The sequence below is a fragment of the Magnolia sinica genome, chromosome 4, assembly GCF_029962835.1.
Source record: "Magnolia sinica isolate HGM2019 chromosome 4, MsV1, whole genome shotgun sequence".
NCBI classification, from domain to species: Eukaryota; Viridiplantae; Streptophyta; class Magnoliopsida; order Magnoliales; family Magnoliaceae; genus Magnolia; species Magnolia sinica.
Window position 1 is genome coordinate 26,014,602 of NC_080576.1, and position 144,179 is coordinate 26,158,780.

General features: G+C 40.4%; 3 protein-coding genes across 4 annotated transcripts; 1 reads left to right on the top strand and 2 right to left on the bottom strand.

Annotated features, from left to right (window-relative positions):
• The first annotated feature begins 29,059 nt into the window (after positions 1-29,059).
• On the top strand, positions 29,060-65,333 carry LOC131244092 (katanin p80 WD40 repeat-containing subunit B1 homolog KTN80.3). The gene is made up of 19 exons (XM_058243750.1): positions 29,060-29,508; positions 29,844-29,974; positions 30,729-30,846; positions 30,981-31,207; positions 31,405-31,507; positions 36,881-36,951; positions 42,143-42,217; positions 42,313-42,456; positions 42,589-42,766; positions 42,895-43,184; positions 43,344-43,502; positions 44,654-44,882; positions 44,968-45,089; positions 61,057-61,182; positions 63,470-63,544; positions 63,634-63,746; positions 64,194-64,310; positions 64,609-64,677; positions 64,777-65,333. Exons 1-19 carry the CDS (start codon positions 29,481-29,483, stop codon positions 64,838-64,840), a joined length of 2,439 nt encoding a protein of 812 aa, XP_058099733.1. The 5' UTR covers positions 29,060-29,480; the 3' UTR covers positions 64,841-65,333.
• A 2,262-nt stretch (positions 65,334-67,595) lies between these two features.
• On the bottom strand, positions 67,596-87,776 carry LOC131242850 (uncharacterized). 2 transcript variants are annotated; one of them, XM_058241765.1, is made up of 7 exons: positions 87,506-87,774; positions 87,341-87,421; positions 87,110-87,233; positions 85,671-85,964; positions 79,370-79,435; positions 68,122-68,202; positions 67,596-67,998 (listed from the first exon to the last, which is right to left on the bottom strand). In XM_058241765.1, the coding sequence occupies exons 1-7, from the start codon at positions 87,688-87,690 to the stop codon at positions 67,975-67,977; spliced, it is 855 nt and encodes a 284-aa protein (XP_058097748.1). In that variant the 5' UTR covers positions 87,691-87,774; the 3' UTR covers positions 67,596-67,974. The 2 variants fall into 2 exon arrangements, with proteins under 2 accessions (XP_058097748.1, XP_058097749.1); XM_058241766.1 differs by lacking the exon at positions 79,370-79,435 and having other exon boundaries at positions 87,506-87,776.
• Positions 87,777-94,667: 6,891 nt separating this feature from the next.
• On the bottom strand, positions 94,668-102,516 carry LOC131242851 (E3 ubiquitin-protein ligase HAKAI homolog). Its single transcript, XM_058241767.1, has 3 exons — positions 102,181-102,516; positions 97,743-97,801; positions 94,668-95,993 (listed from the first exon to the last, which is right to left on the bottom strand). The coding sequence occupies exons 1-3, from the start codon at positions 102,436-102,438 to the stop codon at positions 94,754-94,756; spliced, it is 1,557 nt and encodes a 518-aa protein (XP_058097750.1). The 5' UTR covers positions 102,439-102,516; the 3' UTR covers positions 94,668-94,753.
• Between the last annotated feature and the right edge of the window lie 41,663 nt (positions 102,517-144,179).

A 144,179-nucleotide genomic window follows, 5' to 3' on the forward strand; every position in this document is an offset into this window, starting at 1 on the left:
TCTCCAAACCACCTGCGTTTGGATGAATGATCGGGACGCTGACCGTCCCAGATCTTGCAAACATCTTCATGGCTAGGGTAAATCCTAGATTGGGCATCATCTGGACGGTTTGGATCAACGTTTTGATCAACACCGCAATCGTACAACAGCCCGCAAAAGTCGGCCTGCGCCCGGACGCGAAAACAGGGACTGCTATTCGTTGCGTTGTGACGCTGGTGGGGTCCATACTCGGATTCAAATGAAAAATCCAAGCCGTCCACCAGATTGCTCTCGGAATTTTGGTCGGGAACGGAAGGTTTTTGGCCGTCCGTTGATGTGGCTCGCAGAGTTATCACCTGACCGTTCGCACCTCGTCCGAACGGTTGAAATCTGCTCCGTACTCCTTCTAGAAAAAATTCCACCTAGGTTGTGATAAACGGGCCCCTTCAAGCCTGATGAACGGTCCCGATCTTCGAAATGAGGCGCGAGTGGGGCCCACATCGAGCGCCCGGCGGAACAGCGTCGGTCGCTGTTTCCTTTCGAAACAGGGACTTCGGGTCAGCGATTTTTTTGACCGGACTCTCCGTCCGGTGCATTGCTTGCACACATGTACCCGATGTACATGCGATGTACATCTGGGTCCCTCGTTATGTTTGAGAGACATCTGTACCGTCCCTCCCTTCTGTCACATTCTATAAACCTTCCATACCAATTTTGAAGTATATCAAGATATCAGGCGGGCCCCACATAATGATTAAAGGAGCTGATCTGTCCGTTGGGCTACTTCCACAGTGATCCAGGAGCTGAAATTTCACGTGTACGGTTCATTTATGGTCTTCAGGCCACGTATGGAGTTTTGAACTGATCAGATGGTCGGAACCCTATGATCTTGCATTCTAGCTTATTTCCAGGCCACTTGAACTTCAATTTCTCGGTTTTCTTGGATCTCTGGCATTGATCTTGGTCCCCTGGAGTCTGGCCTTTGTCATGGTGATTCCTGAATGTTAAATCCATATTTTTAGCCTTCTATTTCAATCCATGCTTGTAAATGCGTCCTGTATTACAAATACGATTAAAACAGGCCATTAAACGGTATCATGCTTGTAGACCTATGCAGCAACTGGGTCTGATATGCAATATTTGACCCTCAACACAACCCTCAACACAACTCGTGCTGCTTTGGTTCAAGATACTAAGGATGTATCATGGTCTGGTGTGCCATAATGATACCCAAATGAAAAGTTATGATCAATTTATGGTCCTCCTTTTGGTCCAACCATGCTAGGAATATATCTGTGATACATTCTATATCAGATCCATTCACTTGGAAAAAACTAGTCCTTGAGTTACTCAAGGGACTTGGCTCATGATTCTGAGATAAGTTATGATATCATTGCTTAACTGGCCTGACCCGAACCGTGTCTAACTCAGTCAGGGATCAGGTTAGGTACGGTTTAGATCGAATCTTCTTAACCCCTACAAGAGTTTGAATGGTAGACGTTCAACCCTCACTGCTTTTTATAGTGTGGTCCACTTGATCTTTAGATCTGTCTTATTTTTCAGCTCAAGCCTTAAGACGAGCCCGTCGAATGGATGGATGGTTTAGATATAACACATACCTCATGATGGGACCACCCACAGAACTTGCTAACGACAATACACCAGACCAGCCGACCTGGTGCGTGGTACACCTGCCAATCCAAGTCCGAATTTTTTTTCTTGGGATGAGGATTTCCTGCATGGCTGCATTAGGATGTAATGTGGGCCTACAGTGATATTTGTAAAAAATTCCTAGGGATAAGGCCTATGTAATGTTAGATGTCCCTTATGGGAGGCAATTCGTCGAGTAAATCTTCAGGCCAGACTTCTTTAAGTTCGTTTAGGAAAGACCTTAAACTTGAAAAAATGTCTAAGGGTTTCGATTCCTCGCCATTTACCACTACGGTGTATACCTCGCCAGCTTCCTTAAATTTCTCCACGAAACCTTGAATAGTTAAGAGGGAGCTCTCCTCCACTTTAGAAGCTTCAGGGTATTTCTTTAGTGTCATAGGGGCAATGATTATTTTTCGACCATCCTTAATAACGATATAAACATTGTCTCATCCTCGGTGGGTCGCATCACGATCTAACTGTCATGGTCGACCGAATAACATATGACATGCTTGCATGTCTACCACGTCGCAAAATATCTGATCTTTATAAGTTTTACCGATTGAAAATGAGATAGTGCATTGTTCAGTTACCTTGGTCTTGTTCACTCTTTCAATCCAACCAATTGAGTAAGGGAAAGGATGTTTTATCATAGGTAGCTGCAACTTGTCTGCCAATACTTTCGAGATTCTCGCTACTACCACTGTCTATGATCACATTATAGACCTTGCCGTTGACGGTGCACCGCGTACAAAATATATTATGTGGGTCTGGATGTAATTCTTTCCGTGGGGTTACATTAATCGCCTCACGACTAAAGATTTACCACCATCCTCGCCCATCCATTCTTTGTTATGTGCTCCTTAGTGGCTTATTCATCTTCATCAAAGTCAGAGTCTTCTTCTGCGGCCCCCCCTTCAATGCCCTATTTGTTAATGATCAAGCAGGTTGTGGGGTGTTAAAGCCTAGATAGGTCACTCCCACTGGTTGTAGAAGGTTGAGGATATCCTGCTACTAGTTTTTTTTCCTTGTGTCAGTTTTGAATCCTAAGTGGGACCCGTCATAGGGGGCCGAGTTAAAGGGTAAGGTGAATAGAAAGTGCTACAAGCTGTGTTTTTGTCATACCTGCCAACTGAACTACATCCACGGTCCTAACTTGGTGCATCTAAACTCAATCCTGAATCACTGATCGTAACCCACCTATAAATTATGCTACATTCTGTGATTCCATTTCTAACAGATTGCTTCATGTTGCCAACCGCTAGAATTCTTCAGTGCAATTTATGACGATTCAACTCCCCTGTCAACAATTTTGATATCACTAGAACAATACCTGCTTATAATCACTAGTAAGAAATCGTGATCCAAGAAAGTGTCTCAGTCGTGACCATCATGAGATGGATGCCTTGTTCCGTGGGTACGTGAGAGTTAAAATTGCTCCCACCATGCAGAAGCACCGGATTTTAATTCGAAGGCTACCAAGTTCACCATCTTATACTCTGGCACATCCATGTAATCGAAATATTATTCTACTTCAGCAAGCTAGTCAAGGATATCTTCTATACATAATAATCCATTAAAAATAGGAAGTTTTGCCTTACCTCGACATGCTAACAGTCTTGCCCATTTAATTGATTTAGATTTTCAATGGTTCACGAGTTTCCCAATGATAGATTTGTCGATGTCTAAAAAATTTCATTTTGGGTGGAGTGTCTACACTACACTAGTTGAAGGAAATAATGTTGTGGGTTACTACATGAAGGTTGCAGAGATTGGAAGGGAGATGCATTGAAGGAAAACTTATATACAGTCCAAAAGGAGGAAGATGACGGTTTCCAATCTAACACCATTGACGGGGAAAGACAAATACACCATCACTAGTGAGATTCCTTGCAGCTCATAAATGGGATATATAAGGTGGAGACGGGAGCAGAGATGGGTGACAGAAAGGGAAGATGAGGGGTGGAATGGAGCTCATAAGCACAGGACGAAAATTAATAGAGAAATAGGGCATAAACAGGATTTGAGAGAGTGCATATCATATAAAAAACAAACTGTTAAACTATAGAACCAATGAAACTGAAACATCATCTCATTACAGAGGAAATTCCAGCCATATTTACATGGGGAGTATTTACACGCATTTTCAAAGCGTCGACCAGGACCAATGAAAGATTGCCACTGTTGACAATACGGGGTGAGTACTGCAGAAATCTTACTCTCAACTGAGAGTATCTTTGTTTGATCTTCCTTTAGCAATATGTATTTTGTTATTAATGCGAATGCACAGACCCTTAACCTGTTGTTAGGAGAACGAATCAACAACTGCCATGCGACCATTCTTATGATGTCAATTAATGAGGCAGTGTGCCTGTCACGTCTACAAGAGACATGTTGAGAAAACAAATCTTAATGTGACCACGTTTATTGTGCCAATTAATGAGGCAACATGCCTAGCATGTCTATAACTAGGGGTGTACATGAACTGAGCTAGCTCGGTTAGCTCGCTCGACTCGACTCGAAAAAGCTTGATTCGACTCAATTCGAAGTTGAGTTCGAGCCAAGTCGAGCTGATTTTTTGAGCTCGAAAATGAGTTCAAGCCAAGTTTGAGCAAGCCCCTGCTCAACTCGACTTAGATCGAATCCAGCTCGAAGAAGGATATGCTTTCAAACCCCTGTGCCAAAGAAGAATGATATAATAACAATAGATCATCAAACCCTTTATAATGGCCCAACTCTAGGATCGATGCACCCAGACCGTCTGATGAGATCAACTCGGGTAAAGGAGCATCGTCGTCCAAAAACTGCATTACGTGCCGTATGCTCGGCCTTTTGGTCGACAACGGATGCGAACACAACAATCCAAGCTTTCGCACCAACTCCAACTCCTCTACATCATAGTCATCTCCCAGTTTTGGATCTACCGCTGCCAGTATCGTCCCTTTCCTCTACCATTCTAACACCTATTCGACCAAAATCACGTCATCCTCTGACAACTTGGGATTTTGAAGTTGCAGTTAAGGTGTTTGTGGAAATGCCTCAATAGCGAACTCGGCTCGAACTCGACCTGAGATGCTGACCAAACTGAGCCGAGCTGGCCCGAGCTGCTGACTGAACCGAGCCAAGCCAAGTTCGAGCTGAGGTTAGCCAAGTTGAGTCGAGCTGAGGCCAACTCAACTCAGTTCGACTCGATGTACACTCCTATCTATAACAGACTTGTCGAGAAAATGTGTGACACCCTTAGTGAAGCCATCTCCCCCAGTCCTTCCAAAATGAGAAGTCTTCCCAAGGACATTCGAAGACTCTATAACATTTGAGAAGGTTTTGAATAGCGAGAGATTGAACCAATATCCAAGTGAATCCAATTTCGATTTGGACCCAAGTCAGGAGAAACAAATACATTGGCCAGATCAGGTCCCAAATTATACATCAATCAGAATCAAAAGAATGAGAGAATTAGATGAGTAGGTGGACCCATCTAATAACAAGTTAGTATTGGACAAACCCGTACTAACTAATACTACGGAGATGGAAGAGCTAAGAGTCCTAGAGGGGGGTGAATAGGACTATGCCAAATTAAAAATTAAATGCGAAAATAAATAATTAAAAATAAAGATAGCACTTAAACAATCCCACAATACAAAAATGAATAACAACATCAAATGTACAAGTATTGAGAGGTTAATACTAATGTTGTTCTAAGGACAACCTTACACCAAAAACCAAAGGTTTATAGTAGGACGACCTGATTCGTAGAACGGTCTGTCTATCAAAAACGCAAACTGATACAGAGGAATAAATAAATAAATAGCAAAGGAAATAACTAAGCTATTATAACATTCTTACACTTGCATAAAAGAAATTACAACATTCTCCACAAATGTATAAAGGGAAATTACAACATCCACAAAATGAAATAAATAATCAATTACCATAAGACCAAAAGTTATAGTGGTTCGTTTATGTGTATACCAACTGTTTAGAAAAACAGCCACACAACTACTGCACTCCTAATATCCTCACACAGTGGATATTAGCGTTCACTATGAAATAGATTTTTCAAGGTCCACCTAAAACCCTCACAATTGTGTCTTTCAAGTGAGCTTACACAATTCCAAAGCCCCACACTCTGAGTTTTCTGGATCACCTCAGATAAACTAAAATAGAGATTTTCCTAGCACAATCTCAAAAATTAAAACAGAAATTTACAGAAAAGTAAATAACTTATCTGGATATTCTCCTTTGATGCAGCCCGATAGAACCAAATCGGAGTAGAAGTTCAATGTCCACACTCAATTATGAAATAGTTCTAGGTTCTAAATGATTTTTAAATTAAATCAAGTTAGGCTAGCTCGATTTGATTTTGATTCCAAGAAATGAGAAAATTTCAATCCATTCTTCAAATATGATTGGAATGTAGAAATTCAAAATCAAATACAAAGAAAGCTAATTAAAGAGAATATGAAATGAACACTAAATAGCTTAAGAATATCACTAACTTATCTCTCAGAGTGGCATATTGATTTTACTTGAATTGAATATCAAACTCTGAAATTTGTGCTCTATTTATAAGTGCAGAAATCGCATCTTCGACTAGTCCTAAGGTCGGTTCGATTAGTCAAAGGACTAACAAACTTTTGAAAATTTTGGCAGGACAAGATCAGACCGTTCCACGAATGGTCGAAGGACCTGCTCGACCGGTCGAGTGGCCTCTATGACCAGTCGAGTCCTGTCCACGACTGGTCGTGTGGGACTATTTTTAGTTGTTGGACTTTGAGTCAAGCCTGCAAGACTGGTCGAGGACTGTTCACATGACCGGTCGAGCAGTCTCGAGGACTGGTCGAGGAATTATTGGATTGGTTGAGCCAATGCTAGAACTAGTCGAACATAATCTAAGACTAGTCGAGAAACAATCAATGCACTTATAAGGTGACTCAATTTAAATTATGTATTCAAAATGACCTATCCTATGGTCAATCTAGGGTCATTCATACCTTATAAGAAATATATGAACATTAAATTTTCTTTTGCTTCAGTTGATAGTTGTTATTTAAAGTTCACGAAGCTTGAGATCTTGACATATGATGAAGCTTGAACTTGAAACTTTTGAAGCTTGAATTTGACTAACATTGAAGCTTGAGCGACTTGAACGAAGCTTTGAAAACTTGAACTATTGAAGCTTGAAAGATTAAATTAACACTTGGTGTTGTACTTAAACATGAACATGTAATCTTGCTTTTGAAGTTCTTGAAGTAAAAACCTTTGTTCTTGTACATGAGATGCACAGTCTTGAATATGTAGAAGAGCTACACAAGACACAGATTCCAAGAGGTTTTGGCACTATAAAATTTGACAAGCATAGAAGCTAGAAAACATAGCACTTACACATATCAGTATCAGGTGTCAAATCACATTGATTCCCAAACCATCCGGATCGTCCAACACCTTGAAGTGGAAGAGCTGGAGGTGGACCACCAGATAAGTGGCCATGATCGATTTTAGGTCCAGGATCAACCCTTAAGGTTCTCTGATCTTAACTTAGTTGTTTTCATTAGAAGGATCTTGACATTCTCAGGCCTGATTTCGAATTCATTTAGTAGGCTATGAAGATCTCCGTAGCAAGATCAATTATAAGAAGAAAACCCGAGAAGCTAATAGTTTCGAATATGACTGGAGCCCTTTCTTTCCAATATAATCCAACAGTTCCACATCTGCCCAGGAGATTCCCCTATTCAGAAAGCACGGAAGATCTAGATTAACAAGGAAATCCGGTGAGGATTTGTTGACTCGGCGAGCTATAAAAGGAGAACATGAAGAAGCGCCAGAGGCCCTATGCCAAACATATCTATCTACTTTACATTTACCTTTCTCATCTATCTATTACAGTATCTTATACATAGATTAAATATCTGCAACATTAAGTTATAGGATAATGATCAACTAATTTCTAATTTAGCTGATCAAACTCATCCAGTCACATCTTGTTGACTACTCACTTCGATCATCTCTGTCGATAAATGAATTAGGTATTTATTTTCTCTCTTTTTTTTATTTGTTTTTTTGCTTGATTAATATTTTGTTGATTGTAATAGAACATATATTCAAATATTAATGAAATCGACATTGTTTGGTATTTATTTATTTATTTATACATTCTTGCTCCTTTGAGAAATATTGAGCTAAAGTTATTGGTGAAAAAAAATGCCCTTTTAAGTTCATAGGCTCATGTATATTATCACAGGGCATAAAAAAATAAAAATAAAGAACATAAAATAAATAAATAAATAAGCCATTTGGAAGAGCTAACCCTTACCTTTTCACAAATTGCTTGAACGATGAGCACAACCAAATAGTTGAGAGAATAATTGAATATTCTGTCCAATCTCAAATTTATCCATCTCAATATGGAAGAACACCAACCATTCAATCAAACCTTCAGTCAAGTAGACTTCGGTACCTCTACACGTCGTACCCACACACAAAACGGAATACAAGCCCTTGTTAGCATATATGGCGTTGTTTGATTGAATGGTAACAACAGGGATCATGCGCCTTACTTTGACGTGGTATGAAGGTGAGGCTACTGCAGTTGACTGGCCGTTTCATATGTCGGCCTAAACAATGGGAGAATGCCATAATTTCAATATTACCCAAGATCACTATGTATGAACCGTAAGTCCTGTGAAACTAAATATATTTATATCATTAATGATATGAATTCTTGTGCATTCAGCCCATTAGTACGGATGTATTGCATTAATAGCTTAATATGCTGCTTGATTTAATCATCCACAAAGACCAACACACAGGGCATTAGCATAAAACCATGTTGATGTCGGCAAAGACAGGTATCTGTTTATGTTAGGTCTATTGGCACCGACACATATCATGTGAGCCTTTCTCATGTATACTAATATGTAATGCGACTTCTACTAACACAACTAATGAAATCCTTGACCGTCAGAATATATCTGATAAAGTGTCCATTGAATAAGGACGGCTATGCCAATCTTTTATTACATTCTCAGGGGAGTTTTCTCTAATTCATTTTTTTTCCTTTTTCTTAAAAAAATTTTAAATTTCCCTTTATGCTACGTTTGGTTGCACCAATTATCAGGAAATTTCATGATATTTCGAGATTAATATTTTTTTTCTATGTTGTATCTTTATACAGAGAAGACTTGGTTGCCACATGGAGCCACTGGTGTGGGTGGGACCCTGACCATAAGGCCTTCCCCGATGTATGCATTGTATATACATGCCCTTCATCTGTTTTTCTAGCTTATATTAAGATGTTGTCCCAAAAATGAAGCAGATATAAATTTCATATGGACCACATAACAGGAAATATTGGTCGTTTAACACCCACCATTAAAAGTTTTCTAGGGTCTACTGTATTGTTTATTAACTGTCCAACCTTTTGACAAGGGCACACAGACCTGGATGAAAGGATAAAACAAATATCAGCTTGATCCAAAACTTGTGTGGCTCAAAAAAAATTATTAGTCAATAATCATTATTTACTATAGTGCGGTCCACCTGAAATTTATTTTTTAACCGTGCCTTAAAATAATCTGGATGTATGACGTGAAATACAATGCATACATCTAGGTGGGCCCTACTGTCACGGTCCCACCCACATTGCTAGTTCCAGGAAGGCAGCCTCGAGCTCCTTTATACTGGTCTCTGGCAGTGACAGTGTAGCTGGATCCCTGATTTTACCATCAGGTAATGATGCCGTTTAGGTGATGACACTGCCAGTAGCTAGGTGGCTCCTTGTTTATACTCCGTGGCTTATCTAATGTATGTGTTTCACTCACATCATTCATTCATTTTTCCATATAATTTTGGAGCTTGATCCCAAAAATGAAAACATTGTTTCCTTTGACGTGCCTACATGAGACTTGGATCTATCTTATTTATGAGCTCATACCATTAGATGATTCGGAAAAATAGATAAACAACATAAATGAAACACAAATCAAGATATGCCCACAAAGCAGGAACCAATAGCCACGGTCTAAAAGTGGCTTGGCCAGTGACCCTGCCTGTATCCTATGGCCGTCGTTGATTTGCAGGCCTGTGTTTTTCATCAACACTATCCATTCATTTTTTCAGATATTTTCAAGGTGGTTTGGCGTATGGTATTAAATGAGATTAGGTGGGATAGAATTGCACACCCAGTATTAAATGAGATTAGGTGGGATGGATTGCATTTAGTCACATGCAAATTCCATCCAGCATTTTAGGAGGATGATAAAGGTTAGGATTGGGTGGGATAGAATTACGATTGGTCCCATGGAATTGCATTTGGCCTCATGTGGAATTTTCATAGATTTTGAAATCCATTACACATTGGCCCAACATTGATGCATGTGTACATCCATATGACACTTACACGTGATGTTCATGTGTAGAAGTGAATGTCACCTGTTGTGAATTTGGCCAATTCAATGGTTTACTAAATAGGATTTTGCTTAATCCAGTGTTTTCATGTAGCAAGAATTTTATTCCATACATGGGATTGTATGCCTAAAATGGCATAATAATTTACAAACATGCAATCATTGTATAATAACAATGTTAATTCCATCTAATACAATTCAATACCATTTTATTTCAAGGACCAAACATGCCCCTACCATATAAGCTCAAAATTAAACTAGATCCAAATCTCAAGTGAACAAAATAATATAAAACAATGTTAATTGAACACGCACCATTAAAAACTTGCTACATGAAAACAAATTTTAGATGAAGCTGATATTTGTTTTTTCATTTCATTCAGGTCTATGATCATTTCATTCAGGTCTATGAGACCAAGTTATATCTCAAATAAACGTTACAGATTGCCTTAAAGAGTTCTTTTAACGGTGGACATTCAAATAACTGATATGCCTCATTTTTTGGATCAAGTATAAAATGATCGGATAAAAATGGATGGACGGCGTGGATAAGAACGCATACATCGTGTTTGGGTCACAGAGCACCGACTAGCTGGTGGCAGCGACTAGCCAAACTTCGTCCCCACTGGCTACTGGCAGCGTGGCTAGCCAATACGTGGTCTTTGGTCGGTGGAGCGGGCAGTGATTGGACGACCCTTTATCCACCAAGCTTTAAGAGGCTTGATAATGGGCCCTGATGGAAAAATAAAAAATAAAAAGTGTATTGCTATTATTTCCACGAACAAGTGTACACGTGTCACACATGGACACCAATTCAAACGGAAGCGGATTGGCTAGCTGGTGTACCACACACCAGCTATATAGCTGGTGCAGGTACTTGTCGTGAAGACGAGAGCTTACGCTCCTCGAGCTCTGAGTTGTACGAACGGTCCAAAGGAAATCAAAGTTACATGAGCCCACATTGATATATTTATTATATCCACACCGTTTATCTATTTTTCGAGATGATTTTAGAGTATTATCCAAAAAATAATCATATGGAAAGATTAAATGAACCACACCACAAATAGCTAGAGCATTATCTAAAAAATAATCATATGCAAAGATTAAATGAACCACACCACAAATAGCAGCGGGGATACTGGTTTTCACTGTTAAAAACTTCGTAGGGCTTACCATAACATTTATTTTCCATCCCATCTGTTCATAAAGTCACAAAGACCTAGATGAGGAGGAAAAACATATATGGTATTGATTCAAAACTTCTGTGACCCTTAGAAGGGTTTCAATGGTATACATTCAATCTTCCATTGCATTTTTCACTGTAGTCTACTTGATGGTTAAATCTGTCTTATTTTTCTTATCCAGCTTTAAGACAAGCTCTCCAAATTGATGGATACCTGGGATGCAAAACTTACTGATGTCGATACACAAGCTATCTAGTTCGTGTGTGGTACACCACCGATCCGCTTCCAATTCAAACCATCCAAATATGGGGCTCCACGGTAGATGGGTTATAACCAAATTAAGTACACTGAATGGACGATCCTGATTTTCCAACTGGTGTCCATCAAATCGATTAGTGATCAAAGTAGTCAACTATTGCGATTCAACGATCAGATATCTCGCTAATCAATTCAAAGGTAAGATCCATCAAATCAATCTAATTCTTGGTGATATGACCCATCAACAGTAGTGTCCCACGTCATATTGACGGTTTGAGTTGGAATACATGCCGATGACTTACGGGCGCGGATTAGGCGGAATTAGATTGGCTACTCCCCCTCCCACTAGCCAATGGCTGATGGCCAGTGCTCCGTGGGCCTCACCATGATGTATGTTTTCATCTATGTCATTCATTTATTTTCCTCAATCATTTTATGGTATGAGACCAAAAATGAGGTGTATCGCAATCTCAAGTGTACCACGTCACAAGAAACAGTGTTAAATTAGCGTAGACCATTAAAAACCCTTTTAGGGGCCATAAAAGTTTTGGATCAATCTGATATTTGTTTTTTTTCCTTCGTCTATGTCTTCGTGACCTAATCAACAGATTTGAAGTAAAATAAACAGTACATTAGGCCTGAGGAGGATTTTAATGGTGGATATCCAATCACTACTATTTTCCTGCAGTGTGGTCCACCTGATATTTTTATCCCTTTCATTTTCTGGATCAAGCCTTAAAATGATCTTTAAAAATGGTTGAACGGCATGGATGAAGTACATGCATCATGGTGAGGTCCACGGAGCACCGACCATCAGCCACCGAGCTGGTGGCAGAGGGAGTAGCCAATCCGATTCCTGATTAGGCGGTGTTGCCCACAGCACCCAGCGGCCCTGGATTTGCTGGAATACCACGTACAAGCCATATAACTGGTGTGGGTACGTGTCGTGCCAAGACGAGCGTTGACTCTCCTCAATCTTGAAATTGTACAAACGGTTCAAAGCAAGTTACATGGCCCCAAAATGATGTATTTATTATATCCATACTTTTTATCTTTTTTAAAAAAAAGATCATTTTGGAGAGCCAAAATATGAATCATATCCGAATCTTAGGTAGACCACATCACAAATAGCAGTGGGATAATGATTTTCACCGTTAATATATTTTTAGGCCCTCTATAACATTTATTTTCCTTCTAAGTCATAAAGACATGAATGAAGAGTAAAAACAGTTATCATATTGATTCAAAACTTCCTAACTCCCAAAATGGTTTCAAAGGCTTCCGTTCAATCCCCGACTTCTTTTTCAGTGTGGTCCACTTGATCTTTAGATATGTTCTGTTTTTCTGTTCAAGCCTTAAAACAAGCTCTCCAAATGGATGAATGGTTTGGATATAACACACGTATCATGATGGGACCCCAAACTTGGTAATGTCAAAACATCAGCCACGTCGCTGGTGTGTGGTACACCAACTAATCCGCTTCCAGCAGCCCTGTGGTTACGTGGTGGGCAGCGTCATGTATTTATTTTATATCCACGCCGTACATCAGCTTTGACTGCTCATTTTGGGGCATGAACTGTGAATGAAGCAGATCCTAAGATTAAGATAGGAAACAGTGGAGATAATGACAACTACTGTTCAAACTTTTTTAAGGCCCACCGCTACCTGTATCTGTTATTTAACCCGTTGATAAGGTCATGAATGCCTTGAAAGGAAAACACAAACATCAACTTGATCCAAAACTTCTGGGGCGTGTTTGGTCAGTGGAATTAAATGGTATTGAATTGTATGAGATGAGATTAACATCATTATTGTGTAATAATTACATGTATGGAAATACTACATTATTGTAGCCATCCAATCCCATATTTGGGATAAAACTTTTGCTACCCAAAAACACCGGTCTAAGCAAATTCATGTTTGGTGGACCATGGAATTATAATAAAGGGAGCAAATTTACAACAGATGTTTTCATTGTTTTACTTTTTTTAAAACAAATAACAAAGAAAAATTTTCATTAAAGATAAATAGAGGGAAAAGGCACGCTGAGATAGCGGCCCCTTTACCCACCTAAAGGAGACAGGTTACAATGCTCCAAGTTGATTATAAAACAGGCTCATTTTGCAATGAGCTGGTAAACTCTTTTGACAATGTGATCCACTAACTTGAAGGTATCTGTAAAACCCCTCTCGTTTCTTTCTTCCCAATCTACCCACCAAATTGCCAACAGGGCCATTCCCAGGCCACTCACCAAACTGCCAACAAATATTGTTCACTTGTACACATATATAACTAAAATGTCATGTGTAAATGATGCATGTGGATGGATAGTATGGATAGACGAATGCATCAATGTGGGGCCCACATGTGTAGTGAATTTTAAAATCCACTTAAATCCTACATAGGACCAAATACAATTCCATGGGACTAAATTCAATTCCATCTCACCTAATCCCAACCTTTTATATCTTCTCCAAATGCTGGATAGAATTGCATGAGACCAAATGCAATTTTATCCCACCTAATCTCATCTAATACTTTGCGCCAAACACTCCCTTGGGCTTCCTAAGAAGTTTTTAATGGTGGGTGATCACGACCATTGTTTCATGTGATGGTCCACTTAGGGGGTGTTTGGCGCAGGGTATTAGACGGGATTAGGTGGGATAGAATTGCATTTGGTCTCGTGCAATTCCATCAGAGCACATGCTTGGGCAATGGGATTAGAAGGGATTAGGTGGGATGGGATTTAGCTGGTCCTGTGCCAATTCCACTCCATGATTGGGAAGAATGGAAAAGCTTGGAATTAGATTATATGGAGTTGCATTGGTCCCGGGCCAATTTCACTCAATTTTAGCAAGTTGTGTAGGTCCCACCATGATGTGTGGGCTATATCCATATCGTCCACCCATTTTTCTATATTATTTTAGATCATGGGCCAAAAAATCAAGTAAATCTAAAGCTCAAGTGGACCCCACCATAGAAAGAAACAGGGATTGAATACTTACCATTGAAAACTTCTTTGGGGCCACATAAGTTTTGGATCTACCTCATTTTTAGGCCCATGCCATAAAATGGGGTTATAAAACAAATGTACAGTTTAAATATAATACATGTGTGTTATTCTCATTAATTTCAAATGATAGTAAGTATCTCCATTCAATGTACCACCGTATTACCAACAAAGCATGTAATTACTCTTATCCCATGGCAACGGGGGACAATCCCTGCCATAGGTAATAACTATGTTTTTTGAATCCCATCCCACCTAATCCTTTCTAATCCCACCGTACAATCACACCCTCAAACATTTGGAGAGGATGAGAAAAGTTGAGATTAGGTGAGATGGAATTGCATTTAGTCCTAAGGAATTGCATTTGTTCTGATATAGGATTTCCGAGGAATTTGAAATTCACTACACACATGGGCTCCACAGTAATGCACATGTTTATCCATTACATTCATTTATATACATTGTTTACATGTGACATTCTAGTTATACATGTATACAAGTGAATGGCATATTATGAATTTGATCCGTTGATTACAATTCCATGATTCACCAAATACGATTTTGCTTAATTCAGTGTTTTCCAACATGCAATCGTTATACAATAATAATGTTAATCCCCTCTGATACAATTCAATACCATTCAATTCCATAGACCAAACACGCACTTAGCTCTGTATCTGCCTATTTTTTATTTATGCCTTGGAATGAAATGTTTTTATTTATGCCTATAAATGAAATGGAAAAATGACGGATGAATGATGGATATAAAATACACAGATCACTGTGGCCCCAAGCGCACAACACATCACCCCACCATCTGATCCGTACGTGCCTTCGTTAATAAGTAATTTCTGCCGATGCCTTTCAAATGAACTTCGAGGGACCTGATTCTAGGTGGGCCCACCATGATGTTTACGGGAAAATCAACTCCGTCCATCCTTTTTGTGATATAATGTTAGGACATGGGCCAAAAAACGCAGAAGATCCAAAATTCAAGTGGGCTGCACTATATGAAAAAGCTGGCAGGTAAATGCTTACCGTGGAAAACTCCTTGGGTCCACCGTGATGTTTATATGCCATCCATATTCTTCATATGGTCATTCCTACCGGGATGAACTGAAAATACCAAAAATCATCCTCATCCAAAACTTATGTGACCAACAAATGTTTCAACGGTGGAAGTTCAATCCTCTGTCATACGGCCAACTTGAGATCCAGATTTGTGTCATTTTCAGGCCCATGTCCAGAAATGATCTTTCAAAGAAGATGAATATGGTGGAATTCTCTTAAACATCACAGTGGGCCCTACCTAACTTCCGGTTGCGACCAATTTTTAAGTGCCTGTGTATCATCCGTCGAATTCTTCAGAGTACCCGATCATATGTATGAGTTCGTGTGTGTGCACGTGCGTGAGAGAGACACGTAGTGAGAGGAGTTGATGTGACTTGTCAACCGTATGATAAGACACATTCCAACTTATTATTTTACAGATGTGTAATCGATTAAAAAAATAAAGGTCACAACGTCTTCATGTTGCATCTGATTTTTTGAACTGTCCTAATTCATACAATACAAGATTTAAAACGTGGTGGGCACACATCAATCATGGGTATGTCTTCTACATTCCTATGTTAGTTTTACACCAATTCAATCTCCATGTGTGTGGCACCAATGTACAGCCCATCCATCCAGACCGTCCAAGCTCTGGGTCCCATCGTGGATGGAGCATCTCTCTAAAACCATGCCAATTTATCAAATGGGCGGTGAAAAGTGAGAAATTGAGTGGTCCAGATTCAAAGGAAAAAGATCATATGGTTAAGATAGAAAAGTTGGATCAGGGATTTCGAACGGTCTGGATTGGCTTGCAACTATGTCATGCGTATGTTTGAAGAGTCACCACCATTTTATAAATGGTGCAAAGCTCATAATCTTCATCCCTACTCCAGATACTGTGCTGATGCAACGTATACTCGGGTGCTCATCTTGTACACGTGGGCGAATGGTTCGCTGATCGAGGCCGTTGGTACGTTTGTTCTTACATTGAATTAACCATGTCCCAAGAATTTCTTAGATTGGAAGATCCTAACCATTAATCTGTGGCCTTATTTCAACTGATGTGAATCGTTGTTGTATTATCTTCCTAACCGTCTATCACTGGATGGTCATATCAAAAAGGCTTTTGAAGCATGATCCATCGACGGTGAGGTTTAGCAGATCAAAGGTATCACTGAACCATTAGCCCACTTGGACACGTCTCAGATAATTACTTTTCTTCATTTCCCTCTCTTGTATATCAAAACCATTCAAATGAAAACCAACCACTCAATTAAAGTGATTAACTACCTTTTTTTGTCCAAAACCAAAATAAAAAAAGACGTCTCCATCATGATAATGATTCCAAGCCCACATCATCCCTTCCAACTCGTAGAAAAATGCTTCTTTCTTGCTATATAATGCATTATTCTAAGGACGTGGATTGTATAGTGAGTCGCTCACCACCCCTTAAGGTGGTGTCAAGGCTCTGTGAGGCCCACCAAAATGTATGTATTTTATCCATACCATAGATTGAAGTATATCTAAAGCTCAAGTGGACCACACTACGGAAACAGTGGGGATAGTGGCGTCCACCGTTGAAACCTTCCTAGGGCCCTCAGTGATGTTTATTTGTCATCCAACCTGTTTATAAGGTCACAGAAACATGGATGAAGGGCAAACACTAATATCAGCTATATCTAAAACTGATGTGGCCCTGAATAAGTTTTCAACGGTAGGCATCCAATTCTCACTGTTTCCTATGGTGTGGTCCACTTGTGGTTTTAGATATGCTTCAATTTTGTATTCATAGCCTAAAATGAGCTTAAAAAACGGATGGACGGCATGGATAAAACAAATACCTCACAGTGCACCCCCACTGTCTTCACACCCCGGTAAACGGTGGTAAATGCCTTGCTACACAATCCGGTCCTTATTCTAAGAAGAATCACAGGCCCCACATTCATCAAGAGCGTGAATAGTGTCCTTTAGAGACCATTCTCCACTAATCCAACCGTTGATATTTTGGGCCCCACCAATAGTGCCTAATATTCTTTTACATTGTAATAGTTTTGACCATTGGAATATCAGATGACTGATTACATGACCATCATGTATCAAGTGGATACATCATCTGACCTAGAAATATTTTGTGGGCATCCAACATGCACAGCAAAGAGATCAGATGAACGGTTCAGATCACTAAATCATGGGCCCCATTACTAAGAAACAGGTGCATTGGCACGTTATTCATGTGGCTGTGCACCGGCTCCCTATAATTCCTCTTAATTAATTAGAATAAAGCAAATGAATGGGAGTAACCGACATTTTGTCTGCTGGTGTAGGCGTCAACGGGAAAGGTATGGGCGAGCTTCAGGTTTGAACATTGGCCCAGCTCACTTACTGGGGCCCACCTTAGGTTTTGATTATCGGATTTTTACAGTAAAAATCGTCAGAAATTATTTTGTTTTACGAAATAATATCTCAGACTGCTTGTAATTTCATGGTGCTTTTTAAGTGGAGAAATTGCCAAAATGCCATAGTTTTTTTTCTCTATTTTTCTTCAAAAAAGTGGTCAAGTCAAGAAATGTGGGCCCACGTGTGATTTGCATGACATCCAACCTATCCGCACCCCACCATGACAATCATAAGAATAAAACGTACTGCGGATCGAATCATCAGATTGCCTACATGTGAATTAGGATGCTTTGGGTAGTTCACAATTAATATTTTCATGGTGCAGTGCATTTATGGTTGGATCAGCCAGATATTTGGGCGTTCAAGATCAGTGCATTTGTTGGAGGTTGGATGTTATGTGAATACCACATGAGCCCCACAAATCTTGATTTTAGTACTTTGTCAACCCCTTAAAAAAAAAATTAAAAGCATTTTTGATAATTTCACCCTTCCAAAATACTACTTCTCATTCTTAGGCTTTGTAGGAAGAAAATTTTAATTATTAACTTAATCCTCTTCAACTACAAAGCACCATAAAGGCCGGTGGCCAGCTCACAAGAGTTTCCACACGAGATCATGGGTTCGAGCATCCATTGTGGTGAAAAACCATTGTGGTGTGTGTGTGTGTTAGTGCGAGTGCATGTGTTATAAAAAAGAAAAAAAAAAAGAAAAAGGTTAGCCCATAGCTTTTAGCACCTTAATATAAAAAACAATGGGTGAATTTCAGGATTTTTAAATTTCCCAAGTTCAATGGTTCTATAAATATAAGATATTAATCATAAATTATTTTTTATACATGAAAAGAGGAGTTGGTCTGCAAGTTCTGGAGAAGAGAGGATGATTAATTGTAAAAGTAGGCCTATCTTATAAAGAATTAGATGATGGTGACCCAGCTTCATCTTAAATGAACGTGTGATTTGACATAACACCTAGTTAGAAGGTTATTTGAGTAAAACAACTCTAAAAATAGGACTAGCTTTTCATTTTTCTTTGAAAAAAAAAAAAAGAAGAAGTTGGAAAAGGAATGAAGTAAAGCTCGGGTCAACCAGTGCATTTATACACTTATATTTTTTATAATAACGAATAGTTATTTGATATGCTACTGGATTAATAGCCTTCATGCAACGTGCTCTGTTAATTGCATACCATGATCCAGACCATCCAAAATCATGGGTCCCACCATAAATTGCGCATATCCCATTACCAAGTAATTGGACGACCATATACATTTCGTATGATTTTAGACTGTTGAATATGTTTGTTTGCTCGGCATGGGATCAACAGTTGCATGGTCCCTTCGCCTTACTTTTACGCTATAGCCCATCTAAATTAAGTGATTATTTGAATAACTTAAATAATATGCATGTTGTTGCTATCAATTCAGTTAGTCAAGGCCACTCAAGTGACCGAGGCCCTGGATTAAAAGTATATGTGCATGTATGATTGCGTGGGCATGCCGGAGTCTGCCTGACTCAATGATATTGATTGAATTTGTTGGTACCCTTGTGCCAAAATGGACAAATTAGAAACTAAATTTAGACCCACAATCTTCTCAACCACCGACCGAATGATTTAATGCATGCCGTACTCAGGTAACTTGAGTAAGGGAAGAGGCTAGACCTCACAAATGAGTTCTTTTTGTCTTGTACCAACTATTACAGATCAACTATTTCGAGGACTTTATATTTCACAAATACTTTAATGTAATATTCTTTAAATATTAGCATAAACACAATTGATCTTTATTAACGTGATCGTCTTATTACAATCGTCGTGCTTTACACTATTATTAAAGTGAGAAGTAAGATAAAAACCTTATATGCGTATCGGAATAGACGATCAAGGCAGATTACCAGCAAGATATAACTTAGGTATAAATAACTAAATCGGAACTTAGATGGATATGAGAATCGTATGCACAAGAAAAAACCACGTGGGATTACTTGAGATTATTTCCACTTGCATTGCATTGCACGTAAGACAACCTTAATAATCACATGCACATAGAAAAAATATAAATAAATAAAAAGTCAAACAGAAAAGGTCTCTTCTTTGTTAGGCATACCACACGAATCATCGTTACATTTAAACCAGCAAATCATACTACACAAGAAATTGGGGGAAATTTAGGACATGCAAGGATAAACTCATGTCTAAGAGCCTAAGTCGACGCATCTACGTAAGGCAACTCAACCATACCCCACACCATGTGCTGGCATGGAACGTTAGCACGAGATCCAATCCGTTCATCAGAGGCATACCACTGTGTCGTTTCTCTTGCCCAAGAATTAGATGGATCCACCAATCAGTTGGGCCACACCGCTGGGAAAAAAATGGTCAAGTTTCCTCACGCATCAAACTATTTATAACATGGTGGCCTACCTCCTCAATGGACAATAGCTATTTTTGGGTGAGAACACCTAGAAAGTTGGACTCACCTGATGGATGGCTTGGATATTACACCTGTAAGCCACCGTGGAACATGAAGTGGCGTGTACACGAGCAACCTTGTACACGTGTGAGAGCTTAGCATGGCTGTGGGCCTTAAGCACCTACCTACTAACATCGCCATGGTACTAGAGGAGACGAGGAATTCAAGATGAAAAAATTTGAAGATGCGTACGATGCATTGCAGGGAGAGAAGATGGCTAGGATACTAAGTCAACTCTGTGGGGCCCGAGGTGACGTATTTGTCTTATCCACGCTGTCCATCCATTTTAGCAGCTCGTTTTGGGGCATGAGCCTAAACTTGAAGAATATCCAACGCTCAAGTGGACCGCACGACGGGAAACCGTGGGGATAATGACATCCACTGTCGAAACCTTCCTAGGGCACCCGTTTAGAGGTGGGCATCGAGTTGAGCCGGACAGATTGGGTCCAACTTGGCTTGATCTGATTTTTTCAAAAACTTGACATGAACTTAATCCGATCCAAGACCGAGTTCAATTGGGCTGACTCAATTTGATCCGAATCTTTGCTGGCCTGACCCAAACTGAGTCTGACTTGGTTAGGGAAACCAAACCGAGTCGGATCGAGTTGTGTCTGTCTAGTTGATTCGAACTAGGCTGAATCAAGATCGGGAAAGAAATGAGGAGAGAAATAAGGAGAGGTGGGAACAAATGAGAGAAAAAAGGAGAGAAAGAGATGAGGGAAATCGGGAGAGAAAGAGGAAGAGAAAGGAAGAGAGATTGGTGGGTGCGGGGGCCACCGCTCCAAAATACTCTAAAATTGAATATAAAATAAAAATAAATAAACAAGAATTAAACTAGGGTACTTACCTGATCAATGGAGATGATGAACGGTGATGATGAGTAGGTCGGGTTGCTTAGTGACTGAATCGAGCACTTGTTCGGGTGGAGAAAAAGAAAAGGGGTTTTTAGGGTTTGGGAGGGTTGCCAGGTGCAGGTAGCCGGGTAGGTAAAAAGTGGAAAGTTAAAAACAAAATTACTTATATACACTCGTTCTGGATCGGATCCAATCGAATTGGATTGGTCTAGATTAACCATTGATCCGAACTCGATCCGATCAATGGTCGAATTTGACTGGGCCAACTCGATCCGACCCGATCCTGGCCTTTGGATCAGTCGGATCGGTCCGATTTCTACCCAGCTCTACACACAACGTTGTTTATTTGCCATCCAACTGGTTCATAAGTTAACACAGATATGGATGAAGGGAAAACACAAATATCATCTTGATCCAAAACTTTTGCCTTCCCCAGTAAGTTTTCAATGGTAGTCGTTAAACTCTCAATGATTGTATGTTATGGTCCACTTGAGCTTCAGATATGCTTCGAATTTAAGGATGCGGATTTCCTGCACTGGAAACCTAAGTGGCCCCGCCTGTGATGTTTGTAAGAAATCCACCATGTCCATACATTTTTTTAGATCATTTAGGACATAAAACTTAAAATGAGCCGCATCCAATACTCAAGCGGGTCAAAAATGTGAGGATTGAATGTTCATAATTGAAATATTCATGGAGCCATGGAAGTTTTGAATCGGGATAATATTTTGTTTTTTAGTTCATCTCAGTATGAATGATATTATTAACTGTATGGATGGCATGTAAACATCACTATCGACCCAGGGAGGTTTCAATGGTAAGAATTTCCTTACCTTTTCCTTTAATGCCACCACTTGATTCTTGGATCCTTTTCATTTTTTGCCTAAAAAACTGAAATGAGCTCATGAAATGGATGAATGGGGTAGATTTCTTATGAACATCAAAGTGGGCCCCATATCATTTTCTAGTGCAGGAACTTCCTGTAAAAGGGTTTCGAAGGAAATCCGCGTCCCAAATTTAGGCTAATGCCCTAAATTTATCTAAAAAAATGTATGGACTGCGTGGTTAAAACACAAACATGATGGTGGGTCTACATAGTTTATGTACGCAATATGCTCTTCATTGTGGGCCCTAAATGGACTTCATCTCTATTTAGGCCATGTACTTTGTCCAGGTGGGCCCTGGTTTTGGACGTCAGGATCGTTCATCTAATGAGGCCCACCTAGGATGTGTGGTGGACAAAAAATCTCCTCCGTAGAGCAGTGGCACCCATCAGATAGGTAGATGGTACTTTTGGTTGGCCATTGGTGGGCTGATAATCACATGGTTAGGTGTAACACCGCGACCTTTCAATACTTGAGTATTGAATGTCATCGAGTGTTATCGAATGGATTTTGATTAAAATAGAAAGCCCCACATGCGTAAGCACATGTGTGTTCGCAGACCTAGGGATCACAAGTCATATCTCATATCCCAATCAATTGAACCCCATTGGAACCCCTGTTGGACCTGGACTCCCCGGATCCCCCACCTACTAGTCTGGATGTCCACTTCGGTGGTGTCTATTATATAATACGCAAAATCAAGTACTCAACCAAAGGTTGACCTGTGAAATGCATCCAATCGGACATCAGCATCAGTCAGTCGAGTCGTCATTTGGTCCCACTAAATTGGAACCATAGCCTAGGACCCTGGATTCCCCTGTCTGGTAAGCTTTGGTGTTTGATTCATGGGAGTCGGTGCCGCTTTACAAATGAGCAAGTCGCCCAGTGTGTGTGAATGATTAGCATGACACACCAAGTAGAACTCGTTGGGCCCCGAGAGTAGTGAATTAAGCCAATCGGAGGTCAATCTAGCCTTGTCGGACGAACCTACTTAGGCATTACTAAAGCAGGGCAAATTCAGTGCGTGTCGATCCCATCGACTTATTATCGGTTCCCGTCGGTCTGACGACATTTGAATTGCAAAAACACTTGCAATCACTGAATTTTCAAGTGGAGGTATAAATAGGGTCTCAACCATCTTTCTTTCACTTCCCATGTTGGAAAGTGGGAGAGTTGGGGGAGAGGAAGAGTTATGGAGAGAGAGAGAGAGAGAGAGAGAGCTCATGTGGGAGATCGAGAAGCGGGTGCGGATTGCCACACCGGGCCGTCCATCACCAAATTTAGGATATTCGAGCCATCCTGTGTATACTCTAGCCATATAATCCTCTGATTAGCCAGGAAGGAGCTCTTCCCACTGTGCATGCTCGTCCTTCCTCAATTTATAGCAACCTTGAGGTGATTAAGGTAAGAAAACCATTTTTTCCCCATTAAAATGTTAGGGTTTGTGCATGTTAGGTTTTGGCATTCAGTTATAATTTTGTAGCAGCCTATTCTTGTTTGCGAGCTGTATTAGGGTATACCTTCATGTGGGGCGTTGATCATGTGCTAGTCCTGGGGCCCCGATGCATCAAATTGAGTTGAGGGTTTTTCAAACTGAGGCAGGTATAACCCTAAACCCTAGTTAAATATTTAATTAGGATAGGTATTTGATGATGAAATTGCCATTGATTTAGAGTATGTAGCAATTTTCCCAAATTTTCACGCATGGGCCGCGTCCAAAACCGAGAGATTTCCAATGTTAAAGTGAGAATCTCCCTTTCAAACTTTCCCGTGACATTTTCAATCCCACGTAGATCTCATCATTTGAATAATCATACTAAGTAACATATGAATTGTATAATAACCCTCAACATCTACCTTACGTGTGCTAAATGGGGAATAATTTGTTAGAACTCATGACATGCTTAGAATCATGTATGTGATCACATATCATGATAGCTTGTGTATAGGTTGTTACACATATGCACACCTCATAACATGCCCAGGTGTAATACTTGTTTGGTAGATTTTATATGAACGAGCATTGTAATGAGATTTAGTGTAAGTTTTAGGGTGTTTGCATGTTAAGATGTTTTGAATTATGAATTCCAACAATTGGACCCAACTGTGATATCCACAGGGATTATAGGTAGTTGTGGGTTGACTCATGTGACCCGGTTGCCCTGTTGGTGGTTTATATAGTCGTAACACATGTATAAGATTATACCACAAACCAATGACTATTTTATGACTGAGTAAATGGAATTGGGGGTAGACTTACCATATGTGGTGTGACCATGTGACTTGCTGGCCTGTTGAGTGGGAGCTCATTACTAGGATCCCTTATTGGACTTTGATGCCTATATGACTTTTGTTGGGAGGAACCCCTTCACTTGAAATCATATGTTGACCGATGATGGTAAGGTCTATTGGGCTAGGATTTACCACTAGTGTGTGGGTTTGTTAAAAATGACTACTTGCGAACCAGATGAACAAAAGTTGAACTAATCATACATTACATTCATGACACACGAGTGTTTTAGGTGCTTGGTTAACTGTTTAATAGACTATTGTACTATTTGAACGAACCTTGGTGAGCTAAGTCAACTGTTTTAAAAATCCAGTCTCATGCATTTAGAGAATGAGTTAGCTGTTCAAATGACTCATTTTCTTGCATTTGAATGGACTGATTACTAGAAAGGTTCATTCTTGCCTTTGGTTGAATGTGCATCCCGAATACAGAGAACATTCATGTATTCGCATTTTTGCATTTAGATGAAACACATTATACCCTATGGATGTTTTGGCATGTTTTTATATGAGTCATACTTGATTGACATATCATCATGTAATCTTGGAAGGATTTTCAACTCACTATTCGAATCTTAAACCAAACAAGAGATGCAGATAGTCGGGTGTATAGAGGTCACGGCATTCGTGGTGCAACGCAACAGGTATGCCAACGGATTGAGTTTAGCGGCATTAGCTTAACTGGGCTAGCCAAGCTATAGGAGCCCGAGCCATTCCGAATTCCATAGGACCATCTCTTGAGACTGATACCTTATATATAGTAGTTATTTTATAATTTGTGTAGCCTTCCAGGCACCATTTGGATTTGTATATTTTGTTAGTTTTTATACATTTGCTTTACGATTATTTGTTCTTACTCATCTCTAATCTTTCTACTATTTGGATTAAAACTACTCTAATTTATTTACATATGGAATAGATGTAACCTGGTCTATAAGACCAGAAAAATACACAGACGTGCAATTTTTCCAGAATGACCCTCATATATTCACCGCGGGAGTGCAATACTCAGTTGACGAGGATTCAGACGACATTACACTGGGATTATTAGAACTGTTTCCATAGTTCCAGGAACCCCAGTCTATGATGCAATCAGGTGACGTATTTGGTCACTGACATGACAACCATCCACTTGTGCGGACGGTTGGCCTTCACGTGAAGGGAAGTTATTTGATACTCTGGCATAGTGTGATGGTTCATACAAAAGCGAAAAAACAGACTATACAATTGGTAATGGTACACTTAACTCAAATTGTACCGTCCAAAATTACCGGAACCACTGGGGATAGGTCATCATCCCAATGAAAGATAGATTGAGTAATCTTCAACTCTGATTAATGGAATTTTATTGGTTGAATTCGGTCCATCAAGTAAATGTCTAAAATCATCCATTTGAAATGTCAAATCAATCTAAACTCTGGCCTCTAATCCATCTCAATCATGACCCAAAAATTGGACGGTGTAGTTTAAGTTTAATATATACAATTTATAGGGCCTTGTATGGACCATCACACTCTTCCGGAGTATAAATCTTTATTTAGGTAGAAAATTTGCTCCCTCGGTCCAAACACCGTACATTTACTTTCACCGGCAAATTGCAATTTGTAAATTAAAGAAAAAGGTGAGAGAGAGGGAGAGAGCAAGACGTGGGGCACGTTTGGTTTCGTTTTCGATTTTGATTCGGAAACGAGGGATAACGAGTCAGGTTTCTTTCAAACCTTTTTCGTTTGGTATGGGTAAAATTCCTTATTTGATATACTTCATCAGAGAACAACGGTCCATAATCGCTCACCCAACTGTACATTTAATGTAGATATAATTTCAATCGGAACCGTCCAAATCGTGGACCCCATTGTAGATGGCAGTATTATAAATGTTGGCAATCGTTGCCTTATAAAGATTTCTGTTCTTCTTCTTTTCTTTTTCAATCCGAACGTTCTATTTATTTTTTTTTTCTTTTAAAACGTCCATTGATAGGAACCAGTTGGACGGGTAATATTATATCTGATTTTTTAGTTAGCTCGGATGCGAAGGGTACGGCGGTCTGGATGGTATGGATTGGATAGATATACACACAAAGTGGATGCGTATGGATGATAGTACTCTGACACATAAGATGAGTTTTGGAGAAGTGCCAGGTGAGCTGGGCGAGTACGCTTTTCTGGTACTTGTCTCTCATTAATATAAAATATGGACCATTTTGTCTTGATCCAAGCCACTCATAAAGTGGGCCCCAATTTTTTAATTCATATAATGAAAATTGAATCTGGTATTCTCATATATTGGTCCACAAATGTAACAAGAAAGTAGAAATATAAATAATTCTAGGACCGGCCATTTCTACTTATAAGTAGACCATCAAAATTTATTTGACAAAACTTTCATACTGGGCCCCACCTTATGAATGTCATAGATTATAAGTAGGAATTTCAAATTAATTCATGAGCCGCGAAGTCCTTGTCACATCACATGCGAGCATGAATGAATATCTAATCCATTTTAGAAGTCAGGTAGATTTTAGGGTAGAGCCGGTGGAACCGTAGTATGGTAGATCCATCTCTATCCATAGTACACGTGGCACTCGAATTTATCAATCTCTACGGTCCATATTCTGTGACCTATCTTAGATGGGCCATATTTTAAATAATCACAGCCATTGGGTAAACATTCTAGCACTCAAAGTCAATCAATAATAAGAGTTCTCATTTACCGTCGATTTGAAGATAACATGATGAACGTAAATTTTAAGCCATTTCCCATCCACATCAGGGGACTAGACGGACGGCCAGCAATGACGATTTATGGTGTAGCGTTTCACTATCTGGAGACGGATCTACGGTATTCCAGCTTTACCCGCTCCGCCGTATACGGCTTTTACTTACGAACACTCATTTACTTACTAATAAGGCTGAGTAAGAAGATTGAGAAAAGAAAGCACTTCGTCTTTCTCACTAAACATTACCATATTAGTTCACCACTATTTTAGAAATTGTGGTGACTAATCTCACACCCGGTGCTGGATTATCCAAATTATATACCATATTGTGGATGGATCATGTCTCTAAAATCACAATGACATGCAATCTCAACTATCTAATTTAAGTCTATTGAAATGGTTGGTCAAAGGGTTGTTTGGATATATATAACTTTTTAAATTGTAAATAAGTGTCTAGTGAAAGTGGGTCTTGAGTGTAGGTGAAATTCCTTCTTTCTTTCCAGGCATGTTGGAACACCGCGGATACTCATGCAGTATCTATGTTTGGCAATAAATTCTTCTTTTGAAAATAAAATATTGTATCATAGGAAACTACTGTTTGGTGTAGACTCAAATGGTGGTTAATAAGTTAAATTTCAAATATGATAGTCATCACCTATGTTCACATGCAAGTTGAGTGACGTGTGCATGTAAAGGATGGATTGAGATGGATAATATAGATAAACACACATGGCTAATAGATACATTGGATTTCAAAATCCTTTAAAAGTAAGGTTGTATCTCTTGTTGGAACAAAAAAGTCAAATACTTGAATTGATTTAATCATTCTCATTTATTCTAAACGCTGGAATCAATATCCCTTCAAATGTAATTCAATATACCAAACACACCTAAGAGTTTCAAATGCATTAAATGCATTGTTTGGAACATGAGCTTGGGTGGGATTGAGTGGTATGGAATTGTATTTCGTTTTATACAAATTCTATCCAATATTTGAAAATAATGGGAATTATTTACTTAATCTAAGTATCACATCATCTGGTCTCCAAACTGTAAATACTCTGAAATTTTTGGTGGATTTCGAAATCAAATACATATGTGGGCCTCGCATTGATGCATGTGTTTTACTAGTAATGTCCCACATGACATTGGAGTTGCATATGGGATGTCCATCCACATGTGCCCTTAACACATGACATTGGAGTTGCATATGGGATGGATGCTGAACATTAGTTGTGAATATGATATGTTGATTATGATTTCATAGTCCAACAAATGTTAGTTTCACTTGGTATATAATTTTTTCTAAATGCAGAATTTGATTGCAAACTTATGATTAGACTGTCAAAATACTACAATATTTTCCGACCATGCAATTATTCTATAACAATGGTGTTAATTGCATCTAATGCAATTTAATACCATTTTATCATGTCAACCAAATAGGCTCTAAAAATCTGTTAAGCTGAACTTCTAAAACTTTCAATCTAACTGTCATTCATAAATGCATTGGAAACTCGGCGTCTTCAAAAAAGTACACTTATATGAAATTAAATGGAACCCCTTCTTGTTTCAAAATTTCAAATGGTATAACTTCCAACTTATAATTTTGGCAAAATTTCCTATGTGAGCACTGTCTGTGAGTTATGTGAACCGTCCGTAGCTGGAAAAAACCCGTGCATACATCCAAATGACCCCCCAAATTCAAATGAGAAAGGTCAGATTGTTTGTATTATCTTCTCAGTCTATCCAGCGGGGGGGTCAGGATTTGGTCGGTACGGATTGAAGTACAAGCCCTGTAATGCATTTGAAAGGTCAGCACCATTTTTTTAAATGGTGTCAAACTTACATAGGAGTGTCTGTCCTTTCTCCCTCTCTTCTTCTTTTCTTTTTGCAATTTTGTGGCTTTTGAGCAACGCCAATATGACGGTGTGAAATTGAAGAAAGCAACAACACACCCTCATAAGCCTCTCTCTCTCTCTCATACAAAGCCTCTTCTGTTCTATTCTCATTGTTTTCGTTTCTGCATCACTGCTCGAAGAAGAAAAGAAGAAGTGGATATTACAAAAATACCCTCGCCAGAGCAGCAGAGTAGCAGCAGTAGAGGCGGGGAAATGCTTTTATTCGGAGATCTCTGCTATCTTCACATAATGCCGTTTTCTTGATTTCTCTCTCTCTCTCTCTCTCTCTCTATCTCTCCTTTTTCTCTATATATATTGGAAAGGAGAAATGCCGAGGTTTCTCAAGATCTGTTTTTCGACGAATGTCGATTTGAGATGAAAGCATTGTCTGCTACCGAGCTAGGGTTTCTGCATCTCTTTCGGAATCATGACGACCAAACGCGCATACAAGCTCCGTATCCTTCTCTTCTTTTCTACATTCCTCATTTCATTTGGTTTTGTTTTCTAGGGTTTTCTTTAAGAAATGAGACTTGAGCTTATTTCTGTCGTTCTCTCATTTTATTGCTCTTAAAAAAATAAATTATTTCAGTGGATTTTATTGAATTGGGGAAAATGCTAGATCTGTTTCATTTGGATTGCAATTTCTCTCTTTCTACAAAATAAAAACTTCTGGATTTGAGGATGGGCGTGTGTTATATATGAATCCGAGTGTCTTGGTTGAGGCTGTTGGTTTTGGGGATTTTGAATTCGGACGGAGGGATTTGGTTGTCTTAACCTTGGTTGATCACAGAGGAGTTTGTGGCCCATGCTTCTAATGTGAACTGCCTCAAGATTGGGCGGAAATCATCAAGGGTTCTGGTCACGGGTGGAGAAGATCACAAGGTGAATTTGTGGGCGATCGGCAAGCCGAATGCTATATTGGTCAGTTCTATCATTTCCTGCCCTCTCTATTTTGTATTAACTTTTATTTTCTAGATTGCTTTTGCAGCATCAGAATCCACATTGCGCCGAATATATGTCCAAATATTGCTTATAAAAGATTTCTAAACACAATTGCAATAAAAGGGATGCAGATTATTCACTGTGATTGGTGATTCCGTCAAAGGATAATTTCTATATATATATATTGGTTGAGTGAATATATACAGAGTTTCTCGCTGACCTCTGGAGCAACTTGATTGATATAATGCGAGTGCACAAAAATAGGAGACATGTCACAAGGGTCTGGCATAATGTTCTTTGGGTGGGCCCCATGGTGGGCCACTCTTGGATAAAATTACACACCTAGTTGGTGGATTTCTTCCCATCAATGCTGAAAGTTGCCGATAATCTTTTGTACCATTGCATGTAGGTCACTGATCAGATGGTTTAGACGATAGAGCAGTCGAAATTTTCATATCCCCACTGTGTCCATTAGTGGAGGGGCTCACCAGACGAATGATTTGGATCACAGGTTGCCTTGTCATGTGCCCAATTTCTGTGCAACACGCAATACCAAAAGTCGTGTGCTGTGCATGGATTAGATTGGCCATGTATAAGTAAAGGCAAGAGATTTACACAAATTTATTCAAGGTTTCCATTGTTAAATATTTAACGTAGTAAGATGGCAACTTAAGGATTATGTTTTTTAATGAATACTGTCTCAATTCCTTCCCATTCTTGCATTAAACTGCAGAGTCTCTCTGGTCATACAAGTGCTGTTGAGTCAGTGAGTTTTGATTCTTCCGAGGTCTTGGTGGCTGCGGGAGCTGCCAGTGGCACAATAAAGCTCTGGGATTTGGAGGAGGCGAAAAGTAGGCACAGCACTTACCTCGTTGATATGTACCAAAATACACACAGACACAAAAGAGAGAACAATGTGTACCAACATCTTCTTGAATCACAAGTTTCCCCTTTGTCTCTTGAATTTTTGGTTGTTTTCCTGCAGTTGTTCGCACACTTACTGGACACCGATCTAATTGCATATCTGTTGACTTCCATCCTTTTGGGGAGTTCTTTGCATCTGGATCATTGGATACAAATCTTAAGATATGGGATATCAGAAGGAAGGGATGTATTCACACATACAAGGGCCACACCCGAGGGGTTAATGCTATTAGATTCACCCCAGATGGCCGTTGGGTTGTTTCTGGTGGAGAAGACAACATCGTGAAGGTATTTGTGTCCTCTGATCTTTCCACAGTGTGTGTGTGACTGATGGACGTTTCGATAAAATATTGTCACTTTTACCCAGCATATTATGCTTCCCATATATGAAGACTTGCTTGCATACTTCTATTTTGTATTTTTTATGCTTTTGCAGTTTAGAGGATCTTCGTATGTAGCTCATAACCTTTTCACTTTCTTGACAGCTCTGGGATCTGACTGCTGGTAAACTCTTGCATGATTTCAAGTGCCATGAGGGCCAGATCCAATGTATAGATTTTCATCCCCATGAGTTTCTATTGGCAACAGGTTTGATACTTTTGACCTTCAGATTTCTCTTGACGGAATAACTTTGTTCCTACTGCAGTTCTAAGGTTTTATAGCATTGTGAAAGTGATGTAGATAATCACAATTCTATGATGCAGGTTAATGTTGCACTTGTTCCCCTTGTAGACAAGTTTATACCATAACTTTATGTCATAATCATAATTATCTTAACATTACAATTTTGGGCCTGAAAAGAGGAAGAGAGAAATACTATAAAGGTCTTAGATTGAGGTGGTGAGAACCGAGAACCAAGGATCGCCTTAGATGGTTTGACTAGCAAAACAGGATTGGTTAGGGCATAAAGCTGATACCAAATGGCTGGGACAAGGCTTTTATGATGACTATTATCTATTTTGTGGTCAGTTTGCTCTGATTCATTTGAATTTCTTAAAGAGTTCTGTGATTCTGCCACACTCTAAAAGTTTTATTAGTGTAGACCAGTTTACATCTTAACCATACTTACCTAGTTCATGGTCACTTCACTAATTGTTTCTAACTTTCTGTATACCTAGAGAAATTGAAAAAGGAAAGGCCTAAACTAGTTAATTAGTTTCAGAATCATTTCTTAGTTTTTGGGGGGTGTGGAGATCTAAACTCGAGGTAAGAGAGTCACTTGAGCCAACATCCAAAGTGAGCGGAAGGTTGGATGGCCGGGCGTATGAAGATTTATCTCAAGGATGATACATTCACAAATGTTAGGGTCACCCAAATCACCAAGAGGATGCTGAATGGAGAGGAGATGAGTTTCCCTGTGATCACTAGTGGAAAGAGGAAGAGAATAAGAGTCATGCTCCCCTTGACTCGCAAGGGGATCACAGAGAGATCAACTTGGAGTTGACAAAAAGAAATATCCTCAAAGAATGTTACATCGGCAGATACATATTTCTTGCGAGTCAAGGGGTCATAACATTTTTACTATTTTTGACTCCGAGTGTGCCCTCAGAAGACACATTTAATTGCCATGGGGCTAAGCTTATCATTACTTCCATCCAAAATTTGAACAAAGCATGTGCAATCAAAAGCTTTAGGTGATAGAGAAAATGGATTATCATGATGATACAGTATAGTAAATGAAGATTTGTAAGACAAGATACGTGAGGGTATACGATTAATAAGAAAAGTAGTAGTTAGAAGAGCATCACCCAAAAAATGTTTAGGTAGGTGCATACTAAGGAGAAAGGTGCGAGCAACTTCAAGAAGATGATGATTCGTTTGTTCTGCGATACCATTTTATTGAGGTGTGCAAGCACATGACGTCCGAGACAAAATACCGTGCTCTTGTAAGAAGGACAGAAATGCAGTAGACATGTATCCTCCCCCATTATCAGAATGGAAGGTTTTGATGGAACATTGAAACCGAGTGCACACTTCATGGTAAAACACTTTAAACGCATTGAACATTTCACTTTTAGATTTCAAAAGATAAACCCAAGTTATGCGTGAATAATCATCAATAAGGGTGATAAAATATCTAAATCCAAAAGTAGAGGTAATCAGAGCTGGTCCCTAGACATCCGAGTGAAATAGAACAAAAAGGTTGAGGTTTTCTCCCAGAAGAGCTAGGAGGAAACGTAGCATGATGATGTTTAGACAATTCACAAATATCACAACATAATAGTTTAGTGACAGACAAAGAGGGAAACAAAATTCTCAATTTAGCTATTGATGGGTGGCCCAAGCGGCAGTGCCACCGTGTCATGGACTCTCGATTTAGAGAAATGGTACTGTAAGCGGCAATGGGTGTATTATCAAGAAGATGAAAGCCTCTTTGCTCATGCCCCCACCAATCACTTTCTTCGTCTGTAGGTCCTGGAACAAACAATAAGAAGGGAAGAAGGTAATTGAACAATTTAATGATTTAGTAAGAGAGCTAAGAGATACTTAAGTTTAATGGAAAACGAGGCACATGCAAGACTAAGGACAGAGGCAAGGAAGGAGAAAGAGGGAACGGAACCAATCCCAGAGATGAGAGTTTGGGTTCCATTTGCGACTGTGACATACTGAGTGTGGGGAGAAGAAGAATAAGAGGAAAAGAGTTGTGACGTACTAGTCATATGGGAGGAAGCTTCATAGTCCATGACCTAGGAGGTAGGAGAGGATGACGCAAGAAAAACAGTACTTGACTGGGCTGAAGCTGTGTAAGAATGCCAAGGAATATCACGAACATGAATCCATATCAGGGCATCATGTGCAGCCCGAGAAATGATGAGAGACTCCCTTGAAAAAGACTACTCAACTGTCGGGGTGGAGGAAAAAGACTACTCAACTGTCGGGGTGGAAGACTGTCCCTCAGGAGCAATTGCGGAGGTAATAGAAGCAGTGTCACACATAAGATGAACATGGAGTTGCCAGCAATAATCAACAGTGTGATTAGTTCCACCGCAATAAGAATAAATGCGGGAACCATCACGTCCTCGTCCACGTCCACGTCCATCACGACTACGAAGATTACAACCGCCACGACTGTGATCTCCCTCGCAGACTCGACCACGACCACCATAAAAAAAAAAAAAAATGTGCCCTGAACTCAAGGATGGTACCCGAAGGCCAGGAGAGGATTAATCGCCAGCAATATGTGTTGAACGCTCAGGTGACACAAATGAATGAGAAGGAAGAGCGGAGACAGTAGCGCGCTAGCACATGGCATAGATTGTCGTCAATGGGGGAATATCCTGCATAACAACCTGATCTCGAACATGAAGATGATTGGAGTTTAACCTGGCTAGGAACTGCATGATACGAGTATCATCCTGCTGCTTATGGGCATGTTCATGGTCCTCTTTATATTTGGAAGGAAAAGGCTGATACAGGTCCAACTCATCCCACATGCCCCGAAGTGTTGAATAGTAATCTTTTAATGATCTTGAGTTTTGTTGGAACCGACCAATTTCTTGAATAAGCTGGAATACCTGTGAAAAGTTTTGAGACTCCAAGAACATATCATGAAGCGTATCCCAAATGCCTTTAGTCGAGGATAAAAACATCACTGAGCGGCTAATCGAAGAGTTCATACTATTCAACAACCATACAATAGCTTGACAATTCTCCTTTGTCTAAGACTTGTAGGTAGCATCTGCAGAGCTTGGATGATCATCCAAAATATACGACAATTTCTCATGAGCTCCTAAGAACACTTTTACAGATTGTGCTCATTGAAGATAGTTGTCACCATTAGGGGTGTACATCGAGTCGAACTGAGTCGAGCTGGCCTTAGCTCAACTCAGCTCGGCCACTAGCTGACTTCTGCTCGAACTTGGCTCGGCTCGGTCCTCGAGCCTGACTGGCCAGCTCGGCTCGGTTCGATCAACAGCTTGGGCCAGTTCGAGCCAAGATCGAGCCGAGTTCGCCATTGCAGCATTTTCATAAACACTTGAACTGCACCTTCAAAATCTCACTGTATTTGAGAAGCAGTAATGATTTTATAGGTATTTTATCAAACACCTTCTAAGCAACATAAAAATCAAGAAAAAAGGGCGTTGGTTTCATATACATACCTTCCTTGCCACCAGCCACACTTCTTCGAGTCATTTCATCAAACACTTGGTGAGCAACATCAATATCAAAGTAACTGAGTCACCAAACTGGTTCGATCTGAGTTCGATTTGAGCTGGGTTCGATCCGAGTCGAGTCGAGTTGGGGCTAGCTCAAACTTGGCTCGAACTCGGTTTCGAGCTCAAAAAATCAGCTCAACTCGGCTCGAACTCAGCTTCGAACCGAGTTGAATTGAGCTTTTTTGAGTCGAGTCGAGCGAGCTAACTGAGCTAGCTTGGTTCGTGTACACCTCTAGTTACCATTCAACTTAATGGAGATAATCTGCTAGGGGTTGGATTTAAGAGAGCCCATGCTAAGAGATGAGCCGATGAGGGCCCTTTGTCGTCCATATGAGACTCCAAGTAAGAAGGATTGATTCAAACAGCTCTTTCTCACTCAATCCTTTAAGGGAATGAGAGATAAACCTCAAACAAATAGAAATCGTTCAAAATATCAAGAAATACAGTCAAATCTGACTCAACCACGTGAAAAACGACCCAGCTGCACGTCCATTTGAGGTTAAAAACCACTCAAACATGAATCTTAGCTAAAAAATCCTCCATGAGTAGCTTGGGAGGAAGATTTCGATTCATCTTGTGCAAAGAAATCAAAGAAAAGCATACCAATTTGAGGTAGATCAAAGAAAAAAGGATGAGGGACCCAATCTTCGAATTTCTCTATTTCGGCCAAAACACCATGAAAGGTCCAAAAAATTTTGAAAAAATCATGACGAATCTTCTAAAATCAAAATCTATCAAACCCTAAACTTTTAGCTCAAATGGGGTCCATGCGTCCGTTTAACGTTGACATTAGCAAGGTGACATGTCGCCTCTCAACTTGTTGGATGCGGAGTGCCTGGATCTATGCTCTGATACCGAGTAGAAGATTTGATGATTATAGTGTGGAGAAAAGAGGAGAAGAGTGAGAGAGAAGAAGAAGAAAGATGAGAGTTTGGGAAAATATTGTATGTTAGCTAGCATGCCCTAACGCACAATGTTTAATTAGAATAGAGCATATAGTACACTGTAGGAGGAGGAAAGTGTGCACATGCACTCACATTAAAAGAGCCACTAACCACACACTAACCACACATTCTATACACTGACACTCTCTAGATCAATCTTGCTCCTAGTGAAGTATTGTTGGTCAAGATCAACTCTAAAAATCTCGTCAGGTGTTCCTTCTACTTTGCATCATAGTTCCATTTCCGGAAATAGCATATTCTTTCCTCATTCATCATTGGAAAGATCTCTCATATGGTTAGGGAAACTAATAGTTTAGGGACAGATATACAAAGCGTTTAGTGGGTTGTAGGCTGTTGCTCCTAGAGAACTTGATCAATGACAGGTGAACAAAATTTTCAGGCTTGGTTCTTGCTTGAACTTGTGGACATAATTTGTTTTAATTCAGTAAATTTAGTTTCACTTGCTAAAAGAATGCTTATCATGCCAGATTGGATTGTTATGTATATATCATCATGCAATCATGTGAATATGTAATTCACTATCAATATCATGCAGTCGATGTATTTGGTATATCTATAAATTGTTTATTCACTCCATTCTACTCTCAGTAGTTGTTACAGGTCTCTTTTGGGGTTTCTATTGTAATTTTTCTCACTGCATCTTTTGGTTACTAATGGTTTATCCATGCCATTCAAACCATACATAATTGTTTAGTGATTCTCTCTTTAGTTTGTTGAGAAGCATTTGGGTGTTACGTAGATTAGTATGACCTGATTATAACCTAACCCAATTAGTTGGGATAAGGCTTAGATGATGGTGATGATGATGATTTTTTGTCTCGTTTCCTATGCTTCTGCAGGTTCTGCTGACAGAACTGTTAAATTCTGGGACCTTGAGACTTTTGAGCTGATTGGATCAGCTGGACCTGAGGTATCTCATAAACATGGGCATATGGCTTAATGACTATGGGCTTTTAAGTTTTGGGCACTTGTGTCAGAATGCCCCCAAAGGATGTTTATTTACAATTTTGCTTAATCAATTTATTATAGCTCACAATTAATTTCAAGTTATTTATTTAGAGCCTCTTTGTGCAGGGATGTAAGTCCCTATTTCCTATACGCCATCTAAAAGGATTTGACTATGAAAACTTGGGATGTTTGGTTTCTCCAAATCGTCATGAACAGGGTGGGGACAATGCTGAAGGAACTGTTTCCAATGGTTTTTGTGTTGTTTCCTGCCCAAAACGAAACAGATAGGACTTTGATTCGTCTAAGTTATCCCTATCGAATTACTTACTCAATGGAAGCTCAAATTATGGTTTTCCTTTGATTACTAATTTCTCATTTAACTAAGCTTATTTGGGTTTAAGTTTATTTCTTTGGCATATCACAACTGATAGTGATTGTTTATTTGACATTTACTTAGCATTTCTTAACCAATTTCTTTGACATATAATAGGCATCTCTACAGGCATCAACTATTGTGATTTTATTTATTTATTTATTCAAGTGCAAATTAAATTTTATTGAAAAAAATAGAAAGGGTATGTGGAGCCAAAGTGTATTATCAAGCTCACAACATTAGAAAGTTTGACACTAGAATTGGCTGATGACATCCAGCTTTTATGTACATGAGATTTTTTCTTTCTTTCTTGCAAATAATGTACATGAGAAATTCATCTAACCGAACTAGAGGAAATGATCCACTCCATGTCACTTGTGATTCTAAAAAGGTTGTCATTCCTATGTTTGTAATCCAAAGAGAAATTTTTGTTTATTTATGAATAATCCCTATGGAAGTTCTACAACTCCTTAACAGTCAAACTTTATTTCTATGCTTTTCCAACTTCCTGTGAAATCTCATAATCTTTTGAGCATTCAACGTGTCCTAATAATCTTGACACCTATATAATTTGTATAAGGGCATGCATGCTAGTCTCCAAGGTGGATATGCTATATTCCCATATATGTATATAAAATAAGTGGGCATGATGTGTTATTAGTCAAGACATGTCTGCTGAAATGTATTTAATTATATAAAGTGTAAATAGAACATTTCTTGTATGAACAGGATTAAAAAATAAGAAAATTTTCACTTTTTTGAAAAAAAGATTTAAAATGTTCCCAGACATGTTCAGCCACGTCGATGCACATGTTCATGTCGATATTTGTTTCATAGCTGGCAATTGGTTATACTTTCACGCTGCAACATGTAGAGTTTTTTCTATGAGAACTGGGCATTTCTAGGATTTATCTTAGTTCATCCTGGGGTTTGGGCGAATGGCTAGTGTCATGGGTTTGCTCCCCACAGACACGAGTTCAATTCCCCTCCCCGCACTTTACCCAATGCACGTGGTTTGCGGGTGATTGCGTGCATCCACAGGGATTAGTCTCGCCTTAAAAAGGGGCGGGGATACCCTGTCGTCATAAATAAAAACTATAATTCAATGACTGTTATAGGTTAGGGCACCTTGGTGGCCTTTAAATCCCATATGATTCTTCGTAGATAACCCTTTTATGATGATTCAAGCCCATGGAGATAATCCTTTATGATTGATGATTACAGGATTTAGCATCTTCTTGATGAAAAAGATTTAGCAGCGGTGAGATGTCTTGTTTTTCCGTGAATTAAGAAAGCATATCTTGTTGCCAAGAGTGCTGAGGTTGTTGATGCTTAATCATGGAATCACTTCCTCTGTTGGAACAAATTGATATGCAATACTTCAGCCTTTACACACATGATTTAGTAAGTGGCAATCTTCTAGGGTGATCAAATATCAGAATACTTCAACATGTGGTGGTCTGAAAGGGTTACTCGATCCATAAAGGGTGAGGCAATGCAATGGTAAAAGATTGCTCGATCTGAAATTGAGGAAGGTATTCTCTAGTTATTCGTGGGAGTCTGAGCAGTGAAGGAGAGTGAAGCTTGGGAGGAGTTTGGTGGTCACAGTGCATGATCCTGGATCAATCCATCGTACTCCGGCTGCATGTGGCACTTGATATGCAGGCACATAGAGAGTGCAGATGAGGTAATGGACAGGACGATTTTGGCCAATACGCCATGTATCAGCACCGTTATGGGGCTGATATGCCGTTACAGACCGATGTGACCATAAAGGCTCATCTTGAAAAAATAAATAAATCAAAATTTCTCTCTTTTTCCACCTCGTTATTCATGTCAAACATGAAGGAAGCTTAGAAACCAAGTTTGAACTGGCTATGGGATTATTTCGAGGATTAAAACGCAAAATTGAGTGAGATTCAATCAACTGAAGCAAAGTGGACTGAATTGGGAAATATAACAAAGAGCAAACTATCACTTTTTTTTTTCCTTCATTTTTCCAATTTTGTTTTGTTGTACTTGTATATTAATATAACATACCCTAATCCAGCAAATCATGCTTGATTTGTGTTTGGAGCCTAAATACTGCTTGGTTAATGGGCCTATAATTGTCTCATCAACTCATCTTTACTCACACAGATTTATAATCTTTATTATATATTGATATTATATTTAGAATCCTAAATATAATAGCATCAGGCAGCCCGAGGTAGCATTCTTACCAAAGAATGGCCCGTTACACCATCAAATACATGTTCAAATCAGAAAAGAATACATACTTCGGATCCTCACGTTTTTCTGATTTTTTCAATATTTTATTGTATTTTTTTTCCTTATAAAAAGAATTTTGATCAGTACATGGCCATAATGGCTGTTATGTCCCGTATGGTTGTACCACAATGGTCACATGGCAGGCCGTTAGGCTGGCCATTACCGTTATCGAACACCTCTCTCTCTCTTTCTCTCTCTCTCTCACTCTTTCCCTTGAAAAGCCACCAAACTTGCCTTACATGGTTTTCAGTTAGGCAAGCATTAAAGCAAACAGTGAAAAGAGAAACATATATAACCATAGCCTTGTTTCACTATCATCTTTTATCTTAAACCTCTGGTGAGGTCCTATTTTCGATTGAACATTGTAGCAAATAAGAGTCAGAAATCCACTGTAGAACACCAGATCTAGATGTTGCAAAGAAGAGAACCAATCTGAACCATCTCAAAACCGGAAACCCACATTGAAACATTTGAGTCTACTTTTTGAAGATTCTTTAAGTTGTAGCAATTAAGTGTTCAAAATATTCTCTGAAGGTTCATTGTCCATTTTTCAGTGAATAAATAAATATAAAAGGAAAGCAGGTTTGCTAGTCTTTCTGTCATCTCTCTCTCTCTCTCTCTCTCTCTCTCTCTCTCTCAGAGTTTGCTAGTGGTATAGGTATATATGATAGTTTTGTGCACATCTTTCTTGATGCTAATGATCTAGTGGATGACCTTGAGAATGATTTTCTCAATAATCTCGATGTAGGACGATGGAAACTACCCTAGGATGCAAGATGAGAGATCAATTACACATCAGTTTCAATAATCAACATGTACAATAAAAAATATCCAAATAATATATTCAGAAAATTCAAATTTGTAACACAAAGGTCCTAGGTTATCACATACGCGGTGCATGAGAATATAAAATAATCCGAGAGTGGCCCACTTACCTCCAATCTAGCGTGGGTAGTGCAACAACCACGTGAATAGACAATTACGCAAATAAAAATCTGATTTGGGAAAGGTTTTACAAGAACATCAGATTGAGATTAGGGTTTTAGGTTCACGAATTGAGATTTGGGAATCGGGGTTCTACGGATTAAAGGATATAGGGATGAGGTAGGTTTGGAAGGATATCATGGAGGCAAAGATACGAAACGGGGCCCATACGTGAAGATCCGTACAGACTCACGTGTGTATATGCGGGTCCACACATGGATGGGTAGGGAGAAAAAGAAAAGGGATGGATCGGGTTGTGTTTTGATGGGTTTAGAAAGGTCGTAAGGGAAGGGAAGAAGGAAGAAAAGAGAAGAAGTGGAATACCTTGTTGGAGAAGAGAAAGTGGAAAAATGCACTTTGGAGGAGTCCACTACCAAACAAGCCTCTATCCTTCCACAATTCAATTGGAAGGGAGGGTTTCTCACAAACCCTAAAAACAAAGAGTAAAAATACCTTCACACAAGAAGATTTTTTTTTTTTTTTTATATATCAAAACTATTGCACTTGGGTTGAATGTCCACCCCCCCTGTATGCTTTTATAATAAAATTTCAAAATAACTACAACTATGCCACTCACTTAAGTGATATGACCCATAATCCAAAATAAGAAAAATAAAACACTTATTATTAATCTCAACCGTCAAATAAATCCAAAAAAATAACAAAAAAAAGGAAGCAAGATCAGGGTTCAAGGGGCCTAAATTTGGAAGATCTGGTGGCCCGTGATCGACAACATCCAACGGTCGGATCGACATGAAATAAAATTTTTATTACTAAAATGGTCTCTTAAGCGACCCACATGCATCATCTTAAAGTGGGGTCTTTCTGATACACGTCCAATGCATGTGGGGTCTTCAAAATGGCCTGGTGGGCCCCATCTGAAACTCGTCTCCCATCCATAAAGAGAGCTGCACTGATGTGGGCGATCACCTCCGTCTCTGGTACACCCGATTAGGTCCTCTGATGTCCCCATCAGATCCCTTGCATTTTGCAATTTCTGCCCTTGGATCAATGGAAGCATTGGAATTCCAGTTTTGCATCTTTCGTGAATAGGATTTGTAAATCCAACAGAAACTGTTGAGACAAGGTTATGATGATGATGGTTAGATTCTTCTTGCCTTTTATTAGTGTTTGTTCTTTTAAAATTGCTTTATCCACTAGTTGCGTTTTTTGTAATAAAAATAACTATTATTTCTATTTTTTTTCTCATATTTTATGAATTTATCTGCTTTCTAGCTTGTTCTAGAACTTCATCTAAATTGAGATGCATTTGATTGCCTGGTTTAACCTTGCTCTAAACGAACTAGCCTCACTGTTGTTTCCTTGGATGGTTCATTTTTAAAGCACTGTTTTATTCATCTGAATCATTATTTAGTGCATAAATTGCCATATTGACAAGGAATACTGTAATATTCTTGAACTTGATGGCACTCCTAATCTTGGATCGGGTTCTATTTTTATTTTTTATTTTATAAATAGTTGAAGGCCATAACAATGTTATTTGACCCTTTCAATTCTATTGCAGACTACTGGAGTGCGTTCTATGACCTTCAATCCTGATGGAAGAACATTGCTATGCGGATTGCATGAAAGCCTCAAGGTAAGCTTCCCCTCTGGGAAATGCAGTGGCCCTAAAGTGTTTATGTTCATTAGTTTCAGACTTTCAGACTAGTATTTTGAATGTCCTTTGTGTAGGTGTTCTCTTGGGAACCAATAAGATGTCATGATGCAGTGGATGTTGGATGGTCTAGATTATCAGATCTCAATATTCATGAGGGAAAACTTCTTGGTTGCTCTTACAATCAAAGTTGCGTTGGAGTATGGGTTGTGGACATCTCGGTACTACCCAGATTTCTGTTTTCTGAATTTTGCATCTGTATACAACTTTTTGTTATCCTGCTGGTGGTTAAAAACATGCACGAAGTCACACGGTGACGTGTGATATGTAACTCTGGACCTCTTGAATTACAGCGCATAGAGCCATATGCAATTGCTACTGTTACCAGATCGAATGGTCATACTGAATCAAAATCTACTTCTACTGGGAATCAGACCGTACAAACTGACAACAGTGTAAAGACTAGCATGGGAAGACTATCAGTTTCACAAAACGCAGATCCTATGGTTAAGGAGACTAAACCTATGACATGTAGGTTATCTGCCTTTTCTGTTTCACTTTGGGGTTTTTTCTTCCTATATGTTTATGTTTAAAAGCTTGAGGAGCAATCTTGTGCTATTTTAATTTCTTACTGTTTGTTCTATTTGCTGCACATGAAGCCACAGGAAGTGTCCCCAGTACTCCGCAAAGAGTAGCATTAAGCAGTGGTCCGAAGACGACTGCAACAAATTCAGCAGCAGTACCTAGTGTCACGACTCAGAAGAGATCTGCACCAAAGACCCAATCAGCAACAAATATTCAGATCTTCAACAAGTCTGATGTGGTACCTGTTATTGTCCCTAGAACTAGTGCAAGAGTTGAGCAGGCATCTGATTCCAGAAAAGAAGCTGGCAACAGTGTAAAGACTAGCATGGGAAGACTATCAGTTTCACAAAACGCAGATCCTATGGTTAAGGAGACTAAACCTATGACATGTAGGTTATCTGCCTTTTCTGTTTCACTTTGGGGTTTTTTCTTCCTATATGTTTATGTTTAAAAGCTTGAGGAGCAATCTTGTGCTATTTTAATTTCTTACTGTTTGTTCTATTTGCTGCACATGAAGCCACAGGAAATGTCCCCAGTCCCTCCGCAAAGAGTAGCATTAAGCAGTGGTCCGAAGACGACTGCAACAAATTCAGCAGCAGTACCTAGTGTCACGACTCAGAAGAGATCTGCACCAAAGACCCAATCAGCAACAAATATTCAGATCTTCAACAAGTCTGATGTGGTACCTGTTATTGTCCCTAGAACTAGTGCAAGAGTTGAGCAATTCTTTCATTTGATTATCTGCATTTCTTTAATCAATTCTCACAAGTAACAAATGTGATTATTTATACTTGCATTGGCTTAACCAGTCTCCTTACCCATGTGTTTAAATTCATTGCGTTCCCTTGATCCAGAATACTTGCTTTTGTGACCACTTCAAGTAGCTTCTCACCTTCTTACCTCAGCTTCCATAGTGCTTACATGCTTAGCCAGATGGATTATGAAGGACATGATGTTTCCGTATTGATATTATTCCTCGTGAGTGTAACCACTAACCAATCCTGGATTCTCCTTGCTGTTGCCGTTGAGTCTCAGGCTCTCAGCCATTCACTTGGAGGTGTCATCCTAGTATCACTCAGTTTGACCTTGTCTTATAACATGACTGATAACTGGGTTATCAAATCTGACCACCAAATACTTCTAATGCCTTAAAAAATGATCTGAGAGCTATTAAATCAAGTGAGCTGAAAGCCTGAAATGAAAATTTTCAGCCTCATCATATGATGTTACTATATAAAATCCCTTCTGACTCAAGTTTTTAGGTCTGCTACATAAACCTTCCATTCCTAGGTACATTGTGGATGTTATTGTGCTGTTCTAGGGTGCCATATAAGTGTTAGTGCTTGTGTTGTTTTGCTTGGGCCAACCATTGTTTGGTATGGTGCGTTTATTGGAACTGAGATTGTGCATATTTTCAGTAACATCATATAATGTGACTATATAAAATCCCTTCTGACTCAAGTTTTTAGGTCTGCTACATAAACCTTTTATTCCTAGGTACATTGTGGATGTTATTGTGCTGTTCTAGGGTGCCATATAAGTGTTAGTGCTTGTGTTGTTTTGCTTGGGCCAACCATTGTTTGGTATGGTGTGTTTATTGGAACTGAGATTGTGCATATTTGGCACATAAAATGTACTCTCTGTGAGATTTCACTAACCAGTGAATGGTGTTCATGATACTCAGTTGTCATGATACTCTGTTGTCAATGGACTTCCTATACCTGGAACTTGGTGGAACTTGCTTTCTTCCTCTCTGATGACCTAGCTTGCTTCTAGAACTATCCATTCTTTCTTTATTATGATGGACTGAAAAGCCTCTAGTATTTGTATTAGCTTAATTTCAATTTCTATCTCAACTGTAAGTTACACACATGTTTATGTGACACTGTTTTATGTGTAACACTGAATGTTCTTTTTTCCCTCCCTTCAGATGATGGTAGAGTGCACAAGCCAAGCAGAGATGTGTTCCCTATTGAGGCTCCAAAAGGAGGTATTGTTTCAGATGAAACTAGGGTGCACAAGCTAAACAGAGATGCATGCTCTGTAGAAGGTCCAAAAGGAGGTATGTACGTTCGTGCTTCTCGTCAATTGATGTTTGCTAGAAGTTTCGTTAAACTCAGGTTGTTTTTCTTCTGAAAAAAAATTAGGAAGAACCCGCTCACTTGTTGCAAACTGGGAGAAGAGAGAAGTATCTCCTAGCTATGAAGGGCCAACATCCAGTAACTCTTCTGAGACTATGTCTGCTGGTAACATGGGCTCATTTAGTGCGGTATGTCGACTGCTCTTTTACTGCGATACCATCCACAATTTCTCTGTTAGGTGCAATTGCTTGGCCATTTCATTATGGAATTAATGGTGTATGAAAGTCTAGAGGGAGGAAATTCAATTTTATTACCTTCCATATTGCATGATTGCATCCTAATGTTGTAATTATACAAATAAAAATCGGTATTGCCACTCACCTGTCACAGGTAGAATGTAAGCAAATTTTTTCTTTTGGGAGAGGTAATGATCAATTTATTGGAAAGCCCGTGAGTGGGAAAAGAAAACAACAAAGGAAAACACAAGAATACAACTCCAAGAAAGCAGGAAAATCAAAATCCTTCACATCAATTAACAATGAAACCCAATCTGACACCAGCCCCTTAGCCACGACAATAACCACTTCCTCCGAGCTCAAGCTATTACGGAAGCAGTGCCCGTTTCTCTCATACCAGATGGTCCACCAAACTGCCGGGAGAGTAAGGTGCCAAATGGTCCTGATATGTTTGCACACACCCCCACCATGTCAGGCCCACACATGGTTCTAAAAATTGGTATCGTATTGGCCGATACGGGTGTATCGTATCCGTATCAGCTTGATATGATACGCGATACAGGGTTGTATCGGCCGTATTGGAATCGTATCGGTCTGTATCGGCCGATACAGCCAGTATTAGTGCCTATACAAGGCCGATACAGGCTGATACGCCCATAAAACTCCAAATTTGATATCTTTTTTTTTTTTTTCAAAAATTCACTGTCTCATCTTCTTCTTTTCATTTAAACCATAGAAGAATTTTAAAAAACTCATTTTAAGCTAGATCTAGACCTATTTTGGTATCAAAACAAATGATTTGAATGAGATTTGACAAATTGAAGCGAAGTTGACCATTATGGGAAAAATCAGAAAGAAGGGTAAACCTTCACTTTCTTTTTTATATTTTCATCTTCCTTTTGTTCTATTTCCAATGTAATGGGCTATTGTTCACTAAATCATGTTTAATTTTGTTCAATTAAGGCCCATTTAGTTGACATTCAACAAGTCGAATCGACAAACGACATTCTCATCGAAGAATGGTCCGATACACCATTGAATACATTGTCAAAACACAAAAAAAAAATAAAAAATAAAAAAATGATAGATTCGTGAATATCTCATTTTTCTGATATTTTTTCGTTATTTTTTGCTTTAAAAAAATTCTGACCGATACAGGCTGATACGACCTAGATTTCAATATGCGATGGCGTATTGTGTCATTTTTTTGCGGGGCCTATACGACAGCCGATACTGTCATTGAGAACCATGGGCCCACAAGAGCTTGTTAGAGTTACCCGGCATGACCTATGACGTGTTGAATAGAATAAGAAAATGCAACCACACCTTGTGGGAGAAAGGGCTGAGGATAAAGAGATGAGAAAGAGAATATTCTTCTTTAGTTTTCTGGAACATCCTGCTCATACACATACCAAGGAAGTTTCATATAACATTTTTGTAAAATGTTTCATTGAGACCAACAAATATTTATGAAAATTTCTGACTTTGAACTATGAATTTGCCATGGCTGAGAATGATCTTGACTAACTTGGGCTTAACTTGGAAATTGTTTTATCAGTATCGCTTGACTTGGACAACTCCATGAGAAATAAACAGATTCTATACAAATTTTCTAGTCAACACTTGAATAAGGTTATATATATTGAAGAATAACAAAATTTAATTGAAAGAGCGCCAAGATGGTGCAAAGGCTACAAACTACATCTGAAACAGAATAAAAATTACAATCCTTAAAGAGGAGATACAAGAATTCCAATTCACAATGCAAATAGAAACCTTAGAGGAAACAATTCTGGCCTTAGAAATTTTTTAGAAACATCTATTATTCCTTTCTCCTCAAATTGTCGACAAAATGGCAAGAAAAGCCAAACACCAAAGAGCCCTTTTTTGCTTTCCAAGGGAAATCCCATGCCAAGCAGAGAGAAGGGTTTCCATAGAGGCCGGCATAACCCACGAGACATCAAAGAGCCTAAAAAGACAAATCCATATTTGTCTAGCGAAAGGGCAATGGAAGAAAAGTTGATCTACTGGTTCAACATCTGCCATGCACACAACACGCATGGGGGTTGAGGATGATGGCACCAACTCCTTGAACTCATGACTTAGAGGTTAATCGTTGGTTAAGAAACGATTACATGGACCAACCTTGCAAAGGATAATGGTTTTTTAAAGATCATCAATGGAAGATGACAAAAACACTGACGAACACGATCGGATGAAGATGACGAAAACGCTGACGAACACGAAGATAACGAACACGACCGGATGAAGATGACGAAAACGCTGACGAACACGACCGAACGCAAATGGGGAGATTGCTCTACCGTCCATTCTAGGAAGTCCAGTGGCAACTCGTCCGAAGCAAGGGACGTCAACCCACCTACACAACCAATCCCTTCGCCACCTACTACTGAAACAGGGGGAGAAAATGAGTATGAATGGCAGACTGTTCCTCGTCATAAATCGAGAACAGTAGGCCCCGCTCCTAAGAACCGAATAGCATATCCGACCTTATTTGTTAAAGGTTTTCCAAGAGGATGGTTTCCTCTCAATATCGAGCGGATTTTTGGCTGGGCGGGCGCAGTTATGGATGTAGTCATGCCTAGAGACCGAAGCACTGACGCCTATAGAGGATTTGCGTTGGTTCGAATGTCGTCCGAAATGGAGTTAGCCAGAGCTGTGGACATGTTACATGGTGTAAAATTCGCCGGATGCCCTCTTCTGATTCAGAGAGCTAGATTCGGCCCCAACCTCACCCCTCCTTCCAAGCCTCTCCAGACGAGTACGAAGATATATCGTCCCAAAACCAACATCATACCACCTACCTCTTCCCCTCCCTCTATCAACCCTGACCCTAATCCTATTGCCTCGGGGCCTGCCTCTTTCAAAGAGGCTCTGCTTAACCACTCTCCCTCACCTCCGCTTAGCATTCCCCCCATGTCCGAATCCATGTCCATTCCGGCTCTACAACCAGAATCTCCATCCCCGCCTCTGGAAGGTGATCCTATTTCGGTCAATCCGATGCACTTCCAGAGGGCCTCAGAAGATTTGAAGGACACAGTGGTTGTCCTCTGTAAGGAAGGTGCGTCCTTATCTCAGGTGAAAGATTGGATCTCCGAAACGACGGGCTTCCGACCGGGAAACTACAAGATTAAACCATTGGGATATAATGAGCTATGGGTTAGGGTGTGCCCGGGATTAAACCCAGAGATGTTGCTGATGGCAGGACACCTCCACTCGGGAGGCCCGGTTGCCAGGGTCATGAGATGGGAGGACATCTCTATCTTCGGCATGGAAAACATTTGGTTTCAAATTTGGAATATTTCTCTGGAATTGTGGTTCGACGAATTTTTCATTTCTGTTGCTGCTTAGCTGGGAGCTTTCTTGGATCTGGATCCTAAAACAAAACTAGGGGAGGAAGTTGGTGTCATCAGGGTTAGAGTCCGAAGGAAGAAGAGTGCGGTTTTGCCATCATCTGTTAAGGTGATGGCTGAAGATCGCCTGTTGGATTTTTCGATCGTCAGGGAAGCTCAGGACGTCCTGCTCCCCCGGTGGGGTGACCTATGGAGGATCAGGGAAGAGCCTCCGCCGGAGCCGACGAAGTCTCTGCAGCTTCGCCCGGAAGAAGGTACACAACTCAGCTTCTCCCGCGAAGCACCATCTCGAACGCCTACCACCCCTGCTGACAATTGCGGCGGAGAAGATCGCTCTCACCCTCAACGTGACACGTGGTGACGCCCTGTCGAATCCGCCGCTCTTGTCTGATGCAGCTAAATCTTGTGCGTCCACGTATTCTGACAATCGGAGACTTCGGCCGACGCGTGGTGCGGTCGATATTCTTGTTGATTCGAATAATGAGCAATCAGCTTTTTATCCGGGAAAGGGCTGCGAGCATTCGCTGGGTAAAGAAGCCATCGTCCATTCCGCGTCAGAGGGTATTAACGCCCTGCCACGTCCCCCTCTTTTGCAAGAGTTAGCGACTCACGTGCCTACTTTGTTTTCTACATGTGGACGGGAGTCACCCATCCGGGCCTTTTCTTCCACGTCGAGCGGACACTTACACCTGGACCCGGATCTGAATCCGAATCCTTTCTTACCTATTGTCTAGTTACCCCTTAGCTCCTTGTCGACCCCCTCTGTTGTTGTTCATTCAACACGTCTTGACTCCCCTGCGCTTGGGTGGCAAACTCCAAATCTTCTTCTCACCCCGACCCTTTCATCTAAGCCTAGCCCCTCTTTCGATCTAGCGATCGACTCTGCTGGGAGTGATATTGCATCAGAATATCAAACTCGGGCTTCATCTCCCTCCAATTCCTCTCCTCGATCGCTCGTCGATTCGGAGCTGGGTCCGATTACGCTATTTCAGGATAATCTCTCTACTGATATCCTAATGGCAGAACCTTTGCAGATGATTGCGGATAATCAGGCGGAGAATCAAACTGCGGAAATGAGCAAGGTTGAGCTTTTGGCAAAGCTCCAGAATAAGAAATGGATCAGAGATGCCATTGGGAAGGTTGAAAGATCTCTAGGTTTATCCTTTGGAGATCGTTTAGAAGATTATGTAACTCTATTTCAATGTATCGAGAATAGGGGGAGACCCTTGGTCAAGCGCTCGTCTACCGGAAAACAACTGGCAAAAATCTCCTCCAACCATGAATGACAGCGTCTGGAAGTGACTCTTGGGTTTATAGCAACCTCATCATCTAAATCCAGGAGACAGGGAGCCCAGGGCAGTGAAGTTAGTCAATGAAGATAATTTCTTGGAATGTTAGGGGTGTTGGCTCCAAGCAAAAGAGGAGCTTGATTAAAGCTACCATTAGCAGATGTAATCCGGATGTTATATGTCTTTAGGAGACGAAAGTTCCCATCTTCAAAGACAGTTTGCTCTCTTCTTTATGGAAGGCGAATGATGCGAAGTGGGTGACCTTAGATGCCATCTGCTCCTCGGGAGGGATTCTAATTGCTTGGAAATCGTCCAAGTGGGAACTTCTCTCGTCTTGCTGCGGCGAGTGGTCGGTGTCCGTCAATTTCCATGATAAGTCCTCCCCCTTTTCTTGTCTTTTATCTGCTGTTTATGGGCCTAACAATGATGCAGCCAGGGAATATTTTTGGGTTGAGCTGAATCGGGCCAGACAGTCTTTCACTGGGCCGTCCTGCGTGGTAGGTGATTTCAACATTACCCGTTTTGCTGAAGATCACGCTAGAAAGAGAAGGCCGACTCATGCAATGCATCAATTCTCCGATTGGATCCAACAACATCAACTGATCAATCTTCCGTTATAGGGTGCTCGATATACTTGGACCAATGGCCGGCTTAATTCCATTCAAACTCGCCTTGACAGATTTCTTGTTTCTCCCGAATGGGTGGAGTCGTTCCCCTATCTTCAGCAAACGGCTCTTCCAAGAACGACGTCTGATCATTGTCCTATTCTTCTTTCCGTGGAGGGTGAACACTGGGGTCCGAAACCTTTCAAGTTCAACACTTCGTGGCTTCAATCTGAGAACCTCTGTCAGAACATTATTGAATGGTGGTCGAGTTTCAAGGTAGATGGCTATGCTGGCCACCGGCTTCTCTGTAAACTCAGACTTCTCAAATATAAGATTAAGGAATGGCGGGATCAGGTTCTTCAAAAAAGAGAGGCTGAAGTGGAATTTCTGATGTCTGATCTTCAACAAATTGACGTTGAGGTAGAAGTTGCTCCGCTTTCAAGCGAAGCTCTGTCCTGGAGAATTAGCATTATCCAGAATTTATCGAATATAGCTCTGGAAGACGAGGCCTCCTGGAGAATCAAATCCAGATTAAGATGGATTGCTGATGGGGACAGAAATACTAAGTTTTTCCACAACATGGCGAGGATGCAGGCGAGGGCGAAGACTATTATAAGTATCTATGATAACGGGATCATAATTGAAGACAAAGCTGAGATCGAACGTACAGTCATTTCGCATTTCCAACATCTTCTCACCGATGAAAATTGGAAACGTCCGCTTCTAGATAATATAGTTTTTTCCTCTTTGGAGCAATCTGTTGCCGACTCATTAGAGGTCCAGTTCTCAGAAACAGAGGTCAAAGCTGCAGTTGACGCCTTTGGGGGGGGATAAATCCCCAGGGCCGGATGGGTTCCCGATGAGCTTCTATCAGACCTTTTAGGAGGTCGTCCGTCAAGATGTTATGACTTTTGTTCATGAATTTCATGCCAGAGGTCGGCTCTCGAAAGGATTAGGAGCCTCTTTTATTTCTCTGATCCTAAAAGTTTCAGGGGGCCAGCACGTTTTCTCAGTTTCGCCCAATCAGTTTGGTGGGGAGTCCCTATAAAATCCTTGCGAAAGTCTTATATTCTCGCCTATCAAAGGTTATCGGCAGACTCATATCCCCCCATCAAAACGCTTTTATTAAAGGCAAACAGATTTTGGATGGAGCCCTCATTGCCAACGAAGTTCTCCACTCTTGTCATAAATCAAAGTCTCAAGGGATATTCTACAAACTGGACGTTGCTAAAGCGTATGACAATGTTGATTGGAATTTTCTTCTCTATATGCTGACTCAAATGGGTTTTGGAATTAAATGGAGGAGGTGGATTAAGGCTTGTATCAGCTTTGCTCATTTCTCCATTATCCTAAATGGATCTACGAAGGGCTTTTTTAAGAGTTCCAGAGGTCTTCGCCAAGGGGATCCCCTCTCCCCCCTCCTCTTCATAATCGTCGCTAAAGCGCTGTCTCAGATGTTGCTTAGAGGGCAGGCTTATGGTCTCCTGCGTGGTATTTCAATGCCAGGTCTATCGAACCCCATTACTCATATTCAGTTCGCCGATGACACCCTTATTTTCTCCATTGCTTCGTCGGACTACATTAGTAATCTCCTTATTACCTTGCGCTGTTTTGAAGCGATGTCTAGTCTTCAGATCAACATGAGCAAATCAAAGATCCTTGGGATTAACGTTTCCCTATCGACGACGCAAAATCTTGCCGATTTGCTCGGGTGTCAGGTGGATTCGTTTCCGAATTCCTTCGTTGGTCTCCCTCTGTCCGTTGGACCTCCCCCTAAACATGTGGGATAGAGTCGTTAATAAACTTCCCAAAAATCTGTCGACGTGGAAATGCCGTTATCTATCATTGGGTGGGCGTTTGATGTTGATCAAATCTGGCCACTCTAGTCTTCCTCTTTATTTTATGTCGTTGTTCTGATGCCCGCCCACGGTTTGGAAGATGATTGATAAAATTAGAAGGGATTTCCTCTGGTTTGGGAAGGAGAATCAAAGGAAATTTCACCTGCTGGAGTGGAATGATGTTTGCAAAGTTTTCAAGGAGGATGGTGCAAATGTCAAAAATCTGAAAGTCATGAATGTGGCTCTGCTTGGGAAATGGGCTTGGAGATTTGCAACTGAAAAGGGTGCGCTATCGACCTCGATCGTTAAAGGAAAATATGGCTCTTCTACAAGGGGTTGGTGGCCGATAGATTCTTCATACTATAAGGCGTCGCCGCGTCGCACATTTGGAGAGGCATCTTAGCAGCTAAAAATTCGGTGATTGCTAACTGCAACTATTCTCTTGGTAACAGTTCTGCCATCCGTTTTTGGAAAGACCATTGGGTGGGTGAAAAACCGTTGTTTCTTCAATTTCCTCTCATTTATCGTCTTTCCCCTGATAAAGATACTTTCATCAACAGATGTTATTCCTCTTCTCTAGCGCAAACTGTCTGGTCTATCAGATGCATCAGGAATTTGAAGGATGAGGAAATCATCGAATTCACGAATCTGCACGATCTCATATCGAAGACTATGCCTCTTCGCGATCTGTCCGATGAAGTAGAGTGGAAATTAGACAAATCTAGGCTTTTTTCTGTTAAGTCCCTATATGCTCTCATTCTCCCTTCCGCGCCCTATTCTGGCCTTGCCAATCATTTCATTTGGAAATATCTGGCTCCTCCAAAATTTATTTGCTTTGGATGGCTTGCGGGTCGTAACAGAATTCTCACGATCGACAATTTGGCCAAACGCGGTATCCAGTTAGCGAATATATGTGTTTGTTGTATGCGGGAGGCGAAAACCGTCAACCATCTTCTCGTTCATTGCCCCTACTTTTATCCTTTATGGACTGATATTTGCCAGAGGTTCTCGATATATTGGTGTAACCCCGAATCAGCTGTCGAACTCCTTGCGGCTTGGCATGGCCCTAAGTTTGGGAAGCTCAATTCCATCGTGTGGTGCTTACTTGTTCTCGCAATTTGGTGGGTCATTTGGACTGAAAGGAATGATAGATGTTTTAATGATAAATTTTCTTCTGTTTCGTCTGTGGGTGCTAGGGCTAAGAAGATGGTCATAGAATGGGCAACGAATGTGAGGGATTTGTGTAATTTTGATTTCAGTTTTCTAGGTTGTTAGGGCGTTTCTACTATCTCAGCAGCTTCGCTTTTCTTTCTTTTCTTTTTTTCCTGTTCTCTTTCCTTTGCATCCTCTTTTCCTTTTAATGCATTTTCGTTTCGTTGCCTTAAAAAAAATAAAATAAAAATAATCAATGGTCAAAACTTTGTTTCTTCCAACTAGCCAACCGAAAGTGGCCACCTTCATGGGAGCTCCACAGTGCCATATGTGAGATGTGTGAGAGATGGGAGAGGCCACGGTCGAAGACTAGAGGAGGGAGAAGAAGGATTGGACTAAGAATGTGTTGGATTTATCGATGAACCAAATGGTACTATGATTTTCATCTCTAGTATGGAGGCAATGTTGAAGGCGACGGAGAAGAGAGACGAGTTCTTCCACTTCCTCATCCAACAAGTTTCTTTGGCAAGAAGAGGTCCACACCACCTTGTCACTGCTCCATGAAAAAAATTGGAGACCGAGATATCTTTTTCCACTATGAGACGAGCTAACCTTGGGGAGTCTTACTTAAGTGGAGAATCTCCAAGCCACATGTCTTCCCATAAGCGAATTCTTTCACCTTTACCAAGGGAGAAGTCCACCCCTTCCAAGAACTTCCTTTTCAGGCTAGAGATCCCTTTCCAAGCATTGGAGACCTTATACATCAAGGAGTCTTTGATCTACCAACCACTAGGATGTCAACCATATTGACCTACAATTACCTCTTTCCACATAGAGTCCTCTACCTCGAAACACTAGCCAAACTCATTTTCCCAAAAGAGTTAAGTTCGTCATTTCCAAGCTTCAAATGTCCTTCCGATCCATGAGATGAAACTTTTTTTTTTTTGGTCGTCCATCCCTTACCTTTCAAGTCCCTAATTAGATGCTCTAGCCTAGCTAGAACCGTTTTCGGACATTTAAAGAGAGACATGAAATACATGGGTGAGTTCGATAAAGCAGCCTTGATGTGGGTGAGTTTGATAAAGCAGCCTTGATGAGGGTGAGACACCCTCCCAAGGAAAGATATCTACTTTTCCACTTGGACAACTTTCTCTCAAACCTTTCCACAACGATGTCCCAAAGATGCTTAGTTGGCTTGTTGATGCATAAAGGAAGAACAAGGTAAGAGGAAGGAAAGGACGCTACCTGACAACCAAAGATACCTGCCGACCGTGCAATTTCCTCCTTGGAAAGATGGATATCCAATGTCTCGCTCTTGGCAATGCTAACTTAAAGAACCAACACCAATTCAAAACAATGAATAATCATCCTGAGTTTATCCACCATGATGTCATTAGCTTCATAAAAGTTAGGAAACGGGGTAGCTCATCCTATCGGCCCGAAAACCTCTAATAAGCTCGACCTTTTGGCATTTCACTAACATCCTGCCTAAAGCCTCAACTACTACCACAAAGAGGAAGGGATAAAGAGGGTCACCTTGTCAAATTCCTCTTGGAAACTTGAAGAAGCCTTTAGGGGAACCATTGATGAAGATCGAGAACCTAGTCGAGTTCATGCACTCCTTCATCCAATTTCTCCATATTGGACTGCAGCCCAGATGCCCTAACAAGTAATTTAGAAATTTCCAATTAACATGATCGAACGGTTTCTCGATGTCCAATTTACACAATTCCTTTCCCCTTTTTGTTATATTGAGAGTTGATGCAGTCATGAACAATCAAGCACTATCCATTACTTTCCGGCAATTAATGCATTTTGGCTTTTTAAGATGACTCTAGCTAACACCATCTTGAACCTAGAGGCTAAGGTTTTGGTGAGAATTTTGCGCTGGCTCCCATCAAACTGATTGGTCATCTTTTAAGTTGTCCTCTCCCATGATCTTTGGAATGATGGCAATAAAGGGAAGCCCCTAACGATGTCAACAAACAGTCCCTCCGATGGAATTCAAACATGAAATCCATAATGTCACCTTTCACCGACTCCCAAAACTACTAAAAAAAGGCTATCGGGAAGCCATTAGGGCCCGGGGCATGTCCCTCCCCAAAGACATAATTGCAGCCTTAACCTCTTTCGCCAAGAACGGAGACTCAAGGGAGGCAGCATTAGTCGAGGAGAGAGTTAAAATGTCGACCATCCAAGGACCTATCCCATTCCTTGTCAGATCGAAGAGAGCGGTAGTAGTCAACCACCGAGTTGCAAACTTGGGCTTTATCCTCCTACCCTCCATGATGTTACTAACCTCGTTACACCTAGCCCTCGCACCCGCGATGTTATGAAAAAAGTTAGTATTTTTGTCCCCCTCCTTGAGCCAGGTGGCCCATTGAACGCTGCCTCCATTTAATTTCATCTTGGGATAGTGATGTCCTTAGAAGTTTATCGTCTTCCGAAAGTTCTGAAACATCAGCTCTAGTGTCAATAGCTTGGATATCTTTCAGAATGTTACAAGTTTCTTCTTCCTGATTTCCAACACCTCTTTCCTCCAAGTCGGGAGTTTTCCTTTTAAACTCTTAAGCCTCTGAGACAACCTAAAGCCACCAATCCATAACAAAGTTGGAGAAGCCTTCCACCCCGAGCCAAGCGAGCTCGAACTCAAAAGACTTTGGCCCACAAATCTCCACTTCAGCATCCAACAAGATAGGACAATGATCTGATATAGGTTTCAACAGCCCCCTCAAAGAAATCAAACGGAATTTATCCATCCAATCATCCGACACCAAGAACCTATCCAGTCTAGACATTACAACTTTTTCTTGACCATTCGATCATGTGAATTTCTTGTTGACCATGGGTAAATCTACCAGCTCATGCACCCCAACCCACTCGGAAAAATGTTTCATACTATGAGTTAGCTTGCTTCCACTGGATTTCTCAAAAGTGAATCATGTTGCATTGAAGTCTCCACCAATGCACCATGGATGCGCAAAGTGAGCACGGACAGCTGAACTCAACCCAAAAATCCTTCCTTCTAGCAAACTGGTTTGGCCCGTAAACAGAAGTGAAGCACCTTTGAAAACCCAAAGCAATGTCAAGAAGTACCACAGAAGCAGAAAAAGACCCTCCCCACCAATCTACTTTGGACCAGATACTAGAGTCCCAGGCCAGTACCATCTCCCCGGCTGCACCAACAGACTAAACGGCAACCCAGTCTTTCGAGGAAACACTCCATAGAGAGTCCATCACTTTCCTATCGACAGATCGCAACTTGGTCTCTTGGACGGTGGCCATCTGAGCCTTCCACTGACAGCATATTCTCTGATTTGGCCCCTTTTCTGCCAGCTGCCTAGCCCACACACATTATAGCTGAGGATCTTCATCTGGGCACTGAGGGTGTGCCGAATCGGTTACGTATCGGCCGTATCGGCCGATACGTAACGGTAACGGTGCGAACCGTTACCCGTTTCGGGGCCGTATCGGCCGATACGATTTTTTGTACCCGTATCGGCCGATACGGGCCCGTTACGGGCCCGAAACGGGCCCGAAACGGTAACTTTTTTTTTTTTTCATTTTTAGCTCGTTTTTTGCTGTTTTTTTGAAACCTTTTGCTTCTAAACTGTTTTTCACTCCTTCTACTACTAATTTCGACCAACCTTAGCTAGGTATTTGAGATAAAAACACATTATATCACAAATTTTTTTGAATCAAAGCTCGGTGGGCCATTTTTCAGAAATTCGTCAAAAATAGGTATTTATACTTTTTTTAATATGTTTTGCTGTTTTAATCATGTCATATGATGTGTTAATCATAGTAGAACATGTTAATGTACATTTTACAGATTTGGGGTGCCATTTAATAATTTTTTAATATTTTTTTCTATTTACGCATGAATTTTGGCCCCTTTTTTTAAAATTCGAAAAATCAAATTTTAATGGTTGTTTTGCTGTTTTAATCATGCCATTTGATGTGTTAATCATAGTAGAACATGTTAATGTGCATTTTACAGATTTGGGGTGCCATTTTATATTTTTTATTATTTTTTTCTATTTAGGCATTTATTTTGGCCCTTTTTTGAAAATTCGAAAAATCATTTTTTAATGATTCTTTTGCTGTTTTAATGACATCATATAATGTGTTAATCATAGTAGAACATGTTAATGTGCATTTTACAGATTTGGGGTGCCATTTTATATTTTTTTAATATTTTTTTCTATTTACGCATTTATTTTGGCCCTTTTTTTGAAAATTCGAAAAATCAATTTTTAATGATTCTTTTGCTGTTTTAATGACATCATATGATGTGTTAATCATAGTAGAACATGTTAATGTGCATTTTACAGATTTGGGGTGCCATTTTATATATTTTTTATATTTTTTTCTATTTACGCATTTATTTTGGCCCTTTTTTTGAAAATTCGAAAAATCATTTTTTAATGATTCTTTTGCTGTTTTAATGAAATCATATGATGTGTTAATCATAGTAGAACATGTTAATGTGCATTTTACATATTTGGGGTGCCATTTTATATATTTTTATATTTTTTTCTATTTACGCATTTATTTCGGCCTTTTTTTGAAAATTCGAAAAATCATTTTTTAATGATTCTTTTGCTGTTTTAATGATGTCATATGATGTGTTAATCATAGTAGAACATGTTAATGTGCAATTTACATATTTGGGGTGCCATTTTATATTTTTTTAATATTTTTTTCTATTTACGCATTTATTTCGGCCCTTTTTTTGAAAATTCGAAAAATCATTTTTTAATGATTCTTTTGCTGTTTTAATGATGTTATATGATGTGTTAATCATAGTAGAACATGTTAATGTGCATTTTACATATTTGGGGTGCCATTTTATATTTTTTTTTTATATTTTTTTCTATTTACGCATGAATTTTGGCCCTCAAAAATAATTGCAAACACCTAAATGTAAGATATTTTCATATTACATTCATTCTAATATATCTATCATTGATAGTAGATAGTTAGAAAATTAAATATATGAATTTTGTAGTCAAATTCAGGTTATCTGGTTCATAAATTCATCAGATAGTCCGATACAACTTCTCACCAAAGAGTGGACCGTTACACCACCATAAACATGTTCCAATTTATAAATGAATGCATATTTGGAATGCTTAGAATATTCCGGATTTAATCCATATTTTTTCATATTTTTTTGATAAAAAACTTGGTCTCTTGGACGGTGGCCATCTGAGCCTTCCACTGACAGCATATTCTCTGATTTGGCCCCTTTTCTGCCAGCTGCCTAGCCCACACACATTATAGCTGAGGATCTTCATCTGGGCACTGATCAACCCCTTTTCTCCTTCCTAAAACCAGAGACAGAATCCCATTATCGAAATTAAAATCAGAGACCGGGCTTACCAATCCTTTTGACCTTTGGGCAAGCGCTGAGGCTTCTTTTGAGACACATGAAGAGATATCTGGCTACCTTGCTCCCTGATGAACTAGAATAGGGCTCTATAGTTTTTCATCTTGTTCCCAAAGGATACACCTAGCAATCAACCAACCTGCTGCATCGCGACTCTCAACCACCTCTTGCTACTAGCACCTGATGCTTGATCAGCAAGAGTAGCTTCATCTGCTGATGAAGGGCTTCCATACTAAAGAGGGCTCAGGTTAGCATTTCCGAGGTCTCCTGGGGCAACTTTAATCGGCTCAACATCCAGGATATCCCTCATGAAGTCTCCATCAAGCGCTTTGAGCTGGGGTCTGCACGACACCAAGGATGCCCAAGTCTTCATTGGAAGCCACAACCAGAGCATGCATGTCATCAGCGAGGGTGGCTTTGGTACTAAGGGTGCATCCGACTTGTAGATCGGCAGCAGGGACTCAATGGAAGACGCAACTGACACTCGCCACACTCCACAGGGTCAATTAGGATTATAAAAATATTTTATTTTTCTCGTAATTGGCAACAACAAAAGGTATAAGATCATAGAAGTGCATTGAGATAATGGGTTGGTATACAATTGTGGGCTTTGAAATCCCTTCTTTTTTTAATGGACTGGCAAGGGTTGGCTTCCCTTGAAACATGGTTATATGCAACTCCCATGAAAGAGGATTGCTTTCTTACCTTTTTCTAACAAGAAGGCTAATTTCCAAGGGATAGAGCACTTGTTGAACACCCACACAGTTGCGTTACTCAAGTTGCCTTCCTCTACCAACATTCCAAATGATCTGGGAATATTTCCAGATCAATTTTAATTACCAAAATCTCTGCTCATTAGATAATAAAATCAGAATATTGTTATTCAAGGCCCAGCCAACCAAAATGGGTTGGATGAGCCAACTTCTGAGTGGCTGAACTTTGAACATTTGCTGGAGTCTAGTTTTCTCATAAGCAATGTTTGAAGTATCGGTATCGCTACAAGATTCGTTGGTCGGGGATACGGAAACAATATTGATATCACCGATTATATCGCTGATAACTGGAAATGCGGGGAAACATGGGGAAAACAGTGGAAATTTTCAGTGAAACTTCATGAGATACTAACATACACATTTGCATATTTGGGAATAAAAAATTGCAAAAAGAATGCATGAATAATAAGCTTCCATTTAATGGGAGCCTAAAAGCATGTGCTGTCGTAAGAAACCAATCCAACCATCCCATCCATTCCATCTATCCATCCAACCATCCATCAATATTTCAAAATATCGACAATACACGACATTTTGCCGAAAAATCGTTGACAACTGGAAAGGAAACAAAAGACCGTGGTCTCGATATCATCCATATTGCAATAACGATAATATCACGACATGATCGATATTATTGTAGACAATTTGAACATTGCATGCAACCATGTGCTCGTAAAAAATTTGAAATGGAATTTTTTTTAATAAATAGAATTTTGGCGATATCGATACATTGTCGACATTATCGAAATATTGCTGATACATTGGTGATACAGGCGACACCTGGAATTTATGCAGTAAAAAAGATTGGCTATATCGATACATTGGCAATACAAGCGACACTTGGAATTTACACAGTAAAAAATATTGGCGATACATCGCCGATACCTAGAATTTTTGAGACTACCAGTGTTATCAATATCGCTGAACTGGAGATACAGATAATCATAATATTGGGGATATGTCGATAATATCGGGGATACTCCGAACTATGCTCATAAGAAAGGAAAGCAACAACAGAAACAAGAACAACATTGGTTTAGAACAGACACTTTGCTTATTATTTAAGGTGCTTCATGTTTTTCTCTCTCCTCAAGCGATTTAAGCGTTGCTGGATGGATCTGTCAAACAATTTCTATATATGAACCACATCATCTAGGAGTTTAATCCAACTATTAACAAGATTGTTCAGATTCTCTTCATGGCTACCAAAATCTATTGAATTCAGCATACTTGGTTTCTTCTTGAAGGTGTGGGCTTATCCAATCAGCTGTTAATCCTTTGAAAGCTGTGTGCATCTACACGTTTATATGTTGAGTTAGTCTGGATAGTTTTGAGAATAAGTTATTTATTCAGCATCTAGCTCCTTGATGAAAATTATTCTTCAATGTATATTTATGTCTAGGAGGCCACCATTGTTTTCATTATTTGTGCTTGTGGTTCAGGTTATATCACCTTTATCTCTAGCATTCATTCCTATTATTTAATGAATTAAACAGAGAGGGCGGCCTCAATCCACTGAAAAAGAAACAGTATCTGCTAGTGATGAGGATGCTATTGCAGATGTAGTAGAACAGCATGATCAATTCTTTTCCTCTATGCAATCTCGCTTGACAAAACTGCAGGTAATTTTGTTTATTTCAGATAGAAAGGGCTATAGAACGCCAGTTTTGTGGCATGCACAGCAATTACTCATCCTGTTTGAATCGCTTCTTATGAACATGACATGCTCAATATTGCATATAGAAGCCACGTGAACTGTTAGCACTAATGGATTGCTTCATGCAGTACTGACTGGTTTTCTTGGTTATCTGTATTGAAAACAAACGTAGGTTCTCTGCTACATTGATTTATATAGTAGTACATCATGGAAAGAATAGAAATCTGTTTGGATGAATTTGCACTGATGGGATTTCATGAATTATAGAGATAGTTTACATGCTTGCCTTCTCTGCCACTTCACGTGGCTCCACATTCCGTGTCTCTACTCGGTCATTCAGCCCTGTGATTTCCTCTCTCACTACCAACTCAGTCCTAGAAGACCACCTCTTGTCTCACTCTCTGATTTACTACTGTCAATGATGTCCATTTGGGCAGCATCTGTATGAACCTCATTGACATGTCATCGTCCTTAACCTCTTATCAGATTGACAAGCTTGCACCCGTTTCCTCCTGCTCTCTTCTTCCGTCTTCTGCCAGAGATTTTCTGATTACCAGCCTCCTCTTCGTTCACCATGTGCCTGTGTTCTCCCTGCTGGAAACTGATGCCAAACAGTGTCATCCACCTGCAGCTCAACCTCCTCCACTGACTTCTGGATGGTCAGTCTCTGCATATGTGCATGCTCCACCACCTCCATCTTTTTTCTGTCTTGATCCAATGACCAATCCCATGCAAGGCCTAATTGCCACAAAAGTTTTGCAGGGCCTGGCTTGAAGCAGGATCCTGAACAATTTGAACTGCAGGTCTTCTACACTTTTCAGGGCTGCCCCTCACCAATCCTGCCTCGAAGAGAACTTGCAGTGAAGCAGCAAGAGTACTATGGTTGCCCTCGACTCTGAGGAAAGCATTGTGTAGAAATGAAAGGGAGTTCTCAAAGGCAATAAGAGGAAGAGTAGGAGATGGAGTGCACATCCACTTTTGGGAAGATATATGGTGGGGTAATATTGCTTTACCCCTTTCCAAGACTATATCAGATGGCAGCTGAAAAGATATACCTGTATCCCAAGCTTATAACAGACGCGTGCATCCACTTTTGGGAAGATATATGGTGTGGTAATATTGCTTTACCCCTTTCCAAGATTATATAAGATGGCAGCCGAAAAGATACACCTGTCTCCCAAGCTTATATAACAGAAGTGGTGGCCAGGTAGTCAGAATCTGGGTTTTAGAAGAAACCTGTAGGATGAGAAAATGAAGAATTTAGAAGTATGATAAATTGTTTGAATGGTCAGATCCCTGTCAAAGGTAAGAGCAACAAACTGAGATGCAATCTTGAGAGGGGTGGTATGGTCTCTGTCAATTCCTTTTTCTGCGATGTTATCGGGAGATGTTAACAGGATTCATGTAGCTGACTCAATTAGTTGGTATAATGCTTAGGATGATGATGATTGGGAGATGCTAACATCAGGTCTTCTTCCCCAATTGCGGAGATAGGGAGGTCCACATGCCTGTTGCATGGTTGGTTTTGTTAGGTTGATGGGGAGGGACAAGGTCCTCATTATTAATCATCCCAAAAGCAGGAACATGATCATCGGTAACGTGTGTATACTTTGCTTGCATGCTGGGGAGATCGACCATCCTTTGTGTTCATTGCAGTTTCACTATTGGGGTTTGGTGGAGAATTTTTAAATTATATGACATGGATTGGGTGATGCATGGGACTATTCAAGATTTTGTTCTGGCCTGGCAGTGAGTTCCAAAGGGAAGGAGGAGGAAGTCCCAGTGGTGTTTGTCTCTGCTTCCGAGTCTTTAGTCAATATAAAAGGATTATAATTTCAGGACTATTTCTAATAAAATCGACTTGCAGGAAGTGGTGTTTCAACTTTCAAAAGACTCGAAAGAGGAGAGTATGTTGGGCTTTCAGAGCTCAAGGTTTCTTTTTCTTTCTTTCTTTCTTCTTGTTCTTCTTCTTTTGGTGTATGTGTGTGGATGTAACACGGATGTAACACGAGTTTATTTGATGTGTGCTGTGGGAATAGCATTGGCCTTGTTCATGCCAGATAATCTCCCATCATCTGTTCTTTTATTTGGTCTTGTTCTCTCTCTTCTTTTTTTTTAGCTTTAACAACTTCAATGTTGCGATTCAATAAGAATTAATTGGAAAAAAAAATAAAATAGTCAGAAGATTCTTGGAATGTTTTCTGTCCTTTACTATCATAAAGCAATAACTATATTTTATGTACAATTTGCAGATAGTCCGCAGGTTTTGGGAAAGGAATGATCTCAAGGGAGCCATAAGTGCACTGGAAAAGATGTCTGATCATGCTGTAGGTGTTTTGTTTCGTTTTTTGAGATGTTAGAATTGAATTTTCAAAGTGGATGTTAGTTTTCATCATTTATATTGGCCAAAATGCAGGTTCTTGCTGATGTAATCAGCGTTCTGATGGAAAAAAGTGATGTTGTCACACTGGATATTTGCACTTGCCTCCTACCAGTCCTCACAAGCCTTATTGAGAGCAAGATGGATAGGTGAGTTGGGGCTTTTCTATCCCCAAAAACTACTTTTCTTTGCAGTGTTATCTCATTGGCATTCTAGAAGGCTGGTCTCTCTTGGGTGTGACAGCCATCCAAGTGTTTTGAGTTCTGGGGATAGAGGCATGGTATCATCAATTTAAAAAGAGAGTTGGCATGAAATCATGGCCACTTGCATTTTTTGCGTCATGTGCATGTGTGCCCCCACCTCTTTATTCTTCTTCTTCTCTTCCTTTTCTTTTGGGGGAACAGCAGCTTGCTTGTTCCCTGGTTGAATCTTTTCCTGCTGTGTGCAAGTTTTGGCATCAGCAACTGGCCTACTTACTCATTTTCCGTGCACTGCCACATTAAATTTTTTCCAGCTTCATGTACTAAGATGGAGCTTTTCTGCAACTTTATGTTGAAATGCCATTGTGTTTTTAATCAACCAACCAAAAAATTCAGGCACATAGGGATCTCCTTAGAGATGCTGCTGAAGTTGGTGAGAATCTTTGGCCCCGTAATCCACTCAACACTATCAGCCTCATCGTCTGTTGGAGTAGATCTTCAGGCAGAACAAAGGTATATATGACATTTTCAGCACAATTCTGTTGCTTTCGGACTGATGAGCAATGTGGCACTTCGGTGTATGTTTGGGGATATGCCGGCATTGAATAGAAAAAAAATGCAGGAAGATGCTAGCCTGAAATTCGCTTGGGAAACCCTGCCAACTATGATTTGGCAGATACATCCAAATGCTGCCTGGCCATCAGAGCTACTTCATATTTTATTTTATTTTATTAAAAAAGGGATCAAGGACTACTCTTAAGCTAAAAGCTGACACTCACCTGTTCCTGTCACCATTGTAATATGATTTCAGGTTGGAGCGCTGCAATCTATGCTTTATCGAGCTGGAAAAGGTCAAGCGGTCTCTTCCTTCCCTCACCAGGTATGTCATTCGACGGCCAGATTTTTGGCGCATCTGGTCCATACATTTTACTGTTATCTTTGCCCTTTGCTCATAGTTTTCCGCTTTTTCCCTTGCCAGAAGAGGAGGTTCGGTTGCAAAGTCAGCTCAGGAGCTGAACTTGGCTCTTCAGGAGGTGCTGTGAAGGAGGAAGAAACACTAATAGTCAATACATACTGCATAGGTACTGAAAAATGCCATTCTTTTGCCCTGCTATTAGCTGATGTAAAATGCATAAGCCTTCGTTGTTTCCGCGGCGCTTCAGTGCTTCTTCATTCGAATCTGGAAGTGCGCCCATGCAACCTCTCTATCCTTTGAATCTTCCTGTTGTTTACTGCATGCGCCTACCCTTGTATATGCTGATCTGGGTCTGTTTTAACTCCAAAAAACTAAACACCAAGGTGGATGGACTTTCCAATGTAAACCGAGATACAGCTTGGCACCTGAAGACTGCCATGGACGGTCGGTCGGTCAGTCGGCAAACCCCGCTGCCCCCACCATGTGAAACTCTAACCAATTTCTGTTTGAAGATACACAGTGATAGCATTTTGTAACAATTGGCTGCATGAAGCCTGTATTTATTCCATGGTTGAGTACAATTGTATTTGTCCATCAATATAGACGCAGCATTCTGATGACTTCAGCTTTGCAATTGTTGGAGAATGGTCCTCAGTTTGGTAGAGAGCATAAGAACAGGAAAAGAAAGTAAGAAATGAGCAATTGTGAATTTGGTTTTACTATGGTTAATCTTCATGGTTAGGACCCACCTTAATGTCAGGGTTACACAATGGCCTCAATTAGAGCTGGGCACGAGACGACTCGACTCGGCAAACTCTACTAGTTTAGATTTGATTCGATCCAAATTGAGTGGGTTAGTCCATCTGAACCGAGTTGACTTCGTCCAATCTGAACTCAAACCGGGTCGAGTTCTAGACACCCTGTAATTTGACTCGACTCGATCCGAAACTTGACTCGTAAATATATATTTAAAAAAACTTAGATGTGACGTTTCGTATTTGAGATGCCGTGTAGCTGATGGAGAGGCTACAATTCTGACAAGTGCATTTAAGTTTTGAGTTGTGATTTCAGCCCGTGGATACCTGTTGCATCTGACCCAACTCGGTGCCAACTCGACCCGACTCAGTACTTGAGACCAGGTCAGGCTCAATCCGGATTAGTCCATGCTAGACCTTGACTCGGATCAGGTCAGGCCGAGTCGGGTCGCGTTTTGGTCAGGCTTATTTCAAAACCGGATCGAGTCAGGTCAGCCCTAGCCTCAATAGTGTGGGCCATGGCATTGCTTAAAATTCTGACCACTAGTCGCCCACTCATTTTATATGTTCCGAGTTGTAGAAATTGGTTGTCAAATTCGTAGCAGTTGTGAAACTTTGCTAACATTTGAATCTTTTGCTGCAATAAGATTAACCAACAAACAGATCCAGTCCTGATGAGTAGTTTAAGGGCATGTTTGACTAACAGTTGTTTAACATGGTACTTAGAGATATGTGACCGTAAGCTCATCCTTGATTTGTAAACATTTGTGCTTCAATAGAAGCAGGGATGCAGATTCCGTAACTGTGGAGCCCAGGATGATGTACATGGATTATCCACACAATCCATCTGTTTTATCAGATCATTTTTGGGCACGAGCCTAAAATTGAAACATTTTCTCAAGTAGACCACACCGCAAGAAAGAGTGGAAAACGCCTGCCCAAATCATTTTCGGGCATGAGGCCAAAATTGAAACATGCTCTAAGTATACCACACTACAAGAAACAGAGGAAATAGAACACCTACTGTTGAAAACTTCTCATGGGCTGCAAGTTTTGGATCAAGCTGATATTTGTGTTTACCAGTCATCCATGTCTTTGAGACCTTACGAACATGTTGGATGGCAAATAAACACCACTGTGGTCCCTAGGCAGGTTTCAACAGTGTCATTATCCCTACTTTTTTCCTGTGGTGTGGTCCACTTGAGCTTTGGATAACATTAAAATTTGGGTTCATACCCTAAAATGTGCTGATAAAATATACGGACATACGTCACAGTAGGCCCCAGAGATTGTACTCAGTATGCCTTTATTATTGTTTTTACGCTTGGCTCCATTGTGGCATGCGTTGGGATAACCTTGGACATGTTCCAAGGTGCCAGTTGACCTTTAGGACCTCACTGTCGCATTACCTATTTTAAAGCACGAACATTTGCCACACATTGATGTATGTGGCAGTGCCAGTGGCTACAACCGTGCACACCCCCCCCCACACACACACACACACACCAAGTGTGCTTACATCTTAAAAGCACCCTGTGACAACATGTCTGTACTTTGTCTATCCATCCACACTTTTGACAAATAGCTGCCATAGCAGCATATCTGCGCCTGGATTCCCAAACCAATCCAAAATAGCTCATCCTGGACCTAACTTGGAAGGTTACCAAACGGGCTTTAAAAGTTTCTCACTAAATGGATACCCTTCTAATACATGGCACACCCAACTCAGTGCATCCACGAGATCTATGCCTTCCATCAAGTGGGGTCTACTCATCAAGTAGCCTGCACATGTAGAGAAAAGACCTGCTGTCTGCATTACGTGTGCACCTGTCCCATCTGATGGACTAGCTTTTTTCTGGATCATGGCCTTTTAAATGTTCTGCCCCATCTGATGAATGGTCCAGATTTCACATAGGTGAGACATGAGCATGAACATGTGCAAGGCTGCTCACTGTACTCGTGAATCAAATATCTAAAATGGCATTTCCCTTCTCCAGAGTTCACAGCAACGGGCCAATCCATTTTATTGTTAATAATTTCTGGTGAGAAACACCATGGCATGAGATCACGGTGGACAATTCAACAACAAATCAATCAGGCAGGAAAAAAGTGTGTAAGATAGCATCATACTGGAACTCTAGAAGATCATCCGTCAGCTCAATAAAAGATTACTGATAGTTTAGACTAAAATGTACATTTGCAGCCTCCATATCTTCAGAAGAATAGAATAATTTATATTTTCGGGTGCATAGATAAGGCCTGTTCCATGCGTTCATCTGATGCAGACAGCCATCAGTTTGTCTTGAAAGTTTCCAGAATGCAAACCTAAACATGGTCAGGAAGGGAACTACAGCAGAAGAAAAAAAAAGAAAAAAAGAAGCACAACTGGCCTAGGAATTGGCTCTTAAAAACCAAGTCTAACAAACATCTTCTGACCGCTAACTTCCATGATTTAAAAGCCATGGCCAACATCTCCCAAGCCTGTGCAATTAACCTTGTGATAATTTCAGCCTGCCTCAACCAACTTCACCTACTGAAAAGATGGAAAAAAAAAACTCACATTGTTGGCAAAAATGTTCCATCCCATCATCCTACCGAAGACAAGAATGTGTATGTAGGTCTTAAAACTGCCGTGGTATTACTCGGCAATGATCTCTGCAAGTTTTCTCTCCATCTGACCCTTCTTCCTTTTCCTGTTCCTCTTTCTCTTGGAGGCACTGCTGACCTCACCATCCTGCATCCACACATACATATCAAACAATTTGCAGTGGAGTAATGCATGTCTGAAATAAACTTGGTTGCAGATAAGTGCATGCACAAACAAAGAGGGCCGAAATATGAAATGAGGGGTGAGGCTGTTTATCTCATTTCATGTTAACACACACACAAACTGGAATCTCACAACAAATTCATAAAATTTGAAAAGCATAGAAACACCATTGCATCATGTAACTACTGACAGTTCCAAGGTGGGGGTACCAGAACAGATGAATGTGGAAATTTTAAAATCATTTCTGCGCCCATCGGAGGGGAGGGACTTGGAAGCAGAGATCAGCTCACTTGGGGCCTTTGGATTTCCTCTTCTGTGAGTTCAGGCCCCTTTTTTATAGACAATTTGGAGAAACAAGAGAAAGAACTGACATAGGATCAAGGAATTTGTTCAAGAAAAGCCAAACGCACAGTGAATTAAACTCGTAACAATCACAATACCAACACTCAAACAGTACTAATTGTGATCAAGCAGAAAGTGGCTTTGATACATCACTCACAAGAATCTGATTTTCAGCAGCATTTTATCAAAGGATCAATGCATGCTCAAAGATGGAAAACAGTTACAAGGGAAATGTTTGAAGCAAACATTCACTCCCCACTTTTTGTGGAAGCATCTCTAATTGGGTAGCACTTCTTTCTTATAAAAGAAATAAAAGACTGAACACTTTTTAATAAGACTTGAAAAGGGGCATATCATCTGCGAACTGAAGATGGAAGACTTGGAAAGGTGCATTTTCCACTTTGAACCCATTAATAAGACCTACTGAAGCCTCTTTTTTCTAGCATATGGTTGAGCGCCTCCGCCGCCACCACAAATGAGAATTGGACAATGCCTCAGTTTGCTACAAGCCTTTTGAAGCCTTTTGGGCAAACCGTTCATCAACATTGAGAACCTAGCAGAAATGATACACTACTAGATCTACATCCTGCACTTCACATTGCATCACAATCTAGAAAGCATATAGTCTAAGAATTTCAAATCCACATGATCGTAAGCTTTCTCCATATTAAGCTTACAGATATTCCTTTTATGCCCTCCCTATATCAAGAGTCGACAAATGCTATCAATGCTCCATCTAGAATTCGCCTTCCAAAAACAAATGCACCTTGGGCCTTTTGAGATTACATTAACAAACAACACTATGTGGGACCTCAAAGTAAGGATTTTAGCCAAAATATTGTATGGATCCATAATCAACCTAATAGGCCTGAACTTGAAGTCTCCTGGACATTTAGTCCCATCTCAACTGAAAAGGGTCAACGTCTCTAGAAAAAGAGACCAAAATCAAGCATTACAAAAACAGCTGCCTTTTGCAGCTTCGGTTTAAAAGATCCAGGGGAAATGGAGGAAGAAATGGGTTGCTTGCAGTTGCAACATTACTCGTATTTTATGCTATGGCAAAGAAATTTTTCCATGATGATGTGGAGATGAACATTTGTCAATGATAATATACCCGCCAACAACACAAGCCGCCAAACCTTTCGACCCACATTCCCGGTCACCCCTTCATGCCACATAAAGAAGAATTGACCGATTGATATAGGCGAGGCCCACATTATGCCAAAGAGGTTGTAGAACCTATGCCACACTTGACTCGCAAAGGCGCAATGAATAAAAAGATGGTCCATAGTTTCCTCATTCTGAAAGCACATCACACAGACATTTGGGAGAACCATATTTCTTTTCCTGAGGTTATCAACCATCAAAACCTTGTTGCGCCCAACTAACCAAGCAAAAGCCGCCACCTTCGAAGGCCCACAATAATGCCACACTTGGGCAGACGGACTTATCCCACTACTTGTATTCCCTCCCTCCAAGAGTTTGTAGAAGGATCTTACCGAAAATTTCCCGGATCTATCTTTGCGCCACACCAACGAGTCCGCTTCTGATAGCACCAGCCTGACCTTATCAAGCAAGGCCGGCAAAGCCACTAGCTCGTCGACCTCTTCATCATATAAATTCCTTCTACATGGCGGGGACCAAAAGCAAACATCCCCTAGCATTGAGAAGCACTTCGCCACTAGCGTTGCCTCCCCCAAAGCAACCGGAGCCAACCTTGGAAAAGCATCCCCCCAATTTTTGGTCCTCTACCCAAATATCTTCCCAAAACTTGATTTTCAGTCCATCCCCCAAGGAGAAACCAACACCTTCCCACATATCGTTCCTCAACCGGGCAACCACTTTCCACACCGAGGAAGCCCTATACAGAGATGAGGACCGAGTCTGCCAACCCCCTTCTTCCACCCCATACTTCCTTCCCACCACTTCTCTCCATAAGGAGTTCTTCTTTACCCTGAATCTCCACACCCATTTTCCTTATCAAAGCATCATTAATTGTAGCCAAATTTCTGAAGCCCGCGTCACCTAGTTCTCGTGGCTTAAAGACCTCCTCCCACTTCATAAGATGAAACTTGTGTTTTTCTTCCGCTCTCTTCCATAGAAAATCTCTCCTAATTTTCTCCAATCTATCCACCACTGATTTTGGACAGCTAAACAACAACATGAAATGGACCGGTAGATTTGACATTGTTGCCTTTATGAACGTGATCCTTCCCCCCTAATGATAAGGTTCTAGTCTGCCATTGCAACAACCTCTTGACAAACCTCTCTGTTACCTTATCCCATATCCCTTTAGGGGGCCTGCCTATGCACAAGGGGAGCCCAAGATAAGTAGACGGAAAAGATCTTGCCTTGCATCCGAATAGACTTGCATGCGACACCACTTCCTCCTTAGACCCACACTAAATAGTTCACTCTTTGCAATATTTATTCTGAGGCCCAACACTACTTCAAAACATACAATGATCAAGTGCATATTCTCCACTAAGTCTTCGTCGGCCTTGCAAAGTAAAAGCGTATCATCCGCATACTGAAGGTGAGACAATTGAAAATCAGAGCAATTTATAGCAAAAACCCCTAATCAACTTCTCCTTCACCCCTTTATCAATCATCCTGCTCAACACTTCCATCACCACCACAAACAAGTTAAGGGGATAAAGGATCTCCCTGTTGCAGACCTCTGGAGGAGGAAAAGTATTCGTTTGGCGAGCCATTAACCAAAACCAAGAACTTCACCAGAGCTACATACACACGAACCAAAGCCTGCCATCTTTCTCCACATCCCAACTTAGGAATCATATAATCAAGGAAATCCCAATCTACATGGTCATACGCCTTTTGGACGTCCAACTTGCACACCACCCCTTTCTCCTATGGCAGGCATCAATGCTTTCATTTGCCACCAACACGCTATCTGCAATTTGCCTTCCCGCTATAATTGCTCCCTAGGACTTTGAAATAACTCCCCCAATTGCTTCCTTGAATCTCGATGCTAGAATCTTGGCAAGAATTTAGACGGCTCACCAAGAAGACTTATAGGTTGATAGTCCGATAAGCTTTCTGCACCTTCCTTCTTTGGGATCAAGGCAATAAAAGTGGCACCCAACTTCGAGGATGGAGAACCTGAAACATAAAATTCGTTAATAAAATCTATAACATCCATCTTTACAACCTCCCAAAACTTCCAATAGAATAAAATTGGGAAGCCATCCGGCAAAGCAAAGATCTATCCTCTGGAGAATTTCCCTCTTAGCAGTTTGGTGGGCAGTGTGGGAAGAAAGGAACGCAAGATGTTTCAATGGTATATCCAACCCAATGGAGAATATTGTGCTCAGGGTGATTTCCTTCCTGGCAGATTGGAGTTCTTCCATTTCTCATATCCAGAGTTGTAATTTTTCTTTCTTGGGTTCTAGTCGATCTGCTCTCTCAGCGGATTAGCTATCCTTTATATTTTGTTTCTTTCTTTTGTTCTAATAAAGCTTCAGTTATCTCTCAAAAAGAAGAAAAAAAGAAGAAGAAAGTCTAACTTCTGAATCGTGTTCAGAATGGCTGTCGATTCCTCTTCTCAATCTTTCTTTCATTAGCATCTATTTCCAATCTCTACTCTTAAGTTCTAACTTGTATGATCTATTTCTTTCATTAGCATTCTCACGACTCAAGAGATTCATATGACAAGTCAACTCCAGAGCATGATGTGTTGTAAAGGCCGTTATGTAAAGGTAACAGTGGCAACCGTTACACATTATGGGGTTGTAACATCCATAACAACCATTATGCCCTGTAACTGCCATTAACGGCCCGTTAGTTATGCCCCCTGTAGAGGCCACAATAGCCCCGTAATTGTCTGTTACAGGGCAGAAACGAGTTTTTCAATTTTATTTTTCAAATGTGGACTGTAGGCAATTTTTCTGGACTGCCCATTTTCATACATGTGTTGCCCACTTGATGAGTTCAGACACTTTTGATCCTTGTTGTCTCCAGTATTCGAAATATCGATACTATCGGCTAATATATTGGCCGATATTATCGTTATCGCACCCCTGCGAGACGATGCACTCGCGTTAACCCTCGGAAGATACCAAAAAACCCAAAATCCAGATATCGGCCGATGTATCGTCGATATCGCACGATATTTTGACGATATCACGCGATTTCCTCTCCATTATTGTTGGACATCGACGTCATCATCCGAAAAAATCGAGAAAAAAAATTAGAGGGTGGATTTCGGTACTTGTAGAAGAGATCGCCATGATCGGAAGCTTCCATTTGGTGGGCCATTCAAATTGAAGCGTCATTCCTTGGTTACCGCAAATAAAATCTCCGATTTTGGAGAGAAATCCGGAGACATCCTCGCCAATACGATGAGATTTGGGAGAAATTTTAGGGTTCCGGCTTCCGGAACCCTCTCTGCTTAAAAAAAGGTCATTCGAGCCTTTTATTTGGACGCGGATTAGCTACTGACAGGTTGAGTAGCGAGATCACTACTGAAGCGACGTCACCAAGTTACGTGGGTCCCACCATGATGAATGTGTTATATCCACACGGTCCATCCATTTGGAGATATCATTTTAAGACATGAGTCAAATAACGAGGCAGATAAAAATCTGTAATGGACCCCACTACAGAAAACAGTGGAGAAAGTGACATCCACCGTTGAAACCTTCCTAAGGTCCACCGTGATGTTTATTTGAGATCCAACCCGTTAATAAGTTTTTAAAAAAAACATTATAAAAGGGAAAAATATATATATCAGCTTAATCGAAAACTTTTGTGGCCCTCAAAAGTTTTTAATGGTGGGCGTCACTCTCTCTCTACTGCTTTCTGTGGTGGGGTCCATTGGAGCTTTGAATCTTAGTCATTCTTAGGCTCATGGCATTAAACGTTCTCTCCAAATGGATGGACGGTGTGGATACAAAACATACATCATGGTGGGGTCCACGGAACTTGGTGACATCAATTCGAGCGAGTCTTGCTACTCACTAATCCCGCCCCTTTTTTATTGTAATCGAGTACGCGCGCACGGCGCACCACGATTGTGTTGACGTCACCAAGTTCGTGGGTCCCGATGAGGTATGTGTTATATCTAGGCCGTTCGTCCATTTGCGAGCTCTTTGTAAGGCTTGAGCCGAAAAATAAGACAGATCCAAAGATCAATCGGACCACACCACAAACAGCAGTGGTAGATTGAACGTTTACCATTGAAACCCTTTTGAGGGTCACTAAGTTTTGGATCAATATGATATTTATTTTTCCTCTTCATTCAGTTCTTTGTACCTTATCAAAAGATTGGATAGAAAATAAACATTATCGTGGGCCCTACAACCCAGGGAGGTTTCAACAGTAGGAATTTCCCTACCCACCTTTTCCTTTAGTGCGGCCCACTTTAGTCTTGGATTCTGCTCATTTTTGCTCTCAAGTGCTAAAATGATCTCAAAAAATGAATGGACGAGGTGGATTTCTTACAAACATCATAGTGGACCCCACATAGGTTTTGAGCGAAGGAACTTGGTAGCAGCACCCCACCCCCAGTGTGGTGGGAAGTGGATCCCCTAGTGAGCAGTGTACTTTGTAAACTTTGTGGGCCAACTATAATTCATGTATTTTATCCACTCCGTCCATCCATTTTACCAGATAAATTTATGGTTTGAATGAAGAGAAAAAACTATTATTAGCCTGAACCAAAACTTTTGTGGCCCACTAATGGTCAATCACCATTGTTTCCTATGGTATGGTCTACCTAATTATTGGATCTGTTTTATTTTTTAGATAATGTCCTGAAATGATATGGAAAAACGGATGAACGGGGTTGATACTGAATATAGTTGTCTTAGTTCAATCGGACAGCGCACAGCTTGGGACCTTATACAAAGGAAATTTATTATGTACACTTCTTTTTTGAAACTTTATGATTTAAAAGTGTGTATTAAGGGCTTTTTTAACAATCCCCAAAGTTTCATTAAAAAATTCAACCATTTTTCCAATGTTTCCCCATGTTTCTTAACAAGTGCGATAAACTATGCGATACAAACGATATATCCCGTGCGATAACCGATACGTATCTGTATTCCAAGGGTGCGATACATTGTGCAATACCGATATTTCGAACACTGCCTGTAACTTATGTAAGTTACATGTCGTTTCGTCCACCATTACCGTTACAGAATACCTTGCTCAAGAGTCAAGACTCAAGTGACAAGTAAACATTCAAGAGTCACCCAATATTCAACATTACTTTGTTTTATTGTAAATTGCAATTGTATAATTGTATTATATGTGTAGTTAGCGTATGGAGAAGAGGCAACATTTATTTTGGACACCATGCGCGCGACACATTATGTTGATCTAATATTCAAAAATGTAGGTAAGTTGTATCTTAAGATAATTACTAGGACTGGGAGAATCACGGTTTTTCTATACAAGCATGGTCTCTTTCTCTATCACATGAGAAGCCACCTTGGGTGTGTCATTTGCTCTGTCTAGCCGTGACCAAATTCGCAATAGCTTTCTTAACATTACAAAGGTTAAATTCAAAGAAAGTTAAACTTAAGACCTTTGTAATGTCGGCCGATTGGAATAATGGACCATGGTCAAAGAAGGCCAAAGAAAAGTTAGTCATTCACAATCATTTTGGAATCAAGTGGTGAATGCCTTAAAATCATTAGAACCCTTGCTTAGTGTGTTGCGATTGGTAGATGGTGATGAAAAACTACCCGTGGGCTATATCTACGATGAGATGGAGAGGGCCAGAAACAAAATCACGGAACACTTGAACTATAAAAAACGTGATTACCAGTCCATCCTAGATATTATAGATGCTAAATGGGGCAACCAAATACCATTCCCATTGTATTCAGCTGCTTGCATCCTTAATTTGGGCGTATTCTTTGTCTGCCATGACATCGGCGATGCATATGGCAGATTTCTTAACATTTGGAAAGAATGGTTCCAAAAAAAGAAAAACATGATAGAATTTCTCGGGAGCTGGACTTCTACATGAAGAGCGTAGGGATTTGGTCAAGAGACATTGTTATTAGGTATACAAGTATGAAATTGCCAAGTATGCACTTCTACGAAGTTACAACTTACAATGTAAGAAGTCTCAAGTGAAAAGGTGTCTAACTTAAACTTATTTGCACAGCTAACTAGTGGTCAATGTATGGAGTTGACCCGACTAGGAGGGATTCGGCACTACAAAAGCTGGCCATGAGAATTCTTGGCCTTAAGTGTTCTATGAGCAGTTGCGAGCGCAATTGTAGTACATTCGAGTCAATAAGTTTTACAACTTATAATTCACTTTTAATTAAAATTTCTAGATGTAATGCAAATTCCTACGAACAAAAGAAACTCAATGACCTAGTCTTCATCCAGTATAACCAGAAGCTGCGAGAAAGATTCCAAACTAGGCGAGAAAAGCATGGATTCTAGTCTTCGCCGGCGAGACCCTTACACGATCAAAGACGCCGCTTATAGATTAGCACCTGGCGAAAGGTTCTCAAAGGTGGAGAAAAAGGGCAAGATGATTTGGAGGCAGATGGTGAGTGACTTGTGGAGACATAAGATCTAGTCTTTGCCGGCGAGACCCTTACATGGTCAAAGACGCCACTTATGGATTAGCACCTGCCGAAAGGTTCTCAAAGGTGGAGAAAAGGGGCAAGAAATATCACAAGGGCTACTAGTAGTTAGAGCTGGGCATCGGACCGAGTCGGATCAGATTTGGTCCAACTCGGTTGGGTCCGAAAGCTACTTGGACTGATCCGAATCCAATCCGATCCGGGACCGAGTCCGGAACACCTTACCCGAACAGATCCGTTACGTGCTTGGCCTGACCCGAACCGAGTCCGACTCGGTCGAGGAAACCGAGTCGGATCGGATTGGGTAAGAATAGAATTTTTCAAAGGTGAAAATCATTATCCTCGCTGCTATTCTCGGTGTGGTCCATTGAGCTTTAGATATGATTCATTTTTTCTCCAAATGCTTTAACATGATCACAAAAAATGGATAAACGGTATGGATATAATAAATACATCATTGTGGGGCCCATGTAATGCAAATCTCATTTGAGCCGTTCGTACAACTCGGAGCTCGAGAGTACAGCTGGCCTGTATTTACGTGCACTGCACGCTAGCAGGGATGCGGATTTCCTGCGGAAGCCTTTCGCATAAAGTTCTTGTGCTGGGATCGTAGGTGGGGCCCACCGTGATGTTTTTCAGGAATCCACTCCGTTCATCCGTTTTTTGAGATCATTGTAGAACATGAGACCAAAAGTGAACAAGATCCAAGACTTAAGTGGGCCGTATTAAAGGAAAAGGTGGTTAGGTAAATTCCTACCGTTGAAACCTCCCTGGGTTCGACGGTGATGTTTACATGACATCCATACCGTTAATAATGTCATTCCTACTGGGATGAACTGAAAAAACAAATATTAGCATGATTCAAAACGTCCGTGGCCCCACGAATATTTCAACTGTGGTCGTTCAATTATCACCTTTTCGGCCCACTAGCGCATTGGATACAGTTCATTTTTAGCCTCATGTACTGAAATGAACTCACAAAATGTATGGACGGAGAGGATTTTGCACAAACATTGTAGTGGGTCCCACGTGGGTTCCCAGCGCAGCAACTTCCTTTTGCAGGAAATCTGCGTCCGTCTTGTCATGACACATACCTACAGCTAGCTATAGCTAGCTATGGAAGCGGATTGCGTACTGAGTAACTCAATACGCTGAGTAAACCCTGTGGGCCCTACTGTCATTCATGCATTTCATCCGCTCCGTCTATCCATTTTACCAGATAATTTTAAGAGTTCAGCCCAAAAATGAATGATATCAAAAAAGCAACACACCGCATGAAAAAGTGTGAATTGACCATCTACCATTGAAAAGTTCTTAGGGCCCATAGAAGTTTTAGATCAACCTTATATTTATTTTTTCCCTTCATCCATGTCTTTATGATCTCATTAACTGGTTGGATGACAAATAAACACCACAGTGGGCCTTAGGAATGTTTCAATGGTGGAAATCAATACTTCCACTGTTTCCCGTGGTATGGTCCACTTGAGCTTTTGATATATTTAAATTTTGGTCTCAACCCCTAAAATGATTTGGAAAAACAGATGGACGGCATGGATAAACTACATGCATTCACGGTGGGCCCAACAAAGTTTACTCAGTATGATAAGAGCGTACTGAGTAACTCAGTACGCAATCCGATTCCAGCTAGCTATAAAGCGTTGTGTGTTACACCGGCGAATCGTCATATTATACGGAGTAAACTCTATTGGGGCCCACCCTGAATGCATGTGATTTATCCACGCCGTCCATTCTTTTTTTCATATCATTTTAGTGGTTGAACCTAAAATTGATGCATATCCAAAGCCTTAAAATGAGCTAACCAAATGGATGGACGATTTAGATATAAAACATACATCGTGTATATCTCTCTCCAGCAGAGAAATCCAACCGCTCTCTTTTGGGCTCTCATCCCAAATCTCGCTTCACCTGCTAAGTCGCGACAGAGAAAAAACGAACTCCACCTGCTATATCTCCATGCAATCTCTCTCATCTACTCTCTCTACTCTCTCTTTGGGGAGCAGTGCCCATGAGCTGCCCGAGATGGGAGGTGGGGCGATGCCATTAATGGCATTTGTTGCGTTTGCCTGACACAATCCATCCAACCTCATTTTAGCCAAAACCTTCTTCTTGCCTTCTTCTTCAACAGAAATAGAGAGCCAGATATGGAGAGAGAATCGCAGATATAGAGAAATAGAGAGAGATAGAGAGATAGAGTTGACAGGATTGGGCGGGATTTTTTGGCACCGAACGTAAAACCCAGGCCGTAAAAGTATGTATATATATATACACGGTCCGGATCAGGTCGGTCCGAATCGGATCCAATCGGATCGGGTCGGTTCGGAACAGGGCTTATCTGGATTCGACCCGAAAAGAATTCGAATTTGGATTATGCTACCCGATCCTAACCATTGGTTCTGTTCGAATTGGGTCGGATCGGGTCTGATCGGGCCGGATCCACCGGTTCGGGTATGAAATGCCCAACTCTACTAGTAGTCATGGACAGGAAGATATTGAGATTGTAGAAGTACAAGAAAAAGATGCTCAATCATTAGACGTTGATGAGCAACTTGTGTGGACGTATGATGAAGAAACAGAAGAAGTGAACATTAAAGAAGATGATGACGATGATGATGGTGGTGGTGATGTGCCACCATGGGAGAGGGAACAATGTATATAGTAGATTAGTAGTTTGGGGATTTTGTTTATCAATAAAATTATTAATTTTTTATTAATAAGTTGTTGAGTTGTTAATTTTTAGTTTTTACATTTTGTGGTTAATGGTTTATTAGCTTATTAGTTATTCTAGCTTAGGTAGTACACAAATTAGATTGCAAATCGAAATAAATAAACAAAACCAATTTGAAGTGGTCAAAGTTTTTTTGGAAAAAAAAAAAAGTCAGATTATTTCCCATTTTTTCTTCTTCTTCTTCTTTTTTTTTTTCGCGATCGCTTATGCGATATGCGATCACACATGGGATCGCTAAAGATTGCTTAAGAGATTTGACAACATTGAGTAGTTGGCAACACAAAATAGGAGAGAACCCACAAAAAAATGGTTACCAATAGGACATGCATGCAGTCAAAGCCTACTATAACATGCAAACCCCAAAGAGCACAATATTGTTACTTGTCACTACCACCCCGTGGGATGGGTCATGGGTGTGTGGGTGTGAACATACAATTTCAATAACCATACAGATAGTTTGTTATAGACTCACGATATTTTCAGCACGTGAATCCTCAGGACTTTTCTTCTTCTTCTTGCATGAAAGTGGGTTTGGGCCCTGCAAAGTTCAGAGGAAGCTTGCCTATAACTGATCAATGAAAACAACAACAACCATTGAATGGTCTCCAATATTCCCAGAGAATGCAACTAATAGGTAATATGATGGGTGCATTTCAAAAGCCTTCTTTTCAAAACATTGACATTCATAACTAGCAGCAATAGTGCAATCTTAAAAAAATTCAATTTCTAGTAAGTAATATGATGGGTGCATTTCAAAAGCCATCTTTCAAAACATTGACATTCACAACTAGCAGCAATGGTGCAATCTTAAAAAATCCAATTTGAACTAATCTCACCGATGTCACATCATCATTTATACATGCCTAATCAGAATGACAGCAAACACTACACAGTAAAGAAATCTACAACAAGAATGACCTTTATTTCAAAATGATTCTCTTTTTTACCTTAATAATTGCAAATTTAGGACCTGCTTGGATTCAGGGTAACTATGGGAAGCATTTAGTTTATGTTGACAAAACATTTGCACTTACTTAGGAAGCGAGGATGCTGCAGCAAACCGTCTGCTGATGCTTTTCCCATCTCAACATGGGAGTAAAACCTTTTTTTCAAAAAGTCCAATGGTGGGAAAAGTGTTTGCCTCTGATGTGAGGTTTTAAATGGCAAAATTGGATGGAAAAGAGATTTCCCTTTGTAGAGTTTTTTTAAAGATAATTTTTTATTAAAAAGGAAACCGAAAAATAAAGATTCAACAAAGCAGCACAGCGCTAGGGCCATGAGCACGACGTAGAAAAACAAACTTAGAACACAAGGTTCTAAGAATCAACCCCACATGGCATTCCTATTATCACAAATAACCAACTCCTGGTGAGAAGCACTTTCCTTGGCTAGAGAATCAATGCTTCATGTCTTCCCCATCTAAGGAGATACAGAGGCCTCTACATATGTCCATACTTCGTCGATCATCCCTATAGTTCTCCAATGGCCATTTCGAAGATAGACCACAAGATAGTGCAGCTTGAATCATTGATGAAGAACAATTAACCACTTGCTCTAAAAGCTCGAACTGATAGAGCATGGCGAATCAATCCCTTTCTCATAGCCTGTCCCACATCCCATGGGTTAGGACCTCGGCTGAACCCCCTTTGTGGGCCCCACATCATATGGGCTCCGCCTCACACGGGCTGCCCGCCCCAAGTGTGCCCTTGCATTCCACAGGCCACCCCACTCAAGCCCGGTGTGAAAATGCCCCTGCATTAATCACCTTCTATAGTTGCCAGCCAAAGCAAGTATTCTATGATTAACTTACATGCCTACGGAAGGCAGCGGCAGCCTCCACAAAGGAAGAGTCTTGAATTCCCACACGACCAGAGAATTTGAACAAACTCCCAACTTTATAATATTCCTTTGTGGGATACAACCCAAACACTTTCAATAGCCAAGGAAAAGCATTTTCCAGGATTTTCCTTTAACAAAAGGACCAAGTGCAAAGGGTTTGCTTCCCCTAGCACTGATGTCAGTTTTCCGCTTATGTCACAATTTTGCTTTCCTTGTATTCCACTAGTTTACCCTCAATCAAAACAGTCCCTTAAAGGACCTGAATACCTCACATTCACTCAGAGAAATGTTGTACTCATAGTGCGTCAGGTGTGCCCAGTGTAGCATCACATTGTGAGACAACCAGGAGGAAACTGATACATGTAAAAGTGACTGTATTGGTCAGATTAAATATTAAAAACCATCAAACACGTCAGTTCTTGTTTTTAGACAGACATAAAACACCAACCATAAGGGTTTTTAGGGCTATACAAAGCCTCTTATTTCTTGACACAGTTTATTTATAAGGCCCTTAAAAGTGCACAGTTAGACTTGTGGGCCCCCCACGTTCACCCAGTCATCATTATGGATCATCTTTTTTTCTCAAGTCAAAGGAAATGTGGTTCAATGCAGATGTCAATCCGAGCCTCAACCGGCAATCATACAAAATGTGGTTCAATGCAGACCATCAGATTGATCCTGCGGCCACCGCAGATCAATCCTAACCATAAATTAGGTCCCAGTCCGCCATCAGACCATAGATCTGATCCTTATAATCAATCAGACCAATTTGGATCGTTGATGAGGTCCCTATCTACAATCCATACAGATAAATGGTCTAGAAATGAGAATTGGCAGGTTCGATCTTATTGATCTTTGATTAAGACCATTGGATAGCCTGATTTACAATTTGCTGGCCAGATCCTCAATCGGCCAGGTCAAACAGAATAGATGCATCCTTGATTGCTCTTGTAGAGTCCCGGATGCATCATGTTGTGTTTGATGTTAAAAGCAAAGTTAACGCAATTCCCGCTTGCTTTTTCTCAAATTTCATAAAGAGTAATATCAGTTATCAGGTTCGCATGATTTTCAATACCTTCATCACCAAAGGGTCAAACCAGGCGGTGTATCTTGTGCAAAGATCCTTAAGTACCGCAAGCCAGGAAAAGGAATGGTGCTTTCCTTTATAATATAGATAAACATGCATATACATATGGCCAACACTGGAACTGTCGGGCTGTGTCTATCTCCGGAAAATACAGCATTATTCTGCTGGATGGTGACCATGTGATTAAAAAAGGGTTACGTATATGTGGCCGTAATGCCCATTGTGAAAAAAAAGGCCCATAACGATCCTACATGGGGATGATACATTCTCTTCCTCTAAAAAAAATTTACCGTTACAGTATCATAATGGTCAAGTTGGCTGTTATGGCCACCATTACCAATATTGAATACCCTGACAGTGACCGCAAAATGGCTTTGGATTCCATTAGAAGAAGGCTGGTTGAAGAGAGCAAAGCACAAGGAAACTATTAAACAAGTACATTAGGTTGATTCCAATAGTTTAGAGATGGGTTTGGTCCAATTTTCTAGGCAGTGGAGAATTTCACATGCGAGAAACTGAAACCTCAAGAGGAAGCGAGAATTGAAAGTGGTGCAGGCATGTAAGGATATCAGGCTTAGGGAGCCAATTTTGGATTTTTTTTTTTTTTTCATAATTGGAATCTCATCTAGGTCACAACGGCCAGAAACACAGTTCCACCAAGTGTTGATGGTACAAAGTACAGCAGGTGAACACATGGTAGTAGCAACTTGAGAGAGAAAGTGATGCAACCACATGGCCACATAAGTTGGTTGATCTAAGATCTACCTAATCCAATTGTTCAAATTGTCTTGATTGATGAAATGGACCAAATTAACAGTTATGATCAATTGGATGGGATCACTGATCAACTTGCACTATGGGGCTCATGGGATCAATCATATGGTCATCAAGTTCATAGAGTTTATTTATTTATTTAGTCTTTAGGGCGATAGAGTCATCATTTAGTTAATAAATTATCTTTTGTATTTTCATCACTTTCTTGGTGGACCACTTTTTGGGGCACTAAATGATGTTGGAATGACACACAATTGGTCACGTTTGATAGTCTATTGAGTATGCTTTCAAAAGAGCCCAAGATCATATGATTTTGAAGCCGTTTGAGTGATTTATGGCCCATTTACAGAGGACCTATATTTTACAGGTTTTGAGGCAGTTGGCCACTTTCTATTATTAGTGTTTCTCTACTTGATTTAAGTCTATTTAAGGCTGTGCTATGAAGTTGATTATGGAATAAAAATTCAGTTTTCGGGTTTCTTCTTTGGTTCTATTGGGTAGAAGGTTTGGAAGGACTTAGCGCAATCTCTAGTATTTGGCTAGAGGATTGTTGGGTTATTTCCCACAATCTCTTTCTTCTTTTCTTTGACATATTTGAATCCCCTTCTGGGGTTTGCATTAGAAAGAGATAAAGGCTACATAAGAGAGAGAAGGGGAGAGAGAGAGAGAGAGAGAGAGAGAGAGAGAGAAATTTTTTAATGATGCAGCTATATTAAAGCTTAAAGAAAAATAATCAGAGGCTTGCCAACCAAAATAATAATAATTACTATAGGCTCGTCACCCCCTTCTCGCTATATGTTGTTTACACTTGTTTCATTCTAAAGACATGGACACTTGTTTACACCTTGATCCATAGCTCAAGTGGTAGACAGAGTGAAAGATACCTCGTTTCAACTGAGGTCTTGGCATTGATTCCCTAGCGGGGGTGGCTAACAGTGAAGTGTGAACTGACAGTGGGGTGTACTAACAAGCGAACAAAAAAAAAAAAAAAAAGACACATATGCCAATCACATGAGAGCATCTACTTGATACTCAAATTGGTTAGAACTCTCTAAGAACCAGGCCAATAAAAGCACAGCTGACATGTTTGACTTTACCACAAGGCCTACCACTCAACAAATATTCTCAGTTATGAGCATTGTTCCAAGTACCCTGATATTATCAGTACCTCTAGCTAGGCGATACTGATAACACTGGTAGTATCAGAAATTACAGGTATCAGCAGAGTATTGCCAGGTATCACTAATGTATCGATATCGCCAATGTGTCACCAATATTTTTGACTATGTAAATTCTAGGGGTTGCTTGTATTGGGGATATTTCTATAATATCGCCAATGCATTGATATCAACAAAAGTCTGTTTATTAAAAAAATCCATCCATCCATCAAATTTTTTTATGGGTGCATGGTTGTATGATGAAATTCATGTTTGTATGTGTGTGCATATATGTATGAATGAATGGAAGAATGGATGTATGGATGTATGCATGTACATATGTATGCATGAGTGGATGGATTGTGCATGTGTGTATATGTATTTGTCATCGTACGTATGTATGTATGCATCCATGTATGGTTGGATGGATGGATCATGCATGTGTGTTTGTATGTATGTAAGTGCATGCATGATTGGATGGATTGTTGGATGGATGGATGGATCCACCATTTTTCTAGTGTTTCCCTAAGTAAAGGATACATGCCTTTAGGCCCCATTAAAGTTTATTATTTGATTCCAAAATATACAAATATGCTTCTTTTTCACTATTATTTGATTCTTAAATATGTGGATGTGTATTTGAGCATCTCCTAAAGTATCATTGAAAAATTCCACCATTTCCCCCATATTTCTCCAATTCCCTAAGTCAGCATTACATGCTTTTAAACCCCCATTAAAAGAAAACTAATTTTGTATGCGTCTTTTTTCAATTATTTGATTCCTAAATATGCAAATATGTTTATTTTAGCATCTCCTGAAGTTTTATTGAGAAATTCCATTATTTTTCCAATGTTTCCCTAAGTCAGCGATACATTTCCGGGTATCAGCGATAATATCAGCAATATTGAAACATGTTTTCCGTATCCCCAGCCAGCAATACATGTAATGATACCAATACTACGATCACTCGTTGTAAGTCACAAATCATGAAGATCCCTGGAGTAAACGAAGATGAAATCAAACATGAGGGACTGTTTGTAAATGAAGCTTGTAGAAAAAATAATGCATGAGGATGACTTGGTAAGGGAGATGAGACCCCAAGTTCCTACCAGCATCTTGCTCTAACAAAATGGGGAAGAGGATCAGGACCAAAGATAGCATACCAATCAGTAATTAGAAAGAAACAATCTCCACTTTTACCATGAGTGCTAAGACCATAATACAAATGTGTCACCGATTCCTAGTGGGACACTCGTATGAACAAAATAAAGATTCCATCCCTTGGGTCCCTGCTGCAAGGACCACAATTCAAGCTAAAAATCACAATTTAATGATGCATCAAAACTTTTACCTACAGATTCACATGAAATACTACTGCAATGCGTGGGTAACCAGACAAAATGGGGCCAATCATGACATGAATTAATTGTGGATAAAGTGAATGTGGTCATCTAAGAAAAAAATGATGGTGGTACCTTTATTTATTTCATTTTTAATTTTTTATCAAAGATGGTGGTAATTTTATTTAGTACTTATTCATAAAAGCATATATTTTTTTAGATCTACTGAGATGTAAGGTGGACAATGCAAAAAAACTCACTTAAAAATGTCATAGAGATCACATCAGCCTAAAAATCATTGCAAATGCAGATTGAAACTTACAAAGCACCAGATGCAGATGCAGTTCAAAATCCAGCAAGAATCGTGTTGGTTTTGCAGTCGTTTTGTCAGATTATGATGATCTGTTGTCCTTTTTAGAAGGCATGGAAGAAAAAAATCGGGTATGCTTTTAAAAAATAATCCAAAAGGACTCATCATCATAGCCTTGCCCTGGCTATTTGGGGTTAGCTTTTTGCCTCCTGTTTCACCAATGATTCTTATCGAAGGTTAACAGAATAATGATCATAAATTCAAACCTTTGCTTTCTTTCTTTTAAATTTACATGTATCTGCCACACCCAGCATCCTTCCTGTATTGTTGGTCTTTGTCACAGCCTGTTTTATGACAGTTTCATTCTCAAAACTTTCACCTGAATCACTTGACTCTGTTGTAACTTGGATTCCCACCCTCTTTTTTAACATATTATATTCCGGCTCGCTAATATGCAAACGTTCCTCTTCAGTAGATGTAACAAATTGGCGTTGGCGGTCAGATGGTGGTTCAAGGAACAAGGAATTTTTCAGACCATATATCACGGGGACACCTGGTATCTGTATGTGGGGAACAGACGCATAAAATCAGAATTCAATAAATGATCCATAACTATAAAAAAATAAACACACCACAAACAGTGCGAAGAAAATAGGAAAAAGTAGGCTTCATTTCAATGAATCATTCTGTCTACTTTTTTTCCTTTCTTCTTATTCTTCTTCTTCGTTTGAGAAATTGGATGAATTAGTCAGTTGAATTGTGATAATTGATTTAATAGAGACTATAGAGGAAATGGTGAAATGTAGCTAACTTCCCCGCTATTCAAATTGAGGGGACTTGGATTAAAATTGCTATTGTGATAATTTCAACATGGACTTGAAAGGGGTGTGACTGCAATTTGGTAACTTCCTGTCTATTGACCTAATTAGCACAATTCAACTCAGTAACGTATCCAAAGATCCCAACACAAACCTTAAATTCAGTCCAATTCTCAGAGCTCAACAAATATTTGATTAGAAACTAAAGAAAGAACCATGAAGCATCAACTAAAATAATAAATTAGAATTCAATCCTCAAGCAAGCTATTTCATCCTACTGACTATATATTACGGAAAAGACAAGAAGACCACTCTGTCTGTTGCACCCCACATTGGATGGGTGATGGACCCAAACCATCCTCCATCAACCAACCCAGCCATCCGACTGGTGCACAATGTGGACCATTAGCTATATTTCATTTGGTAACTTTCCATTTCAAGGCCAACAATTGGTTGTGTAGGATTGTCTGATGAGTGCCTTTCTGTAATGTGCCCCATCCTTGGTGCTTCCTACCAAACAAGTGGTTCTAACAAGGTTTGAAGTATCATCCGAAACCAGTACGTATCACCCGATATGTATGAACCAGTATCGTCAATGAACAATATGGGTGCATCGGGCCAGTATCGGCCTGTAACAGTCTGATATGAGGCAATATGGGGCAACATCTAACGGTATCGGTAGTGACCAATACGTTACATAAAACACCCATTTCAAACCTTGGGTTCTAATCAATGTGGGATGGGCTCCAACCCCAAACCAGTCAGAATGGAGATATGGGTGATTCTAGCAAAGCGTTGTACACTATCATTTCCTCCGCACAATCACATCAAGGTTTTGAAACTGATTAAATAATGATCGGCAGTTACACGAGAGCTTAAAGTCAAACCTCTTTAAGCTTCATACGAAGATCAGTGTCTTGAGTAGCAACAAAGAAGTGCTCGGAGTTGTTCCCACCAATAACAGACTCAATGCAGCTTGCAGCGCTTTTCCTCCTCCGCTCATGGTCACACCTGAAACATCGCATCAGGACAACAACACCCACTCAATTGTAGTAAATTCCAGAAACCAACCCCTAAATTCTCAATAATACCAAACCCACAGAGAGAGAGAGAGAGACCTAGCAGTGAGGAGAGTGCAAGCGGTCTTAACAGAATCCGAATGGGAATCTCCAAGGCTTCGCAGCTCTCCGACGATGCATCTGTAGATAACGAGATGATGTAATTGTTGCAGAGAGAGAGAGAGAGAGAGAGAGAGAGAGAGAGAGAGAGAGAGGGAAGCGTACTTGGTGACAAAGACCTTGGTAGAAGAAGAGAGGAGCTTGGAGAGCTGAGAGAGAGGGATGGAATGACGGAGGAGATGGTGGATGAAAGTACCGTCGCATAGAATCTTGAAAGGCTCTCTGAAACCGAAGCATGCCCTGTAGAACCTCACGCTCTTCCTCTGATTCTTCTTCTTCTTCAACCTCATCCCCTTCTGAACCCTAACCCTAACCCTAGCTTTCCCAAAAGAAGACCCTTTTGCCTCTCTCTCTCTCTCGCAGAAGCACGAAGCAAGAAGGGCGTGTGTGCGTTGCCGCGTTGGACATGGACGGTAAACTGCTACTGTCAGCGGGCCGGTCTGGGCTCGGGCCGACGGCTATACAGGCCAGCCCACTGTGGGAGATTCAAATCCTATACCCGATCCGGCCCAGGTCCGTGACGAGCGAATACAAACAGGCCCGAGCCAAGTATGAAGAAGTAAAACCTATGTCCACGCTCGGCCCTGGGCAATGACAAGAAAAAATAAACAGGCCCGTATGATTATGCTGGCCCAAGCCTGGCCTGGCCACCCACGTGTGTAACTCGGATTGCCTATTCACACTGCCACTAGCCAGGTCGCTACTGGACAGTGTTTTGTGGGCCCCATAACGAAACATGTGTTTTATCCACTCATCAATCCATTTTGCCAACTCATTTTAAGGCGTGAACCAAAAATGAAACAGATCCAAATCTCAGGTGGACCACACCACAAGAAAACAGTTGTGACTGAACCCCACATTCAAAAGTTCGTATGGCCACTGTAATGTTTATTTGCCATCCAATATATTGACAAGGTAGCAAAGATTAAGATCAATGGAAAACAAAAACATCAACTTGTAAAACTTTTGTGACCTCGCGATAAGTTTTCAATGGTAGGCATTCAATCACCACTATTTTTCGCATGGTGTGGTCCACCTAAGATTTTGATCTACCTTGTTTTGGGGCTCATGCCCTAAAATGAGCTGGGAAATGGATGAATGGCATGGATAAAACACATACATCATGGGGGAAATGGATGAATGGCATGGATAACACACATCGTGCTGGGGCCACGTAGCACCATCCAGTAGCGACTGTCAGTATGTGAAAGCTAGGACATTCGCTAAGCGGGTCCCAACATGCATCATATTTGATTTTTATTTTTATTTTTTTGAAAAAGGGAGCCGATTGGGTGAGACCCTGGATTAGAGCCGGGCATCAAGTCGAGTCAGACCGAGTTAGGTTTGATTCAACTTGATCCGGTTTTGAAATAGGCCTGACCCGACCTTGATCTAATTCCATACCGAGTCTAGCATGCTTGACTCGATCCGAGTTCAGTCTGGCCTGGACTAATCCAAACCGAGTCTAATCCAGTCAGAAGTACCCAATCGGGTTGAGTTGGCACCGAGTCGGATTGAGAAATGAGGGAGGGAGGGTTGGAGTGGAGAGGAGAGAGAGAGAGAGGAGGAGGAGGAGGAGGAGGGTGATGGTGGGTGGTGGTTGTCGAGCTTGGAATAGGAGGATGAGGGAGGGAGAGAGAGATTTTGGGATCGAGTCGGGGTAGGGTGCGGCGGGTAGGGTTAGAGAGTCAAGTTTCGGATCGAGTTAGGTCTAACCGGATTAAGTCTCAGGTTCGAGTCAAGTCAGGTTTCGGATCAAGTCGAGTCTAACCGGATCGAGTTTCGGGTCGAGTTACTGGGTAACTCGAACTTGACTTGGTTTGAGTTCGGATTGGGTGAAGCTTACTCAGTTTGGACCGACCCACCCATTCGATTCGGGTCGGGTCGAGTCGGATCGGACTGAATTGGACGAGTCGAGTTAGCCAGATCGGGTCATCCCGTGCCCACCTCTACCCTGGATCCACCAAGGTGGGTGGGACACCGACTGTGGTGCCTACCGTGATATATGTGACCACATCCATGCCGTCCATCTGTATTGAAAGCCCATTTTAGGGAATGGTTGAAAAAAAGAAGCAGATCCAAATCTAAGGTGAACAATAAACAGGAAACCGTGGTAATCAACCATTAAAAACTTCTCGTGGGCCACAAAAGTTTTAAATCAAGCTGATATTTGTATGGTCTCTTCATTCAGATCTTTGTGACCTTATCAACGGGTTGAATGGCAAATAAACATTCCAGTCAGGCCCATGAAATTTTTAATGGTGGGGATTCATTCACTATTGTTTCTTGCGGTAGGGTCCAATTAAGATTTGGATCTGCTTCACTTTTTGGATCATGCCCTAGAATGAGCTTTTAAAATGGTTAGACGGTGTGGATTTAAGGCACATCACTGTTAGCCCAACGGTGGCATCTCATCGCTCTTGAGAAAAATACCCTTGAAATATTAGTCCAAGCCAGATCTTAAGTGTAAAAAGTTATTTGTATGCCTGTTTAAATTATTCACCTTACTCACCTGCTTTTGCACCATTGGCTATGTCAGGCCATGTCTATATACCATCCACCCTCCACATTAAGTGAGCCCCATGTGCCTAAAAAAACCATGCCAATGTAATTAGACGTGGGCATTGGACGACTCGATCTGGCTAACTCAACTCGTTCGACTCATTTAGATACAACTCGACCCGAACCGAATGAGTGAATCGGTCCGAACCAAATAGGCTTTGCCCAATCCGAACTCAAACCAAGTCGAGTTCGAGTTACCTAGTAACTCGACCTGAAACTCGATCTAGTTAGATCTAACTCGATCTGAAACCCAATTTTCTAACCCTACCTTGACTCGATCTCAAAATCTCTCTCTCCCTCCCTCATCCGCCTCATCTTCCAAGCCCGGCCTCTCTCTCTCTCTCCCTCCCTCACCCTCCTCCTCTTCCTCTTCCAAGCCTGGCAACCACCCACCACCATCACCCTCCTCCTCCTCCTCCTCCTCCTCTCTCTCCTCTCAACTCTCTCAATCTCTTCCTTCCTCATCTCTCAATCCGACTCAATGCCAACTCAACCCGACTGAGCTTGCTAGACACGTTGGATGGCATCCAAACACCATAACCCCTACTCGTAACCCTTGCAGAAGTAAGCTTATTTTAGAACTTGTACCAGGAAAGGCCTCAGTAAATTATTACATCATTGTCCATCTTCTTATCTTCTTGCAAGTGTGTGGCCCACCCAATCAAAAGTCCACCCTAATTTTTGCACCATGCATGATCACTGACCCTGGATGAATGATCACCACTTCAATCTCTCGTGTGAATGGACTTTTTTTTTACAACACACACCCCACACACTCACGCTGGTGGAATTTCACCACCTATGGATACTCGAACCCTTGACCGGGTGTTGAAACTCCTGAGAGTCTACCACCTGAGCAAGAGTATTTCTGTTTGTAACTTTATAAAATTGAAGCCCAGTTCTCCAATGTCACAGTGACACTTCATGTGATTATAGGCCGTAGTCATCATAATCATCATCCTTTAGCAAGATGGTCAAATAATCAAAATATAAGTTTCCTTTTTTTTTTTTTGGTTCATGGTACATGGAAACTAAGTGTTATAATAAAAAGAAAAAATAAGGATTTAAAATTTCAAGAAAAAAAAAAGGTTTTATCTTCTGTTAAGCCCACCTGCTTAATTACATTTAGTTTAGTCCCACATTAGAGAGGTGAAATCTAAGACTTTATGTGAGAATCATTTACTTAATATGTGTATTGGAATTTAAGGATATGTCATGGGGCCAACTTCGCGCGCACTGCGATGCAGGGTGGTGGTGTGTAGTATGGTGTCTTTGATTCAGCTTGTTTTGTTTTTCTCTGCATAAGTGTAGTCATGTATGTGGTTCATGTGCATATGCCTATAGGTAGAAAGCCTCCATACACTGGGGCTCTCAATAGAGCGGGTCAGATTTGAGATCTGATTTGCTTTGAACTTATATAATGCAGAGTTGCATCTTAAAATAGGTTCGATTAATTAAATGGATTGGATTCGTATTCACAAAAATAAATCCGAATCGTATTTGGGTCGGATCCGGATGTATTAGTGAAATCCGATCGAATCCCCACTATTGCATGCTTCAAGCCATCAGTCGTCTCGACTTCCACAATAGTGAGTTCTATGTGGTTGTTTGACTACTGCTCTTCATGCTTCAATACTCTTGCATGATTCAATTTTAAAATATTCAAATTGCACCATTTTGTTGCTAAATTAAATATATTATCTTATATATTTTTTTGATTTGTGATGTCGTGGATTTGGACCCAAATCCAACTTGAATTCAATGGTTATATGGATTTTTGAATCGAAAATGGATTTAGCTTTTATAAGTGGATCGGATATGGATATCACCTTTTGGATCCAAGTTAAATCTGAATTCGGATCCTAATTCAAATCCGACTACAGCTTTTCGGACTTGGAGCCGTATCCAACTGGATCCAATTTAGATCCGACCCATTGAGAGCCCTACTATACATTGACACAATATTAATTGAGCCAACATGCATTGACAAATTATCAATGCAACTCAAGCCCCAACAATTACAATTTTTTTTTCTTCTCTATATAGGCTTGTCCTTTCTTATTCTCATGGCACCTGAAAAAGGAAATCATCTCCTCTCCTTCTCTTTAGTTTTCCTACGGCTTTCTCTCGGCAACTTCCCTTTAAGCAAATCAATGTGAACAGGCTTCAATTTGACTGGCTGAGATTGCATGTGCACTTGATCAAAGCCATCATTTATGGAAGAAAGTCATTGTATCTCACAGGTAGAATTGATAAACCCAATGCATCAAGTTTTTTCCTTATGGGAACAAATTTGTCTTTAAGATAATGAATGTAACATACCTCAGCTCTCCAAAATACTCAATTATTTCTTGTTTATTATACTAGAATTTTTTGCTTAATCTCTTCCAGTGTTTTAAATAGCAGTAGCGTGATGTGTAGCGCTCAGCCCTCTATAGCATGTAGCATAAATACCTAGCGTGCAGTGTAAGCTACAAGATATTTCTATTTTTTAATTTAAAAATAGGACAAATATAATAAATAGTGAATAAAAAAGGAAAAAAATATAAAAATGCCTAAAAGATGATTCATTTTATCAATTATAAGCATGTTCAAAAAAGTCATTAGTAATCATTATCAAAAGCCAATCCACATATATAAGCCAAATTAAATAAATATCACATCAACAACTTCCTAAGCAAACTACTTTAATTAATAATGTCTAATTAAAACCACAAGTCACAATTATGAAAAAAAATAAAAACTCCATAGGTTAAAAGTATCAAGTACAATACAAGTGTCACATTTCTCCACATCAAAAACAAAGAAAACGCAAAAAAAAAATAAATAAAATAAAATAAAATAGTAAAAAAATACATTGTAGCTTACGCTACGGACACTACGTAGCTGTAGCGTACGCTACGACTCTTGTAGCGTGCACCACAGGAAATTTACGCTATTTGGGACGCTACGTAGCGCTACGGCCATGCTACGCTACGGCCGTTATTTGAAACACTGATCTCTTCATTAAAACCAACACCAAGGACCCATAATTTGGAGACTTCAATTTGAATTGCTCGTGCGACATGCATGCAATGTCTATGTGCCTTTTGCACCATCCATCACGCTCTGCCTGAGTAATTTTCTTCTCTTCAGCTCATAATTAATGAATTGAATTTTGAGTATGAGACCAAGTTCCTTTCAGGGACAAATATGGAACTCCTCTATTGTACATGGAGTTTGTACATGTAAGGCCTATCATTTGTTTATCCTTTTTTTTTTTTTTTTTTTATTGTTTTTGGTTAGCGTGTCAGTACACCGGCTGTCAGATCACACTTCACTGTTAGCCACCCCCACTAGGGAATTGATGCCAAGACCTCAGCGGTGAAACGAGGTGTCTTTCACTTAGTCTACCACTTGGGCTATGGATCTGGGTGTTATCATTTGTTTATCTAATCCGTTCATCAAATGGCCCCAAAAATGGATGACCCCATTCAAAAAAGTTTCTTCTCTTGGTTCAAGTTCTCTATTGTTGGCATGAGAATACATGGTAGGGAAGAAATGCACCAATAATCGGTCTCAATGGAGAAAAGACAAACAATTGGATGGCTAGGATCCTCCAACCAGGGAAATTTGGAGGCATGGTTATCAATGATTCAATGGCTAGGATCATCCAACTTGGGATATTTGGGGGGCTTGGTCAACCATGATAGGGACCATTGGATCAATTGGATATACTAACGATGGCCTGGCCGTAGATGCTCCAACTCAGCGCACAGCAGGGAAGTTCCCTGTTCGGCTTGTGATGAATTATAGGAACCTGATGCCCAACCATCAAGATATGAATATTCATCAGTCCAAATTCAACGGCCCAAATTGGCTGATGAGCATAGAATGATTTATGGATCGGGGACTCCATTTACATGTGACAATCGGGCCACCAATCATGCCTAAATGACAAGGTTGGGTTTCCCTCGCGCATCCGTAAAGTGGATGAGAGCCACAATTTCGTAAGTTGTGTAGTTCCAGACATTAGTCAGGGCCAACATCTGGTGATCCAGATCGTTCATCCAGTGGCCCCCACTATTGAAAACTGATAGAACAAAACTATCATGGCCAAGCAATGTGGATGGGTGGACCGATTGGCTTTTGCCTTTAACATCTTTACTAGGCCAACAATAAGATGGGTCAAAATATCCCAATGAGCTTTTTGCATCATTGCCACCAAGGAGCTACCAGATGAATGGTCTAGATCAGTGAACATTGGGGGGCCCCTGGATAGGCTTGCCTGAATGAGAAAGCCACTGGGAGCTGATACGGTAGAACAAATACTGGCATTCTAAGAGAGACATCAACTAACACAATACTTCTTTTACCTCCCACTTTATTTGTAATTACCTTACAATACAACAACAGGGACACTTAGTACTTGAATCCCGGTTATAGGAAGCTGGTGCAACCAAAAACTATGGGGCCCACCATGATGTGTGCGTGGCATCCATTCTGTCCAGCATTTGAGCTAGCTCATGTTAGGAGATCAGCCCAAAAATCAGGCCTGTCCGACAGCTTTTCGCTGCATGGGCTCCCTACAATAGAAATTTGCCTCCCAACATCATTTGGAGGGGATTTTTAAAATTGGATTGATTTCCACATTCCAGAGGAGCACGCAGTAACGGCTCTCATCTGAACTAAAATGCATATACGAGTGCCCATACCAATCATCAAATGCAGCACCATGAGAATGATCAAAATCTCATGAGAGAGAGAGTTATACACGACACCAGAAAAAATAAAATAACAAGCTGAACATTGTTAATCCTGGCCACTTCCAAAACCACGCTTTTCATTTTGCCACCCATAGCCCTGACCCTCTCTACCCATATCTCCAGAGCTGGAAAACTTCGCCCGTTTGAGCTGTGATAGTGGTGGAGGCGGCAGCGGAGGTGGAGGTGGAAGTGGAACTGGTGCTAACACGCCCTTGCCATCCTTCTGGTCTGCAGCGCTGCCCTGCTGTTCAGATCCCTCCTTACCAAGAGGAGGAGAATTCATCGGCAAACCTCCTGGTATCCTGCCATAATCACCTTGGAAAAACGGCATTCTCCACTGAGAATCAGGTGGGTTTGCAAACCCTTCAGGAATTCCCTGGCCTGCCGCCACAGGCATTGGTTCAAACGGTATACCTGGGAGTCCCATGTTCCATGGTCGGGGATAACCGTCCGAGAAACCCCCAACCCCTGCTGGGGCAGCAGGTGGGAAACCCAGCAAGGACCCCTGTTCTGATCCCCCACCCTCTGATGGCAATTCTGGCCTGGCCAGCTCATAGTTATTGCTGTAGAAGGGTTGACCTCCCTCCGCTGGAAAAGGAGGATAGTTGAACTGTGGCAGGGGACTTGGCTCCTGGTTTGCATTTGGTGGACCCTGAAAACTCAGGGGCTGAAGGGGATTCAAAGGTTGTGGGTAGTCTGCAAATGGCGGTTCAGATAGAATACCTGGCTGTTTGTCTGGGAGAAACTGGTCAGAGTCTCGCCGATAAAGTGGGGGGCCACCCTGGCTGTCAAAGTTCTGTGGGTGATGGAACCTATTGTAGGGCCTGTCGAAGCCCTGGTGTGGGTTGCTGTCAGGCTGTGGCTCGGTCAGCTGATGTGGGTTTCGGCTGTAGAAAGGTGGGGGCTTCAGCTGTAGCAACGGCTTTGGGGGCAGCTGTTCTCTGGGCTGCTGGTGACGACGAGCTTTATCTTCGCGGTCGTGGGACTGAGAGTTTGAATTGGGTGAAAAATTGGGCCTCGGCTGGGAGCGGGCAGTAGAAGAATCTGGCAGCGCAGCTTGCTTGATATGTGGGTCTGCAGAAGGGGGCCTTGAGATGTTCATTGCTTCTGCTTCGTTGCCTTCTTCCTTCTCTGCACTGGGTTGTAGGAGGTCAGCATGGGTTTCGTGGATATGAGCTTCGAAGTCGGACCTCTTGAGGAAGGATTTGAGACAGTGAGGGGCCGCGCAGATGAAAATCCCTTCCAGCATTTTAATGGTCTGAATCTTCTGAATACGCTCATCGCAACTGCATGAAATAAAAAGCCAGCAGAAAGCTTCAATCATTCATTTTATCACATTTCCAACCTGTATAAAATTCAATTGCTGCAAGAAACTGTTCTACAACTTCAAATGCATTGTCACTGATTAAAAAATGAGACATTGTTAAGATTCAAACAAGACATTGTTGGAAACATTTGCAAGAAAACATTTTATAATTCTACAACCTCAAATAAATTGTCACTATATCATACAGCTAACAGTTGAGTTTTTGTTTACAAAACATATCATATATTGTATTATGAACCCTTTCAAATAAACCTCAAAAATGTTTTCTAGAAAATAGTAAAACGTTCCTGCATTGTGTTCATAAATGCCTTCTACCATAAAGACTATGATTTCACAGGGTAATAGTAACAAAGACCAAGTTGGGGGGTTGGGTTCCAGTAACTGTGTTTTGGACAGGAAAGCATACAATACTGTTGGCTTTCCATATGCAAAAATTTCAAACATGGAAATATTACTTAAAAATATCTCATTTGTCTAACAAATAGTTAAGAGTGCCTGACTTCATTACCGTCTTTACTGGGTAGTAAATGTCAATCTTAACTTCTGAAGTAACTATAGGAGTTGATAATATACCATTGCTTAAATGGATAATATACAAACACTTACCTAGGAAGCTCAAAATTTTAAAACAAAACAAAGAATGTTAGAAGTCTAGAACAAGCAAACCAGGCATGCTCTAACATGACTGTTTGGCAAGAGAACCCATGTTTCTATCTGGTGTGCTGCACTGAAATAAGACAAGTGGCACAAAGGTCAATGATGTGGACCGTGCTTTGAGACCTCTGATGGAATATTGTCCACAGATCACACAGCCAGGACAATCCCCTACCCATCCAGGCGGTGGACATTTCACATTCGAAGCTGCCCATTGCCAATATTTTTTAGTACCTTCAATTTGTAGGTTACAGATTGGATGGTTTTGATCATCCAATAAATTCAGTTTTTCAATGATGGTCAATCAACAGTGAGACCCACACAACGAACAGACCAGATGATGAACCATTGTCCAGAGCATCCAATTTGGCTGCAATGCACAAGTAAACTGGAGCTTAGGGTAGGTTTCCCCAAGGTTTTTATTTTAAAAAATAATAATAATTTATCTTTGTACCTTGTTTTCGGGTCATTTTCTATACAATTAAATTAGCTTTAATATTTCTATTTGTCCAGATATGTTTTTCTACATCCTATGCTTTTTTGTGTTATGAAAATTATGATAACATATTTTTCAAGATTGTGTATGATGGGGATGTATAAGCATACCATGTCCTTCATGGTCAATGTGTTTTACAAAGACACATGGCCATGCAGAGACAATAATATGTAAACATGCACGTCGGTGCGCACACACCCATAGCAACAGAGAGAGAAGCAGTACTCCATCAGGTAATCATCCCTGTGCAAATCATAGCAATGAGGCTATCTGTGAAATAATTGAAGACAACAGTTTTTGAAACTGTAACAGCTTTCCCTTGAGGTCCAAAGCATGCTTATTAGGAGTAAAATCTATATAAAGCAAAAATATTCACTTCAGTGTAGTAGCCAAGCATTTCATTGGGAAGTCTGAAAATTAAACATCACTATATGAACTACCCTGGTCCCCAAGAATCAATATAAAAGGTTATGCATATCAAAAAGGCATGCCACAATAATTGGAAAAAAAAAACAAACTAGCACTGTGCTATGGGTACAAAGATGCAAGGAGGCTTACAGATAGCAGCTCGAATCGCTTCTTGCACATTCTAAACAGAAAGCATGCTCGCAAGGGCTCTGCAAGAACATAATATTGTCAATTGAAAAGTAAAAATGAATGGCATGTGTCAGAAGCCCAAATGCACATCAAAATCATTATTAATAATAATTTTTTAAAAAAATCCATCATCTGATATGTCGCTACTAAGATGAAGGTTAACATCCGGCAAGCACCAAAAATTCCAAAGAGGGAAAAGAGGCAAACTGGCCTTGCTCATTGAACAGGATGGACGTGAAGGTGATACATAAAGATAGATGCCAACTGACCAAAATCATGTCAGGAAATAATGACATCGCAAACTCAGCCATTAATGGTAGTTACAACAAAGGATCCTTTTTCATGCAGTTAAAAATTGCAGAACGCAAAAGTGGCATCATTCTGTAATGGAAAACAAATTAACTTGATGCTTGCTTTACACTTCCTACCTCAGGCACGGACCTCGGGCCCTTAAAAGGGCATGTGCCATGGCAATGTGTGCCTAGAGGGCATTCAACAAGCATTTAGGGTGTACCTCACCTTGATTCAAATGCGTCAATCACCTTTGTAACAATGAATGTTATTTCCTGAACTTTTCGAGGTGATACCAGATTGTCTCTGCATACTGAAAGCAATGGACTGGGCATTGGAAACTTGAATTCTATTGTGGCACTGTATGCTTAAGAAGCAGAAAAGTATAGCCTAATGAACTGTTTGGGAGGTGCCTCAAAATGAGTTCATCTCATTTTACTTAATCGTAATTATGTACTAGAGATCATCTTTCATTTTGGGAATCGTAATTATGTACTAGAGATCATGTTTCTTTTTGGTAAGGATAAAAAATAATCTTGATAACCAACAATCATGATCTCTAGTACATAGTTGTGATTCCCAAAAAGAGAAATGATCTCGAGTACATAATTATGATTAACTAGAATGAGATGTACTCATTTTTAGGTGTCTACCAAACCAGGCTTATTATTGTTTGTATATGTTGATCAGATGTTAAATTACCTTTTTAGATATTATCAGTTGGAAAAATATTTGAACTATACCACTCAGCGACTCACGTGTCATTACTTTCTCAAACCCACAGTTACTACAAGGGAGTCAGATGTGCCACGATAAGGTGTGGACAAACAATAGAATATTATTAAAGATAAACTAAAGCATGAAATACCAAGGAGTGAATTCCCTGAGTCAGGATACACTAGAATAATTCATGCTATCCACTTAGTATGATCCAAAAATGATATTCCAATTGTTCGCCCATCACCTGGAAAAATCATGATCGTGACCCTGAATTGCATTACAGTTTCACAACTCCCACAGAGCAACTGCATGAATCAGGTGAGGGTCCACCCCATGCTCCCAGATTAACTGGTCCTTTAAAATTCAAACCAGCAACCATTGGGACTTCTGCAGGCCAAGTGCCTCAGAAGTGCTTATATCTTGGAGCTACACCACATAGCCAGATGAACCAGCTACAATGCCAATAGTAGATATACCCCAGCTATGCCCAGGATCAAAACTATGGTTACTGGATCAACGCCTAACAAATACATTATTTATCTTTTCCATTTTGTCTTGCAACGAAAATATGCTCCAGATCATGAATACCTAGATCACCTTGTGTTTTGTCATTCGCTGTGTTATCAATGAAAACAGATGCAACTGGGATTCAGGAAATGACTTGGATGTGTTGTAGGTTCAAGAGTTGTTAACCATATGACAACTAGCAACAAGGTGCTGTCCTTTTGGAACCAAGAAGACACCCGTGCCAAGATAAGAGTCAGCTGACCATGTCAAGGAAGGCATCTCCAAATGGAAATGGAAAAGTTCGAAATCTTGTCAAACCTTCCTCTCGAAAGACAATGCATGAAAATATGGTCCACATACTCAGCACACGGAGGCACATGATGCATACTTCTCTAGTCTCTACTATCCATAGCAGAGAAGGTGGCTTTTGATAAGTGGTCCATGTACATATCTACTCTGAAAGTGTTTTTTGAAAGGGCAGCTTTTGATCTGCTTCTTTTTTTCCTTTCCTCCAATGCCCTCTTTAGGATGCAGTAGGTTTGGATTCGAAACAGACTCATCTCAATTTCCTTTCACAAACTTATTTTGTGTTCTTTGGCTTTCAATGCCAGTTGGTAAGCCTCACCCATAAAGTAAGCTCTTAGCATTGAAACCTTCCATTGGATCTTGTAATCCAAACCATTAATGTACCCTACTATCAATTGATCTACCATTTCATTGAGGTCACTCTAGATCATGAAGTGGTAGGACTTCGTACTCAGATCTTTCAACCGGAAGTAATGGAACCCCTAAGTCCTAATAGAGTTCTTGCTTCAACTCGACGGTAAAAACTTATGCTGCATCAGATCCTTCATCTTCTTCCTACTCTCTAGCTTTTTTATTGCCAATGCACGCAGGTTTTCTAAAGTTGGATCCCCACAAAAGTGCATGAGTTTAATCTTGTTCTTGTTTGGCATCTCAATCCATTTGAAAAATTGCTTTGTATGAGCCAACCAATCAAGGAAGTTTTTCAGCTATAGATTTTACACCATAGTTGTAATCACGATCTTCCAATAGATCGCCTCTCCTAAATGGGGATGATCAAATGGAACATTCCTAAAATGACTACCCTGAATTCTATGACATTACCACTGCTCCATGTATGGGAAGGCTCTCCTAGACATTGCGTAGATGACATCAACTTATCCAATCTATTCAATGTCACTTAAATAACTACTACCAATGGAGCTAGTCTCCAGCTCATTTCTCCCAGCACATTCTTCACATTGTTGTCCATTTATCTCATACAAGCCCACAGATGAACTTGCTCTGGTGCCAATTTGATGTAGGATGGAAGACAAGAAAATTAAGAAGAGGAGGAGAACGAATGTTTGCATAACCCACACAATTCAAAGATATTGACTTTTTTAGGGTTGTCTCCATCTGTAAGACCCTTTTCTCCCTAAAATCACACTTGTTTTATTCCCATTTCATTGCAATACAGCATGTACAAATGCAAATAAACATTCATGAACTCGATTATCAAAATTAGAAAAGAATTAAAAAACACCACACATATATGGACCTAAATCTTTGCCTTCACTTTATTCTCTTATGCTTATCTCTTTCTCATCTTATTAAGATCATCATTGACCAAGGGGTTGTTGGGCTGTTTGGATGCATGTAATTGCCTATAAACCCTTTACAACTTTTAGTTGTAAAGAGAAACCTGGCAATGATGCATTTAGTTGAAAAATGCTTATAAAGGGAGTATTGTTGCAAAGAGGTTTCTCCACCATCTCTGAGCGGACAATCTCTCTCTCTCTCTCTCTCTCTCTCTCTCTCTCTCTCTCATTGTCCTTTAGAGGATTTGGATCATATATACCATTAAACAATGACTTTTCAGAGGGGACATGCACAAGCTCAATAATCCAAGGAAAGTGCTCCTCCAAATGTGAGAACATCAACTCTGAGGCCGAAGGAGAAGAAGTTGATTCCCCGTGAGAGTGTAATGCAAATATTAGACCGTCTCCGTGACACAATAGACAGATATACTAAAAGGGAATCAGAATTGACAGGAAATATGTGGAAGAGTTGCAAAATCTCTCAACCATCACTGCCGATATGATGTGGAAAGCCTCCGACTACCTTGCAAGACCACCAAATTTAGTCAGGCTTTTTCTTAAAACTCGATTTAAGCTTAAACATATATGGTTGAAGAAGAACATTCCGCTATAATTTTTTCTAGATGCACTTTTTTACAGTTGTTTCGTATGATGATTATTGAATATTTATGTTTAAACATTTTTTATTGCGATTAATTCTATGGTAGCTTATGGTTAACTCTTTATATTCAATAATTTCTCCAGGCATTTGAATCAGTGGCCCACTTTCGTGGTCCACCTAATGCTTGGTTTAGCATAACAACTGGCCTCGGGCTTTATTGAGATTGACTCAATATATATGTCATTTGAAGATTTTACAGGGATTTACCACTCCAACCTCTGTTTGGTGTGAATACATTATTACTGACTTTAACCATTCCCAGGTTATCTAAACACGGACAAGTGTTTGCCTGTAAACACTTTACAGCTTAAAGCCAAACAGAACAGATTGTGAATACTTTACACATGAAAAGAGTTTCTGGTATGAAGTGTTTACAACTTAAAATTTTGCAGGCATCCAAACGCCCCTAAACCTAATACCAATTAATTGGGGTCGGCTACATGAATCCTTTGCTACGATTCCACTCTATCAAGGGCCATAACTTCAGTTAGACCATAGATCATCATGTGATCGTTCGTGCTAGCATTGAATGAGATTTTATTCAAAATGTATCGATACTGGGAAAATTGAAAGTTACAAATAAAAATAAAAGGGGGGAATTGAAGGGTGAGAGTACCAGGCGACCGTAGATGGCGATGGGGAAATCGCAGCGGACACAGAAGTGGACCCTCTCGCCGAGGTGGCGGCGGGACCTACGGCCAACGGTCTTGACGACGGAGGAAGCAGATGTGGTCCCTAGGCCCTTGGCGACTAGGAGGTCGGCTAGGACGAGGTGATCTGGGCAGGCAACGGTCACCGTCTCCACCGGCAACGGTTTCGCCCCTCCGCCGCCACCTTCCGAGGACGGAATCTTGCTCAAACGGATCTGAAGCATATCTCTCTTTCTCTCTCTTTCCAGTGCCGGTTCTCCCTCCGTTGCTGAAAAAAGGGAACTGGGATCGTCGAAAACGTCGATTATACGGTGAATATACATATACACATCGGGACGCTGATTGCTGCGTAAGCCTTTCGCAGAAACTCCCTCTGGAAGGTAGGTGGGGTCCACCGTGATGTTTGTGAGAAATCCACCCCGTCCATCGGTTTTTCCAGATCATGTTAGGACATGTAACCAAAAGATCCAAAACTCGAGTGGGCCGCACAATAGGAAAAAGTGGGCAGGGAAATGTCCGCCGTTGGTCAACCGTGGTGTTTATAAGCCATCCATACCGCTCATCAAACTTCTGTGGCCCACGAATGCTTCAACGGTGGACGTTCACTCCTCACTATTTCCTCTCAAGCGGCCCAATTTAGTTTTGGATCTGCAAAAATTTTAAGTCCACACGATCCGGAAAAACAAACAGATGACCGGGGTGGATTTCTAACATGATGGGCCCCACTAGCTTCCCGTCCCATGAAGTTACGTGCGAAAGTATGGTAATCCGCGTCCCTCCTCGCATTCGGTACTCGAGCTGCGTTTAATCCAAAGCTTTGTGGGCCCCACCGAGAGGTTGTTATGAAATCCACTCCGTCTATCAGTTTCTTCTTGTTATTTTTGATGTGAACCAAAAACTGTATGGGATACAAAATTAAAGTGGGCCACGTCACAAGAAACAGTACGGATTGAACGTCACTACTGAAATCTTGCTGGGCCTACAAAAGTTTTGGATCAAGATAATGTTTGTGTTTTCCCCCGCCCCGTGAACGGGTTAGATGGCAAAAAGATCGAGATGGGCTGACGAAGGTTTTAATGGTCAGCCTTTCAATCCCCCCACTCCTAACATATCTAGGGAAACTCTTGGACGGAGTAGATGTAGACATGTCAGGGGACCCACGGCCGCGGGCCTTTGGGTTACACGGAAATGGATCGGCTACTCACCCTGCCACCAGCCAGTGGCTAGTGATCGGTGCTCTGTGAGCCTCACCATGATTTTTGTGTTTCATCCATGCCGTCCACCCATTCTTCCAGATCATTTTATGGTATGTGCCCAAAAATGAGGTTGATTCAAATCTCAAGTGGACCGCACGGTGTTGATTGAACGTTCACCATTAAAAACTTCTCGGGGGCCACAAAAGTTTTGGATCAAGATGATATACATTTTTTCAATTCATCCAAGTCTTTATGACCTAATCAACAGATTAGATGTCAAATAACCATTACAGTGGGCCCTAGGAGGTTTTTAATGGTAGACATTCAATAACAACGGTTTTCCCATGGTGCGGTCCACCTGAGAATTATATATAGCTAAATTTTTGTATAACGATATAAAATTATCTTTAAAAATGGATGGACAGCGTGGATAAAACAAATACATCATGATGGAGTCCGCATAGCACCGACTACTAGCCACCTGGTTGGGGCCAGCGTCACTGGCCAAACCGCGTCCCAGTCAAAGTGTCGGGACTGTTCCATTGAGGAGATTTTTAGTATTAATCCGCGAGTGGGCGCATAAGATAAATGTTTGGTATATCCACGCCGTTCATCTGTTTTTCCATCTCATTTTATCCGTAAATTTAAGAAGATCCAAATCTTAGGTGGACCATACCACTACAAACGGTGATGAATGATCATTAAAAACTTCTTATGGGCTAAAAAAGTTTTAGATGCAGCTGATCTTTGTACTCTCTCTTCATCCTTGTAGTGAATGGGAAATAAACATTACAAAAACTTTACAATGGGCCCTTTAGAATCTTTAATGGGGAGGAACTCAACCACTACTATTTTCTATAACGTAGTCTACTCAAGATTCGGATATGCTTAAATTTTGGGACCACGTCTTAAAAAAGAATTACAGAAAAGAATGCATGATATAGATATACTATACGTAATCAAGGTGGGTCCAGCTGTAAAAGTATAATTTATTAATTAAAATAATTCTCAATTAAGACGTAATAAAAGTGATTACCTCAACATCTAAAGTTATTATTGTTTTAGCCATTTGGTCACTATTTAACTTTTTTCAATATGAAAATATCCATCAGCCAACCATCCCCTCATACAATGGTAGTTTTTCGCAGAAGTTGATGCGGCATTTTGCGATGGCATTGGGCACCCCTAAATCAATGATTAGGGTTACCCCTCGGCCAATCTGTTTTGTTCATTTTCAACGGGCAACCGGCAACTTATGGTAGAGTCATTTAAAATTTTTGGGGTTGTGCGTGGCCCACAATTATATTAATGTTGTGTGTTAATTTTGAATCGTTTCCTCCGTGACAAGTTTTTCCCTCAAACTTCAGCATATGACATAAATTAAAAACTCTTTTCATGTGGATGGCTTGTATCTGGTCCAAGATGATCCATGGGCCCTACATAAGACGTGGGATTCGTTAAATAGGTGAGTCCCTTACGCGGGAAAGGCCATTTGCCATTTTTCCTTCTTTTCTTCTCCATTTTTTTTTACAAGAGGGGACCATTTGGTCGTTAGGACAGTTGCCACCTCTGTGGGATCCAATCTTGCAACCTTCCAACGTGCACCTAACGTAATTCCCTCCATTCCAACAAGCTTCTAAATGTTTTTAAAGATTTTTTGCCACTCTCTAACGTGTAAACCTTGATGACCAAAGGCAATGGCGGTGGCGCTACTCTCTCCAGATAGACATTTGTCTACCCTACGCAACGTGGAGGTCGATCAAGACATGACGGTCCTTCGACAACCACCACTAGGAGCAAATATCAACGTAGAACATGTTTTGACGAACAATGATACAATTGCATCTTCGATAGCCCTGGTTACAACTGCTTGTGCAATTCATTTTCCGTTGGAGCCTACCGCTGTGACAACTCTGATAACTCCAGCTTTAAGCACCGTGGTCGGGGAACCGTCTTTTAATGTTGCTCTTGTTGTGGCAGTCCCTAAGCCACCAAATATCCCTTAATCAAGAACACTCTCTTAGCCATAGCCTGTATGTTCTAGGACCTTGAGCAATGGTCTTTCCTATAAAGTTAGCCAAGATTAACGTCTAGGGGCTTCACAATTCTTTGGCCCAATTACGTGATGTATTGACAATTCCAAAATAATTATAATGTATTGACAATTCCAAGATATACAGGAATTTTACACTTTTCAAACAATTTCAGGTACATAGGCTATGTGCAACTCTGTTTATACTCCAACATTTTATTATAGATGACTTTTAACCTACATCAATCCATATTTAAATTGCACGTTTCCCTATAACTTGAGGTATGACAATAATTCAATCATTATAGTTTTTGCTTATTGGCATGCTTTACGTTGCATTCTCAGTAATGGGCGAAATTGTCTTAGAGTTCAATTAGTAAAACTAAGGCGTCATCCATAGTTTAGGCTCGTTAGTGATTAGAGCATTCACGAATTAGGCTCGTAAATATTTGGAGCATTCACGGTTTAGGTTCTTGAGTAGTTGGAGCATTCACAATTTAGGCTCGTAAGATGTTGGAGCATTCACAATTTCGGCTCGTAAGTTGTTAGAGTATTCACAATTTAAGCTCGTAAGTTGTTGGAGCTAGCATTCACAATTTGGGCCTGTAAATTGTTGAAACATTCACAGTTTAGGCTCATAGGTTGTTGGAGCATTCACAGTCTAGGCTCGTAAGCTGTTGGAGCATTCACAATTTAGTCTCGTAAGTTGTTGGAGCATATATGACTTATGCTGGTTGGCCTCAGTAATTCATTTTGAGCTTATGGAGCCATTGCTGTCGGTATAATATTATAATATTTGAACAGTCGGCGATCTCTATTGTCATTCACGGGGAAATATCTTCCTTCATATTATTTTCTTTCACCCATCACATGATATTGTCTAGGTCTATGCATGATTGGCTTATAACGCACACTGCGGCCTATGAAAATTATTGCCAATTAGCGATCCATCAGAGATGATAACTAGTGATGATATTTAGAAATATTTCGTGATAATTTTTTAGAGATAATTGACAATAGTCCTGGAGATAGTTAGCGATAATCTGGAAATCATTTGTGATAATTTGTAAATAATTGGCGATAATCATATAAATAATTGGCGATAATCTTAAAAATAATATGCGATAATTATGAAAATAATTAGCAATAATTTATAGATAATTGATGATAATTTGTGGATAATTGACGATAATCTATAAATAATTGACGATAATTGGAGATAATTGGTGATATTCTCTGATAGTTGGAGATAATTGACGATATTCTCTGATAGTTGGAGATAATCGGTGATATTCTCTAATAATTTGAGATAATCAGCGATAATCCTGAAAATATTTTTGAAACCTTTTCAGGGCATATTGTTAAGAATAAAATATGGCATCTTTTCTCTAATTTATGCCTTAGTTTTATAAACACGATAATACTTAATCGATCTGATTATGCACGTTTTCATGTGCAAGGTGATTTTAAGAGTCTAAGATGAAATTGATGTTAAAAGGAAGATTTATGCTTGAAAGATTACTAAATGAAGATTTGGAGATTTGAAAGTTATTAATAAAGAATTTACATGTCAATGATCCAAGAAAACCAAGCGAGGAATGAAGAGAATTGAATACTTAAAGTGAATAAAATAAATCCTGAAAATTGACCAAAAAAATCACATTCTGAAATTCCGAGTTTAAAAAGAAAGTCTTGAAATAATTTCTAAAACAGACTTCGGTCCCACCAAAGTTCAACTTCGGTCTGACCGAAATCGCGCAAAACAATTCAGCGAGAGTGGGATTTTCAGCCTTAATTCGCTCTAACTGAAATCACGCAGAATTCTCTAACGAGAAAGTGAGATTTTCAGCCTTAATTTGGGCCGACCGAACCCAACTTCAATCCAACCAAAGTAATATTGAGGCGGTTTTAAAGTCGGTCCAAGCAAAGCTTATAAATGTGGGTCTCTTATTTGATTCTAACCACGAATTAGGGTTAGAAGAGTGGAACAAGGTGTCAGAGAACTTCAATGAGTCATTCCTTCTTCCCAAATCTTCTTCTTTTAATTAGATTTTATGTTTTCTTTAAGAGTTTTAGTTTTAATCATGTCTTTGGTTTGCTAATCTCTTAACTAGAGCTAAGAGGTGAAGCTTGTAGTTTTTTTAGATGTCTATTTTACTTTGATTCGTGTTTATGTTAAACTTCTATTGATTCTTAATTTGAATTAAGAAATAATTTCAGTTTTTCCGTAGTTTATTGTGACTCCAATTACAGTAGATTCTTGGAAGGCTTTTAATATATTTTTATCTTGTTTTATAATTGTGTGATCTATAAAATTCATGATTCACCATTGTCTCCTGAGTATGGTGGATAGTTGAATTCCATACGATCATCACTTGGGTGCTTCATGTGGTAACTAATTCAATGACAAGTTTAGATTATGGTTTAACTGCTCTATCATCAAACTGGATAAGATATGACTCCAATTACATTTGTGTTTATTAAATCAAGTGAGGTAGCATCTTAATAGCTACAAGTGGATATTAGCGCTCTAGTATCCATTTTCATATTGATAGTTTATTCACAATTGACCTCTCTTATTCTATATTTTAGTTTAAATTTCGATTCTAGTTCTAGTTATACTTTATTTCAAAATACGTAAAAGGTAAGTCTCTATGTATTCGACCTCGGTCTCATCGAGTTATTACTATAGCGCAACCCTACACTTAGGGTTGTCAACACATATACATAATTTTTGGAGTCCTTATAAAGGTCGTAGTAGTACTTCAACTGCGGTGATAATTCCGACCCAAGTGTCATTCTATAAGATTATTATTGACAATTATTATATCAGAATATCGATAATTACCTTCTTTTAGGATCAAGGGACTGACAATTATATCCTACTAATTGGAGGAATATGTTTAAAGGAATATTTGGAGATTGTATCTCTCTTTGATTTTTATTTTTACTAACCATTCTCCATTATTACTTCATCAGGGAATGAAGGTTCATGAAAGTACATGACTGGAGATCGCGTAGTTACAAGACTGTTCGTCTCATTGCGCTTTTACATGACCATATTGCCCCCCTTTTGATTGGGTAGAATTTTCCTGAATAATTTTCGTAATCAAATTTTTTGACATTATTTTTTTCAAGTAACGAAAAGGACCATTTCATTTCGGGTCAAATCTGCACCCAATATTGTGTGTAAGCATGATGGGCCATGTAAGCATTAAAATCATGTCTCTTTTCTTGAAGGATCAATGTTTAGCATTGTACAATAGTTATACTTCACACAACTTCCTTCACGAGTCATTCATGGGTTTTTCTTGGGCTCCTTGCCCCCTCAATTGCTCTTAACCCTCGAATTAAGAATTTTCAAAGAGAATATGAGAGGCAATAGTTTTGGTATGGGGCTAAGAGATATCATTTTCATACTACATATACTTTTTATCAGAACTTACGTTCGTTGATGTTTTCTTCATTTTGTCGTATTCTTTTCTAACGATTTCACCTTTATCGATCATCTTTTAGAGCATATTTTTAGTGGCATAACAACTTTCAACCTGATGCCCTAGCATACAATGATAATGACAATAATCATTTTCTTATGCCTTTCTTGTTTCTCCATGGTATTTTGGTTGTGGTAACTCGATCCTTCCCATAACCAATATTTGGTTCGTCGTGGGAAGTACGTATTTGTTTACGAATGCACACATCCTATGGTTTTTACACCATCTATACCTCTTATCTATTACTTAGATTGTATAATTGTTCTTATTTTTTCCATTGTTGTTTTTTTTCATCTACTTCAGTAGTCTTACCCTTTCTCTCATTTGCTAACGGTGTTGGGTGATGTTCCATTAAAGCTCTGGCATAGCGACTTTATGCGAGAAGCTAACACTTTCTTAATAATTATTTCAAGACTATAGGCCTTTGTAGCGAGATCACGAAAAGTTCATATATCAATACTTATTAGGTCATATGCCACCTCTGGTTCCATACAACCCAAACATAGTTTAACATACTATGATTCTCTCGGAAGTTGTCGACACAATGCCCTAAAGGTTTTTCATTTATCGATGAATTTTTCAACTAGTTCATTCTCTTTTTGGCGGATGGAAGTCAATTCAATCAAGATAACTTCCCTACCAGAAGAGAAAAAGTTCACCATAAAGGTGACACATTTGTTCCCAAGTATGAATAAATTCTGGAGCCAGAACCAAAGACCACTTAAAGGCATTTCATGTCAATAATGACCCAAATAGCTGTAAGCAATACCGAAGAACTATGGAGAAATTTTTCATAATTGTCATAAAGTGCATCAGATGCTTTTATGGTGAGCCATCTCCTCTATTTCACGGGGATACAATGTTTGATATTGGAATCTTCTCTTCTGATCCCGTTCTCTTTCCAAGCAAATAGCTTCAGCAACCACTTGTTGGATTTCTTTATGTATTACAGTTTGAGTAGTAGCATGTGTTGACTCGTGAGATCTGACCCTTTACTGTTGTGACCCTTTATGATTGTGACCCTTTCACTTGTTATTCATTATTGTTCATGACAGTTGTCATTGGAGGAGTAGGAACCTGAGTCGCTCTGCGGGTTAATGTCACTAACACCTCTCAAAGGTTCCTACATTCTTCCATGAAGGGGGCTTGCATGCATGTCATGCCCCAAACTCGGAAACCAGGCTCACAAAATTTTCGATCGCCGAATCCGGTGCCGACAGCCTCCGTAGAACCCCATTCTCGGCTCCCAGCGCCCATTTGCTAGGTTCTGATCCTGGGATGCTACAAGGAGGATTTTCAACATCAGTTTAATTCGTAATAAGCATAACCAAAGGCATAACCCACAAACAACAACCCAAAAACTCCATCACATTTCCACTATGATTAAAAACTTTACAAGTACAATGAGCATAAAGGGAAATACAAGGATGATGAACAAAACTCCAAAATGATCTGCCACGCGTCTAAGCCTCAGCGCTGCTGCGATCCAACGTCACCTGCACGCAACGGTTGTGCATAAGCGTATAGAAAGCTTAGAGGGTGGTGAAAGTGTATGCTCAAGATGGTAATGCAGCTATGCAGTATCAGAGTAATGCGGAACATGCTGATGAATGCCAAGAATACCATAGTGGTACCAAGGCCATGCGGTGCAAAGCATGAATGATGTCGGCCCTACCATGGCCATGCAATGCGAAATGCAACTCAAGCATACAAATCCTCATCTAAGTCCACATATCGATACAGCTCAAAATCTGGAATATCACCGGGGTCTAGTACACTCCAAGCCAGATTGCCGCCCCATCGCGCGCAATAAGGTGAGTGGAAAAGACCTCATTATCCGCCTGCCAATATCGGGCTCGGCTCGTCAATAGCGGACCCATTCCTCGAGCTGGTCAGACTCAACCTAACATTGCCCCCTACTCTCGGGCGGGTAAGGCCGCACCCCATTCCAACCGACCACGACACAGTGGAAAGCGCAACCGTCTGGTAATTGACACTCAGCGCTCATGCATCCACTCGGTCTAGACGTTGGAGCAACCTCCTAGTACCATAAGGGTTTAGGGACTTTCACCCAGGGATATCTATCGCACCCCATGTAGAACAGTATTTTCGGTATCCAATCCTGCCAACCACGATACGTCTGTGGAGGCTACGACCCTGATGTCGCTAGGGCGTACAGTAACCATATCACACAATGCGAATGTATGAATCACACTATCCAGTCATGCAGCAATCCTGCGCGTATCGTGCGCTCATGTAGGGCAACACCCCCTGTACGGGAGCTCCTAAACCATCTGCCCAAAGGCATATGCTTGATCAGTCATTTCTCATATCAAGCATACGTATGATGCATATGATCATGAATCATGGAACTAAACATGTTATATGTGATGGATGATGTTTATAACGAAGATGGGCCTAGACGGCCTACACATTACACGCATGGGCCCTAGGGAAAGTCATAATGCGGACATTTAACCAACACTATACTTGCAATGGGGACGTCAAACCGCCATTGCTCCTAAGGTACAGCCCGTTGTAAACATCATTACATAAATCATTTTGGGATTGTACATTGCAATGGACCTTAGGTACATCCCATTGGGCTTTCAATACATCAAATGGGCCATATCATATGGGCCTTATATTCATCAAGTGGGCTACATCATTGGGCCGCACCAATGGGCCCTATATGCATTGCAATGGACCATGACCCGTGGGCCTTAGAGTGCATCAAATGGGCCTACTCACATGGGCCTTAGAATGCATCAAATGGGCCTAATCTTATGGGCCTTATGTGTAACAAATGGGTCACCCCAATGGGACCCCAAATGTACATCAAATGGGCCTCAACCCATAGGCCCCAAAACATTTTTAATGGGCCATAACCCATGGGCCCCTAATACATCAATGGGCCTCGACCCATGGGCCTTACATGCATATCAAAGCGGGCCTCAATCATGGGCCACAAGTAACTGAGGTGGGCCTTTCCACCAACAGAAAATTATGCATAATATAATATATAATTTATATATATACTATATACAATATTATATATAATATAATATATAATATTATATATATACACACACACACACGCACGCACACACACACGCACGCACCCACCCACACACGCATGCACACACATCACAGTGGGCTCCATCGTCCAGGCGGACGGTGGAAATAAAACATTTACATCACTGTGGGCTTCATGTGGGGCCCACCATAATGTTTGCTTTCCATCCAACCCGTTGATAAGGCCACGTGGGCCTAGATGAAGGGTGAAAACAAATTTCACATCCAAAACTTCTGTGGACCCCAAAAGGATTTCAAAGGTAGAGGTTCAATCCCACTGTTTCCTACGGTGTGGGCCACCTGAGTCTTGGATCAGGCTGATTTTTGGGGTGGGCCCACGTCAGGTAGTGGCCCACCCTATGAACGGATTAGATGGTAAATAAACATCAAGGTGGGGCCACGGCTACAGCCGTGGGTGGCTGTACGTACGTCCGTCCGCCCGGACGTTGTGCGCAGGCAGCGTCTGCTGCACTATCTGACACAGCAGCAGTAGCTGCTGTGTGGTATTTTTTTTATTTCAGTTTATCTATGGTTTTCGCAGGTGGGGTCCACATTTTGACGATCCACACCGTCCAATGACCTTCCATGGCTCAACACGAGCAAAACAAGTCCAATATCGGACATATTTTGGTGTATAGGAAATCATGGAAGGTTTCAATGGTGAAAACCACCATTTGATATGGTGTGGCCCGCCAGAACCTCGGATTGACTCTGTATTTCGGTTCAACGCCTGAAATAGGGTTGAGAAGGGATTGGACAGCGCGGATCGAAAACATGCATCAAGGTGGGGCCTACATGAGTGGACCACCCCAAAGCTTTGGAAAAAGCTGATATTTGTGTTTCTTTCCAGCAACGTCCAGCGTCCCTGGACGCTGGACTTTCCATATTGGTTGGAGGTGGGCACTGCTTAGGTGGGCCACCAAGTGATGGATGGCATGGTACTACATATATAAGGTGGGCCCCTCTTATAAATGGTTTGGATAAAATACCTACCTCATGGTGGGGTCCATTCAAGTGGGCCACATAACCTCATCATCATAAAAATAATAATAATAAATAAAATAAAAGGGAGAGAGATAGAGAGTGAGACCCGCGTGATGGAGGGACCCCGGCACTATGGGCCCTCCCTTGCACTAAATCATACATCAAGTGGGTCCCATTACATGTGGGTCCATGAAATTGAAATCCAACGGTGGAGATCCCTCCTCCACTAAAATAGACGGTCTAGATGATCCTAAGCATGCAAGAAAATAAACATCATGATGGGGTCCATGGAGAATGGCCCCATCATGGAATGATCATGATGATCCATGTGGGCCATTGGCCACATCTTAGGGTCCAAAGTGAGATCCAAACCATTGATCGGTTGGCCTCACTTGGCCCATCTTAAAAACATCAAAATCTACCCTATCAAAACACCCACCGCTTGATCTTCTTGCTCCCTTGGCTTCCTTAGCTCCTTGTGCTTCTCTTTGATGGAGGAAGATGAGAAATGGATGGTTGAGATGAGAGATCTAGGGATGGAAAGGTGGGCCACACATGCATTTTCTAACCATGGGAGGACTCATATGTATGGATTTTTTTGCTTATGGGAGAGTTTGAAATTAAGAGAGAGACTTGTAAGGGAGAGAGAGAGAGAGAGAGTGATGGGTGATGGAGTGATGGATGGGAGAGAGGGATGGGTGTAAGAGCTCTTTTTGACTTTTTTGGCAAAAGTTGTAAGAGAGGTATGGGTTTGTGTAAGAACTTTTGACTTTGGGGCTTGCTTGGGAAAGGGTGAAAGGTGATGTGTACTTGACATGATGGGATTGATTGATTGATGTGACACCTCGTAGAGATTCTCTCGGAATTCACACGAGTGGCGTTTCCTCCCACCGAACGCTGGCCCACAACTCCCGACCAGAGCATCGCATCAGCGCGCGAGTCGCGGCATCGGAACCGCGGCGATGACGCGGTCGCTAAGGTACAAGCCCTGGGTTGAGTCGACTCGGGTTGACGGCACGAGAATCAGGGTCGCGCGCAGATACCGGATAAGGGTCGAAGGTTGCTGGAATTCGACCGGAAAGACCGTGGAAGCCTATGGAACGGTACAGTCTAGGATACGGGGCTTACAATGCATGCGATCTCAGCTAAGCGCCCATCTGGTGGAAGCAGATCAGTCCGACTAGTGCCCACCGTAAAGACTATTGCTTCTCTACTCTTTGATTGGTTTGATATTGAAGGAGGAGATGAATACACAGTTATTAATGACAACGAGAACAACTGCTCAACCCGAGACTAATGCATTAATGTCTCGAGGAACTAGTCGACTTCGAACGCGATGTTCTTAATGCAAAAGATTGCACTGAATCCATTGTAGAGGATACCACATGCAAAGGTTCACTTGTCACGATGGCTTTCCCCTTATCCTTATAGACTCTCAATGAATCTATTGTGGGCGTCTTTACAATCATAATTGGCGGTGCGGGGAAATCTTGTGAGGTGGAAGGCATTTCAGTCCTTCCCGAGTATAATGAATATGGAGCTAAGGAGAGACTGCGCCTTGCGATATTCCGTGTGATCAATCCTCTTATCACACTCGGTGGGACCATGCTTTTCGCGGAAGATGATCGAGCCTTGCACCTTATGGATATTACCACTATCCATTCTTTATTGTCCTTTTGCGTTATCGGTATGGCGTAGATCACCCTGGACACCACCTGTTGTCATCTATTTCTGGTCACAACCGACTCAACTTTTTCCTAATACCTTTTTAGACAGCGATTGCACGTTGCCAATATAATCCACAACAAAGCTATCAAAAGTAAAATAGACCATCATATTGATCAGAAGAGATATCACCGATATTACGCAAGAACAAACTACCTAAATTCCAAAACAGACTATTTGTTATTCTGATTAAGTTGAATTATACTTTATTTTATAGATGAAAGGGGGGGATATTCCCGTTGAGAGTCGCTATTTTGGTACCATTATGGTGGCAGTTGATGATGAGTGTCCTTTAATTATCATGCTATTAATATTAAACGTAAATATTTTGGGTCCTTGCTCTTGCTTCAGTGGTAGACTCTTAGGAGTTTCAACACCTGGTCAAGGGTTCGAGTACCCATAGGTGGTGAAATCCCACTATGGCGTGAGTGTGTGGTGGTGTGTGTTCATGTGTTATATTTTTTTTTAAAAAAAAAAACATAGATATTCCAATCAGAAATTCTGGGTTTAATTCCCATCAGAGTCGCCATTTTGTTTCAACCAGAAACCTGGGTTACGAGATTGGAATATCTACATTCAATAATAGCTGAAGAGAAATTAAAAAAAACAATCATCATCATTTTATTTCATTAATCTAAATTTTAATTACATCTCTTACATTGCCTTTAATTGTAAAATAAAGTACATTTAATTGGCATAATTGAAAATAATATAATAATAATTTCGGCAACATCTCGGCTTATATGGCATTCGTTGTAATGATAGAAGAGTTTTGCAAGTTCAAAACCATTACTTTACGCCATTATTCATAAGACATGCACATAATAGAACAAATTCCCAATGAATATGCAAAATCGCATAACATATGGGCCACTAGGGGCCCTATTGAGTGGTCGCGCAACAAGCCAGCCTCTTGAATGCTTGAATGTCATTCCTTCCTTTCTCTCATGATGCCTCCCGCGGGATACCTGAGCATTGCAACTCTTGACTTTAAGAGATCCCGAATGGTTTCTCTAACCCCTTTGATGATCCAAATGAGAGGGAATGAGGGTATTTATAGGCCTCCACACTGTGAACTATTGAATCTGCGCAACTTAGTGTTGTTGTGCGGTCGCATGACATACCCCTGTTGTGCGGTCGCACAACAGGCTTATGTGCAAACTAGACATTCTTATTGTTGCAAGTTATCCCAACAATCCTTCTCTAGTTGTGCAGTCACACAATAGAGAAATCTTATGCGAATCTTCAACATTTTTGTGGTCAACACACCCCATTGATAATTAATATTAATATACCCATCTTTGTGCTCAAACACCCCATTAATAACTAATATCATGATACGTATAGTTACATTCTCGTGCGTTTTGATTATTATGCTTATTATGATTTTATCATTTGTCATGGTTAAAGATATACCCATTAGGCTTATTAAGCTTGTCCTAATTATTGTATAACTTTCAAGAAATCGTAGCCAGGAAAGGTAGCTGGCGAGTAGCGGATTACATTTCCATGCTTTTCCTTGGCCTTTGTTTGGGAATGTAATAGTGAAATTAAATTGACATATATTTTGAATAATGTAGTATTATATTTTGGATGTTTTTTATATTTTATTTTGGATGTTATCATATCATTATTAAGGGAAGTTATTATTGAACCAATAGTAAAATAAAAAATAAAAAAACTCCTTAAGTCACACCTTAAGAGAGAAACCAAGGGTTATGGCACATTTTATTTTATTTTTTTGTCGTAATACTAAGAGTGCACAGTTACGTGACCTACATCTGTGGTAACCTTTTTTGCACTGGTCGTGCTCCTTTCCCACTCGACCTGCGGTTCGATGAGGCCCTAATGGTACCATATAGAGGGTTTGGGAATCGCACACAAAGTCATCTTCCTACTTCTCTAATTTAAGAGATCTTCAAGTCCTCAAGTTGTTCAATGTTCACAATAATGCCATAATGAATGCTTCTTATCATCAACCACATTTCTAAATGATACAACTTGCTATGTACATGTATCTAAAATAGAATTACATGACTCATGGGTTTTCGAGTATAACTTGCAACAGGAAATATCATGCATGGTTTATAATATGCATGATATGTTTAAAAAAATGCAGTTATGCATGAGATTACGTACCGGTAGTGATATGTCGAGCATGAATGTAATGTTTTTTCTTATATTTACTTATTTTTTCATAGATTTTCTTATCTTGCCTTTTAAGTGCACTCACTTTTCTTAGCTATTGTTAAATCTAATAATTTAATATAGTTCAGACTTTTCTAAATAAGAATCGAAAAACTTACAAAATAATGACACTTTTTTTTTAAAAAAATAAAATTAGTTAAAATAGAGTTTCTATAGGTTATGACTATATGCTTGCCAAATCTAACGCTAGATCCTCAAATGTGGACTGTGAATCATATTTTACAAAGTGATATAGGTTACGGCCATTTTTGAGTCATAGACCGAGAGTCCTATCTCTGAGTAGTTCCATAGATCAATAAAAATAGATATAAATTTATTGGATGTTAATATTCATCCAATCCAACCATCTATTTTATTTATATTTCATTAATTTAATCCGATGCTCCTAATTGGTCATTACTTGTATTATTCGTTCTAGTTTTAAATCAAGTGAGTCTTAAGGTCTATTAACACTGAATTCAATCTGTTAACTTATTTGTTGATTGGGGATCAATGGTTAGATTTACCGTAATGGATTTTGAAGGATTAAGATCATATTCTTAGATTTTCTTTTGATTATAAACGACCCAGATTTAGAACGATCATAAGTTTCAAGATTTGATCTACTAAATTCAATATCAAAGTAATATCATCAAGATTTAGACATGCGGCAAGACCTATCACTAACATAGGCATACGTGGTGGGGCCTACCTAAATGTACGTTTATCATGTGTGAGGTTTACCAAGGATCACGATCTTGGGTCAATCATGTGTGTGTGTGCGCACGTCAAACAATGTAAAGCATCATATCAAAGACCAAGGTCTAACATAACATGATCTATCACATCAATCATGATTGTGTGGTAGCGCCACTTTAAAGGGTACTTTTAACATATGTGGTCCACCATATGTTCACATGATGATCTATCACAAAATCATACATCCCATGTTACACAATCATCTAAGACTATATATAAGAGAAATAAGCATAGATTTATGACTAGTTATACCCATTAGATGTGATCCGCGTCATTCTTCAAGGTTGTGTGGTGGGGCCCATATATGAAATATGTCAAATCATGTAGGACCCACCACTACATCTTAAGATAAAGTGGATCCCATCACATGGACCTCTTCAAGATCGCCTCCAAAAATCATAGTTTCTTAAACCAATCAATACATGCTCGACTTAAGGGGGTCCTCCCAACACTCTAACTAAAGTGGAGCCCACATACATCGTGAAGAGAGAGAGAGAGAGAGAGAGAGAGAGAGAGAGAGAGAGAGGAAAAAGGAGGGGGTCATGGCCTTATAAGGTCATGGGTTACTTCCTAAATGGTGGATGGGTTACTTCATAAATGGCGGAAATGTCTCTCTCCTATAATTAAAAAGAGTTGACTTTTAACTGAATTTTTGCTAAAGAAAAGTCTAATTGAGGTGCTTTGAACCCAAGGCCTCACTTTAAGATTACCACTAAAAAACCATAATTTCTTTAACCAATTAATACAGGTCCAACTCATTGAGGGTCCACCATCACTCCCCTTATAAGGGGATGGGTTACTCCCTAGATGGTGGAAATGTCTCTTGCTAGAGAAAAGTGTAAGTTAAGGTACTTTAAACCCAAGGCCTCCTTCCACATTCATATACTCATTCTAAGTCTCTCACCATGTAGGCCAATCGCTTACTTTTGTTAAGGAGAGAATCAAATTATATATAAAACATACTTATGACATTTTTATAAAATAAAAAAGAGTAAGAATGACTCTGTACAATTATGTATTTGTGTGACCAAGGCGTCTAATTAAATTATATAAGTGGTGAATAAGTGTATGTGATGAATGCATGATCAAGATCATGGTGCAAATGTCAATCCTATATCAAGACTATACTCATAATCTCATAAGCACATACAAAATTATAATTAATAATTACCAAGAGATTAACTAGTCAAGGTATGCTTATAAACACCCCAACCCAAAATGAGACTAAACTACTCTTCACGCATTGCATGTGTTTCGATAAAATCACCAATGGGCGACTTGAGGACTATTGAAAATCTAATTGACCAAATGAGTAGGACTCTCGACACATCACAGGATCAACCAATGGACATGATCGGCCGATCTGGAACTTAATAGATCAAATCCTGGTCAATCATACAAATGCCCTAGAAACCATGATTACCACTATAAAATTGTCTATATCTGACCTGTAAAGCATCGCAAATCCAAATGGGTCACATATTAAGGTTCACAACCCCTCTCGGAGGCAATCAATGGATCAGATCGACAAAATAAAACCACATGCTTGTGGTGAGCCAATGGTGACGTTATCGTATCTACTTCCATTTTTCGAACCAACATGTGTCAAGAAACCTATTTTGGTAAATGAAATAGCGCCACATGGACTGTCGGCTTGCCACATGACATACTTTTTACCTTACAGAAATGTACATTCGAATCCGATAAACATCAAAATCATGAAATGTTGACAAGTGTCCACCGTCGGCTCACCTCAAGCTGACAATCTCCATCTATAAATGCAGCACAACAACTACTATTTTGGGACTAGTGACAGAGGCAATGCCTAGAAGTAGAGAGGGTGAGTGGAGTCTAAGAGAGTGACCTTTGGGTGGGTGCTCTTATCCGAAGACTTCGGAGATCTCTGATTAACGTCGAGGCCTTACCCAACTCCAGAAATCAGCCCTCAATAGGAATTCTACTAAAGAAGCCAGTAAAGTCAAGGATTAGGGTTGGTATCGAGGATATTTGACCATCCTTCTTCTTCTTCTTCTTCTTCTTTTTTTTGCAGAAAAAGATGTCGGGTCTTTCATTTTCATTCTCGCATTTTAAATCAATTTGTATCCTGGTCCACATATCCCAAACACATAAACAATATACACACTCACCTTTGTATTTTATTTTTATGATCTTATCTCCTATTTATCTTCTTTTTCATTTCGTTTGCCTACTTAGTGTCTTTAACCTTGCGCAATAAGGCAAGGTGCTACTTATCTTATTTTTTCTTGCCCGGAGTCTTAAACTCCATGGAGCACAAATAGATGCAATGACACTGAAATTCCTCTGAATCTCTCTAAAAACATGAAATCCCATAAAGTAGAGACCGTACATTATATGAGCGAAAAAAGAGTGCCTAACTCCCTTCATTTTCCATAAGCAATGCCCTTACTCGGAATTTATGGTCACGGACCAACCGCAAGAGTCGCTTAAGTTGGGAAATCTTACGATTTCCCAACCTTTAAGCGAATCTACGGTTTCTAACTGATCGTAGATTCCAATCTTCATTTGCTAGTGATGACTCCAAGTTAAATGTATATTTATATTTAAGTTAACCCCACATTCAAATCAAACAAAACTAAGATGATAGAGAGAACGCCAAAGAAGTGAAGGCGAACTCTTACGTGGGGCAACATTCACAAATCACAATGCTATGGTCACCCGCATGTCATCACAACCATTCAAATGCAACATCTCACGGTTAGATAAATGGTCATCTACAAATTTATGACTAAATATCAACATAATCATGATATAATGAAACTCATCAAGTGGTTCATGTGACCAAGTGACCCAATAGCTACGTTTCCATGATCTAGATGATCTTTCCATAAAATTGAATTTTTAACGATGCATTTGGTAATCTAATGGTCATTTTTCAATTTAGATAGTTTGGATCAATGATCCATGGTTTGTATCAATGATGTAGCAGGCGGATCATCTCAGATTTGGCTTTGATAGGCCCAGTGATCCATCCAATGGCTTACATGATTGCATATCCAACATTAGGTCCACTTATCTCTTTCATTACTCTAGAGATGTCATCTCATATCTAAGTAACTAAATCCAAAATTGATAGGAAGCGGGAGAAAAAAATTATTCTCCTAAATTTTATTAGTTATGTTTATAATAACATTGAGAATGGGCTCCAATTTTGTTCCTTAAAATTTATTATGCATATTACAAAAATATTGAAAATGAGCCCCACATGATGGATGACTCACATCAAGGTGGGCCCCACATAATGGATGATCCACATTAAATGTGACCCCTAATTATGAATGTCCACATCTAAGGTGGCCCCACATGATGGATGACCCACATTGAAGATGGGGCCCACATGATGGATGGTATACACCAAAAGTGGGTTCTAGGTGATGGGCAATGGACATGGAAGGTGGGCCCCACATGATTGAAAATTTATTTTGATGGTGAGCCCCGCATGATTGATGACCCACATCAAGGTGGGCCCCACACAATGGACAATCGACATTAAAGGTGTCGATGATGAATGACTCACATTGAATGTGGGCACCGCATGATGGACAACCTAAGTCAAAGGAGGGGCCCACATGGTGGACGGTCCACATCAAAGGTGAGCTCCACATAATGGGCAGTGGATATTAAAGGTGGACCCACATGATAGATAATTTATTTTCATAGTGGGCCCCACATGATGGATGACCCATATTTAGGTGGGCCCACATGAGGTCAATCACATTAAAGTCGACCCTAAAGACGAATGGCCCACATCCAAAGTGGGCCCCGCTTGATGGATGGCCCACTCAAAGTTGGGCCCTGCATGATGGACGATCCGCATTAAAGGTGGGTTCGCATGATGGACGACTCATATTTAGGTGGGCCCACATGAGGTCAATCACATTAAAGTCGACCCTAAAGATGAATGGCCCACTTCCAAAGTGGGCCCCGCTTGATGGATTACCCACTCAAAGTTGGGCCCTGCATGATGGACGATCTGCATTAAAGGTGGGTTCGCATGATGGATGACCTACATCCAAGGTGGGCCCTGCATGATGGATAGCCTACATCGAAGATGGGCCTCGCAAGGTGGATGGTCCACCTTGAAGGTCAATCCCACACGATGAACAATTCACATTGAAGATAGGGCTAATGTGGGCTAACATAATGAACAATCCACATCAAAGGTTGCACCCATATGATGGATGGTGGATATTAAGGGTAGGCCTAACAAACTTGAGGGATAAGTACTTATGTAATGTTGGAAACAGAACATTCTTTTTTTGCTCTTTAGCGGATAAATATGTTGTTTAGTAAACATACTTATGCGCAATGTTTGAAATATCGGTATTGTGTTACGTATTGGATCCTTAGGATATAGAAATATATTGGTTATCGCATGAGATATATCATCTGTATTGAGTAATTTATCGCACATGTTGGGAAACATGGGGGAACATTGGAAATTTTGTTAAATTTTTCAATGAAACTTTAGAGATTATTAAAAAAGACCTTAATACACACTTTAAATTATAACATCTAAAAAAAGAAGTGCACATAATAGATTTCTTTTGTATAGGGCCCTAAGCTATGTACTTTTTGACTGAACTGGTGCCACTATATTTAAATTGAATGCATAGCATTCAGAGTGTATTTGATGATCCTTTGAAATTTATCTCAATTGACGGTTGTTTAAAGGGAAATTTTGAAAAACAATTAAAAATTATTTTATTTTCCAAAAACTGACAAGGACTTAAGAAATCAATAGATCAACCCTTGTACATTCTCGATTTCATGTTTGGAGTGCAATATTACACTAGTATTTTGGGATAATTTGGGGATGTTTTGAATTTTTTTTCAATTTTTCTCAAATTGGACCACCTACACTCAAATTTTAAAATTTGAGTGTATATAATGATCACTTCATTAAATACTCGTAAATACTTTGAAATTAGTCTCAATTGGCACTTGTTGACGGAAATTTCCAAAAAAAAATACGAAGACATGAAGAACCAATGGATATTAAAATCAAAGCTCAAACTCCATGTTTTTTAATGGAAAACATGAAGCATCGATGAATATACAACCATTTGACGTTGATTTTACATAATTTTAATATACCCAAAAAAAAAAGAAAAAAGAAAGAAAAAAGAAATCAGAAATCGAAAATACTCACCAAATCAAACATGTGAAATATATCAACAATACACATGTGCTTCGTATCGCACCGGTAGGATACAATATATATCGGAGGATATATCTGCTGATATCGTCAATATTTATAACATTGCTTATGTGTTGAATAAGTAAAAACCAATAAAAGTTACCCGCGGCATGAGCAGCTCATGTAAAATAACTTAGGATCCAAAGGCCCTCTTAGCAAAATGTAATCATTCTAAATGCAAGTTTTTATGTAGTTAGTTTTATGAAGAGTTCAACTTTATAAAAGGGCCTGTTTCGCTGTCAATGGATTTTTATTTCGTAATGTTTATCTTCACCTAGGGAACTTAGGGATGTAAAATTGTTTTATAAAAATAATTGAATTTTGTTTGATCAAATACTTTGGAAAATTAAAACTTCATTCTTAAGATGTAGATATTAAGAGTGGCAAACATGTGTGGGGTATCTAAGCCATCCATCAAGTGGGCCATAAGATGCATGTATTGGCATAAACCTTAGCCACACAATTAAATAGATGCCGACATGAAGAAAGAAAGAAAAAGAAAAAAAAAAAGAACGAGAGAAAACGACTAGACCTGATTGATCACGTTGAAAGATATTTGATCATTGATATGGACAATCCACCTGCATCCCACATTTGATCGTCCAACTCTCTGTAAAAGCTTTCAAACCATATAATCTACAACCACTTGATCAACTGCTGAGAAGATGGATGGTTCGTATTAATTACTTTATATAAAGTACAACCATTGACATAGACAACTTAACATGTGATGCCTGCCTTTGATTGCAAGCGCACCTAGCAAGTGACTTTGATTTGATGATCATACCCAATCAACTGGTGGCTATAAAAACGAATGGTCCATGTTTACCATGCTAAAGGTTTGGTCAAGATTGACCGTTCATTGTGTATGGGCCACTATAATGGCCTATCCTTCCCATAGAGTAACCTTGACCGTATCATCCTAGCCGTAGAATCTCTCTCTCTTCTCTTCCTACACTAGAACATATTCAATAATTATACAACATGAGTCCCACTTGTCATGATTAAAAGCCCTCCTATTCTGCAAATCTCTCAATGGTGAAAGAGGAAGAAGCGGATTGCCTGTGACCCAGGCCGTTGTGTGGGGCTCATAGAGATGTCTGTGACAAATCCACTCCGTCCATCTATTTTGAAAAAAGACTACAATAGGAAGGGGACCTAAACATCAGGCAGATCAAAAACTCAAGTGGGCCACACCAACGAAACAGTGGGAATGGAAATGTCCACCGTTGAAACTTTCCTGGAGCTGACCATGATGTTTATATGCCATCCAAACCGATCATGGGTTATTACCACCCAGATAAACAATGGGCACAAATATCATCCCTATACAAAACTTTTGTCACCCTCAGCCGTTCAATCCCTACTGTTTCATATGGTATGGCCCACATGAGTTTTGGATCTGTCTATTTTTTAAACCCCTGTCCTATTGTGGTCTTGTAAAATAGATGGACGGAGTGGATTTGTCACATACACATGTGTAGATCCCACATGGCCCCAGGCAAAGGAATATCTCTATGAGCGGGTTCACAGACAATCCGCTTACAAAGTGGAAGTTGTATTTTTTAAGTGTGATTCATGCGCATGCTTTTAATATCTAACATCCATTTAAATCTGAGAATGCGTGAACGTCTATTTGCCATAGAATCTTGGATTGCTGATTGCTTTTAAGTTCAGCTGTCCATTAGATGTCCACTAACCAGGATATCCTTTCCTACGAAATTGCCACCTTTACCTAATGTGGGAGCATTCGGCGCGTGGGGCCACCGTGATGTATGTATTCTATATCCACTGTTCATCTGTTTTGCCAGATAGTTTTAGGGCATGAGCCCAAAAATAAAGCAGATGCAAATCTCATGTGGACCACATATTCGATGTCATCAAAGTCCCTTTAATGCCATCAAAGGCTGCTTCGATGTCATTGAAAGATCATAAAATATTGTTGGACATGTCTGACTTCTTTGTTCGATGTCATCAATAGACCTTCGATGTCATTGAAAGATCATAAAATATTGTTGGACATGTCTGACTTCTTTGTTCGATGTCATCAATAGACATTCGATGCCATTGAGAAAATCAGAATAAATGTCATTTTCTTGCTGAATAATTCTGACTCTCAATCGATGTCATCGAGGAATCCTTCAATTCTATCGAACTTAACATTCGATGCCATCGAAGATAACCTCAATGTCATCGAGAAAATTAGAACAAATGTTATTTTGTTGCTGGATAGTTCTGACTCTCAATCGATGACATCGAGCTAGCCTTTGATGCCATTGAACTTATCCTTCAATGTCATTGAGAAATTCAGAATAAATATGATTTAGTTACTGGAAAGTTCTGACTCTCGAACGATCGCATCGAGGGTGCCTTCGATGGCAGCTTGATGCCATTGAACAACTATAAAAAAAAACTATTATTTTGGGCTATCTTATTTCATAAGAGCTTTACACCTCTTATAGCCTTGATTATCATGTTTCACTTGGTTTTCTAAGGCCAATGGATGATTAGTTTAGTATTCCTATTAAGCTTATATCATCTAGAGGTCTAATTTTTTATTTTTTATTTTAAAGACATGTACACACGCCACCACACACTCACACCGTAGTGGGATTTCACCACCTATGGGTACTCGAACCCTTGACCAGGTGTTGAAACTCCTAAGAGTCTACGATCGGAGCAAGAGCAAGGACCCTCTAAAGGTCTAAGGTTGTTTTGGGTCAAGGGCTACGGTCATAAAGACACCACATTTACCTGTTCTTTGCTCCTTATTGCTCTATCTTTGTTTGTGCCTTCCGTCTTCACTTTTCAATAGCTCAACCAATCGACTACGTGACACAATGACTCACGTGATTGACAAATAAGGTGAAAAAAATTAGTGCACTAACATAACTGATACCAATCATGAACTCCTTATATATTTCGTATTGTATATCACTTGGTTTGCATGCTAAGCACTTCCTCATTCGACTACAGGCAATCTCATCGCATATCTTACCGGTTGCCTATTAACGATGTCTCATCGTCCCTTTATAAGCTGCTTTATGTTTACCATTCTCATTCACATTCTCTGTAAACTATGCTTGACAATAAGCCATCACCTCGGAAGACTTGCTACATCTATGTTCATATCGATACGTCTTTATTTTGAATGCACCAACATCATCCAACCTCGATGCATACAACCAAGTAACATCCAAGTTGAAATGACACCGGACCCTAGAGTGTTCGTCAGCAAGTTACCTCAGGACCATATCAAGCAGCTTTTATGGGGCACACATGCGTAGCACCAGAAAGTGAGAGTGAATAAGATCGAATGACCACTTTCAAAAATTATAAAAGGTAGTGTAGTAGACACAACTAGTCATAAGTACGACCGGGACTCGGTATGGATTGCGAGGGCTGGCCCTCCCAAAATCTGCTTCGACAGACAAGAATGAGCGTAGGCCGCTCGTTGAAATTTTACTAAGTTCGAAACTATACGAAATTGTCGGCCTCATTGGGCTTGAGGCCTATCGTGGATGGCAAACCCATATGGTGCCCAGAACTGCACAACTTGGTCCGGGAAGGAAGTGCTTGAAACGTGTGATTCTCCTAAACATGAATCTGAAACTTAAGTGACGTAGGCCCTCGCTCATCCACGAAATTGCAACGTTCTAACCATCTAATTGTGACTAAATTCAAGCTATGAGTCAGAGATATTTCCCTTCTCATATTCGTATAATTACGGCCCCAATCGAGCACCAATAGTCGTCGATCGCAAATAGGGTCCCTGTGGTCGATTGAAGCATCCGATCTCCACCCGATTTGGACCAATCGCGGATCTTATGATGGGGCACCTGTCCCATGGCGTGGATGAGCCAACAAGCCCTTGAAGGAGCCATGTGGGCCAAAATCCAGCCCACTGGGGGCATGCATGATTAAAAAAGGGCCCTTAGGGCCATTTGGATGTAAAACCTAGGCTATATAAAGCCCAAAAAATTACTCCCTCACTCCCATACAAAATTCCAATTGCAAGGGAGAGAGAGAGTGGGGAGAAGTGAAGGTGGGAGCTCCTTAGGGAGCCGATTTGGAATATTTCCCCGCCATCGCAGCCCACATTGAAGCTTGCTCTCGCCCCACCATAAGGGAACAACCGACAGCAAGAGAAAGGTAATCCTCTAGCCCCCTTCAAAAATTGAGCATTGTGGGTTGTTGCATGTGACCTTGCAAGCTAACCTATTCGACACAGGGCTTCAATCTGTCAATACACAAGCCAAAATCCTAAGAGTGACACTATGAAATCAACGGACCACCCCTATGTGTGGACCATTACTTTTAGGTTGCCAATTATCGAACCAATGTCACAAATTAATAATTGTGTAGTGAATTTGTGATTACATGCAAATCAATAAACACCCCTTGATTGATTTTCCTCCATAAATTGTGAATAATGCCTAGTGTAGTTGAATATTTGAACCAATGCTTTAATAGACATGACTTGTTGAAATGTCTGCCCATTTATTTTACATTATCCCCTGATACATGCATTTTTATCTCAATGTTGAAAATTATGCAATGATTGAGTAATGTACCTGCATGTCCACTTGATTTCCCATATTGAATGGAATATCCTGAATTTCTGATAAGCATGTTTGCCTGTTCCTGAAATAGAAATGTTTGTGGTATGCTATTCAATTTTTAACTTGTTGGTCAAATTGGGTTGGCCAGCGAATCGGAAAAACTCGTAAGGGCAACCTTAATAGATCGGCTGCCCCGGTCCAATTCGACCAATCCAGGCCGAACGTAGACAACCGACAGTAGTCGGACTATATAGGATGCTTGCACCCAGTGTCGGTTACGCCATAGTTCACTACTTCACTTGAGTTAGCCGAATTAGTCCACTAGCTGTTCACTCCCCAAGTATAGGGTTGTGATGTAGTAATAAACTCGGTGAGACCGAGGTCGAATCCCAAGGGACTGGAACCTGTACGTAATCTGAAACTAAGTAGAACTAAAAGTAAACTAAGATTAAATCTAAATCGACTGTAATTTGAGGAATAATGATGAAATAATTATCTAAAACTTAAAGAATTCAGGGAAAGAAAACTAGGAATTCAGAGGATCCACCTGTAGAGATTAGGGAGATCTTATGCCTGTTTCAAGAACTCAATTGGACTTGGAGTCCCATCTTCATCCAATTGAAGAGTGTAACCATGGAAATCAAGACCGAACTTCCCTTGATATAGTTTTCAAAAGATGAAAGGTATATGAATTAGAATGGATTCTATCGCCAAACCATGCCCAGGAGACAAAGTAAACAACAGAATTAAACTAATTACCAACCAATCAATAATGTATGAATGTTAGGAAGGGTACCGTCATCCGACCATGCCCAAGAGATGATGGTGAACAACAGGGCTTCCTGACATCATAAACATAAAAAAGGAAAGGAACATGCTCAAAGCTATCACAGACCCATTGTAATTTTAGTCACAACAGACCATTAAAAACTAAAAACATTCCCTTAATTAAACTAAAATCAATATTAGTTCAGTCCAAACAAAAGGCACAAGCAAAAATTTCTCCCAGTACACTATAAGCTTCACCTCTTAGCCCTAGCTAAGAGGTTTAGCCTAAAATAGACATGATTAGGTTAATCCTCAAAAATAAAGTAAAAAGAGATAAAAGAACTTCTCTCCCTGTTTCTCTTTCTTTCTCTCTATCCACGTCCACCTCCTTCTCCAGATGCCTCCACGGCTGCCTCCCGTTCCAAAAGATGATGCTCACGTTCCCTTCTTTCTCTTTTTATAGCTGGAGAAAGTCGGTCGGCTGTGGAGAAAGTTGCGTGCACAACAAGAAAAAGATGCAACTTCTTGCGCCTGGCTCGGTTCTTGGGATGGTGGAGTGGCTGACTTCGAGATCTGAGCCATTCAGACTCCTTGGAGGTGGTCATTTGCCCTATGAGACGAATTTGGATGGTCCAGATTGTCCCGACGATCATCACCATGATCATACAACGGCCAAAAAATGATCGGACGTCGAACGTGCGTAAGGCTTACGCAGGGAGTGTGCTGAGGTGTTTGGTGGGCCCCATATTGATGTTCTCTGAGAAATCTGACACGTTCATTGGATTCCTGGTGAAAAATCATTCAGGAAGGAGTGGTTTTTATCGGGTTTTGGTACGGTCCACTGTATCAAACCAACTCACCGTTCATCATGCATTTTCTAGCGATCCACGTGCATATGTATGTGTGGGTCCAAAAGGACACCTAATTAAGGGTCACACATACCTTCTGGAGTGAATGACGGGTCCAGATCATCCATATGGACTAATCTGGATAGCCCACTGAGATCAGGTGCCGGACAGCGTGCGGACACTGGCAGAAATCCGATTTTAAGGAGAGCTCGGGTCTTGGTGCTTTGACTGGATTTGTGATCCAGTGTTGCGCGCGTGTACATGTGTTATACACACATGCAACCCAAGTCGGGTTCGATCGTGATGCTTATGGTTAATATGCTCTATCCATCCCTTTACTTATTTAATTTAAGGGGTTGAGATCAAAATTGAGGCATATCCAGATATCAGGCGGGCCCCAAATCAGGATTTTAGGGATGATTTGTCTGTTGGGCTACTTACAGAGGGATCCAATGGATGAATTTCGACGTGTACGATTAAAATATAGTCTTCAGGCCATGTATGAAGTTTTGAGCTGAACTAATGGTGGAAATCCTGTGATCTTGCCTTCTAGCTGACTTTCAGACAACTTGAGCTTTAGTTTTCCGATTTTCTCAGATCTCTGGCGTGTAAATCTATCGATCTTGGTCCCCTGGAGTCTGTCCCTTACCTTGGTGATTCTAAAGCGTCAATACCATGCATTTAGCATCTTTTTCGGTCCACGCTTATAAATCCACCTTGCAACATAAATATGATTAAAACAGGCCGTTAAACAGTATCATGTTCGTAAATGCAGGTAATAACTGGGGTGTAATATGCAATATTTAACCCTCAACACTAGCCGACCAACCATGTGTGTTTGCCATATATGATCACGCCCGTCTGAACCTGAGACACCATATGCCACTTGAACACCCACTTACAACCGCTAGTGATATGATCCACAAGTCTCAAGAGCCGAGTATGGTGGTATGGGATACTGTATTCGAGTTGTCGGCCTATGTTAGTGTAACACCCCATATTTTTAGGACCCGAGTATATAACCTGTTTCCCAAAAACCCTAGTAATAACCTATAAAGAGCTAAATTCCATATATTTTTTTTCTTATCATTCAGAGTTAGCAGTTAGCGCAGTATGGACAAATCAAATGTAAAGGAAATTTGCATGATCATTCAAATATATAAGAAGTTGCCCATAATGACTTAGACAACCAATATCTTTGAAATTAACAATTACGAAATGAAATAATATTACATGTGAAACAAAATAAATTACAACAATCTTGGGATGTAAAATCCTGGAGCAATCTTTAATAAATACAATCATGCCCCCTTGTCAATTATAGCCTGCTCCTCATTAATAAGAACATGAATATCATCTGGGTCACCTATGCCACCTGTACAGTTATATATTTGATAGATGAGTGGCCAACTCAGTGTGAATTCCCCTTAAGATTATACACTGTCGCATTAGATAAACATAGTTATAAAAACAAGGCATACAAAATAGTACATAATGCAGTCTTATTAGATGCATGGATGCGTGAATGCAATCATCGCCCCAGGGAATGCTCATCCAGTCGGACATTGGGCTTGTCACCCATGCAATCATCAACATGGGAATGCTCATCCAGTCGGACAGAGGTTGGTCTTATAACGACTGCTTATCGTACATCACATATGTTAGCGGTAGACACTAGTCTGTGCCATGTATGCATGATTAGTCAAACCATTATTAGTCCCGTTACAATCAGCCAATTTAAATGAGCTCAAGGTCACTACGGGGGCTCATCGCCAGCGTAGGCCGACAGTTCGGGGATAGGTCTCATACCACCATCCCCGGCTCATGAGACTACCTTTTTAGGATGTTTAATGAAAATCCGTCAACTAATGGTCAATCGTGTATCAGTATGTGGGGCTTACCATCATATGGTTGTATATGAATAATACATCGAACCCATATAGAAAAAATAGCAAAACAAAGCCAACTCGGGCAAATATCAAAACTAAGCCTCATAGGGCGAGTATAAAAAATATGCCACATAGGGCCAATATCAAAACCATGCAATAAAGACCATCCTTAAAAATTCACTTAAACACAGCAACCCCTGGATGGTAGGCCCATATTAATATTCAATTCAAGCCACCATTCAATAACCACTAAGTTGCAAGTCCATTACAATTACATTCAATCGAGTTACATCCTAAGTATAGGTGTCAATTTATAAGTGGGGGTTTCCCGTTATTGTACCAGTTTAAGTTTCGTAAGTAAACCACAAGCATGAGAAAATATATATAATAATATTAAGCATGTAATCTAGCAATTCAATTCCAACGATTACACATGTGATCATAAGATGAAGATATCAATTATCAATTGAAATCAAAATAAAACTATCACTCTAGCTAATGGGAAAATGGAAAGCTCAAGGGGAAGAAATCATCACCTTATGAACCGAATCACCTTCTAGCGCCGCTAAGTGCTTACGCCCTTAGAATCAAATCCTACCATGAATGACGAAATTGTACGTGAGATCAATGTTCTACAAAGTATCTATGGCCAAGGTTAACATAACCTAGGGCTTAGATTACTTATTTTTAGGATTTTGGTGTAGAGTTAAGTTTTCATCTTAGAGTTTAGTTTTAGACTTACACTATAGGACTGAATGCTAATTGACGTGTGATTAACCTCAACGTTAGTAATATTAATAATTGTAAAACCACCATTAATACTAGCGACGTAAGTAATAGTAGCTACTTGATAATAATAAGCATTATAAAGATAATAGATATTATAATCTACCATTAATGATATTATTTAAGAGTGATAAATAAAATGTTACTATCTAAAAATAACTAGTTATAGCATAGATGACCTACTAATGGCTAATCATTGATAATGGTAGTAATCCTAATAATAACATTGGTAATAATGATCACAGTGCATCGAGACAAGTCTAGAATGGGGAGAACGCGTTGACTCACCTTTGTCAACTCAGCTCAACTCGACGCAATTCAATGTGTCTTAGAGGCGAACCTCGCCCTAAGATCGAATCCTACCTTGAAGCGTGGACTCGTGTGGTTAGAACCAAGTTTCATACCTTACTTACGGTTGAGATGTAGTCATGGCTTGGGTTCAATCTTAGTATTTAGCCTTTAGAGAATCATACATTTCCTTACAATTTAAGTTGCTTGGATTTATTTTCATTAGAGGATAAGTATTATTCATATTCTGATTTAGAATAGAGTGGTTGATTCAAATCGGCCCCGAGTGAGAGTTTCCTATCCAAACAAGACACAAATGTATATGATAATGAACTAGGAGAAAGATATATCTCATCATTGCTAATAGGTTTCTAAGAGTGTTTTGGGGAATGTCTTACTGTTTCGAGGTCGACACAACTTGGCGATAGAACTTGATCCTTTATCACACTTGATCAGGGTTCCCCTCACCTGATTTCTTTAGTTGTTGCTGTACAAACAACCTAAACTTGGTTAATCCAATCTTAGCCTCACAATCGTCAAGTCAACAACTGAGATTCACTAATTTAGGATAGTACACATATGAGAGGCTTACCTGGGGGTCTAACTCGGCTATGGTGTAGAGGAATCGGACTTACCCCGACGGGAAGCCACTGAGTCAGGGCTAGGTTGGTGGTTGAGTGACGATTGAGTCAACTCCGCGGGACCGGGTTGAGTTTAGTGCAACACTCCTCCTCTCTCCTCTTCCTTCTTTCTCTTTCTTTCCTTCTTCCTTTTCTTTCTCCCTTTTTTTTCTCTACACTCTCTCCCTCTGGCCAGCAGCAGCAGGACCAAACCCATATTCAACTCGAGCCAAACTCGGCAGGGAGTCGGGTTGCAAGCCACCTGACTCGATCAGTTTGCCAGCCACCACCTCCCTCTCTCTCGTTTCTCCTTCTCCTATCTCTCTTCTCTATCTGCTTCTCTTCTTCCTTTTTCTTTCCTTTTGTTCGAAGGTTCAAGAGGGCCCAAACAAACCCAACTCGGACGTGAGTGCGGCACCGTCCTCACTCTCTCCCTCTCTCATTTTTCTTTTACTTTCTTCTGTTCCTTCTTTATGCATGGGGTGCCATTGAGATGGCCCACCTCGTTAGTGAAGCGGATCCAAAGCTCGCGGTCACCACACCTCGCAAACGACAGTTTTTTCGAGGGGGAAGAAGACGCGGCTTCCATGGCAGATCACAAACGGTGGCGTTTTCCTTCAATCCAGCCTTACACACCTGGTTCGGTTAAGCTCCGGTGAACTTACAAATGTGGGTTTTCGGAGGTTGAGTGAAGGAAGCTTGATGGGTTCGCTAGAGGAAGGAAACGACAGTTTTCTCTCCCTCATTCTTTTTATGAAAGAAAACCTATTTGAAGGGCTAGGATTTTCCTAATACGGACGGTTGGGATTGGAAAGGGGAGAGAGCACACGGATTGCTGAGCTGTTTGTGAGAATAGTTTCCATCTTTGGAAACTTGTGTTTGTAGGGCTTGTTTGGGCCGAAGATGCTGTGCATGCACACGTGCGTCAAGGCACAAGATTAGGTGGGGTTTGGTCAGAACTCGCGTTCGCATCAGATGGACAGTTTTGATCGTCCAAACTGGCCCTAATGGTGGGCCCCATCTCGATCAGATCATTGGTCATCCGTCCGTGCTGAGTGCGGGAATGGAAAAGGAGAAAATCTCCTCCTTTTGGAAATACTCGGTCAAACCCAGTTTGACCGAGTTTCTTAGTCCAGTGCACCGCGTGTGCACGTGCACCCTATGCACATTCAACTGGAATGGGGTCCACAGTGGTGTTCAGGTAGGATCCACTCCGCCCATTCTCCTTGGAGGCCTTAATCGAGGCCTTCGATTGAAGATCAGGCATATCTAAAGCCTGGGTGGGCCATACCTCTAACTATGAAGCTCTAATTGAAGATTTCTATTAGATTGGTGATCGGATCGTTCTGAATTTGATCATCAACAATTAAAAGGGTCCAAGGATTTTATTCAGATGGTCGGGACCACCTATACTGTGGATTTAGAATATTAAAGGTTATTATTAGAATAAGTTCTAATAATTACTATTATTATTATTATTATTGGAATCAAATTGTAGGGCCTTATTTTATGGTGGTCATGTAGATAAGTGGGCCACAAGATGATTTAATTAAAATCCCTAGTAGTTGGTTACAAGTCTTTGAAATCCTATAATTTTATTGGTTTCAAATTGTTGGCCCATGTAAATCCAATGGATGGATTGACTAATATTTGGATCGACTAATATTTGACTAATATAAATCTGATGGTTGGATCGACTAATATCTAATTAACAATAACCCTAAGGGTTTTGAAGAGCATTTGGGTGTGGTCCCGAGGTTAATCATGAAATCAGATGATATGATATGTGTCTTCAAAGGGTGGATCGTCTAAGACGTCGTAGACTGATGAACGATGGATCTTGTGATTTTGATCCCTAAGTTTACTTTACATGATTTAATTATACTGAATAGGCATATTCCTAAAACATTTTCACGATTGAGATTCTAAAAATTGGATTTTCATTTATTTAAGTACAGGGTTAACTTAATCGTGTTGTGATGGTGACGTGTAAGTTAAACTACGTGCGTCATCATATCTATGTAAGCTAATTTAGATCTACGTGATGACACCTGAGCACTGAAAGTACAGGGCGTTTCAGTTGGGGTGACGAGCCTCCCCGTAGTGACCGCGGGTAATTTAGTTTAAAATCTCGCCTTTTATATGAGCTCAGTTGGGAGTGACGAACCCAGATGGATCAAGGATCGTAGGCGTGGGGCCGCCATAGCTGCCCTGGGCTTCGCGATCGGGTTAGGGCCTTTGATTTCATGGGAGTGCCTCAGTTTCCCTAACCTTGCTTGATAAACGGACTTAATTAAACACTTGGCTGACATGACCATTTGTCGCATTGCATTAGCTAGGCGTGATGCTTCGGCAGTTGAGGTTGCATGATAAGGGAGTGTTGGTCATTTGTGAATGTGAAATTTGAGTTACTATGAGGGATTGTTGGATGGCGAGGGCATACATCATAGCAAAAGTATCTAGGGATTGTATGTTTCAGTTGTTTTTCATTAATTGTGCATGTGGATTTAATAACTTGTGTAACTTGATATTAATGGAATCACTAAATTGATCACTCCTACTTTGGGACGGTGTTTTAAAACATCAATCAGACCCTATCTTAGATGCAGGTATCATGAAGTTCAACGCACTAGACGAGGCGTCCATAAACTCAGTGGAGGAGCTCTCGTACTTCCAGTTGCTAGGTGGGCCACTATAGGCTGCCCTAAGGCCAACACCGAGATCTTAGGGCAGAGACATTTTGCATTTTTGGACTATATGTATTTGCCGGGATGCGGTCCCGTGCGCTGATCGAATACTCATCATTTTACCAGTCGTATCTTAAGTTTTAAGTTATGTTTACTTTAATGTACGTTACATGATCCATTTAATTTCTTGAATGCTCACACACCACAAGTAAAAAAACCCAATTTTTTCGCTTCCGCGAGGCATGAGTGACACCCGAAAATTAAGGAGTCGGGCACTACTCCACCCTCAAAATTCAGGTCGTTACAAACCTCCAACTATAACTTTCAATTAGACATTTAATCATGTATATCCATTTATTTGATTTCAATGCCTTATATTGGGAGTGGTTTCGCAGTGCAAACTTAGAAAGTTTCAACTTTAGCCAATCCTTGTTCTTACACATTTGTTCAACGACTATTCCACTAGGATCGTCAACAAAAGACGCATATGCAGGAAATTTCACGTTAATGAATGCAGTGTCGACTTCGTATATGTTACGCGGTGACATTTTAGATGGCGCGAAGATGACATCTACTATAGTATGAGTTCGTGGAGTTAATGACTGCTCACAACTATCGAACCTCGGATCTCAAATAAGTGAATCGATTGATGGGCTAGGGATGTCTGCATGATCCTATGAAGGAAAGTTCGTGCGGTCCTGGCTATCAATCCATTAAAGAGGTAGCTCGTCAAAACTGTCAGACCTCGGATCTGAAATAAGTGAATTGGTTGATGGGCAAGAGATGTTTGTATGATCCTATGAAGGGAAGTTCGTCGGTCTTTACTATCAATTCATTAAAAAGTTGGCACGTCAAAAATGTTGAACCTCGTATCTCGATTAGGTGAATTGGTTGATGGGTTAGAGATGTCTGCACGATCCTGTGAAGGGAAGTCCATACAGTCCTAGCTATCAATTTGTGAAAAGTTAGAGTACCAAAACCATCAAACCTCGTATCTCGAATATGTGAATTGGTCAATGGGAAAGAGATGTCTGCACGGTCATGTGGAGGGAAGTCCGTGCAATCTTGGCTATCGATCGGTTGAAAAGTTAGAGCGTCAAAATTGTTAAATCCTGTATCTTAAATAAGTGAACTGGTTAATGGGGCAGGATGTCTATACAATATTGAGAATGGAAGTTCGTGTAGTCTTTTCTATGCATAGAGGTGTGTATAGCCGTTATTGATGCATTCAAATCTACTGTAACGGGCTCTTTTGTATATCTAACTTTCTCTACAAAAATAGGTGTCTGAATTTTAAGGTGATGGCGGAGAAAGTGATATACACCATGACATTGTCATCGTCTATCATAATTTGTAGACCAACTGAGATGGTGCCATGTGTAGGATAAATAATTTATAATGTCATATTCCTTGGGTGTTGTGTTCATAATCTTGTGTACTGTAGATAGTGGCTCATCATATATAATTTTGTTGTTCACAAGGATAATCTTACTCTTGCCATCATTGTAATTCCATTTTCCTTGTTCATATACTGGCTCCCCATCGTAATAGCAACATATAGGCCGGATAGCTGTGATATTTAAACGTTGTTGTACTTGAAAGGAAAATTGCTTTGTCTATTAGCATTGGAATTGCGATATCCCCATATTCAACGTGCATCTCCGTTTTGCATTTAAAACAAGATCACCGTTGGTAATGATCCATGTATATTAAAAAATATAAAACATATGTTACTCCAATGCCATGAAAAAGTATTGAAAGAGTCGTTGGAAACCCGCCGGAATGGAAGTAATGGTGTCAGAATGAAAGTAATGATGCCGGATGCACGCTGTTAACTCGTTGGAGTGGATCTGTAACACCCCGGTTTTCAGGACCTGAGTATGCAACTCGTTTCTTAATAACCCAGGTGTATCGGTTCTAAGACATGTATTCAAGGAAACTAAACATATAATTTGTATGTTGGGTGGCTAGTCAAGTAATTTAGATAATCCTAGCATATAAACTCAAGCCAACTAATCAAGTATTTTAATCCATCTAAAACATGAGTTTAATTAACCAAGCATACTAATCAATTCTAAGGCATGGATTAAGCTATTCACATGTTCTAAATCAATTCTAACTTGTAAGCTTGAGTGAATTACACGACTATCAACTACTTATAAGGCATAAGTTCAAGCAACTAATCGAATGATTTACCATTTCTCGGTCATCATTTATAGTTACGAATATTGCATATCAGACCCCGATTACAGCCTGATTTTACGTACACGATAATGCCTAATATTATAATTTAATCGTGTTTTTGTTGCGGGATGTAATAAGGAGCTTTAATTGAAAAAGAGTATTAAAAGCATGGATTTAACGCTCCAAAGTCACCGAGCATGGGATGGACTCCGGGGACCAAGATCGATGGATATACACGCTAGAGATCCGAGAAAATTGAGAAACCGAAGCTTAAGTGGCCTGAAAGTTAGTCGAATGCAAGATCACGGGGTTTCCACCATCCACTCGGCTCGAAACTTCATACATGGCACGAGGACCATAAATTAACCATACACGTCAAATTTCAACAATTAGATCCTCGTGAAGTAGCCCAACAGAGAGATCAGAGGACAATAACCATTAAGAAAGCATCTTGGACATCCTTGGGAGATCTGGACCCAAACTGAACTGTTGGAAAGAGCACGAAAAATGGTGGATATTTGTCAAATTTCACTTCTTTTGGATGGTGCAGTAGGGAGGAACGAACGACGGACGTTTCTAGAAGGCAGAGTGGCAATTCTGTAAATATAATGAAATCCATATGCATGCATGCACGTAAGCTAGAGATTTGCTTCAATGTTCAGTATCGACTCATCACAGGTTGATTGTGTGGCCCACCTAGAGTTTGGATCTACTTCATACTATGACCCATAGGCTTATACTTTATTAAGAAAATGATGAGCAGAGTAGATCTTCGAAAATACCATCAGAAGTGGGCTCCATCTATTTTTTGCAAACTTTTCAAATAGAGCCGTGCGAAACGTCCAGTGACGGACGTGCCATCCACTGGGTTTTTACAGTGGGCCCTGCCCATCAGTCTGATCACTGATCCAGACCGTCCATGTGACTCACGTGGTTTATCTTCACCAAGAACTAGGTGACGGAATTTCAAAAGGGAGCGAGTATGGGTTCTCGGCTGTTCAAACGCAGGTTGGACGGTGGTGTAAAAGATCCCATGGGCCACGTGAATGTAAGTCCAAATGGACCATTCTCAACCAAAATTCTGAGAGGAATCTGGTGGACGGAGTGGATTTTCCAAAAGTCATCTTAAGTGGGCCCCACCGAGAGTTCAGCGTCGGCTGTCATACAGAGCCTGCGTCCGTGAAAGACGGCTGCTGTGGGCCGGTTCCGTGATCCCGATCACGGTCAGATTAATAATCCAAACCGTCCAATGTGTATCTCATCCAAAAACTCCCCCCCGAACATTGTGTTTTTTGAAGGATATCAAGGAAAATGGTGCTGTTTTGGCATGGTTTTTGGGCTGCGTAAATAGAATTACTCAAGGAATATTTGTGGTGCGCTTCAAAGTCGATTGCTGTGCATTCCACCGACTCCAGCGACGGATTGCAACACTTATAAAAAGGAGAAGAAAAGAGAGAGTTAGGGAGAGCTGGGAGCTTGGACGTGAAGCACAGGACAGAGTTTGTTTTTTTATTTTTATTTTTATTTTTTTCCTTTTCTTTTGAGATTTAGTTAATCAAAATTATGCTGGGCTAAACCTCTTAGCTAGGGCTAAGAGGTGAAGCTTGTAGCGAGATGGGTCCTGTATTTTATGCTTTTAATTTAATTTAAAGTTATGAACCGAATTTGATTTTAGTTTGATTATTAAGGTAATGTTTTTAGTCTTTAATGGTCTGTTGTGACTGAAATTACAATGGGTCTGCAATGGCTTTGAGTGTGTTCCTTTTCCTTATTTTGATTTTGACGTCAGGAAGCCCTGTTGTTCGCCATCGTCTCCTGGGCATGGTTAGATGTCGGCTCCCTTCCTAACCCTCATATCATGTTGATTGGTTTTTAATTAGTTTAACTCTATTATTTACTTTGTCTCCTGGGCAGGGTTTGGTGATGGAATCCATTATAATTCATATACCTTTCATCTCGTGAAAATTAGATCAAATAAGTTCAATTTAATTTCCATGATTCATGATGCAGGCATAAGATCTCTCTGATCTCTACAAGTGGATCCTCTGAATCCCTAGTTTCCTTCCTCTGAATCCCTAGTTTCCTATCTCTGATTTCTCTTAAGTTTTAGATTAATCTCTCACCATTATTCATCACTTTATATTGGATTTAGATTTCATCTTAAGCTAGTTCTATTTCTACCTAGTTTCAGATAACGTACAGATTAGAGTCCCTTAGGATTCGACCTCGATCTCACCGAGTTTATTACTACATGACAACCCTATACTTGGGGAGTGAACAATCATTTATAGTTACCATAAAGGCTACCCTTAACCTAGCTTGGGGATGGAAAGCCCAAGGGGAAGGAAATCATCACCTGAGGGATTGCAGCTCCTATCTTGATTTTGTTTTCTATGGCTAGTTAACGGCCCGATACCGTATAGTTGATTTCCTAGAATTGGTTCCAACCCAAGAACTTGCGTTAGATTATGTTTCCAAAGGTCGCTAATGGGAAGGTTTATGAGAGCCCCTGCTTCATGTGAATTGGGCCAGTTTTAGCCCAACAATCAAGGTCCGAGCGGGGCTCACACGGTCTCTTTATAAATGGCCTTGAATTTAGGACCGTGAATCTTATTGGTTCTATTCCGGGCTCAAACAAGTGATCTTGGCCCGATTTTTTATGTTCAGAGCTTGGGCTAATTTCAACCCACATCTCAGTCCATCTCGTTCCCGTCCATTTATGACTGGGCTTGGGCTCTAATTAGTTGGACTCAACCCAGGACTCAGTCCAGATTTGAGGCCGGGCTCAGCCCAGACCCAGTTGTCGTGGATGGGCTAATTTGCTCGGTCCACAATCATTGCTGGACTTGTGGTCTGGCTCACCTATTTCCCCACCATGTGGCCCATGTGAGGCCCACAATACTTACACAGCGTGCGGCCCACCTGATGTCAGTGTGCAGCCCACCTGCTTTACACATGGTGTGGCTCACCTATTTTAGCATGGTGCGGCCCACCTGTTATTACAGGGTGCGGCCCACATGATCTTCAGCCCCCTGTCACGGCCCACTGAAGGCTAGCATTCTAACCAATGTCATGGTCTCTTCAAGGCCTGATTCTAGCCCCATTCCAGGCCCATTTAATGGCCGTGATGGCTCGTTTCGGAGCCCAGGTAAGGGCCCATCTTCTGCCAAACCTCTGGCCCAGCTAAGGGCCTGTTTGCAACCCTTCCACGGCCTGGTGATTGTTAGATTTCAAGCCGAGTTTTCAGCACGTTTACTCAGCCTTGTGAAGGCTGGTTTTAGTCCGACCTGAAAGCTATCTTCGGCCTATTACAGAGCCCAGTTAAGGGTCTGTTCCTGGTCCGATTCAGGGCCCATAGGGCGTCCGGTTGGAAGCTGTTTTCAGCTCTATACATGGCCTAATTATTATTGGATCTCAGCCTGATACACGGCTTGATGGAGGCTAGATCTCAGTCCGTTTTCACATCCAGATGAATGCCCGCATCTCAGTCCTATGATCGGCCCAGAATGTGGGCTGGTTTCGACCCATGGCTTGTGGTTGAGACCCAACAATGGGCGGTTGGATGGCATATGAACATAGTGGTGATGCTCCTCAGATAATCCTAGCCATCGACTGAAATGGCCACTGCTGATCAGTGGACCATCATCGGATTATGTGGATAGTGCAATCACGAAGGTAGGATGCCTGCTAAAGCAGAGTTTAGCCGGAACTGGGTTTCCACCCAAATTGATTGCATCTCCAACAACCATGCTATTGTTGGTAGAAGGAAAGTGACGGGAGGGAGTTCATTACCTGGCCTGCTCGGATGTCGACCGAGTCAAGCCAGAGACTGGCCGAGTCGAGCTAGGTAGCTCTGACTCGATCACCCAACTCTCTTTCTTCTCTCTCTTCCCCTCCCTCCCTTTCCTTTCCTTCTCTCTTTTCTTCTCTTTCTTCTCTGGTGTGAATCATGAGGGCAACAGTGTCCTCTTATAGGTGTAGGAGAGAAGCTACCAACGACTGGAAAAGAGCTCCCCCTTCAATGATTGAAAATTTTATAACTGTTGGCGATCAATACAATTAGGAACACCAGCCAACAATTCAAAATAATTTAGCTATTATACCTTATAATCATCCATTTACCAGATATTAGGTCAAATTGCGAACCCGTTTAGCCATAAAAATTGGCCATCTAACCGTCCTTTATGAGCTAAGAAGTGTCTTGACCATATGAGCAACTTCGAGAGACCTTTGACCATTGGAGTTTAGATTGAAACCAATTCGACCATTTAATCATGATGACTAAATAAAATAAGATAAAGAAATAATGAGTATGACCCACCACTTAAGATTTAGATCCACCCCATCTTTGGTCAAAAGCTATGATAGGGCCCACCAAGTGGGATGAACGGAGTGGATTTATCACAAACTTCACTATGGACCCCACTAATATGATGTGTGTGCATAGGGCGTGTGCACACGCGGTGCACCGGACTACTGGCTCGGGTCAAACACGGCTGACCCGCACTTTCTCAAAACAGAGAATCTCTATTTCTCTCTTCGCTTCCACCAGCGAACAAGCGTCCGTTTCTTCGAGGTGTGGCCTGCCACACGTGATCGAAAGACTGATCTAATCCATCCATTTGGTGCAGATGGTCCCGCTGACCAAACCCTAGGCGTTTCTACACGTAGCGGTATACACATATAGACACAAATCCAGGCGTATCTGGACTATGAAAAATCATGTTTCCAAAAACAGAAACTGCCAGCTGGCATGATCCGCGTGAGCCCTCCTCTCTCAATCTTAGCCATCCACGTGGCCGAATAATAGCCCTACAAAGCTAGGATCTCAAGCAAAGAAAGAGGGAGAGAAACAGTAGCCGCACCAACTCCCTATTTTTTCATAAATCGGCCGAGAGCTTCTCCTTTCGAACCCACCACCCAAATACCCATATAGCTTCCTTTTCCTCATTCTTTAAGCTTCTTAGGACTGGTCATGACCCTTCAGAAGCTCCGTTTTAGAGAAATATTGATAAGGTCCATATCTGCCATTAATGGCGGATCATCTCCCTCGAAAATCATTGGTCGCTGTCTTACTGTTTGCTGCATTCTGAGCGCAGTAGAGTGGTAGGAAATGGGAGAAGGGAGAAAAGAAAAAGGAAAGGAAAAGAATAAATAGAAAGAGAGAGTGAGTGGCTGCCCTGTACGACAGCTGCTCGAACCGAGTCGAGCTTAGGGTGCACCGGGTCGCTGGGCTGATTAAACCACTAGCCAGTTGCTGGTCGTTCTTAGGGAAGAAGCAGGAAGGAGAAAGAAAGAAATAAAGGAGAGGAGAGAGTAGAGAGGACAGAGAGAGAAGTGGTGCGTGCTGTACCAACTCGAACCGAGCCGAGATTGACTCGCTGATGGGTTGAGTTTGAGTTCAGGTCAAGCCAGTTGGGTTGAGTTGGCTAGGGTCTGCTCCAGACCTCACTGAAGTCCTAGCAGATGGGAGAGAATAGAAAGAGGAAGAAGGGGAAGGAAAGCAGGGAGTTGAGTCGGGTTGCTGGCGAGTCAACTAGACTCGACTCGGTTTGAGTCACAACTCGAACCGATCAGTCTTCTTGCTGGGATTTTCCAGCAGTAGGAGAAGAAGGAAGAAAAGAAAAAGAATAGGGTGAAGGAAGGAAGAGGGAGAGAGAGAGAGAGAGAGTGGATGGGTTCTTGTGTTGAACCGAGTCGGCTAAGGTGAGCCCACCTTCCCCTCCCAGATTGAAATTCTTTCAATTAAAATTTCCATTGTTGTCATTTCTATCACTATTAGAATCATGAGTATTAGAAATGGATGGCAGTTGATAAACTATCTATATGGATATTAGCTATTACATACAAGAATTACCATTATTAAATATTAGTATTGGCTTTAGAACATACTATTCATTTTCACCAAAATGCTTGTTAGTGTTGTGTTAGCTAATATTAGGAATATTGCTAATATTGATAATTGTTTGGAATTATTAGCACTATTATTCATTATTAGTTGTTGTTAGATAATTCAAAATGGTAGTAAGCATTGTTAAAATTCCTAAAAAATTAATAACTAATCTATTTGTTTATTTTTGTTCATCCACTAGTCCCTTTAATAATATCGTTAATGGCAATAGGGTTCGGATTTCATAATCATCCATTAGAATTTAAACCTAGAACTAAACCCTAAGATGAAACCCTAAACTCTACATTTAAACCCTAAAATCTAGCCTAGACCTAAACTCTAGGATAAAATCCTAGGCCTAAGTAACCCAAACCCTAGGTCTATAGTTTAAACATAAATGATGAGACCATATCACCTATTATCATTTCTAGATTCATTATTATGACTATATTACTATTTTTCCTTATGTGGTTAGTATAATTCTTGTTAATACGATTATTAAAATTAGTACTTATTATATTATTGTTAGTAAAAAAATTTATTATTATTACTTACATTATTTAAGAGGTTATTAGTCATTATAAAGACATTAGATATTGTTGGTATATCTAAATATCAACTTATGAATCATCACTATTAATATGGATGGATTAAAACTCTTATCATGAATAGTATTTAGCCCACGGTACAATAATAATAATAATAATATTATTATTATTAATCTCAGATTCAAATCCTAGGATCTAAGTATT

Coding starts and splice junctions, on each gene's coding strand:
- LOC131244092 (XM_058243750.1), top strand. CDS start 29,481: ATGACGACCAAACGCGCATACAAGCTCC. Junction 61,183..63,469: donor CTCGCTTGACAAAACTGCAG/GTAATTTTGTTT, acceptor TACAATTTGCAG/ATAGTCCGCAGGTTTTGGGA. Junction 63,545..63,633: donor AAAAGATGTCTGATCATGCT/GTAGGTGTTTTG, acceptor GCCAAAATGCAG/GTTCTTGCTGATGTAATCAG.
- LOC131242850 (XM_058241765.1), bottom strand. CDS start 87,690: ATGAGGTTGAAGAAGAAGAAGAATCAGAGGAAGAGCGTGAGGTTCTAC. Junction 85,965..87,109: donor TTCGTATGAAGCTTAAAGAG/GTTTGACTTTAA, acceptor CCCCACATACAG/ATACCAGGTGTCCCCGTGAT. Junction 79,436..85,670: donor TTAAAAGAAAGAAAGCAAAG/GTTTGAATTTAT, acceptor TGAACTTTGCAG/GGCCCAAACCCACTTTCATG.
- LOC131242851 (XM_058241767.1), bottom strand. CDS start 102,438: ATGCTTCAGATCCGTTTGAGCAAGATTCCGTCCTCGGAAGGTGGCGGC. Junction 97,802..102,180: donor TCGCCATCTACGGTCGCCTG/GTACTCTCACCC, acceptor ATGTTCTTGCAG/AGCCCTTGCGAGCATGCTTT. Junction 95,994..97,742: donor AGCGATTCGAGCTGCTATCT/GTAAGCCTCCTT, acceptor TATTTCATGCAG/TTGCGATGAGCGTATTCAGA.